Here is a 112,357-nt window from a genome sequence, read left to right as displayed (position 1 = left end):
TTTAGGAGGGAGGGGGGGGGGGGGCTTTTTCTCTATTCTTTATTTGTTCGAAGGCAGTGACTTGGTTTGATCAAACACAAAAAATCAGGCAAAACAATTGTTGACACAAAGATATGTCTGGCGTATCTGTAAAAAAAATTGTAGAAAAACAATTTGATAGACATTCGATTTGTTAATTAATTCGTGTTGCTCGACCATAAACAAGGAATATGGGCATCAAACTGATATGAACTGAAAATGATGCAACTTTATATAACATATCATTGTTCTATCACAAGAAGTTCCTATTAAACGATCATAAGCAGAAAACTTCACAATTGTTAACAAAGCTTCAACCTATTGAAAAGCAACAGCTAAGTCTCGTCTCCTGCATCTTTCATTGCAGGTGAAACAAACAACGAAAGTGAAACATGGTTATTTACTTCTAGAATGATTTTATTTAATTTTAATACTTCAGTGAACAACATCAACAATTAAAGAACCTTAGTGAGCACGCTCACATACCCCACGTCCCCACATTGTCATTGGAGAAATTAAATAAGTGTAAGGAAAAAAATTGTATAAGAAAAAGTATTGAATAATAATTTCCTGTCAATATCCACATCTACATGCATAGTATGTCCTTATTATCTACAAAATTTCATGAAATTCTGTTGTGTGGTTTCAGAGGTGTTGCGATGACACACTGTTGCAGTAGTACATTAAAGTAAATAAGTTCAAAGGGGCGTAAATCCTAGAAAAAAAAATTGAATCACAATTTCCCGTCGATATGCACAACTACATAGTATGTCCTTATTATCTGAAAAGGTTTCGTGAAATTCTGGTGTGTGGTTTGAGAGGAGTTGCGATGACAAACTGTTGCAGTAGTACACTAAAGTAAATAAGTTCAAAGGGGCGTAACTCCTAGAAAAAAATTTGAATCGCAATTTCCTGTCGATATGCACAACTACATAGTATGTCCTTATTATCTGAAAAGGTTTCGTGAAATTCTGTTGAGTGGTTTGAGAGGAGTTGCGATGACAAGAAACAGGACTGACGGACGGACGGACGGACGGGTCAAAAACATTATACCCTCCGCAACTCGTTGCGTGGGGTATAAAAATGAACATTTTGGTCTCCGGCTGTATTAGCTTACCTGGACCAAAGGGCCAAGTGAGCTTTTTGGTGTCCGTCGTCAAGGTTAACTTTTTACATTTTAAACTTCCACTAGAGAAGCACTGAATGGATTGAAAACAAACATGGCATGAATCTTCCTTATGAGGTGCTGACCAAGTGTTGCTACTTTGTAGCTGATACATCATCCAAGATAGCCACCAATACATACAAATGTCTTCCTTTGGAGAACTATTGAATGGAATGAAACCATATGGCTTAAATGTTACTTATGAGGTGCTGACCAAGTGGTGTTACTTTGAAGCCAATCTACCTATTAAGATGGCTGCCAGCGGAGACTTCGTTTAGCATAACACCCTATGGACAATACATATACAATGATCTTCTTTTAGAGAACCACTAAATAAAATGAAACCAAACATGGCATAAATGTCCCTTTTAAGGTGCTGACCAAGTGTTGTAACTTTGTAGGGAATCAATCATCCAAGATGGCCGCAACCGTGGGAATTTGTTTAGCCAAGGACCCTTTGGACAATACATACAAATGTCTGCTTTTAGAGAATCACAGAATGAAAACAAAATTGAATGAAACCAAATTTGGCATGAATGTTCCTTTTGAGGTGTCGATCATGTATCTTTACATTGAAGCCGACCCATCACTCAAGATGGCCACCAGAGGGGGACTTAGTTTAACATATGACCCTTTGGAAAATACATTCAAATGATTTCTCTAAGAGAACCACGAATTGGAATGTAATAAAACATGGCATGAATGTTTCTTATGACGTGCTGACCAAATTGTTGTAACTTTGTAGGCGAGCCATTACCCAAGATGGACACCAGCAGGAGACTATGTTTTAAATATGACCCTATTGACAATACATATACATGTCTTTTTTTAGAGAACCATTGAACGAAATGACACCAAACATAGCATAAATTATCCTTACCAGGTGCTGACCAAGTGTTATGTGTAGCTGATCCATCATCCAAGATGGCCCCAGCAGGGGACCTCGTTTAATACAGGACCCTATGGACAATACATACAAATGTCTTCTTTTAGAGAACCACTGAATGGAATGAAAACAATTATGGCATAAAATTGAGAATGGAAATGGGGAATGTGTCAAAGAGACAACAACCCGACCAAATAAAAAAACAACAGCAGAAGGTCACCAACAGATCTTCAATGTAGCGAGAAATTCCCGCATCCGAAGGCGTCCTTCAGCTGGCCCCTCAACAAATATATACTAGTTCAGTGATAATGAACGCCATACTAATTTCCAAATTGTACACAAGAAACTAAAATTAAAATAATACAAGACTAACAAAGGCCAGAGGCTCCTGACTTGGAACAGGCGCAAAAATACGGCGGGGTTTAACATGTTTGTGAGATGTCAAACCTCCCCTAAACCTCTAACCAATGTAGAAAAGTAAACGCATAACAATACGCACATTAAAATTCAGTTCAAGAGAAGTCCGAGTCTGATGTCAGAAGATGTAACCAAAGAAAATAAACAAAATGACAATAATACATAAATAACAACAGACTACTAGCAGTTAACTGACAAGCCAGCTCCAGACTTCAATTAAACTGACTGAAAGATTATGATTTCATGAATGTTCCTTATGAAATGCTGACTCATAATCCAAGATTACCACCAGGGGGGGGGGGACTTCTTTTAACATAGGACCCTATGGCCAATATACAAGTATTATGAAAAAACATGTAATGGAATGTAACCTAAAATGACATGGATGTTTCTTCTGAGTCGCTAACAAAGTGTTAGTACTTTGAAGCTTATGTATCATCCAAGATAGTGGCCAGCAGGGGACTTAGTTTAACAAAGGACTCTATGGAAAATACAAACAAATGTCTTCTCTTAGAGAACCACTGAATGGAATGAAACCAAACATGTTTCTCGTTTTGTTTATATAGATTAGACCGTTGGTTTTCCCGTTTGAATGGTTTAACACTAATAATTTTGGGGCCCTTTAAAGCTTGTTGTTCGGTGTGAGCCAAGGCTCCATGTTGAAGGCCGAGCTTTAACCTATAATGGTTTACTTTTTAAATTGTTATTTGGATGGAGAGTTGTCTCATTGGCACTCACACCACATCTTCCTATATCTATGACATGAATGTTCCTTACAAGGTGCTGACCAAGTGTTGTTTCTTTGTAGCCAATCAATCATCCAACATTGCTGCCAGTGAGAAACTTATTGTGGCACCTTATGTGAAATACATACAAAAGTCTTCTTATGAAGAACCACTTTATAAAATGTAACATGGCATAAATGTTCTTTAAGAGGTTCTGACCACGTGTTGTTACAAAATGTACTTTGTAGCAAATCCATCATCCAAGATGGTGGCCAACAGGGGACCTATTTTAACCAAGGACCCTTGTGGAAATGTCTTTTCTAGAAAACCACTGAATGGGTTGAAACCAAACATGGTATCAATGTTTCTTTTTAGATGCTGACCAAGTGTTGTTGCTTTGGTAGCTGATCCATCATCCAAGATGGCAACAAAAGGGTGGACTTCTTTTAACATAGGACCTTACGGCCAATACATACAAGTCTTCTTATGAAAAAAAAACACTTAATGGAATGTAACCAAACATGACATGGATATTTCTTATGAGGCGCTGACCAAGTGTTGGTACTTTGAAGCTGATCTATCAACCAAGATGGTGGCCAACATGGGACCTAATTTAACCAAGAAAGTGTCTATTCTAGAAAACCTATTAATGGGTTGAAACCAAACATGGTATGAATGTTTCTTTTGAGTGTTGTTACTTTGAAGCTGATTTGCCATCCAAGATGGCTGCCAGCAGGTGGAGTAAGTTTAACACAGGACATTATGGGAAATACATACAACTGTTTTCTTCTAGGGAACCCCTGAAAAGAATGAAACCAAACATGGCATAAATGTTCCTAATGAGGTGCCGACTAAGTGTTGTTACTTTGTAGATGAACCATCATCCAAGATGGCTACCAGAGCCTCTAGTTTAAAATATATTTACTTTACAATTTTAAGTGTGATGTAATGCTCTTGCAACCCCATGTTCTATTGTAATGAGAACAGAGAAAAAGATAGTCCATTTATCCTTCCCATCCTTTTTTTTTGGGGTTCCCTGCTCAATTTTCTAAGCAACTGGCCATTGCTTTTTAAAATTTTACATCCTGTTTCAGGTTAAAAAAAAACATTTAACAGCTTTGATCTGTGGTTTGAATGCAAATATCCACATATATGTCCTTTCTTTTTCAAGAAAAGAGAGAAAAGTGTGTACAAGAATAAGAAGGTTTAGTCCACTAGCTAAAAGTCATAATTACTAACAGGAGGGAGTAACTGGCAGTCCTTCATTTTTTAGATATACTGTGGCAAATAAAAATTCAACAAGGCAAAAAATATGAAAACTACTTTTTACTGAGAATGATAATGATTTGTACAATGAAGAACATCTTCAGAATACAAATTAATAAAATTTTCAAATGTCTGAAAAAAATGCTTATTGAGATGTTATTTCTAGAGAGATCATTAATATATGTTTAAAAAGTATTTCATAGAAAAGCAATATAAAAATGGTAAAATAATAAAATTTAGAATTATTATCAAAATGGAACAAAACTTCCAAGGTTGCCTGAATAACTTTCAAGAAATGGCTGCTTGTATTATTTACAAAATGACAATATTTATAAAGTTATTTCAAACCATGCAAAGAGTAAAAATGTAAATGCAAATTTTTCAGACATTACATAAAACTGCCATTTAAAAGTTCTGCTAAAATATGTATATAATGTAAACTATGCTTGCCTATTCCACTTTGCTAATGGTTTCGTGAAATTCTTATGGTCTACATGTAAGTAGTCTGTACAAATGAACACTAACACTTATAAAAACTTGTATAAACAAACACACACACAATATAACATTCTTCTAAAATCTTTACAAAATTCCCTACAAAAATAATATTATAGAACAAATGGTATCCAAATATGAATACACAGAATAAAATATTGCAAGTTAACAATAAACATCTTATATGTTTTGTTTCTGAACACTTGCAGAAAAAACTGTACAAGCTGTGAACACTTGCAGAAAAACTGTACATACTGTGAACTCTTACTCATCATTTACAACCCTTCCCAACTAAACAGTTTCATTATTAAACACAAAGCAATAACTTATTTATAAACCCTCCCGTATTATGTATATTGCCACTGCATCAATGTCCAATAGAGACTGGCATAAAACTGTCATACATGTGCATAGTCGAATCAAGGATGGAACTCTCTTTCTGACAAATGATTAGCTGTTTGTTACATTGTTTATCTCTATATGCTTTATGTCATCACATCTGTATACAAATGTTAAATGACCAGAACCTATTATGATTTGCGATATACCTTATGGATAAATGATAACAGAATCACCTCATGCGTTCACTTTTTATGTACACAAATAATGTAAGGTTTGGTTAAAGAAAAATCAGAGAGTTTCAAAAAATTTACCCTTTCATCAGATTACCAAATGAGAGAAAAATGTGCTGCTCTGAAAATAAAATAACGAAATATCTACCAATTTCACATTTATACAACAACATTCAACCTTCTGCCTTGAAATGTTTCCTGATTTGAATAGTTTTACTGAGTAATGAGCATTGTCACAATCATCAACCTTTGTTTGCATTGTTTCATTAGATTTCAATTTTAGAGACATGGAAATCCTGTCTGAGATCATTTTATTATGGGTTTATAGATTTATAAGACAGAAACAGTAACGGCTTATAGTTCAGAACGTACACCAACAAACAGCTACTGCTTCATAGTCAAGAACGTACACCAACACAGCAATGAATGCAAAAAATTGAGTAGAAATCAATTATAATTACACATTTGGTTAATATGATACTTGCATTCTTTACAAATCATGTGTAATTTTAATTGAGATATATAAAAGTATCACTAACAGTATAAATTAACATTAGATCCAAATGAAACAATTAAAACAACATTCTGTAACATATGATTTCAATTTCATTTAGTCACACACATTCATAACATTGTCACGTTTATGCATCCTCCTCATCATCTTCATCTTCAGGGACATCGTCCTCCTCATCATCCTCTCCGTCTAAATCATCTTCCTCGCCATCTTCATCATCATCTACCTCACCATTGTCTCCTGCAATTCTTTTGAAATCTTCCTCATCGTCATCACCAAATAGTTCATTGAATGATTCTATCACCAGATAATTCTGGAAAACTTCATTTGATAGTTCAGCATTTCCTTCTCTCACAACTATTGCGCTACGTAAACCTGCCTTCACAGCTGCTGCTGCTTCTGTAGACATAAAAAATTCAAACAGGTTGAAAAAAAAAAAAAAAAAAAAAAGATATGGACACAGCATTTTATTGAAATGCAGTTGTTATTTATTTCAGATCAGCATGTTTCAAGGTCTAAATTTTTTTATCAAATAATTTTTGTGTTGTTTTTTTTTCTTTTTAACATACAAGTTTGCCAACTAGTGTTTCTTGCATACATGTTTAAATATCAGTTTTTTTTTGTTGGGTAGTAACCTTCATCAACATTTACTAAAGTTTGAGATAAATAACTAAGCTTAGAATCTGAAAACTTGGTGTAACTTACAGCCCATAAATGCTCACAACCAATAATTTATATTTTTTTTAAATCTAGTCTCCTTCAAGTCAAAAGAATATGCTTCAACTTTGAAATGTAGATGTGTTTAGTTCTTTATTTAAATTGACTCTATCTGACACAATGTTTTTTTTCTTAATTTTCATATTATTGTTTGATTTTCACAGTATCATCTGTTCTTACTTCCCTTTATGAGACACATTTCAGGGAAGGGTAGAATATAATCTGTATAAATATTCTGTTAACATGCCTGTTCAATGTCAGAAATTTTGTCAGTGATTGTTATTTTTGAATCTATCTGTGTCTATCTTTATTATATTCCAAACTGTGGGCGACTCACAGCTGTTATTTTATATATTTGAAAATGAATAAAATACAAAATGTAATATCTCACCATCTGGAGTATCTGTTAAGAATAATATTTCTTCTGGTTCAGCATCTATATCCTCTGCTATTTTAGTGTAACTTGTTTTGTCAGTTTTTGATCCTGTCGTTGTATCATAGAAACCAGTGAAAAGCTAAATACAAAAAATAAATCATCAATTTCAGAAAGAATGGCAACAACATTTGTCTACAGAAGTTTATACTAAGATGTAAAATTACAGGTACATGAGCATAATTAACATCATCAAATAACGTCAATAAAGATAAAGAAGAATTGAATCTGCATAAAGGGGAATATATATGCTATATCAATGGACACTTATGTCTGTTTAGCTAATGATACATGTTATAAATGGCAATTTCAAAATCAATAAATTTGGTTTATGTAGTTTAAAATCAACTTTGTTAAAAATTATACACCATACATCCAACACTCAACATTCATGTCCAAATATCATCTGTTGAGTGTTGGATGTACATATATCTTCTGTTTACGGGTATACCCCATACAAAGTTATTCATAATCATAATTCAGTGGTTGTCGTTTGTTTATGTGTTACATATTTGTTTTTCGTTCATTTTTTTAATTTTTATACATAAATAAGGCCGTTAGTTTTCTCATTTAAATTGTTTTACATTGTCTTATCAGGGCCTTTCATAGCTGACTATGCAGTGTGGGCTTTGCTCATTGTTGAAGGCTGTACGGTGACCTATAGTTGTTAATGTTTGTGTCATTTTAGTCTTTTGTGGATAGTTGTCTCATTGGCAATCATACCACATCTTCTTTTTATATAATCAAACTTTAAGTGCTTGACAAACAAGGCCTATAATGGTAAGATAAATACCTCTAACAAGTTACCGTCATCTGTGTTCGCAAAGAGAAGTTTTTGACTTTCTACACTCCCCGATGAGAAAACATACACAGCTATTCCTATTTCTACTATTTGTTGAAGATTTGGTCCTACATCTTCGAACAATCTACAATATACAAAGAAACTTCTTATAAATGACATCATATGAATATACCAAACACTGTTTGAATTAAGAATATTCTGTGTTCAATCAGCATAATTCACAACGTTTCACCATGCAGTATGTACAGATTTGCTTGTTTTTATAAATTGTTATCAAAAATATTTATGACACTTTAAAGTTGACAGCAGTAGGCACTAAACCATGAGTTTGACATTCATTTATATCACTGATCCTGGTAAAGTGAATTGTTTGCTGTAAGGCATCAGGTTTTTTTTTAACTTCTATTTTATCTATAAATACATATGTAGCTGTGAACCTTTTCTCTCTCTTATCTATAGCATCTTATTCTACCTGCTAGGAAATCGCATAGCAGTATAAGTACAATGATACTTAGACTGAAGTTGACAGACATGCTTAAACTCAACCATGAGACAAAGAAACATTTTTGGGGGGATCTTTTTCACAATATGACTTATACCTTCTTCAATTTTAAACTTGCATCCCTTTTATACTGACGGGTAAGTTTATGTATCTATACTGATTATGTATAGATTATAACATGCCTTTTTCCATATTGGCCCTGGTATCATCTCGAGACTCCCATATCGGCCTCTAGGCTTTAGCTGAGGGCAGATATGGGTCGAGGGATGATACCAGGGCCAGAATGGAAAAGACATGTTATCTTTTTATCACATATTTATGTTTTGCAGGCAAGAGAAAACAAGGTCAATTATCAATTGAATAACAATTTAAAGAACGATAAAAGGTAAAACCTTAAATATTTTATCACAAACGTGTCGTTAAGGGTGCAATGACGTGACGTTATTTAGAATCAGGGCTCAATATCAATATCTCTTTTTTGCCCCGAGCAATTTTGAGGTTATTGCATATGCAAAACCCGACGTATTCATTACAAATATGTGATAAGTATACATACTCTGCTTTTAGTTTTTCTTGTTCGTAACCTTCTCTCCAGATATGTCCTTGTAAGGCTTTCAATGCCGTGGATTTCCTATCTTTGTCCATCTGCCATTTTACATTGGCCACTACAGCTTTGATAATATCTTTCTTGTCCCCATCTGATGCTGGTATCTCTACAACTCCTTCACATTTTTCTTTTTTGTCTTTTGCTGCCTATGTCAACAAAAATGAGAAATAATGGGTACTTATTCATAAATATGACATATCAAAACAATGAAAGTTTCATATGACTCAGTCTAGGTATGAATACATTTTTGTAGCTACACACTTTGTATGTTTCATATGAAGCAATTTTTTTGTTATTTCAGAAGTGCAATAATACTGAAAAATATCTGTGCACTGTATTTCAGTATCATGAATTTGCCATACACTTTCAACTAAATGTATTGGTCATGTCGTAAAAACAAATTAAACATATATGTTATATTTTCATGCTATAAATATTCTTCTTCTTATAAAGACCATGATTAATCTCCAAATTATTGTATCTGGTTAATAGCTACCTTTGTCATGAAAAAAAACCAATCACTAGTTTTTATTCCTGCATTATGTGATCAAAGGGAGACAATACAAAGTAATCATGGTTTTCCCTTGCCCAGTCCAAAAGTGTAAACATAAGTAAGAAGAAAATATTTTATTGCAATATATTTTTTTTATTTAAGTCTACATGACCTAATACAGCAATGAAATGGCATTAAATTTAGATTGCTTTTAAAATTTTGGTATAAAATGATGTGTGTTCGATCATATCAGTATGTGCAAAATGTTTCAATCTTAATGCATCTTTGCACTTACCAGCTATGAAAATGGTTAGTTCAGTCATATTTTTAAATTATCTTCATGAATTCACCTTACAGAGAGCCCTGACTGAGCCAATGAACAATTCTTTAATTAATAATGTAATAGACATTGTAGATAAGTCTAATAGAACAAAAGAAAAAGAGTCAACAGACCGATAACACACCTAAAATAACAATGAACATGAGTCAACGGCATTACTTAACAGCATATTTTTTTTAAAAATTATTTCAAGTAATTTAACCAGAAAAATTAAAAACTATGCAGAGGGGTTATTGCAAATCACAATAAAAGTATGGATTTAATGCATCTTTTATGATTGTTTTATGCGATTTGCTTTCGTTAAAATTTAGATAATAGGTTAATAAGTACAATTCTATGTAAGAGAATACACTGTATGTTTTTACAGGGTTAAACACTAATTAATTCAAGTCTCCAATAAATCAAATGAATCCATTCAAATACACATGAATATATATTTGTCTGCTTCAGGAGTTATATGAGAAAAATAACTAGATGTATCTGGGTATCTGTATGAATAGTCAAATCTTTATATGTCCAAAATTACCTTATATACCAACTTTAATTTCAACACAACTTAAATTGGTTTCTGTAAACCAACTTATTTTCGCGAGTAGAAAAATAACGCAAATATAAATCGTCGCGAATATGTCAATCTTTGATCTTTTCTTAATAAACTTCATCAAGGAAATCAGATAATCGCGAAATTAAATAGCCGCGAAGTGGTCAAGAAAGAGTAAAACGCGAAATAAAGTATCTGCGAAAATAAGTTGGTTTACAGTATTTGAAAAGTTACTTGTTGTTAAAGTAAAGCCATGGGGTATGAGACCAAAAAGTTTACAAGTTGAAAAGAAAAGTTATTGCACTTAAAATGCAAATAAATATTTGGGAGATCTGAAAACAAGAATAAAGGTACTCTTAAATAACAATAATGAAAACATATTTACACATGTAGAAAACAAATTCATTGGTAGCACTAGCTGGAACCCCACACTTCAGGTGCTAATAGTGCATGCATTATATAATGCTCACCTTGTTGTTATGTTACAATGACACAATGTGTCTGCCAGCTAGCATACAACAGAGGGTGATTAAGCACTAAAGGGTGCATATACTACAAAGTATTCATAAGTTTATACATACCAAAAGTCAGCTGTTACCAACATTTCTTGTTGTACAGTTTTATTTTTTTCAAGGGGCACATTTGACATACTGATTTCATATATAACTACTCCACTTTGTATTATCTTTGAAACTGATTTTTCCACAACAGACACAAATTACTTTAATGACTTACCAATTCTCTCAAGGCCTGAATGTCTTTCTTTGTTTCCTCTTCATCATAATTTTTTGTTAAATATTCCTCTATATTTTCACTGACATATGGGAAAAGTGTCTCCTACAAAGACAATATCAGCTTATCAATGTAAAATCAAAATAATGTACATGCTGTGCGATATTTATATTTTTTTAATATAATTTATTTTTTACAAATTTATCATCAACTATATATACATCAGACTTGCAATATTCCATTTCTAAAAGTGAATAATTCTACTGCAAATGTTCATGCCAAAAAAAATAAGAATTTTTCTTAGTCTCATATTTTTCAAATTGGTATAAATCAGTCATTTTAATTAACAAAGTAACTTAGTTTCTTGAAGTTGAACTGGAATGTTTGCTATTTAGACATGTACATATTACTGTCAATAACTGGACATTTGCCTCTTGGTGTCTTCTTTTATGTTTGTGTTCTCAGGAAGATTGTGGTTCTCTTTAGGGCACTCTTAATTCCTCCAACAATATAAACTGACCACAATGAAATAGCACTAAAGTGTTGAAAGTGGTATGTTCACCAACAATCGATCAGTCATTGTATTTAACCAAAAAAAATCCTTTTATTACTATGCATATATTTGTAAACGTTGTAGATGCACAAAATTATTTGATTTAATTTAAGGTGTTTTAACGTCTTTAAGCTCTTTTTAAGGCTATTTCGTGGTGGCCAGTTTTTATTGGTGGAGGAAGCCGGCAAAAAAATCAGCATATTGCAAAATAGTCATATTTTTATCAAACAGAGGGTCCTCACTAAGGCGACTCATCAAAATCTGTCTGGACTCACCATTTCCAAAACTTGTGAGTCCAATGTGACAAAGTCAGTTTTATTTTCAAACGCAAATTTCAGACTTACTGTTTCAAAGATAACTTTTTTTAAATTTTAAAAATAAACATTGCATTGTTTATTGATTGATTAGTTGAATTAGTAGACGATAACAATAAAAGAGAGATAACTCTATTTTAAAAGTTGTTACTTGTATACACATATCAGGCTTCAAAATGAAAACCACACATACACACTAAATTTTGTTTATTTTTATGGCGTCGGTTATGATGCATTGCTTGATTCAACAGCATAAACTTGTCATTTCATTTTGACAAAAAATTTTCAGGTACTTTGGTAAAACGTTAATCTGCTTCCGATGTCGTATTTATAAATGTGTTTTTATGTTTCCCCGCACTTATTTTTTTCAAATTTCAAATTTGAGATTCAATATATTTTTTTAATTAGAATGATCGCTTTCAAACATAGGAGCAAGCCAGAGGTGGATCACGAATAATACTTTGTATTATTTTATAAAAAAAAAACATGACATATTTATGAAACACGACTGCAGAGATAGCATGCCGGTGATCTTATGGCTATGCGGAAGATGCATCACTGTGCATGGCTAACGATTAAATAGCGTTACTTTACCTTTACAAAGTCGATAGGCGTTGTTGTGCCCTCAATATCTACAATCAAAGCCTTGACACCTTCAAGAAGAGAATCTGCTTCCTCTGCTGTTCTTTTTAAAGATTCCATTACTGCGCCTCTTATCAAATTTGAAATACACAAGTGACGGGTGACGCTTTCTATGGACAAAGAAGCAAATTAAACAGGTGCGCTAAATATTGCCGATAGATGGCGTTGTTTACTTTGCTGTTACATTGAAAATCATCCCTCCCTCTGTGAGATTGTATGAGGTAGATAACGATAATCTAATTTCTTCCTGAATTAAGAAAATTTCTATGATAAGCATGGCTAAATAACTTTGTTATATTTGTATCACATTAGGGAGGAAACATGCCTTCCTTATTTTTTTTAAAAGAGACATGAATATAAAAATTACATTTGTAACAAAACAAAGCAGACGATGTCTGACATCAATGCAGAAAAGTGTCCAATAAGAATAACTGTTACAAAAATACGTCGGAAGTTTTCATTCCACCATTATTCCGAAGGCTCATATGGGGGACGAAATAAATTGACCTGACACGTAACCAAATTTCTGTTTTATTATCACAGAAACATTATTTACAGGTAAAGTTGATTAATAGTGAGCATAGATGATTAATCTTTTACACAGAATGAGCTTCATTTGTAATGTAGAAAATGTCAGCTTATCTATCAGCTTTTTGTTAAATTAAAAGTTTGCCGACGTGGACTACTTGGCTGCGGTTTTCGTTATTTTCACCGGGGTATTTTTAATGTGTCTTGCATTACGAAAGCTCTTTTTTTTCTGGAAATTATTACATGACCAGAAAAACAATCAGTGATAACATAATAGGTTTTTAATATTACTGTATATTTTTGTTACAGAGAGGGGCGTGGTAAATTTGCTGAAAAGTATCCCATCGGGTTGTCTAGAAATTTTAAGGATGGATCCTCAAGTTATCCTGATAGGAATCGTTGCCTTTGTTGTCTCAGCTGTGCTGATATATCTTATATCTGCATTTGGATTCAAAGAGAAGTCTTACGAGGAGGCTATAGCTGAACAGAAGAAGAGACTAGAAGCTGAGCAAGATAAGGTTAGAAAAGAAAAGAAAGCTGAGAAAGAAAAGAAAAAGGGAAAGAAAGGTAAAGAAAAGCCAAAGGAAAAGAATGTGCAACAGGTAAATGATCCAGAGCATGAGAGAAAAATGGTAAACTTGGAAATTGAACCAGAAATTATTGAACCACAAGCAAGCAGTGACCAGGAAAGTAAACCAAAGTCAAAGACAAAGAAAAGCCCAAAACCCATACTGTTAAACAAGGACGAAAAGTCGAAAGTTGCACCTCAAATGCAAGAGACAATTCATTTTAAAGCAGTTCCAAAAGATGAGGTAGAATTACTCCATGAACACGAAAAAGAAAGGAAAACATCACTTAGCAAACCAAAGAAAGAAGAAAAGGTTAAGATTGACACGAAAGAAGCAAAAAAAGCACAGCCAGTTGTAGAGGACATGGTTATAGTGCAAACTCAGAAACTTCAAGCTGCAGCACTAACTCCAGAGAGGAAAGCTAAGAAAGCATTAGGTGAGTTTAAACAGTCAGAATTCTACCTTATCTCCCAATCATCATCATTCCACAAAGTTTTCAACCAGGAATATTATTATTGATGAATAATTAAAAAATATGGAATTTGAGTCTTTTCACTCATATTCCTACCCTTAGTAGATGTATTTCCATACTTCTTATTGGTTGTATTTTGTATACAATTTTAATCATGAATATATGGTGTATAAGAGAGCCGTGGTGTAGTGGTTAGTGCATCGGACTACTAACACAAAGGTTCCTGGTTCGATTCCCGTTTGGGATGAAAATTTCAGGAACTCAATTTTCGGCTCTCCCTTGACACCATTCGCGAGTATGGTCTTAAGGAAACGATGATAGTCCGTCGGACGGGGACGATAAATGGCTGACCCGTGTTAAGAGAGAGCCATATCTCTTGCACGTTAAAGACACCCTTGTAGATTTCGAAAAAGAGTAGGCTAATGCCGCTACAAGGCAGCACTCGCACCCGCAAAGTGGAAAGGGATTAATATAAGTTGCAAAACTTGTTTCCCAATCCACTATAAAAAAATATGTTTAAATTAAAATTAATTAAATTAAATTAAATTAAAATTAAATTAAATTAAATTAAAATTAAATTAAATTAAATTAAAATCATGAATATGTTGGTGTATTAATTGCTGTAAAATTTTAAGTATGAATTAAATGCATTTTTATTGTTTTCTCACAATAAAGTGACATTCAATGTAAACAGGTTTACTTTAGTGTTTTATTAATTAATTTGATAAAATGAATCATGAATACAATTGTCATTATAAGAATATGGGAAAGTTTATTCATTCTGATATTTTATTCAGTGGAATTCGCTTTATATTCATCTGTAAGATTCTAAAGTACATTTTGTATTAGCACCTGTGATAATCTGCTGTTTTACCAAATTGAATTCGATAATTAATAAGATTCCAAATATATTATCTCTTAAGACTTACATTGTTCTCCTGTACTATAAATTGAGAATAAATATATAGTACATTTGTATCTAAGCTGCAGCTATGTACCTTTACATTTATTAACTGATTAAACATTTAAAGGCAGAAAAACAGACAATCCAAAAATACCAATTGCAAGTTGACCATGTTCACTTTCTTTAAAGTAGGAAAGAGTTCCATTTCTGTTGTTTAATTTCAACTGGATATTGGCTTGTTATGAGCTGTTATATTGTTTACATGAAAAACTGTTTGATTAGTTAAAACATACTGTTGTAGCTTAGTTTAAACATATTTTATTTACTCAAAGTAAAATGGATTGGACACAAGTAAGCCATACTTATGAAGTCTGCTCCGAATGACAATAATTTACAATACAATATTAATATGAGCATGCAATATCAAAATAAACAATATTTTACGAGTCTATCAATTGAGAAAAACAAATGAAACAGAAGTAGATGTAGCTATAAGCATTCATGGAAAGCAGGACACCTTGGCACAGCTTTCAACTACCCCACCTTAATTTTCCACTAGCTCAACCACTAATTTACCCAAAATTATCAACTTTAAAAATGAATTGCATCAAATCGACCCACTGATGAAGGTTTGGTAATTCTCCCTGAATCTACATACTCGCCCAATGATGAAGTTCAAATTCTTAAAGATTGGTTTCAACACTTATAAATGAAAATTGAAACTGCACAGTAGGAATTCACAATTATTGAAGTTGTGCAGCTGCTTTTATCATGTTTTGGATATTGTTCAAGGGTTTCCTTTTGAAATTTTGTGCAATTTCAAAAATTTGCAAACAATTTATAACTTGTAATACATGTTAACCACTGTAAACTCTTTCCTTCTGTTATAGTTTTCAACCTTAGGGTCAGAAAACCTTCCACTATTGAAATGTTTATGCATATATATTCAAACAGAAAAGTAAGCTGCTTGTATTTTTATGCCCCACCTACGATAGTAGAGGGGCATTATGTTTTCTGGTCTGTGGCACTGTTCGTTCGTTCGTTCGTCCACAGGTTAAAGTTTTGACCAAGGTTGTTTTTGATGAAGCTGAAGTCCAATCAACTAGAAACTTAGTACACTTGTTGCTTATGATATGATCTTTCTAATTTTAAAGCCAAATTAGACTTTTGACCCTAATTTCACAGTCAACTGAACATAGAAAATGAAAATGGGAGTTTCAGGTTAAAGTTTTTGGTCGAGGTAGTTTTTGATGAAGCTGAAGTCCAATCAACTTGAAACTTAGTACACTTGCTGCTTATGATATGATCTTTCTAATCTTAAAGCCAAATTAGACTTTTGACCCAATTTCACGGTCCATTGAACATGGAAAATGATAGTGCCAGTGGAGCATCCGTGTACTTTGGACACATTCTTGTTGTCATCTATACATGGCTATATTAAACAAATTATTAATGGTTGAATGTGTGTTTTTAATTTTTGTAGAAAATGATGTCAGGCAGTTAGTATCATCAATTCAAAGTGCATCATTAAATGATGGGGAAATACAAAAACTGATTGAAATTCTCCTGAACAGACAGAGTGGAACTGAACAATCCACAACTATTGAATCATGGAATAAGGTGAAAACAAGATTACTTTTAAAAACTGATGGTTGTTTTATTTGTGCTTTATTCTTTAGCAACTGAAAAATACCACACTTTTCTCAATTTTTTTTTAAAAGATTTTGTTTTAGGCATATTTAATGTAAAATTAATTTTATAAATTCTCTGCACTTCTGAATATTAACTGATTTCAAAGTATAACCTTGTATTGAAAAACTGTGTTTCTAAGTTTCAATGTTCAATCTGTTTATATTTATAGAAAGGCCAGAAAGGTGATCCAATTGCACTGTTAAAAAGACAGCTTGAAGAGAAAGAAAAAGGATTGCAAGAAGGTAAATTTGAGTCCAGGGATTATCACATTTATCATATTTTTTTAAGGAACTTGTTAAAAAGTATATGCAAGGATGAAGAGAGAAAGTTAAGATATACAAATGTATAGTCATTAATGAAGAAATGTTAGGGGTAGATTTTAAGTTATACAATATACAATATTGTGAAGCAGTATTTTCTTGGACAAAGATAATACAGATCTAGAGTACATGTAATGTTTTTTGTCTTACCTTTCTCAGAATGCTGTGCATAGATGTAAATTTTCTTTTATATTTCCCATTATTAAAGGTATCTTGATGGCCTAATTTAGGAAAATTCAAATTGAATGAACATTCATGATACTAAATCATTGGCATTGGTTTTTTCACTGACCGACATTAAAGGCTCTTTGCTCAATAAACAAAGCTGCAATTCAATTATCACCTGCTTGAAATGTCGTTCACACGTGTACACTCAACTTTTATCCTTCTTTTTTTTAAGTTTATTTATTTCTATCAATAATAAGTAACCAAGTCTTGTTTTAAAAGTTGTTGGTTAGTGTTTTTATAAAAATAAGTGGAAAAAAATCTATTAAGTTTCTGTCCTAGAAGTTGCCACTATCAGTTTGCCTGCAAACTACACCAGAAGTTATTAATAATAATATTTTACATTTTTACTAATGTGTGTAAATTTCTTTTTCTAGCCATCCTTTTATTTGTTTAAAACTGTCTCTAAATATTTACAAGTGTTAGATCATTTACTTAACAATTTTAATTCATTTTTTTGTAATTTTTGTTTTTGTTTGTTTTGTCTTTAGAACAACAATTGGCAATGTCTAGCAATAACAAGTACAAAGAGCTGAAACAGGAAGTACAGAAAGATAAAGCCAGATTTGCTTCAATTGAGAAACAGTACCAAGAGAAAGTTGCCGGCAAAGAACAGGAATTCCAAGCCTTGCAGTTGAGAATGCAAACAGCTATCAATGAAAATATGGCTGATAGAAATAAAACCCAGGCCAGAATTCAGCAACTTGAAAGGCAATGTGGAGATCAGAGTAGATATACACAGCTTGTTGAGGTAAATTACAATATCAAAGCTTTCTGTGAAAGTCATTGAAGTAAATTTTCAGCAAGATACTCATAACCTCTCTAGAATAAAGGATTTGTGAGGTAGTATAGACATATTTTATTAATGATTATGCATACTAGATAAATTTGTTAAACATGAAGACAGATACAATGTATCCAAACTTCAGCCAACTGCGCACAAATTTTAAAATTAATTTATGGGAAAGTGAAAAATGAATGGCCTTCAAAATTTTAAATTCTTAATAAAATTAGACCATCTGTTTTAGATATATATATCATAAAATATGTATTGTAACCAAAAAAAGTAAATGAATTACGTGATTATAATATGTGCATCGTTGAACTTATGTTATATTTTAGGTAATTCACACAATATAGAACTGATAGTGCATACAATTATAACTTTCTACAACATAGAACTAACAGTACACACGTTTTTTAATTGTAGGAAAACAAAAAATTGAAAGAGCAATATGAAAGAGTCAAGTAAGTAGTATTTCATAAAAATTTTGTATGGGCGCTTTTATACAGAGATGCACATACAGTAAAAGCTTTGTAACATTATGTTTTTATAGAGACAAATTATGGGATTTTGTTAATGATTAAATTTTAGGTTTAATACCAAAGGGAGATTATATTCCATATTTACACACATGTTGCTTTAGTTCAAATGAAAAAATATCTGAAATAAAGTGAAAATTTAAAGTTGATCCTTCTGGTGTTTTTTTTTTTCATTGTTGACCAATCAACTCTACCTTTATCAAGTTTATGGAAGGAAATGGACTCTATGAATTTTTCAAAAAGAAATGGCAAGACAAAGTGAATAGCTTCAGTGGGAAATATTAACATTGTTTTTTTAATGTAGGGCTGAAGCTGTACCTCAAGCAGAATTTATCAATTTGAGACAAAAGGTTTCCATAATGGAAAATGAATTGTCAAATAATTGTTCTAAATTGAATGTTAGTGAAAATGCAAAAAGAGCACTGGAGACTAAACTTTCTAAATATGAAGAAGAAAAGAAGAAATTAATTGGAGTACAGGTATACATATCAAATTAAAGTGTTAAAACATGCATTATGAGATTCTTACATATTTCTGAAGAGATTCACAGTTATGATTTGAAGATTTAAATTGCAGTTTTCAATATATCAGTTATAGCCCATCATCCAATGCAATGAGACAACTTTTCACTGGAGTTTGATTGAAGTGGATGTAAGCATTTATAGACAACCATTGGCATATTTTTCATGCTAACCATACACCTGATTGGCAATATTGAACTTTGATCATTAAAAGTGCCTGATTTGTTTGCAGACTGCTAATAAAAAAAACCAAGTTATTATCTTCTCTTATTTTATTTAATATTTAAGCACTGTATGATGTTTGTAGGGTGATAGTGACGGTGTTTGGACAAAGAGGGTAGAAGAGGTTAATCAGCAGTTAAGAAAGAGTGAGGCAGAGAAAAATAATTTATCAAAGAACTTGAAGGCTGCAGAGAAAGAATGTTCCGATGTTAAGAGTCAACTACAGGATCTTAACAAAGCCTTATCAGGAAATGATAATGTGTCAAAGGAATTAGAAGTCAAGTTAAAGGTTTGTATTAACAGCTGATATTATATATATTCTATCCCTTTTTAAACCCATTGTTATTTGCAAAGGTTTATAGTGATTTTTAGGTATACTGGAAATTTAATTTTTTTTCTTATTTTTTTTTTCTGTTGAAAAGGGGATTGGTAGAATATTTATAAGCAAAAACGCAGTCTGTATTTATGTACAACTGTTTTGACTATAGTTTGAATTGTATTACTTGATTTAGCTATATTTCGTGTTAGATAAATTTCTTTAGTTAGACCAGTCATAATCACAATCAAAAACAGTAACTTTCTGAAGAGTGGTCAAATGTGAGTGAATAGAGATTTAGGTATATGTCCAATGCTTGTTAATTTAAATTAAGACCTAAAGTGTAAAAAGGGTCTTTTTCAATATTCAATCTCAAAGATGACCTTATAGTCATTGTAGTATTGGTATCATGATAACTGCATGCAATATGCTATTGAATTCAGGGAGCTGAACAAGATAAAAGTTTATTAGAGACATCCTTAAAAGCTGTTGAAAAGAAGCTTGCAGAAATTGAAAAAGAAAAGGATACAGCTCAAAAAGAAAAATCTGAATTTCAAACAGAACTGAAGGTTTATAGTTTTTTATGCAGTATTAACTAGTCTATATTCAGAATTGCTGGCTATGTTAAATAAAGATGGATGTTTGACCACACAAACATATTTATCTTTTCTGTTGCATTGTTTATATATATCTGTCCTAATTCTTGAACTGTGCTTGTTCTATCTATTTATATATGGATGAAACAACTCATTGACACAAAATTTCAAGAGATATCTAGAGAATAACATGTGATAATTAACAATGATCATGTTGCAAGCCCTGCCATGAATAATATCTGGCATATAGATATACCAATGCATGAGATCTCTTTGCTATTTCGTACATGTATGTCCATGAATGATTTAAATTGTGTGTTTTCAGTCTGAAATTCAGACACCCATCATCATTCATTGTTAAAAGTTGCCAAAAAGGAATTTTTTAAGAAACATTTTAATTTGTGAACTGTTTAACTGCTTTGCATGTTAGAATACATTTCAGTAACTCTTTCTTGTCTTAGCTTTGAATAGATTAGTTACATTTTGCATTTATTTCTTTGCTTGGGAAAGGTTTGGTTGTTTATCAATTTTTATTGACTTATTACATGATTCACAAATATTTCCTGGTAGTAGAACCTTATTCCAGTTTATCAATGATAAAAAACATATTATACATAAATAAAATGCTTTGCAATTTGAAAACTTTTTACCATAAACATTTTGTGTAAACTACTTATATACAAACTTGCAGGAGTCAGTGATCCAACTTTATATTATATTTATGCTGTTATCTCAAACATCTTATATATTTTAATAATTCTTCTTCAAAGGTTAAATAATACAAAGAAAGCATTACTTTATTTATAAGTGTTTTTAAGACAACAATTTGAAGTATGTCAGCACAAGGTTTGAAAAATATTTGTGCAAGGTATCATATGAGCCTAGGCCTTTCACTTAAAGATTTAGCCATTCATGGATGGAAAAGCCCTTTTTAATTTCAATCTTAAAGACATCATTTCAGAAAGAAATCTGTTTGATAGTAGATAACAAAAAAATGGGATAGTAAATAAAAAAAAATAAAAAATGCACACATGCAATTTTACTTTTTACCATTGAATCTTGTTTGAATTTTGCATACTCAAGTGTCTTGATAAAAAATGATTTTTTTTTGTCAGCATGTGTTGAACATTCATCTGTCTGTTAAATTGTATTTCCATGATAATGGAATGCATTGAGAAATGAAAATTTTCAACATCTACAGCATGTAAAAGACATAATATGAGCCATTTTATCATTTTCTTTACAATACAAACTTTGTCATTTTATTAATTATATTTCTTTTTAACAGAAAATTCAAGAAGAAAAGAAAAGGTTGGATGATGAAGTCAAAATGACAAAAGAGAAATTAGTGAAGTCAGAAGAATCTGCTAAAACAGCATCTGCACCAAATGGAGACATACATAATGGAACAAGTGGAAACAAAATTACAATGGTTGATCACGAAAAAATGTAAGAATGAACAAAATCCTTAAAAGTTTGTTGTGAAGGCAGTATTAAAGTTCTCAATGATCAAAATTATTGTTTGTCAAACTGCTATATAACCAGTTTAATTTTTCTGATAAAATGGTTGGTTCAAAAGTTTTGAAACTTTCATACTTTTGTCAAAGGATCAAAGTAAATACTTTGTCAAAATTTCATGAAAATTAAACGAGCCAAATTAATTTTTGTAAAGGTGTTGGGTACCACCTTAAGTCATAAAATTATTTTTTTGTATTTATTTTTTTTAGCTCACCTGGCCCAAATTCAACCAAAGTTTAACCAAACTTAGCCACAATCATCATTGGGGTATCTAGTTTTAAAATGTGTCCGATGACCCGGTCAACCAACCAAGATGGCCACCACGGCTAAAAATAGAACTTGGGGGTAAAATGCAGTTTTTGGCTTATAACTTAAAAACCAAAGCATTTAGAGCAAATCTGACAATGGTAAAGTTGTTCATCAGGTCAAAATCTATCTGCCCTGAAATTTTCAGATAAATCAGACAACCCATTGTTGGGTTGCTGCCCCTGAATTGGTAATTTTAAGGACATTTTGCTTTTTTTGGTTATTATCTTGAATATTATTATAGATAGAGATAAACTATAGAGAACAAAAAATTTTGGCAAAGTAAGATCTACAAATTAGTCAACATGACCGAAATTGTCAGTTGACCCCTTTAGGAGTTATTGCCCTTTATAGTCAAATTTTTACCATTTTTTCGTAAATCTTAGTAATCTTTTACAAAAATCTTCTCCTCTGAAACTACTGGGCCAAGTTAATTATAGATAGAGATAATTGTAAGCAGCTAGAATGTTCAGTAAATTAAGATGTACAAACACATCTGCATCCTTTGTTTAATATTCACATAGACCAAGGTGAGCGACACAGGCTCTTCAGAGCCTCTAGTTTTCTCTTGTCAAGATGTATAGATATGCATGGTTGTTTGAACAAATATCAGACAGTTATATGTCTTCTTGTACTCTGTCGAGCTAATACATTGTAAATCTGTGTTAGGGTGTTGATTAAGTACAATGCAGGTTACATTTGTATCTTAAATACTTTATATGACTTAACCGAATTATCATTCTGATTTTGCATTATATATTTGTCACTTGGCATTAAGAAGCCAATAATCAATCAGTCAACGTTTTACACATTGCTTGATTTTACAGAGTATCAGAGAAAACAGTTGAGGTGAAGAAATTATCAACAGAAGTTGAAACTAAAAAGAAAGAAATTACAAAGATACAGGATCAGCTAACATCACAGAAAAATGAAGTGAATAATATGCAAGAACAATTAAAATCTTTGAAGAATGAAAATTCAAATCTCAAGAGTCAATTCGACAACCAAACTAAAGAACTGTCTAGTGTCAAGGCAGATATTGGGAAGAAACAGTCTGCAGTGTCATCAGAAACTGAACAGCTGAAAAAACTTCAAGCTGAAATTGATGCACAAAAGAAAAAGAATAATGTAAGTATTAGTACACCACCACTCAGAGAATATAGACTAATGTAATCACATATGTTTAAACCTTGTTTATACATGGAAAGTGATCAGATGCAACTAGAATCTTAAAATTTTGTTTACAATTTTTTTTTGTGACATCTATTGGTGTAGACTTTCCCAAAAAATTATTGATATTATTGATATTATTGATATTAAATGAAAAAACTAATTTCCTTCACTGGTTATATGAACATCAGATGTTCTAGTATTAATAGGTTCTTAACCAATGTCAACAAATGGTCAAACTATATATTCTGTTTATAATAAGTAATTAAAAAATGCTTTTATAAATTTCATTGTTTCTTTAAAGGAAACAGGTTTATGACACACATTTTTTTTTCTCACAAATTACTTGAAAAATGAGGTTTATTAGCATCTATTCTCTGATATTGGTGTATTTATGATTATGTTAATTATTAACACTAACTCATTATTAATGTCTTTGCAGATAGAATTGAAATATTCAGAAAATGTATTCTGTCAAATTCTCTTCTTACACTTAAAAAACGTTTAGATTTAATGAATACAAATGATTTTCAAAATTTTATATGTATAACACTTGAAGAAAAATGTTGCTAGTCAAGCAAGTAGTGGGTGATATTTATTGAATGAGCATTATAAGTATAACACTTATGTTTAAGCAAAAATGACTATGGACAACTGCTGTTTAAAGTCAAAATCAAACTTTTAAATTTCTTATGGCAGTTGTTTTCTCCAATTTTGATTTTATTAATTGTCAACTGTTTTGATTAATGTAGGACTTAAGAGAAAAGAATTGGAAAGCAATGGATGCTTTAGATAAAACTGAAAAGTCTTGTTCTGACAAAGTTCAGAAAGCAGTTAAAGAAACAAAGGTAAACACCAAAACAAAATTTTAATTAAACACCAAATTCATTTAATATTTGATTTTATTTCTTTGCTCATTTTAAAATTATTGCACAAATTTGCATTTTAATTCTATCAGTAGATGTTGTAAATCATTTGTAAATCTTTGTATTAAAGGTAGGGGCATCCCTCTTTGTTATAAATGCATGATGTGTTCTATTTTGCTAACTGAGAAGAATGTATCAGTATTGTAATATACATGTGACACTTTTTTTTGCGATTACTTAAATGTTGCTTGCTTTGTAAACTGCATTAAAAATACACATATGTAACATGAACAAGAATCAGAAATAAAATGAAATATTGTTTTAGGGGAATGGATTTCTTACTGATGAAACTTTGGAAAGTGCAGCTTTTTTTGTTAATTTAATGGATTTGTCATGATTTGGAAAATATAATTGTTGGTAAAGAGTGCTTGAAATGCAATCAAAACCTTATGGGACTGACTTGATATCTAAAGCTTCCAAGATTTATCACTACCTTTTTAGCTCACCTGGCATAGCCATGTGAGCTTATGCCATCACTTGGCGTCCGTCGTCGTCTGTCGTCGTCGTAAACTATTTCAAGAATCTTCTCCTCTGAAACTACTAGCCAAATACTTCCAAACTTTAACTAAATGTTCCTTAGGGTATCTAGTTAATAAATTGTATCCGAAGTTATGATCCATCAACAAACATGGTCGCCATGGCTAAAAATAGAACATAGGGGTCAAATGCAGTTTTTGGCTTATATCTCAAAAACTAAAGCATTAAGGGCAAATCTGACATGGGGTAAAAATATTCATTAGGTCAAGATCTATCAGCCCTGAAATTTTCAGATGAATCAAACAATCCATTGTTGGGTTGCTGCCACTTAATTGGTAATTTTAAGGAAATTTTGCAGTTTTGGTTTATTATCTTGAATATTATTGAAGATAAAGATAAACTGTAAACAGCAAAAATGTTCAGCAAAGTAAGATCTACAAAAAAGTTAACATGACCAATATTGTCAATTGACCGCTTAAGGAGTTATTGCACTTTAAAGACAAATTTGCCTTATTTGTTCATCAAACTTGCTTGAATTAAAAAATCTTCTCCTCTGAAACAACTGGGCCAAATACTCTCAAACTTTAACTGAATGTTCGTTGGGGTATCTACTTTCTAAATTGTATCCTAAGTTTTGATCCATCAATAAACATGGCCGCTACGGCTAAAAATAGAACATAGGGGTCAAATGCAGTTTTTGGCCTATATCTCAAAAACTAAAGCATTAAAAGCAAATTTGTCATGGTTAAAAATGTTCAATAGGTCATGATCTATCAGCCCTGAAATTTTCAGACGAATCTAACAATCCATTGTTGGGTTGCTGCCACTAAATTGGTAATTTTAAGGAAATTTTGCAGTTTTTGGTTATTATCTTGAATATTATTGAATATAAAGATAAACTGAAAACAGCAGAAATGTTTGGCAAAGTAAGATCATCAAATAAACAATATTATCAACATTTAAATGGCATTTTAAAGCAAAAATAATTGTGAAAGGTTTAAGCAAAACGTTTCAGGTGAGCGAATCAGGCTCTTGAGAGCCTCTTGTTTGATACACAAAATATAGTGCATTGATCATAATATTCTATACATCCTATCCATGAACATTTCCAGAAATTACAGATGTAATATATGCTCAGATATTCAAGGCACAAAATGATGTTACACTTGTCAAGAAAATTATCATACATAACTTTTGCAAGATGCAGGAATCTAATAAATATTCTTAAGATATACCGTAGATGAAGTCATTGCTAAAGTCATCTTTAAAACTCATTGTAGTTATCTTCCTCTTTCTAGAATTGCTATCAACTAAAACCAATTGCAATATTTAATGTTACTTCCCAATGCCATTAAATTGAAGCAATCTTCACCCTTATTGCTTACAAGCACTTTGATTGGGTAAAACCATTAGGTACTACTGTGGATTCATTTATTTTGTGGGTATCAACTTTCATGGATTGAGGAAAACTTGCATGTTATATATTTAATTTCGTGGTTTCGGCAAATACTGCATTCACGCCTTTAAAAAATTTGTAATTTGTTGAATATCTAAATTCGTGGTTCCCCTGTTCCCACGAAATCCACGAACATTGGTATCCAACGAATATTGATGAATCCATAGTAACTTGATATCTATATCTTTCAAGGTTTATCACTTCTAGAGGCATAATATTTTTTGATTGATACATTTATATGTCTGTTATTCGGTTTGTCTGCCCTGCATCAGGTTAAAAAGAAATTCACCATTAAGTTGTGCTCATATTATGTTTGAAACTTAGTTCCAATATTCATAATGATGTGAACTTTTTAAAATAAGGATTGACATGCCTTTAATTATGACAGACCTTGAAAATTGTCTTTATATGATTGCATGTGCTTGTCTGTAAATTTGCATTTATTTAAAAAAAAAATATAAGATATTAGACCATATGAGCACGAGTTGTTTTCAAAGGTCATTTGTCATTTTGGATGGTGTTTCCATTTCTGTAAATCCTGTAATTTAATAGAAACTTAATAAGTATTGTGTGCATTTTTTATTGCGATTTTGGTGAAATGAACCAATATGAGAGATAAATTATTACGATTTCAGGAAATTCTGCAGACATTTATCTGTGTCAGATATAAGAATATATCTTGCATTATTTGAATTAATAAAAACCTTCCAATAATTTGTGAATTTACTTTCAATTTAATTATTAAAAAATATAATTCACTACATTTCAAAAGGGTCATCAGACATTTCATGCACTCTGAATGTAATTAGGGTCAATTTCTTAGTTTAGTATCCACAACTTAAAAATCCCCCCAAAATGTTAATAACCAGCTTGCATTGTTCAAATGAAATTATATGCAATTATCCCTGCTTGATCGATGTATATGACAAAATAGAGGAAAATTAAAAACCTTTGAAAGTGTTTATAAATATATATCAATAGGCCCGAGAACACAGTTATTTCGTAGTGCATTTCTTTTGGACAATAAATTCAAATTAAAAAAATAGCACCTGCTCTTTCTCAAAAAGATTTTAACAGTGTAGTGTACTACCAGTGAGATAAATAATATCAAAATTATAGAAACTTCTACCAGCTCTAACTCAAAATATTGACAATTCTGTGTTAAGGGGGTGTAAAAGTCAGTTTGACAGCTTCAGACGTGATAAATTTGACCTTTTAGAACTGGACCAATTCACTACTTAACATAAAGATTCAGCACCCAAATTTTTTTGACATGTAATAACATCCCCCTACTAAATATTTCATGCATTTAATATCAAGAAATAAATTGGAAAAGTGTATCAAATAAAACATGCAAGTTATACAATGTTTACACTAGGGACTATATTTGTAGACAACGAAAACCAAAGGACAATAACTGTGTCCTTGGACCAATATTAAAAGGGGGAATGAAATTTTACTTTATTACTTTGCTTTGAGCATCAGTTCATTTCTGACTTGATTCGGGATACAGTTTACTGTAGTCTAGATTTAAATTGAGTAAATGTATCATGTAAATATTAAAAGGTAAGATATAGAGTTTAATAGAAGATATTTATTTTGAAGTTATTTTATGTTTTCAGACTGTTTTAAAACAGTTCATATGCTTGCTAAATGTAATTTGAACCATAAAATATTTATTTTAGGAAGAATTGAGTATGGTCACAAATGCACAAAGGACAGACCAGGCATTACTTCAGAGGTTGTTTCCTGATGTTAAAGTTAGTGAGAAATTAGTAAGTACCTCTTTTACATGAATACCAAAACTTTATATATGAAATAATGAAAAAAATAATTGTAAAAGAATGTAATTTATCCTGTACTAAGCAAATGATAGGTAAATACAACATATGCCCAACAAACTTCTAAGTATATGATCTTAAATCTTTTCATTTTGATTTGATATTTCTTGCTGTTTCAACTATTTATAGAAATCAAAATTTAAACAATTAGTCATGAGTGGCATTCAATTAAAAATGTTTTAACTGGAAATTGCTAGAAAGATATTTAGAAAAAAATTCATGGATTGCCTTTTGATTTTTTGTTTAGGTTCATAAAGACTGGATGTCCACATTTGAAAAAGAAGTCCAGATATATTTAGCCACTGTCAAGTCACAAAAAGGAGTAAGTATAAAATCTTTGTATACTTTCATCTCTCTTGAGAATTTTATATTTAATGTGACTAAGCAAAAGATCATTTTAAAATTGAACTATCTTTGTTGAACTGTTTATTCTGCGCATTAACTGATTCTTTATCAGATTGGAATAGTTTTGGAGTGTGTTTGGTTCAAATTCAGCTATATTTTGTAGTATAAAATCTTTTCTTTTTTCAAAATAAGCTATTTTTGGAAGGCATGCGTGAAATCACCGGACATTGGAGGAACTCTCAGAATAAGGGTTTCCCTAAATTTAGACACACTCTATACAAAATATTGAGGATGAAACCATACTAACAGCAGATTTTATAAATGTGTTTACACAATATTATCCAATTATTGGTTTTATCAGTTGAATGAAGTGAAGTCATAAGTCTTAGGTGTGCAGATACACCAGACTGTATGTTTCTTCTTTGATATTTGAATGATTTGTTTACAATATTTACAGTGATTGAGGAAAATTAGAAGAAGAAAAATTAATTGATTTTATATACATGTATTATTTTCAGAGTGCCAAATCAGATGATTCTTCAAAATTAATAGAAGACAACAAAAGATTAGAGTCCCAAGTTGACGAGTTCAAAACAGTTTTACAGACTACAGTATGTGTTAAATTGATTAAAACAGTACATAAACACAGTAGTTAAAAATACAAATATATTTTGGTAAAACTTGTTTACATCAATACAATAATTGGGAAATCCCTTTTTTCTTCAATGATAGAAGTTTGAAGTCCTAAATCAAAAATGTCTTTTGCTTTTACTTGTATGTCAGATAATAGTTTAATAGTATACTTTATATCTTCAAATTGAAAAAGTTGAAAAATTGTCCCTATCACAGATTCATCTTCAGCTTTAGACGATCACCTAACAATCTTGTTATTTTTCAGGAAAATAAATTACAGCAATTGGAGAATAGCGTTGAAGGTGAAGAAAGAAAGTGGCAACAGAAGTTACAAGAATTACAATTAGATCTTGAGCAGGTATTCATTTATATTAATAAAATTATGGAATCGTTTAGATACCTATATAGATTGAAAATATTGAAAAAACTTATACATTTTTATATTGAGAACAGATAAACTTTGATACTTTTTTTGTCTCTCCTTTTCTGGAAAGGTGTTAATAGAAAAACACATACATTTAAAAATTCAAAAATGTTAATACTCCGATGTAATGAGTGCTTTGTTTCACATTATTTCCACCTTCTATGAATGAGGGTTATATTATATCCACTTTATCCATCAGTTTGTAAATTTGTTTATCTATTTGTTCACCATCACACTATTCTCATGTTCTAATGATCAGAATGACTTCAAAAATTAAAAACTGTACAGTGATGTATAGTAACGTGTTAGACCTTTTAAAAGCGTACGTTGTTTTTTGTTTTACACTTTGAATTGGGTGTGCGTAGCATGACAAAGCAATCAATTTCTTGTTTATCATGTTTCTTTGTTGTTTTACAGTCGCGGCAAGACAATTCAACATTAAAGGTTGAATTAGAAAAATCTAAAGGCAGTGCAGAGGTGAGTGTTGTATAGAAAGCTATATTATACAGTGATTTAGATGGTTCACATTTTTATTGTGATAGCAATTGACAGTTTACAGAAAGTTTGTTTACAATCCTGGTTTAGATTTACATATTTAGAAATGAGTGTTCATAGGAAGTCAGTAGTTATACACCTGAATTAAATATTAAATATGTCTAAGTAGTTGTACATGCATATGGAAGTCACATATTTCCAATTGTGAGTAAATGCATGAGTCGATTCATATTGTAAATGCACATTTATTCACATGCTTATATAAAGCTTAGATTCCATTATAATAGTAGTTAATCCACATCACATAAAAACGCAGATGAATATTATCAATGCATGTAGCTTCAGCTGACTTTTAATCACTGGTTCAATTCAAACTTAACTTTACTTACAAGGCCGATCATTTCTTGTTTTAGGTCAAGAACATTTGTAAATATGACCTGTTAAAGTTTAAAACGTATTATCTTCATCATGTGAGCATTTCAGAAAGAAATACCGATGACTGTGTTTTGTTGGTCAAGGTGAAATTAATAATTTAAAAATTAAAAACCAGTCTGTTTTAAAGATATGTTAAATACAAAAAAAGTTTCCTTACCCTTTTGTTAAATTTTCCAATTTTTGGTTATATTAACAAATAACATTTTTATATTTCATGTGCCTTTTGCACCTTTTAATTCATTGCCATTTTGCTTTTCAAGGCATATTTTGTAAACTCATACAAGTTTATGCTATTATCTTACTTAAAAAGTTCTAAAATAGTTTGTCTTTCAACAAATAATTATTTAAGTAACAAGAATATGTAGTAATTTAAAAATAACTCATTCCAAGTTTATTATGATTTTAATGCATGATCATGGTGTTCAATACAGTATATCGGCTTTTGTACTTGTATATATTGACTTAGTATGTACTTGAAATGGTTCATGTAAGTTGACTTGTGTTCATGACTATTAAATCGATGCATGCTAATATATTAGCTATTGAATCCATTACAATAATGGGGCTCTCAATGTGATATATAGGCTTATTGTACTCAATTTGCTTTTATAACAGCAATCAAGACGCAAAATATTTTGATATTTTTTTCCAATGTGAAATAGAATTTAAAAGCAAACAAGATGCAAAATTTTTGATAATTTTTTCCATAGGTGAAATTAGATTCAAAAGTTTGCATTTTTGGTTTCGTAAATGCTGTATAGAAGTGTAGCATGCATTTATAATCACACTTCCTATTTTGCAGTGAATCATACCAAGATCCACCACCATCTTCACTTCACCATCACTAGCCTCATCATCATCATTCACAAGACATTGTAGCATAGCTTTACTTGTTGTCATTCATATAAACTGTTTTCACATTTAGTGCTTGAAGTTTATTGTATAATTAATTATTAATTTTTTGGTAATCTTAAATTCTATGGTTGATATAGGTTTGTTTATGTTTTTTTGTTTATTTATATGGGTTGTGTCTGTATGTGTGTATGAGAGGTAATCATGGGTATTTGCCAAATCACAGGTTATATATTATATTTTGATGAATTATGGGTAAACAGAATATTAAAGCTTTTGTATCTTGGTGAGCTGCTGATGAAAAGTGTAGGGATAACAATTTTATGTGTAACTTTTAGAAAATTATAGTTGAAATTTATTTTTTCAATTTTTTTGGGGGACGTTTTTTTTCTTTTAAGTAATGGGTTTACTGGCTTTATAAAAATGCTAAGGAAAATAATTGAAATGGAAAAGTTGGGAATCATTGTATTTTCACACTAATCAACATTGAAAACTGATAGTAGAGTACAGTGTCTATTTATGAACATCATTAATTAATTTTGATACCCAATTGTTTGGAGATGTTAATATGAGACTGTGCCCAGTTACTGTAGGAAAAGCGCTTACAGATACTGTGAAAAAAACATTTTAAAGCATTTGAATAGCGTACATCATGCAAGGACCAACTTTTCATTATATTTTTTGCTTTATTGAACATTTCATTCTAAACTAAAATAATACTAATGTTATGTTGTTTTCATTGTTATTATCATTGTAATAGTATGCTATTATAAAGCATGAAGTCAGTGCCAATATTTGAGCTGTATTGATATTAACAGATAATAATAGTTTGTGTGGTTCATTCCTTCTAGGCATTAGGTGAATTGGACTTTGCTTATCGATGTTTAGAGAAAAGTATAACAAAAATTACAGATGAGGTAAAAATGATATGGAAGAACTTGGAAAATTAACCACACAATCCTGCTTTATTTTCTTTAATTTTATGGCTGTGGTTTCTTGATATAAGTTTGATGCATGATGTATTGGTAGATAGAATTGTAATATTAACTGACTTATCATCACATTTGTATATTTATATTTGACACATGCGATAAGATTTACGCTTAAATTGTTAGGTATAACATAAAATATACATTATTTTAACATATATAATATATAAATATATATATATGATATAAATGAAGATTATTTTGTTTATGGTCATACAAATAAGGATAATTTGTTGTTTGATAAGTGAAGAATGATTATATGGGTATTTAGGAGATTGTTTTGAAAATTAATTTAAGTGTCTGTGATCAATTTTTGACATAAAAGAAATAATTACTTCCTCTTTTGGTCTTATTTAACATCTCCTTTAATTCTAAAAAGAACGAAATTTTAAAATTTATCCAAAAATTGTATTAGAAATTGTAAATAAGGGCACAACCAAATATTCATTTGAAGGCCAATAATGATCAGCTTGTCTGTCTGCCACAAATCATTACCACTCTTTAACTTTAAAACTCCTTTGAATTGGGTTATGAAACTTTGCATGATTAATTAACACTAATAGAAGGTTTATGGTTTATGGCTTTTAAAGGAATAAAGCCTTACTTTGAAAATCAAAATTTTAGTTCTACTTAATCATCCCACTACGGAAGTACAATAATTGTATCAACTCTTAATTTTAACACCCCTTGGAGTTTTGCAATGAATAAGCGATGCTTTAGTCAAATTTCTGCCTTCCTTGGGTATAGCTATGTGTGAATAGAATTACCTTAATTATTTTTGATACACAGCACAATTTACTTGCTTGCTCAATCGAGGCCTTATTTGATGGCTCCTCACTATCCTCCAGTTAAAAATTATTAGTGCCAATTTTGAAGATTTATGAAAAATGTGTTGTTCAGAATACAGTAAATGTATGGATCATATTTATTTTCTATGAAATGCAAATCTAGACTCAAAGCTGTGGATATAGTATACCTTAAATTTGTATGAACAATCTGCTTTATTCTTTTACTTTTCTAAATTGATTTTAGATTTTATTAAATTAAAAAACTGTTCCACTAGACTGTCAACAATGAGGTTGTAAATTTCAAATCGCACAAGTGACAGGTGCTTGACTCAAATCTTAATTGACTAGGATTGTAAGTTTTCTAACTGAGGGTCTGTGGTTCTCCCTGGGCACCCAAGCTCCCTCCACCAAAAAAAACTGATATAAAATAGCAGAAAGGTTATTAAAAAAAAAGAGGCAATGAATCAATGATCGATTAGTGCAAAATCAGCAATTTCATCTTTTTGTAACAACAACAAAAACTTGAGTATGAAAGATATATATTGTAAGATATAGCTATATATGGGTATTATATTTAATGCTTTACTGAATGTATTAGTTTAATTTATATAATTTGTTATTTGATTTAGTGGATATTTAAGTGAATTATGTAGTCTCTAAGACAAAACAAAGAAGGGATTCATGTCAATTTTTCATGGTTTCATGTTTTAATAAACTGTTATCTTGATTATTTTGTGTTTATTATTGTTTCTAGTAGACTTATTTTAAGTAAAGTTTAGTTACAAGTTTATTATACATTTTGAAAATTATTGATTATAAGTTAGCTGTTTGATCTTTTTAAGTTGACTGAAACATTTTTGGAAAGCAGTATACCGTTTGATCAATCGAATGGAATTTATTGCACTACCGGTAGTTTTTTTAGTTTTAAATGAAACATGCGATACTGCATATAATTTTTATTTTAGGATTTTTCTTTGATTGATGCAAAATATAAAATGGATATATTATCATAAAATTTGGTTTCCTAAAAAAGTTGACAAAGTTAAGGTTTGCTGTTTTTTTTTTAAGGATTTGTGATAAGGTCTATTGAGAGAAAACTATATTGGTATTTCATTGATATTTGGTAGGCAGTTGGTTTTTCATTGGCACATCTCTACATCTCTTTCCAAGGAGATCATTTGACTTTGCTCCCAAAAGTCAAAATTGTTGACTGAAACTTTTCCATCGTTACATACAATTTGAATTGAAGATTTGAATTACTAGTCCTGAGATATTTATGAAATGATAAAAACATAGCATAAATTTCTGAATGAGCTTTAAGCAGAATGAGTTTTGTGGATCTCAAATAGCAAAACACAAACTTTGTCATTATATAATACAGGAGATTTTGTCACCACAAATTTTTCCAAATTGGCTGTTCTTTTGAACATGTTCAGGAGTTGATAATTCTTCTATTTTTAGAATAACAGATATTCATAACAACGATATGTGTGAAAGAGAGAAGGGCATTTTTTTTTTCCAACAACAATCTTTTATGATGTTGTACATTAATATGCCTGAATGGATCTATCAAATTAAAATGATGATATATAATTAACACACTAATTTCATGTGCATGACAATGTGCACAACAGGCTTCTATATCATCTTCATTTCATCTCAGATTAACACTTCATATCGTAGGAAATAATACATAAAAGATTTGTAGTAAGGCTCTTTGAATGAACTAATGTGATAGGAGGAGCATGCAAGTAACACTTCAGCAAGACAGCTTGCTTTTGTTTGAGCAGTATTATAATTGCAGCTTTCTATCATGCAACACATTTCATCATTCTAAGAAGTGTTAAAACAGGATAAAACTGAAGAAATATTAAAAGAATTATAATAAAATCACTGAATATGTTTAGTTCAAACTGCATACCTTATTTTCTATAATGATTCCGGTACATAGAAGATCATGTAATACTTATGTGTAACACACATTGGACACATTCCTAAACCTCACCGAAGTACATTCTTAAGAAAAATTTTCAGTGTTTTATGGATCTGATTATAGGAAGAAAATTTATTGTAAGAACAAAGGATTTACTGAATTGTGATATTATAATTTATTTTGAGAACATAGTTGTTATACTAGTAATTACCCCTTCTATATCATTGAATGTCCAGAATTTGGTGATCAGAATCAAAGAAGTATTATTTATAGTTCAAGATTGCTCTAACATCTGACTGCCTTTTGAGATTTTCTTGGACCATTGAATTATTAGTCCCCCCAAAAAATAGCAGTCAGATGTTAGAGCAATCTGGAACTATCAAATGCCTTTGGAAAGTAAATTGAAAGTATTTGATGGTGAAAAAAGAAAAATAAATCAAATATTGACTTTACAAGTGGTATTTCAGATGACAGAAAAGGTCACAGGTTTAGAAGATAGACTTAAAGATTCAGAAGACAGATGTTTACAGTTACAAAATAAGGCAAAGGAGGTGTGAATATGTGTAGTACATCTTGAAATGACCGAACACAATTTCTTAGCATATGGCACAAAAAATTACTGATGAATAATTCTTAGATATATTCTATGACTTCTATATTCTATGAAATGTTGTAAGAGGCTAAGGTTAACAAGCTGTCTTTGACCTAGGTACATAGTCTGATGGAAAACAAATGCCCAGTTTTAGAAGAAGACATTTTCTTGTATTTTATAGATAAGTGTGCATTTAGGTCCAAATAAGATGTATACAAGTACAAGTAGCATGGCACTGTGTGCCAAATTGTCTGATTTTTATATATTTTCGTCTCTGGATACAGTTGCGTTTGGATAGAATTTAATTTAATCATTGTGTTTACTCATTCTGTATTTTATAAGATATTTTCAGAGAATTAATGGTAAAATATAAAGCAGAGGGAATTTTTTATATGGAAATATTTTTCTTTTTTCTTTATGATATATATATATTATTTTTATTTGCAAAATCCTGTCCATCTTTGGTGGTTGGCTTAAAATCATTTTTTATGAGGTAACAAATATATTAGCTATGTTTCCCTTTAGCATGTTTGTCCTTGAAAAAAAAAAAAAATGAAGACTATAATATGTTACCTACAGTGAAATACAAAAGTGGGCAATATCCAATTCTCACAAGTTTACTTGTAAAAATTCTCTTTGTATTATCGATTAGGCTGTTGCACTTCATCAGCAAACACACAGCTTAATATGAGACAGCAATTAAGAAAATTTCACATTTGCCTAGTATGAATCCCTTTGTGCTTTTGTGGTGTTGCATATGTGCACTTGTGTACCTTTCATTATTGTAATTGATTGAGTAAATGATAATGCATATGCCACTAGAAAACTGAAGGTAAATATACCTTTGCCACAAAAAAGAATTACAATATAACCATACAATCCTTAAATGAAAATGAAGCATTCCAGGATAGCAAAAGCCTATGAATGCACTACGTTTCTAGTATCACTTATTTATGTTACGAAACAACAAATTTATTTTAATGATTAAATTGATAAAAGAGAACGAAATTTTACTATACAAACAATGAAATGAATGTAAAGGCAAAACTTGATTATTTTCTATATAAAGAAGAGATATATTCCCCCATACTTCATATGAAGATAGAGATGCTTAAGTATGATTTAACCACAGAAAGAAACGTCACAAAATATAAAGCAATACTGTAGTACATCTATTTCACTTCAATATGAAATTAATTACTGATGTATTTGTATTTTCATTGTTGACAGGCTGAAGTGAGAATCTCATCATTAGAAGAAGAACTTCATGAAAAGAATAATATTACACAAAATTTAGATGATTTACTAAAGGTAAAATTGTTGGGGATATCTGTTTTAAGACTGGAATAATATTGCTGTTTACTACTAAGATTGTTTACTTTAGTTGATAAGTGTAAAGTGCCGATGACATAATATGAAGATTTGCTTGTTATGTATTTCATTAAATAATTGATGAAGTATGTTTTTTTCCCAAGTGCTCAATGAATCTGAAAAATGTACTGGAATTTCCATTATAGCAGCTTATGAAAACGTATAATGATTTTAAGCAGAAAATAAAAAAATACAAATTTATCTACTCTGTAGAATATACTCAGCTAAAATATAAAACTTTTATTTAAATCATATAGTTTAACTTCTGACGAAATTGCAAGATTTTTAAGTAATGGTAATATAATGAATAGCTTTTTTTATTTTTTTTATTTAGAAAATAGAAGAACTCAAGAAGAGTAATAAAGATTTGGCCTCTACAAATGTACGGCTAAATGGTATCATAAAAACTGGTCAAGATTCTTTATCCAAAGAAACAGAGTTAGTCAATGAGCTACGCAAACAGATAGAAGCAAGAAACAAGGTAAATAAGAATATTAATTGAAAAAAGTAAAAAATATATTAAAATACCTGAGAAATCACAGAAAAAGTTCCATTTTATTGTTAAACAAATTTTTACAGACATGATTTAGCAATTGTACTTTATTTTGATAATTGCTAATGTCAATCTTGATTTTAACATTGTGTAATGGCAAATATCTTGTCTTCAGTCTTCTCAAGCACATCTGGCACTGGAAAATTCAATTTCAAACAGTAATAATCCATGCTTGAAATAAGAAAAGTGTTATTAATTAATTTTGATATTAGAATATTTCATTATTATACTGTTTTGTATTTTAGTCATCCGGTGCAACACCTAGTCAAGAAAATGAAGATGTAAGTACATGAAGTAGTGATACCATGTTTAATTATTATTATCGAAAACAGGGGGAACAACAATAAGTTTGTTAGAGTATGATGTAATACATCACTTATCAATTACTTGTTGACCAAATGCTCATTTATTTTTCAATATGATAAAAGTATGAAATTTCATAGCAATTTTCATGAGAACTACAAATAAAAGCTGCCCGAAATTTGTTTTCATGATTCATTTGAACATACCTTAAGGTGTGAATCATTTTCATACCCATTGGTCATCAACTGCCTGTTTAATGAATACATAGGGTATCAGTAGTAAGCAATAGCTCATAGTTCTATTTGTTAGGTTTAATATTGTGAAACGTTTATAAGACATGTGGTTAAAAGTTTATATGGTATATAGCATTTATTTTATTCATTTTTTACAATGGAAATGTTACTATAGTACTGTTTTTATCAAATAAATTTTCCTAGACGATAACAAAAACTAAGTCAAAACACCACACACTCAAAAAATTTCTCAATGACAGGATTCAGTCAGATGATGGTAGTTAAGCAAACTTACTTTTACTATACTGAATGAAAATTAGACAGAAATTATGTATACCTCTTATTTTACTCTTAACTCTTACATTTTTCTAGTTGAAGAAAAAGTTAGCTGATGCAGAAAAACAGCTAGATAAAGAAATCACAGCAAATAAACAGATGTCACAGAAATTGGTATGTATTAATGAGTAAACAATCAGCACAACTACACCTTTATTGTGTATTATATGTTTTATACTACTTTTTTGTGATAGATTAAAGTTTATATTCTTAATTTAATCTTTTTCACTGATATTTTGGTAGTTTTTTCTTAAGACTCTTCTTTGATTATGCGGTTTGTTTTATTCAAGTTTTATCAGACTGAGTGTATATGTCAAATTATTTGATGCAAAAAGCAATTTAAATTTGGCCAAATAGTGGAACAGGTATATAGAATTGATAGACAAAAATTCAAATTGTAAGCATTTAAATATGTGTTAATGTTTCAAAGGAAATCAGTAGCCCTTTTCACAAAAAGTCTTCAGTGTAAAATTTATCAGAAGTCTAAAATATTCCTTAACAATTCAACTTAATATTTTTATCATAAGATTAATTTTACAATTAAGATTTTTTGTGAAAAAGGCTACTGGTTGCTAGTTTTCTAGGAAAAGCTGAGATTCCTTTATTAGAAGTTAGATGATTTTAAAAGTGGTAAAGTGATTTATAATCAAAGAAGAGCTTAAAATGGTTGTGGATCTTTCTAGTTTATTTTATAATTTTATAATTGATTTTTTTCTCCATTTAGAGTGAATCTACGGAGCCCAAGTCTGAAACCTGATTTGACAGGTGATGAAATGTATATCTTTCTCACTATAGATGTAAACTAATCTAATTTCTCTGTTTTGTTCTTTGAGTTTCATTTTGTATGATCTTTTTTCTGTTTAGTTTGAACTAATAATTTAGTATTTTCTCTGTGCATGTTTGATTCTACATTAGAAGACCTGATTTGAGCACCTTATACTTTCATTGAAATTGCTTTATACTTGACAAAACTAAATTCTTTAGATCTCAGAAGTGCATATTTTTTCTGCTTGTGCAATCAAACATGTACATGTACATTATTTATTTAATAGCACAAGTTTTGCTTATACAAATATTATTTGAATGCTGTATGATATTATATAACTCAACAATTCTTAGTGTTGCTTTTCAGTGTTGCTGTGTTTTAATTATTTGCAAAGATTTATTTTATTTCAGTAGAAAATAAGTTGCCCATATTTATATGCTATCCTATGTACAAAACAAGTTACTATTGAATGAATGTATATGCTCTGGTATTTTTAAATGTATTTGGTTCACGGTACTATTCAACCCTATGGGCCAATGTAAGCTATTGCCTTCACTTGTCATCTGCCATTGCTGTTAACAAACAATTAACTTCTTCACTGTACCAATATATTTAAATCACATTTGAATGATCATTAGGATATTTATGATAAAATTGAGCATGGAAATGGGGAATGTGTCAAAGAGACAACAACCCCACCAAATAAAAAAACAACAGCAGAAGGTCACCAACAGGTCTTCAATGTAGCAAGAAATTCCTGCACCCAGAGGCGTTCTTCAGCTGTCCCCTCAACAAATATATACTAGTTCAGTGATAATGAACGCCATACTTATTTCCAAATTGTACACAAGAAACTAAAATTAAAATAATACAAGAATAACAAAGGCCAGAGGCTCCTGACTTGGGACAGGCGCAAAAATGCGGCGGGGTTAAACATGTTTGTGAGATCTCAACCCTCCCCCTATACCTCTAACCAATGTAGAAAAGTAATCGATAACAATACGCACATTAAAATTCAGTTCAAGAGAAGTCCGAGTCTGATGTCAGAAGATGTAACCAAAGAAAATAAACAAAATGACAATAATACATAAATAACAACAGACTACTAGCAGTTAACTGACTTCAGCTCCAGACTTCAATTAAACTGACTGAAAGATTATGATTTCATCATATGGGTATACTTTGTGTGTTGTTTCTGTCAATCAGCTGACAATGCCAGTATTCCTAACATTGATTATAAGGGTAAAATGCAAGAAATTATGTGATATCTTGGAAATTATTAAAAAGAATCAAATGTATTGAACTTAAGTTTCTTTTTATCTTTTCATACATAGACATTGATTAAGTTGATGAGAATTCCTTTCACGTTAAAATTCAAAAAGAAAGGAGATGAATCACTTTCCTATTTAATTTTCACATCCTGCTGATCATTTTATTTGTTCCAACAATTTCATTTGCTACAATAAATAACATTTAACTGAATTAAGAAAAAAGTTAATTATATTGTTATACTGACAGTTGTTTCGGAGACGAAAGAATGGTCCTAACCCAATGACAGGTACTTTATCAACCAATCATTGGCCAGGCTTTTGTCATGTGATTTCTTAAGAAATGGAATGTTGTCAAACAGGCTTGACTAATACTAACAGGATGCATGTGTGGTTTAAAATATGTTAATCACAAATGACACTAGATTGTAGGAATTAAAATATAAATTTAAGAAAAGCATTTAAATAGTTTTTTATGTGAACTGACCTACTTTTGATGTTCTAACAACAATGTATATGCACAGCTGCTTTTAAATGCTTCTATGCTTTGAAATTACAAAATTTATTTGAATTAAATTTACAAATATTGGCCAGGGCCATCAAAAACATATTGCACATTGTTGCAGTTTAGATGACTGACAATATAATGAAAATCAAAGAAATACCAAAACAAAGTTTGTTTAGTTTATCAAAGTGTTCAAAGCAACATACTTCTATTTGTGAATTTCAATTTTAGAATGTTACTAAAAATTTTGACTAAAACAACTTTAATTGCATTTTTTTTTGCAAGTAAAACAGTCACTGTGATTTCAAAGCATAATTCTATGTATTTATAATTTAAAATCATGTTGTATGAAGTTATTTATTTAGATTTGTTTGAAAAGTTAGTTCCCTTTATTAACCCCTCTCTCTGTTGAATTCAGGCTCAATTAGGGGTTATGGTGAGTACAAGGAAACACTATTGCCCTCTATGTAGAATTTATCACAGTTTGGTCAGATTAATATATATTGCATGCATATTTGACCAAACAAATTCACAATCAATTTTTCTTAAAAATGAATTCACCAATAGTATTGAATATATATTTTTTTTTTAACCTTTCAACTCTTACGTAGAATATATTGCACTGTATTGAATACACATTTTGAAATATAAGAAAAGACTACATTCATTTAGTTTTACCACTTTAAACTTCTTTGATAGTGGCAACAAATTAAAATACTAACACTTATCATCTTGGTAATGGTTGGAACCTGAGAAAAAAGGAAATTATGGAATAAGAATAAGTTGTGGACTAATTTCGGAAGTTTTATTGCTTTTAGTTCTTCTGTAAGGGTTGAAAAGAGCTACATAAAAAACACTTAAAATTAGTGAAAATTCTACATGTCTTAGTTCCACCTCTCTATATCTGGACTTGGAAGTTTTATAACTGCAGAATGGTGATGGGTAAATTTGATTTGGTGTTATATATTTATTTGTATTTCTTTGTTCAATAACTTTTATATCTTTTTCTTTAATATAGGGCAATTAACTGTATAAGTTTCTATTGGTTTCATGTTTGCAACTTCAAATGCAAGATTTTATTAACTTTGTGTATATGATTCTACATCATTAAACATTAATACCCAAATTTATTTGAAAAAGGGACTTTTATTCAGATCCTTGCTTGTGTGACTCATTCCAATTTTGGTCCAGTTATTTTAAAGTGATTATAGATGGACAGAGAAGAGCAAATGTTTGTTTGTTAAGAGCCCTATGCACAAACTTGTTTACTGTCCTTGTACATGTTGAATTTCAGTGAGGTTATTGGTTCTAATTAAGTCTTCTCTTCTCTTCTCTTCTTTCTTTATAATTGTATTTTGAATACCTCTTGGTTTCTATTATTTTTCTTTGATATGTTCACAATTATTTTCTTTCCTCTTTCTTTGATATTTTAACACTTATTTTCTTTCCTTTTTCTTTGATATTTTAACACTTATTTTCTCCTCTTTTTGATACAATTTGCTTCAGTGTTTTGTTCATTTGTTTTAGTAGATTCCTGCTTAGAATTTCTCATTGCCATTTTGCAGTAAGTTTTCCTCCTATGTCGATTATTTTAAAGCTAGCTGAAAAGAAAGAAATTTTTTCGTTTGCATGCATATAGAATTTTAGAATTATTTTGTACTCACATATAGAAAATATATTTCACTCAATTGCACTTTATCAAAGTAGAATTAGAACTCAAAGAACTAATTATATAATCCTGTAAATAGAAGTTTATATTTGTTCTGTCAAGTAACAGTAGAATAAAAGTTGTTTTTCTTTCATTTCCCGTCCAATAACAATTCTTCCAGAAGTAGTGCATCATTTCATACTGAATTGCTAACCTATATTTATTTTTATTGACCTAAAAAACAAACTTGTCTAAAGGATTGAGACTTCAGTTTGAAAATGTTACCCATATTTTAATACAGTACTAATAGTTATTATTCAAATGACACTATAAAAAATATTTACTAAAATGCTTGATGGCAATTGGATGGAAGGTTTAATGTCTAACACATTTAACATTTAGTGGTGTCTTGTTAGATTATTCTAAATATTTTTGTTGATACTGTATAATTGGTAATCTTTAATTTGATTTCCTTCATGTTCCGACTGATTTTTGACCGAATTTCTCCGTCTTTTTCAGGCTGCTTCAAATGACCTGGGTACACAGGTGTAAGCTGCTAATTATGGAGGACCAGAAAAACAACTTTAAACAGACATAATCTTTCTTGTAGTTGTTAGAATGTTGCATTATGTTTATCCACTGTATTTATTATAAAGGAAAGGATTTCACAAGCAAGATAAACTGTCCATTATACAATATCTAACTGTGATTATTTATAATTTTCTCATGTATGTATATGCCTGAATTTAAATCTGATATATAATTTAGATTCAAGTTCATTCAACTGATGAAAGGAAAATCAAGAAAAACTGTAAAATTGCAAAAATAAATTGCCATTATCATAAATATAGTTTATCAAGGCATTTGCTACTACGCATTAAGTAGAATTATTGATTTAAACCAGTTTGAGTGACATTTCATCATGGTTAACAAAAAATTACAACAGAAATATTATCATTGATCCATGACACATTGATAAGATATAAAATCTATAAATAAATTTAATAAAAATAACAAGTACAACCAAAAAAGGATGTTAAAAGAAAATTATATTTATTTATATAAAATTAGTGCTTAATTTTGCAATAATTTTGGTGTTTGTGTGCCATTTAATGTTGTTCTATCACTACCAAGACATAATTGTGAAAAGTTGTTGGTTTTCTTAAGAAAAACCTCTGCCATGTGCAATATATAACAATCATGGATAAACTGAAGAAAATTGTTTACATTAAATGTGAACATACTAACAACAATCTAATATACACTTAACTGAAGAAAAAGGATTGATATTTAATAAACTATTCAATGAAGCCAGTTATAAACAATGTTGTATCTTGACTAATGATTTTTCTCAATTTAATTCATGTTATAAGATTTTATGACAGGTTTTTGATAAAACTAAAAAGCATTGGTTTACATTTTGGGCTTTCACTTTGTTGTAACTAATACATGTATATTATGCATTATCTGAAATCAAAATGAAATTATATAATTAAAGTCAAGTGGATTTAATTGGAATCCTACGAATGCTTATATTTTTAACATAAATGAATTCTGTCTATGGATATCACTAAAATGTGGTTATAAATGATAGATTGGTGAAATCTTATTTTTTTATCATAGATGTTTATTAAAGTCATATAAAACTTCAAGATTAAAAGGCACAATCCAAAATGTTGAATTAAAAAAATCATTGTAAATGAACATTTCAAGATGTTGATTAAACTTTTACATTTGTATCACCAAATAGCAGCAAATTACTTCAGCTTTCCCTAAAGAATGATGAAATAAGAACCCAGTTAAAGTGCTATGTTTATTTTTCACTATTCTTGTATTTACATTAAACATCATTTATCAATCCATCAATCTAAGGTCAACACATAGATTAAATGTCATACAGATGTACAATATGCACTCCAAATCAAATCTTTTTTAAAATTCTAGCTCATAAATGTTGTAGAGTAAGTGAACTTTGAAAAAAGAAAGTGCCTAATGTTAATTGTTTGCAAAATTATTTACACATACTTTAAGTATAGATTTTCTTCTTTGACATTATATGTTCATTTGTTGTTGGGTTTCTGTCACCTTGACATTAACCTCTTTATCTTCTTTTTGTTGGCATTAAAGCAAAAATTTATTTTTGTCAATAAAAAAACTTATTTTACAAAGTATATGTAATAAATTTATACTATAACAAAATTATAAGAATATAAATTGCATATAACCTCATATTTCTTTTAATCATTTGTATCTCACAACTTGCACTGCAAACTAATTATATATCCTTCACAGTTAGGCTAGGCTAAGCACGTTATTATTTTATTCACTCATTGTAAAAGTGTTCATCTAGTCATATGTTATTTTTGTTTTTATGGTTTTCTTGTTTTGTTTTGATGGGACAGCTTTAATTTACTTATTATACAGTCAGTTTCAATAATAACTTGGAATAAAGTGTAAAATTGAGTAAATATCATAAGCAAATCCAATGAATCATACCAGATTAATATAAGAGCACGTTTTTATTACATATCACCAGCTTAAATGAGCAATATCATGTCAACATGAAGATTGCAGTTTTTGTTTTATTGGAGATAGTATTGATAGCCAAACAAGGGATAATTTCATGATACAACTCTATTAAACTACCCAATAAAAGCCAACTAAAATTGGTATTATCTTTAACGTTCATCTCAATTGTTTTTTATTCACGAGTTTCATAAGCCAAATACATATCATCAACTCTTATCAGTATGTTTCCAATCATTTACTGCTGTTAATGTATTTCTATCCCCTTGAATCAATTGTTTCCTTTACTTGGCTTACAAGGACTTCATCATTTTTGGCATTACATGTAGATTTTAGTAAATGGCTGCACATTTAAACATATCCTCAATCGAAACCTCACATCTTAATGATCTAGGCACACTCATGCACAGTGTATTTAAGACTATCAATCCTTATTTTTTTATACTTCGCTTTTCTTTGGTCAGTTTTCTTATTTTATTTTACAAGTATATGTGCTAATAGTTCTATTTTTAAGTCATTTTGTAACTTAATCCAAAATTGACTCTTATTTGAAATTCTATTTGTATTAAGTTACTTTTTATTATGGAGTGCAAGTATAGATTTATCAAATGGTTCATTGCTATGCAGAGCAATGAAGAAATCACAATAAAAAGTTATTTATAGCTGCCACTTCCAGGATCTTCAAATGGATTATACAATTGTTTAAAGTTCAAATACCATATTTTATACAAACCTGATATTGCATGCAAATTAAAGGAGAATAAGTGAAAGCTTTATGCATCTCTTACCGGAGCAAATCCTTGCAGCCAAACAGTTCTACTCCCATTAAATGAATGTAATAAGAGTCAATTAAGGAATCAGAAAACTTAAAGAGCAATAAGGTTTCATGTTCATACAAGTTTTATGTATTTACATACACAATTCAAGACAGAACGTTAGAAACTTATGGCACCTTTAGCAAGAACTTTTATAATTCTGTAACGTCAGTATGCTTGAACCCTTTTACATTTCGCTTATTTTTCGAAGATGACATAGATGTTGTATATGTGACTTAGTTTGATATTTTTTTTGAAAGGGCTCATTAAAGTTTGTTTATATATTTGATTAATATATGAAAAGTCGAACATAATCATTTGTCATAACATTTTTATAAAATGATCAGAATAAGCTAGCTTTTGATCAATTTCAACTTTAAGAAAATATATGCACTTTTGTATATGATACCAACAGCCAAATAAGAAGCCCAAAATAGTTTACTCATTTCATTGAAATAAATCGAAAACAACCTTTTCATCATCTTCTGAAACATTGCTTAATTCAACATTGGTTCAAAATTACTGAGAGAAAAGTTTAAGGTGACCTTGAGCAAAGGGCATCTGCTAATATTGATATTAAGTGACCTCTGACTGTATATAAAGATAAGTTATGTTATTGTAAGTCCCATCAGCGATTTATTTTCTGTCTTCCATGTTTTGTTGTACTTTGCTAGTTCAGCATCCAAGATGTTGATTTATCTAAGGTTGTATCTCATTATGTAAATATCTTATTTCCACTGCCTTTTTACACTTTCAAGGTTCCTCATGGTACATGGATACCAATTTCAATGTCTGCTGTATATAACTGGCTTAATTTCAAATTTCACTCCTATCTTTGTAGTGGATCATGTTTCAGATTTCACTGCTATCTTTGTAGTGGATCATAATTCAATAAAAAGGTTTTGTTAACTTTTAACGGAAAATTGAATTTCAAAAGTGACTTTTAAATCTATAATATTGATATGTTAAATATGTGCAAGATCACATGAAAATATTGCATGTATAAGTGACAAACAGTTTTCTTGAGATAATTATTTTATTCCACCAAAACATCATATACAGTATTATAATGAGAAAATGAATTATTGTATCTGTGTAGCTTGGCAAGACATGAAATCAGTAGGAAATCTACAGAAAAAAAGTAATGTTTTAAATTAGTTAATAAATTGAATAGTACAGTGTAGTTATATGGGCTAAAGAGTTTGCTACATTGTATAGTTAGCTTATTGTTGCTGTTATGTTACTGTCTCATGTAATGTGATAAACATTTTGTTTTCATTAAGATAGGAATCGGTTAAGGATAATTATATGGAAAGGACCACAATGTATTTATCAGAGATGTAACAAAATAAACTTCATTCAGTTTATCACCATTGTTTTCTTATATTTTCAATCGACCTGACAGATGTTATTTTTTTATATAAAAAGATGTGGTATGAGTGCCATTGAGACAACTCTCCATCCAAGTAAAAATTTGTAGAAGTAAACTATTATTGACTTCAACACGGAGCCTTGGCTAAACCTGAACAACAATCTATAAAGGCCCCAAAAATGACTAGTTTAAAACCATTCAAACAGGAAAACCAACGCTCTAATCTATATAAATAAAAACAAAGAGTGCACACACTGAAATGTCTCGCCTTCTTTTATTATTTTGATAGTCCTCAATAGAAAGTTTTACTACAACTTTTACATAGACTTTACATGATCCAGGAAAATCAAGGTCATATAAACCAAATGAGTAATGCATGTTCACCTTACAATCATTCAATACACTAAATATAGTTGATTTATTGCTCATAGTTTCTAAGAAACAGACTTAACCAAGAAAATAAAACATTGACCAATGAACCATGAAAATGAGGTCAAGGTCAGATAAACCATACCAGGCAGACATGTACAGCTTATGGTCCTTCCATACAACAAATAAAGTTGACCTATTGCATACAGTAAAAGAAAAACAGACCAAAACACATAAATTTAATACTGAGCAATGAACCATGAAAATGAGGTCATTTTCAAATACACCTGCGAGCCTGACATGTACATCAAAAAATATTTCCTTGCACTCAATATAGTTGACCTTTTGCATATTGTATTAAAGAAAATACCAAAACTAAAAAACTAGACTATGACCACTGAACCATGACACTAAGGTCAATGTCAGATGACACCTGACAGTTGGACATGTAATATAGTATAAGAAAAACAGACCAATACACAAAAAGTGAATATAATCACAGAACTATGAAAATGAGGTCAAGGTCAGATGACACCTGCCAGTTGGACATGTATTCCTTACAATCCTCCCATAAATCAAATATACTAGACCTACTGCTTATGGTATTGGAGATATGGACTTGGTCACCAAAACTTAACCTTATGCACTGATCCTTGAAATGAGATCAAATGAAAACTATGTGATGGGTACAAGGACCTTGCAAGGTACACACATACAGTTATCCTATTACTCATAATAAGAGAGAAATTAACATTACAAAAAATCTCAACTTTTTTTCAAGTAGTCACTGAACCATGAAAATGAGGTCAAGGAAAATGGATGTGTGACACAGAAACTTCATAACATAAGTGATCTATATACAAAAGTATGAAGCATCCATGTCTTCCACCTTCTAAAATATAAAGCTTTTAAGAAGTTAGCTAACACTGCTGCCAGCAACCTATGTCGAGCTTTCTGTGACAAAAGTCATTGGCTCGACCAAAAAAACAGAAAAGGAAACTAATGAACCACAACAACAAACTATAACCACTGAACATCAGGTTCCTGACTTAAGACAGGCACAAACAAATGCAGTGGGTTTAAACATTTTAATAGGTACCATTACCTTCACCTTTACTAGACCCAATAATCTGTCACATTGTGGTTTTTTTTGACATTTCATATTTCCCATTTCTCATTTGGATTTTTTTTTTGTCCAAAAAACAAAAAGTTAAAATGAGGAAAATAAAATATTGGAAGGATGATATATGGACACAGAAGACAGAAAAATTCGGTCTTCACCCTTACCTGAAACAATAGTGTAACATCACAACATAGAAAGACAGAGTCAAAAAGCGAGACCTAGGTATGCTGTTTCCAGAGTTGATGTCAACATTGTATTAGTTTGTGATTAGGTCTAGTACTCTAGTTTATAGTGAACCACAAGTGGCAAGTCAGTGATATTTGGTATGCAGTTGTATAAGCATTGGAACATCTCATTTTCATGAAGATTATTTGGCCCCGTCCCCTTAGTCTTGGTCTATTGACTTTGAAACTTTTGCTTAGTTTACATGTATATTAGTTTGATATTAGATCAGTTTAAGATGAACCAGTAATCTTAATTCAATGATATTTGGTGTGTATATCTATCGGCATTTGCAAGAATGGTTGGAGATTATATAGCCCCACCATGGTTCATTGACTTTGAAATTTTTACATAGTTTACATTAATGTTTGTTTAAAGGGAACAATGGTATTAGGTATGCAGCTGTATTTTCATTGACACAACTCAATTTCCATGGAGATTGTTTAGTCAAGTACCTTCAGTCTTGTTCATCCATTTTGAAAATTTACATAACTTACATGTTAAAGTATTGCTATTTCAATTTCAACATTTGCATTATCAAAAATACAAAAAAGTGAGATAAATCTCTGTGATAAGTTTATTTTTGGTTTATCATTTTTTCTAGGCCAGGTGATGTAAACTCATAGTTTCAAATTCCAATTGTATATCTCCTTTTATGTTTTAGCTTTTCTTATACTGTTAACACATTATAATAGAGAGAATCTTAATTCCAAACTCTGTACAATAAATCATTGATAAGTCAATTTGAACTTATAGCTACACATCCCATACACGGTGGGTATGGTTGTCCTGCAAGAGAACATGCTGTGCTGGTGATTCGGTCCTGACGGGTGCTGGTGATCAATGAAAAAATGTAAACAAAGACGAAAATGATGATTTTTGACGTTTTTATTCATAAAAAATGCAAGAAAACAGTTGAAATCTTTCAAATTGTTTCCTATTGGTTCATATGTAAACCATTAAAAAGTTGACCCTCTAAACTGTTTCAGTAAGCGTAACACAAAAATGCTCATTTTCAGAAAATTTAGAACTGAAAAAATAAAACAAAAATGCTCATAGAGTCCACTTTCTATACCGCATTCCACACGACAAAACTATTTTGTGAAAAACATTGCAATTTATTAAAATTTAGCATTTTCTCAATTTATTCATGTCCTGATACAATCGTAACTACTCGGCCATTCTCGCTACGCAGTACAATAGCTTTTTCTTCGTGCAACCAGAAAGGCCGAGTTGTTCCGATTGGTCCTGATACTGTGCTGGTTGGTCCTGTCATTGTGCTGGTGGGTCCTGATACGGTGCAGGTGATTTTGGATAAGATGTTGGTCATATTTGAAACAAATGTTACAAAATCAATAAAATTGGGCAGATAATTGTTGTCAATAGGATCTATGACTCCTATTTTAGCTCTTGTGCATCCATTTGGCTGTGTTTTCAAATGAGCGTAACTTGTATTACATAATTACATAAAAGGGCAACATCTTACGTCCAATATCAGATAACAATATATAGTATCTAAAATAAGAATAGTTTTATTAAGATATTAAATGCCCTTTACATTGATCAAACCCCATGCGGCATAGACTTGTGTTTTAGCGCTGCGCATACCCCTCCCCACTTCCACCCAATCAACCCTCCTCATTTCCTCCTTCATTTTTACTCTGTACAGTGGTGTACCATCACAACAATTTATCACATAAAATAATAACACAAAGACACACGTTATTGAACAACGAATGCTTGCAGGTACTGAAAGCTAGTTCAAAGCTGCATTTTCAACCTGCTAGATCTATATGCTTAGCATTTATTTCAGATGCCATGGACTCCTCATCCTGGTGACCCTGCTGCCTTTCATAACTTTATCCGTATACATGTATATATAAAAAGATAAACGAAAGGCTTCAACTGGTATTTTTGTATTTAAAATGATTAGTTGTAACGAGAATATTTGTGTTGAATGGAAACTGTGAGAGTCAAAATCTTAAATTGCTCATAAATGCTGGTGGACCCAGTTTCGTTATCTGATCTGAATTTTCTGAAATGTGCAAGCAGTGGCGGATCCAGGAATTTTCATAAGTGGGGGCCCACTGACTGACCTAAGAGGGGGCCCGCTCCAGTCACGCTTCAGTGATTCCCTACATAAGCAACCAAATTTTTTCACAAAAAGAGGGGGGCCCGGGCCCCATTCCCCCCCCCCTAAATCCGCCTCTGGCAAGGTAGATAGACATTGGCATTTTGATTTTTTTACTTGGTAAGTTTTGCCCTAATTGCTTGAACTTTTGCATTTTATACAAAGGCAGCATCATTATTTGCATGGTAGTCAGTTGCTTTCTGTGCAGGAGTGAGAGACATCACATGACTTCTATAAAGAGTCAGCTGACTCTAGGAATATTGTTCTAGGTTGGAAGTTGTTCATTGGATCATCACAGTAAAACCAGGGTTTAAAGCCGATTTCAATGAGTGTGTAGATAAAGGGAATATCTTTGGGTATCTTGCTTGCTGAACAGAAAAGTCATTGTTAGGTTATGTAAACTACCCTGCTTTAAGAGTAGACTAGTCCGACACATGACACATCTTTCTGTCTGTAGGACCAGGCTACTTCAAAAGGATACTATTGCAGTTTGCACATTTCGTAATTAACAGGCCACAGAAGGGGTCATAAACCATACACGAAAAGATAAAATATTGATCTAAGTACTTAATTTGCATCTCTGAACACCCACCCCGGCTTGTTTTTAGGAGGGTGTCTAAAAATGGTCAATTACAGACAGCCGAGTACACATTTTTCTTTCAATGCGTGTTTACGTTGATTGTTAAAGTCCTGAAAACGGATAGATGGAAACAAAAATGTTTGATATATCTGGCTTTAGATTCAGTTTTTTTAAATATAAATTAAGGCTACATTTTAATATAATAATACTAAGAATTCGCAATATCAAAAAATGCAGAAAAGAAAATAAATGAAGTGAAATGTCTTAGTAAGGAGTCATTTCTACAGAGATGGTGTTTGACACACAAAACTTAAAAGCTTTTTTTTTAAATTGACCTTTTAAAGTTAAATGTAGATGTTTAATCTAAGAATTTCTTTTTTAGATTTATATACTTGTTTTATACTCAATTGGTAGTATGAAGCTACGAGATATTTTAATTTTTGAAATTGAAGGTACAATTAACAAAGCAAACGGTAGTTTCAAATACTTTTAAAAAGATTTTTAAGGATAATGTACCCTTGTGTTGATCCTATGCTAAACAAACAAACCCGCAATACTATTGTCATTCTTATAGTCAGCATTAAATTGTTCACAAACAAATGTGTTTTAAGCTGCTAAAGACATATGATTCAAACGCTCAAAAAGTCCTTTGTTCTATATTTTTGCTCTCCATTTTTATGCAAAACCTTTTACATTTTTATTTTATGGGTTTTTGTTGAAGGTCGTTCGATGACGTATGATTGTTAACGCATACTTCCTTTTGGTTTCTTATGGAAATTTGTCCATTGACAACAAACATACCACATCATCTACTTTATATAACTTAAAGTATTGTATAAATTGCAAAAAAGATGAAAAGAAGGGTGTCATTAACAGGCCAATAAATAAGATTACAGTTTAATAATTCAAAAAAAAAAAAAAAAAAAATAGAGGTATTTTTTTCTCTCATAATAACAGTAAACAGATTCACAACAATGTCAATCTTAAGAAAGCAGACACAGTTAATTAGCCAGTAACAGTACAGCATCAATGATCTTGAATATATGCCACTTTTAACTAAAATATAAAAGCACAGAACCAGGACAAAGGAGCACAGAACCAGGACCGTTTTTCTTATCACCAGCACAGCGTCAGGACAATTCCGTTTAACGTACTTGTACAACTTTTGCAATATAATATTGTTATAATATACTTTGCATGGTACTTATGACGCATCAGAGAGAAAAAAAAGCGACAAAACAGTCGTTTTATTGCCGTTCTGATACAATGTAAACAAACCCACCAGCACAGAACAGGACCAAATCACCAGCACAGAACGTTCTCTCGCAGGACAACCATACCCACCGTGCATAGAATGCACCCAGACCAACAAATACCATTTGTTTTATATCTCTTATATTCAACTGCCTTAATTGTTTCAAGGTGACATCATTACTATTGTTTATCTGGTAGGCTTGAAATAATATAACAATATTACATTTAAAAGAAAGATAAATTAAAATTTGTAACTATAACAAGCTTTATTCAGTATACAGGAAAATTCTTATCTACATGTTTAGTCCATCCAAGTAATCCACCTTTCAAATCTTTGATGTCCAAGTTTAAATCTTTAAATTTGTCTTTTAATTTCTGTGTGGCAATTTGTGAATCGTTTCCCCTTCTGCAAGCAACTACTACAGGAAGGGGCTCTCCGGATGCAGGAATAATGCATTTTAATCTTTCTTCTAATGCTTGTATACAGTCCTTTTTATCTACAGAATTCATTGGTAAATCTAATAATACTAGATAAGGAAATTACATAAATATCATTAAAAAAAGAGATGATTTTTTTTCTTCAAAAACTATAGGTAGCTAGTGTTCTATCACCAATCCCAACACCAATATAGAAGGTGCAATTAATTGAGCCAAACATACCCAAGTTAACTTCAAAACTAGCCTTGAATATGACAAGTAATGTCCTTTGTTCTGAAATGACTAAAAAGTTCAAAATCAAAGGTTACTTGACTTTTAACAACCACAACTAAAGTGTCAAGTAAATCAGTCCCAGCATATTCTTGAAAGTAAATGTGTGACATGTGAAAAAGTTACTTTACTGTGATAGTAAAAATCCATTGTCATGGATGTATACCGTAGTATTTAACATGAAAAATGTGTTTGAAAAAAAAGATTTTCTGTTAAATAAAAACCACAACATTCTAACAACATTGTAATTTCACCTTGTCTTACAATGTATGTAATGAAACTCAAAAAGGATACTATATGATTGAACTGGAAGTTGACATATGTTCAATTCCACTGGTAATCTCACGTCCACCAGTACATGTTCTTGTTTGGTGTCCAGCATTTCCTTATAATCCTAAAAATTAATAAACAGCTACATATTTTAATTGATCAATTTTTTTATCTAATTTCTCTTCTGATAATGATAAAAGAAAAAGTATTTTTACAAATAATATGAGTATCAACTTAGTTCAATATAGTTTCTCATTGTATTTGTCATGATATAATTTATATTGGCTTAAATACAATAGCCCTCTCCCAAGAAGAGGCTGCTGCCCTCTTTTAAAACTTTGACAATTTTTCTTTGTAGCAAATGCAAGCATGTGATTAACAACTGATAAAGTTACATTCAAATCTATCATGTTAATTATAGCAGCTCTACTTTGTCAAATACTGATGCAACAAGAGAAAGAAATTAAAAAGTTCATCCTGTATAACCATAGCAATTTAAAACACTTACATGATATTTGCCTTTTATCAGCATTATCTAAGCTTAAAAGTACAAGTTTTAAAACATCTATGGTAGTGGTCTATAAAAGTGTGTCTCTCTTTTGTCATAAGGTCAATTTAAAATTGCCTCTGTTCCCTTTTAAACAAACTAAATACAAGAAGCTAGAAAACTGATCTGATTTACAGTTTGAACATCTTTAACTGTCTAGGGTCCCCTTAAATGAGACACCTGGTTTCAAGGTCATTGTCAAACATTGCAGGTCAGATTACCTTTGGTGATATTCTGTCTGTATCTTTCAGTAAAGTTAAATCTTTGTCCTGAAATATAAGTCGATATATTCAATTTCTTAGATTTAAACAAAATGTTCACTTGTGAGATATATTTCATCATCTAAATATATTATCTTTATCATCTAAATATTTCTTTCATATTCTGATTGTAGTCAAATAGTTATTACTATCAAATTTTTTGTTTGTGTTTTCTTCCCTTTTTGAATTTTTAATGCCCTTAAACATGAATGTTTGTAAGTTAAGAAGACCTGAGAATGTATTTCTCTGCTGTTTTGAAGGAAATATTTTATTACTTCTGACCATATTTCTCCAAAGAATTTAAAATTTCATTACATAGAGATATTTTAAAGTAATTTGAAATTGACACAGTTCCTACTTTATATTCACCTTATCATTTGCTCTAGCTCCACAGAACTGTTCATAGTCTATTAATTCTGTTATGGTAGGATTATCTCCACATATAGGACATGCTGGTTGTCTCCCCCTGATTTTAATAGATCGAAATGAACCCTGCAGTCCATCAAACAGCAATAACTTTTGGCTAAATGATGCTAAATCATGTTAAGAAAATCAAATACAATACAAATTTTGAATCTTATACAACAATTAACATACGAAGAAGCAAAGAATTGGGATAAACAAACAGGATACAACAAAATCTAATAAATATTTTACACAATTTTTCAAATAACCCTAATAGTATTTCCACACCAAAAATGTCACATGACTACTTTCTAATTCCTGTATAAATATACAATATTTGGTCAATCTCAGAACAATATAAACTTTTTTGTATGAGGCTGAGAAACTGGGGAAGGGCATGATTCTACCGAGCCCTTCCCCAGTTTTGCGCTGAGTTCATTGCACAAAATATAGCTGTGTTACTATATTTAGGAAATAAACACAACTAGTTGCAGTATAAAAAAAAAAACATAATTTGTATTTGGAATAAAGTATTTGCACATATCGAAGCATACTTACCTGTTTACTCTTTTTAGCTCACCTGGCCCGAAGGGCCAAGTGAGCTTTTCTCATCACTTGGCGTCCGTCGTCCGTCGTCCGTCGTCTGTCGTCCGTCGTCGTCCGGCGTTAGCTTTTACAAAAATCTTCTCCTCTGAAACTACTGGGCCAAATCAAACCAAACTTGGCCACAATCATCATTGGGATATCTAGTTTAAAAAATGTGTGGCGTGACCCGGTCATCCAACCAAGATGGCCGCCACGGCTAAAAATAGAACATAGGGGTAAAATGCAGTTTTTGGCTTATAACTCAAAAACCAAAGCATTTAGAGGAAATCTGACATGGGGTAAAAATGTTTATCAGGTCAAGATCTATCTGCCCTGAAATTTTCAGATGAATCGGTCAACCTGTTGTTGGGTTGCTGCCCCTGAATTGGTAATTTTGAGGAAATTTTGCTGTTTTTGGTTATTATCTTGAATATTATTATAGATAGAGATAAACTGTAAACAGCAATAATGTTCAGCAAAGTTAGATTTACAAATAAGTCAACATGACCGAAATGGTCAGTTGACCCCTTTAGGAGTTATTGCCCTTTATAGTCAATTTTTAACCATTTTTCATAAATCTAAGTAATCTTTTACAAAAATCTTCTCCTCTGAAACTACTGAGCCAAATTAATCCAAACTTGGCCACAATCATCTTTGGGGTATCTAGTTTAAAAAATGTGTGGCGTGACCCGGTCAACCAACCAAGATGGCCGCCACGGCTAAAAATAGAACATAGGGGTAAAATGCAGTTTTTGGCTTATAACTCAAAAACCAAAGCATTTTGAGGAAATTTGACATGGGATAAAAATGTTTATCAGGTCAAGATCTATCTGCCCTGAAATTTTCAGATGAATCGGTCAACCTGTTGTTGGGTTGCTGCCCCTGAATTGGTAATTTTGAGGAAATTTTGCTGTTTTTGGTTATTATCTTGAATATTATTATAGATAGAAATAAACTGTAAACATCAATAATGTTCAGCAAAGTTAGATTTACAAATAAGTCAACATGACCGAAATGGTCAGTTGACCCCTTTAGGAGTTATTGCCCTTTATAGTCAACTTTTAATCATTTTTCATAAATCTAAGTAATCTTTTACAAAAATCTTCTCCTCTAAAACTACTGAGCCAAATTAATCCAAACTTGGCCACAATCATCTTTGGGGTATCTTGTTTGAAAAATGTGTTCGATGACCTGGCCATTCAACCAAGATGGCCGCCACGGCTAAAAATAGAACAGGGGTAAAATGTAGATTTTGGCTTATAACTCTGAAACCAAAGCATTTAGAGCAAATCTGACAAGAAGTTAAAATGTTAATCAAGTCAATATCTATCTGCCCTGAAATTTTCAGATGAATTAGACAATCGGTTGTTGGCTTGCTGCCCTCCAATTGGTAATTTTTAAAGAAATTTTGCTGTTTTTGGTTATTATCTTGAATACTATTATAGATAGAGATAAACTGTAAACAGCAATAATGTTCAGCAAAGTAAGATCTACAAATAAGTCAACATGACCTAAATGGTCAATTGACCCCTTAAGGAGTTATTGCCCTTTATAGTCAATTTTTAACAATTTTCATTAATTCGGTAAATTTATGTAAATTTTTACCAAATATTTTTTCTGTTACTAATGGGCAAGGTTCATTATAGATATAATTGTAAGAAGCAAGAACGTTCAGTAAAGTAAGAACTTCAAACACATCACCATCACCAAAATACAATTTTGTCATGAATCCATTTGTGTCCTTTGTTTAATATGCACATAGACCAAGGTGAGCGACACAGGCTCTTTAGAGCCTCTTGTTTTTTTTAGTCAATATTTTTCACAAACATCCTATTAAAGATTACGACGTATGAACATGATGTAAGTAATGTTCTTTATATAAAACTTCATCCAAAGAACTTACAGCTTTTCTAATTAAAACTATTCAAGGATACGATCTATCCCAGCACAAATCTTTATAGCTTCTAGAGCTTGCATACATCCTATTATCCCTGGAACTAGATAATAGTAAAAAGTCAATAATGTGAACAACACATCCAACAAATAAAGCAAATTCTATCTTTACATATTTGAACTTTGAAATGTAATAGCATCATTCTCTTATTATAAAAACAAATTATTTTTAGATTTAAAATTGCATGCTAAAATAAATTTTTAGTCTACAAGCTTTTTCTGTCAGCATATGTATTATGAAAGATAATGAATTGTGTAATCAGAAAACTTAACTAGGATTGAAACTATCATAAAATAAGGAAATGGTATCATGTGATGTATTTATTAGTGGTGAAGGTATGAATTAGGCTAAGTTATTTGGGCTAATTGGATGAACATATAAGGCAGTCAGGCTGTACATAAACCTTCTAATTCTATGTCTTCTGGTGATTGGTGGGTACTTGTCTCATTGGCAATCCCACACATGTAATATTTATAAATGAAAGAATAAATTGAAATTTACTTACTGACACCTAGAACTCCTCCGTCTGAACAGTTTGTTACAGTTTCTGGCGGGGGTGGTTTAGGATATAAACATCTGTAGCAGGGTCCACCTTTATAGTTATATACTGTTAGCTGGAAAATAACAAAATAAACTACTGCATAAAAGTTTTCACCATTTTTTTAATTTAAAATTGCATTGCAATTTGTCCATTCATTGCTTTAAAATTTTTCACAATAAATGAACTGTTAATTCAGAAATTATTGGAAGCTTTTCCTGTCCCAAGTCAGGAGCATGTAATTCAGTGGTTGTCGTTTGTTTATGTGTTACATATTTGTTTTTCATTCATTTTTTCATATAAATAAGGCCGTTAGTTTTCTCGTTTGAATTGTTTTACATTGTCATATCAGGCCCTTTATAGCTGACTATGCAGTATGGGCTTTGCTCATTGTTGAAGGCTGTAAAGTGACCTATAGTTGTTAATGTCTGTGTCATTTTGGTCTCTTGTGGACAGTTGTCTCTTTGGCAATCATACCACATCTCCTTTTTTATATTTTTATTAATGCGAATAATGAGACTGGGTTAGCATTGCGATAATAAGAATTTGCATTCTCATATGCAGCTTTTCCTGATATTGCAATAACCATTCTTCAAAATTTGTAATTATAAATGTGAAATTAGACCATCTTGACATACTAAATATCATTATCAATGGGGTATTGTAGTAGAATCAACACCTATTTTATCATCAATTTTTAAAAGGGTATCTAAATATAGATTTCCCATGTTCCTCAATGTCTAGTGGGGTGATAATTTCTAGTAAACAATGTAATAGTTACCCCTTGAAGAGGAAAATTGTTTACTTACTTGCCCTTCAAATCGTAAAGCACTACCAGATACAAGGGGTTTGTTGGCTAATATACAGGCATCATTCAACAAATATCTAGTAGCTACATTGTCTGTGGCATCTAATACAACATCATATCTACATACATGTCAAGGTTTAATTCATAGATGAAAAAAGTTTCACATTATTTTAAGTATTAAATAAATGCTATATAACTATATAAAATGTTATATAAAATGCTATAGTAGTTTTTAACAAGTGCCTTAAAAAATTACAGAATAAACACTTTCCTACACTTGTTTCTACTTTGCTTTAGTGAAAGGATACTGCTTTATAAGTCTCAGTGCATTTGTACTATCTAATTGCAGATGATAAGGAATACACTCAACCAATGAATTTAACCTGCAAAGAAATATGTTGAACTAAAAATATACTTCATCAAATACATAGCTTTTAATTCTAAACAAACATTACATATATTGGAAAAAGAAAACTTTAAACGCAGTAAATATACATAAATTTATTCAATTATTTTATGACAAGATTTGAAACTGCTTACCTTGATTAAAAAGAACTTTTCTAGTTCAAAGCTTATGTTTATTTTAGCCAGAATATCTTGACAAGTTTTATCAATTTAATTGGGTTAGCAGACACAGACCCAAAATTATTAAAAGATTAGATACTGCAAATGCTCACTGGGTCTCAAAATTTGAATATAATAAACTTCAAACTTACTGTGTGCAGCATGAAGCCATAGATGAAGATTTCAAACTTACTGTGTGCAGGATGAGGCTACAGATGAAGATTTCAAACTTACTGTGTGCAGGATGAGGCCACAGATGAAGATTTCAAACTTACTGTGTGCAGAATGAAGCTACAGATGAAGATTTCAAACTTACTGTGTGCAGAATGAAGCCACAGATGACGATTTCAAACTTACTGTGTGCAGGATGAGGCCACAGATGAAGATTTCAAACTTACTGTGTGCAGGATGAAGCCACAGATGAAGATTTCAAACTTACTGTGTGCAGAATGAAGCCACAGATGAAGATTTCAGACTTACTGTGTGCAGAATGAAGCCACAGATGACGATTTCAAACTTACTATGTGCAGGATGAGGCCACAGATGAAGATTTCAGACTTACTGTGTGCAGGATGAGGCCACAGATGAAGATTTCAGACTTACTGTGTGCAGGATGAAGCCACAGATGAAGATTTCAAACTTACTGTGTGCAGGATGAAGCCACAGATGAAGATTTCAGACTTACTGTGTGCAGGATGAGGCCACAGATGAAGATTTCAGACTTACTGTGTGCAGGATGAAGCCACAGATGAAGATTTTGGTGTTCCTACTCTTTTCTCTGTATGTAGAATTTGTCTGTGAAGATTATTCAATTCCACTTCATCATAATCTACAATCCCTATTCTTCCTACAATGTAAATTAAGGTTATACCATACAGGTAGATAAAACTGTGTAATCAATTATAAAGCCTGTATTATCCTTTTTCTTTGTAAGAGTTTATTCTAGAAGTTGTTTAATATGTGTTTTTCATGCATACAAAGAATTGTTTCCTCCATTGTCTCCCTCTTGAACAGTTCAACAGTATTACCTTTAGATATAAGAGTTGTTTCCTCCATTTTTTTCCCTCTTGAACAGTTCAACATTATTACCTTCAGATATAAGCAAGACCTAAGTGCATCACTGAAACCATTTGCATACTTAATCTCTGCTAAAACTATAAACAATTTTTCTAGGCTTTTGTTGATTTTAGAACTTTACATTTTTTTTGTAAACATTTGTCTATTGTGGAAGATCATGCATGCATATTCAATTCAAAATCTTTCCAAGTTTTGTGCCAATGAGTTGCTTTCTTACTCCTTTTATTCACACTGACTACACAAATACCCAAATTACCACTAAACTCCAATTAACAGGTTAATTTAAAATTTATTTGTTCTTTTTTTTTGGTGAGAAAAAGCTATCTCTAGATATTTATATGAACAATATGGGAAAAATGAAAATTATATGCACATGCTGAAATGTCTAGCCTGTTTTACTGCTCTCTGGTTGAATTTTTGTAGAAATCTTTATTATGAAGGTCTTACTACAGATAAAGGTAACAATATGTTGTGTTTTTTTTTTGTTTGAATTGTTAAACATTGCCATGTTGGTATCTTTTAAATTTGCCTTTACTGTATAGGTTTGCTCATTGTTGAAGGACATATGGTTGTTTATATCAATGTCACTAGAACACACCCATGAAATTGTGGGTATTTAGAGCTTGTTTGAAAGTATGTCAAGTTAAATTGTTGAAGGGAGAAATTTTCTTAAAAGATTTTATGTCTGGAGAATTTCCAATTACTTGAAGACAGGACAATTTTTTAAGCCCTCTCCCTTTTTTCCAGTCTGTTATTTTTTTGTTTTCTGTTCAATTCCATTATTTTAGCATTTCTGTATACTATGAATATATGTATACTATAAATAAACTGTATTTGACATTAATTAACTATCAATTTCAAGTTTCTTTTCCAAGGTGATCTCTGTTATATTATATAGAGATTCTCTATCAATGCAAAAAATATTGTCCTGTCCCCAAGTACTCTTATGGAGAAATTATATGCTAGTTTAAAACCGGAAGTCTTGTATGACTAAAAGTTGGTCTGATGACGGAAACAATAATCTATTTTCCTTTATCTCCTAAAATAACCCAAACAGAATAGTTGCTATATAAATTATCATATAACTTATAACTGAAAAATTATTTGATAAAAAATATTGTTTTGTAAGCAGTCAATGAACCATGAGAATGTCAGAGGTACTGTGTAAAGAGCAACAGATATGTTCTAAGCAAAAGTTTCAGACTTCAATGAAAGTTAGAAACACAAAATTAAGAAATGTGAAATAGATTATACTGTCCCAGGTTTATATCGATATACTAATGTCATTTTACTTACCAACTCCTGCTGCAGCTAGATATACAGCTGAAGGACAACCTAAACCTCCTGCACCCACTATCAAAACTGATTTGCTGCTCAATGACAACTGTCCTGTAAGAAGAAACATTATCATGATTATATGATATCACAGTCTGTTGACTTGTAGTCAAAGAGTACTACTTATGATTGATTGTTAAGATGTAGAACAAGAAAATCACTGTTTCTTTGCTGTATTGTATTTGATGAAATATTACTTTTCTGTCATTTAAAAAAAACTTAAACTTTCATATGATCACCATTTCCATTATATCTAAGTGACCCCAATTTTAAGTGCCTATGTAAATTATTTTTGGTCAATTTTTTAACAAGCACTTTTAAAGTACCTCTGGGGTTTTTAAAATAGAAAAAGTAGATAACAATCTGACCATATTTTTTTTAGCATGATAGCTGAAACACAGGTATTGTTTTTGAGTCTTTTAATTGTTTGAAAAGACTTTCAGTAGGAAATAATTATGTAGTTAAATTTAGGCTTCACCTTTAACTCCAATTTCTGGCAAAATTAACTGTCGACTGTATCTACCAATTTGTTCATTACTAAGATTGTCTCTTTTTTCTAAACAATCTAAAGCTTCCACAGTTGAACTTGGATTTCTTAATTCCTAGGAAAAAAACATAAAAAAAAAAATCACTGTAAAAAATGCATATATACCACATGACTCACAATATCAAAAAACATTTCCATTTATGCTCTGTCTGTAAAAGTCACTACATGTATATGAATCAAAGTGCTTGTAAGCACTGAACGGTAAGATTGCATACCTGTCAACCTGTGACGATGAAAATGCAGGTCATGACCTGCATTGAAGAATCAAATCTCAGGTCATAACGCGTACGAAGTTTTTCGAGCTAAAATTCAGTATTTATGGTACATTTTCTTACAATGTATATCAAAGATACCAAAACATCAATGCATGTTCACTTGGTTCAGTCATTTTAAATCTTATTAATTTTTGTTTCATTTATAAATTTCTGTAACTCTGTCTTGTATACTTTTTGTAATAATCAACCACTTCCATGTAATATTTTATTGTAATTTTAGAAGGTGTAAGGTTATTAGCCATGTTGCCTTTAAAAATATCATTTCCAATTATAAAGTGAAATTAGAGTATGATAAAATATAGTATATAAATATTGTATAAAGGTATAAAAATATTGAAAAGTTATTTTTCAATATGTATTTGAATTTTATATTTTTTATGATTTAATCTTTTTCACCCATAAAACGTAAATATAAGGAATAATTTTGAATGGTGACAAATAAGGGGAAGTAACTAGTTGAAATATGTTTGTTTATGTTTATAGTGCAATTTATTTATGACCTAAAGCTTAGGTAATTGGTGTTAATGAACAGTGTGTTTGATACCAAAGCTGTCAAATGAAGCCATGCACTTAATGGGTCACTTACTTTGAGAGTTTACATAGCTAGATGAACTTCCTGTTCATGGAAGAATTACGAATTTGCCAGTATTTCAAAGGAATATTACTTATGAAATCAATCTCAAGGCTAAGAAATACGGGTGAAATCGGGTCATTTTCGAAATTCCCGGGTTATTTCAATGACCCGGCGGGTGTCCCGGGTGATCCCTCAGAATTGTGAAAATCTCGGGTCACACCCGCAGAAAACGGGTCAGTTGACAGGTATGAGATTGATTCAATTTATCAGTGGAAAATAAAATTAAGTATTGCAATGCATTGGTTGTAATTGATTTAACAGCAATTCTAGACAAAGGAAAATAACTCTAAATTTTCAAAGATGATTTTAACAATGACATCATTCTATCTTTAGAACTAAAATTAGAATCCTACACCTTGTAAAAAGTAATGTAAATTTCTAGACATGTGTAACATCATTTTGTGCCTTGAAAAATCTGAGCATATATTAAATTGATAAATTTCTGGAAATGTTCATCACATGGATAGAATGTATAGTATGTTATGATCAATGCACTATATTTTGTGTATCAAAAAAGGTAGTGATAAGCCTTGGAACATTTAGATATCAAGACTGTCCCATAAGTTTTTGATTGCATATCATAATCTAAAAATGGTCCAAAAGTAAAGATCAGAAAAAAATGGGCCTAAAATATAGAAAACAGATTAAAAGTGTGATGAACTATAAAGAATACACCTATTTGCTATTCCCTGCTAACCTGAGAATCTATCCAACTTGAACTATTTACTTTAAACAACAATCACTTTTCCATTTTGGCGTCAGATATTTTGTATTATGACGTCAAAATTTTACTGAAACCTGTGTGATGTCCAGTAATGGCGGACAAACAGAGATAAGGTGTATAGAGGACAATACATCTTATTGCTATTCCTGACTGAGACCCTTAATTAATTTGAACTGTTGATGTCATACAACAATTACTTTTCCATTGTAGCTTCAGACAATTTGTATTATGAAGTCAAAATTTGACAGGTACCTGTGTGATGTTCAGTAATGGCAGACAAATAGCTAAATGGTGTATTGGCAGAAAATACATTGTAAGAGTATAAGTTGAAGGACTAGAAAGAAATGGACCCAGAAATAATGAAAATATAGAGAAACGAATACCCTACCAACACCCCACTCACCCTAATGGTTTACCATCATCCTAAATACATGACACCACCACCACCCACACTAGAACATATATACATATACTGTAGTAGTCAGAGATTACTATGACGTCCAACGTCTGTTTTACATCTAAACAAATCTTTTAAATGTTGGTTTCATGGTTTTATGCGGATCCAGGGGGATGTTTGTTCCGGGGGTTGGAACCCCCCTATTTTGGACAATCGATGCATTTGAGTGGGAGCATATAGTTGGAATCCCCTGATTTACTCTGGGTTGGGACCCCCCCCCCCCCGTTACTCTGGGTTGGGACACCCCCCCCCCCCCCCGTTACTCTGGGTTGGGACCACAACCCCCCTTTTACTCTGAACACAACCCCCCTTTTTGAAATGGCTGGATCTGCCCCTGCATGGTGCCTCTAGTCATCGAAGTTCTGGAACCACAGGCACTTGTTTCTGTCAATATGGGGTTTTACTATTCATATCCGTAAAAAAAATGTCATTTTTCGTACAGGTATGGATAGTAAAACTCATAAATGACAGAAACAAGTGCCTGTGTCTGGAACCGTCCCTGGTCCTACATGTTGTCTAATTTATACCGATTTTGTATTCAATATTTCTTTCAAGTTGTCCAGCTCCATCTGCTTTTCGTTAATTTGTTTTTGTAAATCTGCTATGTCGTGTTTAATCATTTTGATAGTTTTTTTCAGCAAACGTAGTTCTATTTGTTTTGTTTCATACGTTTGAATGTACCTCCTTCAAGGAGAGCACTGTCAGCACACGTGATCTTACAATAAATAAAAGTAAGCAGACGATGATATCATGGCAAGAACCAAACAAGCGATAAAACTTGCAACGCCAAAATTCAATTACGTTCGGCAATACCTATCAGTCAAAAGACAGCAATTTAAAAATGAATTAAGAACAGGTGGCATTAAAAAAGTGAAAAAATTTCGGCCAGGAAATAATGCTCTGTCGGAAATAAGAAAATTTCAGAGAACCACCGAATTTCTGATTCCAAAAGTGGCATTCCAACGACTTGTTAAAGACATTTCTCATGTCTTTGTTACAGAAATAAGGTTTCAATCGGCTGCATTGACGGCGTTACAGGTAATTTATCAAAACGAGCACTATAGTGCTAGTGGTACATAAAAGGGGGGTTGGATCCTTAAATTTATGCGAAGATGAAAGTTGACTTTAAAGTCATAAGAAACGAGTGACCGGTGAAAAATAATGTTTTTCCAATTCTTAAACCAATGCATACAAACATCAAAAACTTAGTCTTCTGTGCTCGAATTTATCATTTTTTCGTGTAAATTTCGTATAATCGTCAATTTTTTTTTTTGCAATCGGTTAGTGTTGTTGTGGAAATATGGCAGGTAATTAAAGTTCGTGTTTTGAAGCCGAAGTTTAACGATTGTCACCTGTTTGTCAACAATTGACGAAAAATAAACAAAAAAGCATGGAAATTGAGCACGTGTTTAACATGTAAATTCAGATAATAGTTTATTTTAAGGACATCCATGCGTATTGTGGTCACCGGATTTTTACGAGATTGGTCACACTGAGGTCACCTTGCATACGGAAAATATATCGGGGGAATTGATTGCTGGAAGGAAGCAATTCAAATAAAGTAAACTTTTTCTAAATATGAATAAATTAAAGATTTTTCTTCAGAAAAAAGTATATGTACATAAGTTTTACAATGAAAACTATCCATTGATCGAGTTATAAAAAACATATGCATTATTTTTTTTTGATTTGAGGTTTCTTATGACTTTAATACAATTTTGATTTTTGAAAAGTTGAATTAGGGAGCTACCATTTTGATTTTATCGCTAGAAAGGGGGGGGGGGCTATGGTGATTAAATTTGAAGAGAAAAAAAAGTCGGGACATGATAAGTTGAGTAAAAAAGGGCAGGATGGTCGATTTTGGAAAAAAAAAGGCAGGATGACAATTATGATCAATTATTAAAGTTAAAAAAATGGTCAGAATAAGCCAATATTAAAAGAAGGCTGGACCGAAATAGAGTTAAAACTAAATAGGAAGGACAGAGATAATTACTAAAAAAATCTTTGGCGTAGTCGTCCCCCCTCCCCAACACAAAATCAAATGGTAGCTCCCTTAGTTAAAACAAAACAGCAAATAATCAAGGAAAGAGGTTAGCTTTGGCTTGGGATCTCTTTTTGATAGATTCCTACTTTCTTATTCATGACCATTTTATATCATCAAATATACATGATTCCATCAAACAGACAGTAAATAGTTTCATACTATATTTTGTAAGAGTGTCCCCGGTGAATGACTGATAACGCGTTTTAAAACACAGGCGCATGGGGCCTGTATCCCATTTTCTATAAAAAGAAAATCGGTTTTGACTCATTTTTTTCTGATTTAAAGTGTTCTTGCATTTATCCCTCCCATTGCTTGTATTAAAACACTGTTTGCTTGAAGTGCAACTTGTCTAACTTCCGACTGAAGTCCGTAGAAACAAATGTGAATAGTAAATATAAAAAAGATGTGGTATGATTGCCAATGAGACAACTGTCCACAAGAGACCAAAATGACACAGTCATTAACAACTATAGGTCACCGTATGATCTTCAACAATGAGCAAAGCCCATACCGCATAGTCAGCTATAAAAAGCCGCGATATGACAATGTAAAACAATTCAAACGAGAAAACTAACGGCCTTATTTATATAAGAAAAATAATGAATGTAACACATTAACAAACGACAACCACTGAATTACAGGCTCCTGACTTTGTATAGACACATACATCAATAATTTTGCGGGGCCCAGTTAAACATGTTTAATAGCGGGGTCCCCCCTAACCTTGGACAGTGGTATAATAGAACAAAATAAGAACGAACTATAAAAATCAGTTGAAAAAGGCTTAACTCATCAGATGGACAAAAAATGTCACATGTGGACGTGGCCGGGTAAGAAGACTTATGAATAAGCGCAACCTATATAAAGTGTGCTTTCGGAAACAGCAAACATTGTTTGAAACGTGTAGTTTGTTAGGCTATTTTGTGTTGTTTTATTTTTCGATCTTGTTTTTTGAAAATTACTGATACTAATGGAGGAAGTAGGAACAATTTTACTAATATGATAATATGGGGTTCAGAAACCAGTTTGGAAAAAAAAATTATTAAAGAAATAAAAATCCGCAAAAATTTGGATTTACCAAACAATACGACGCCAACAGTAGACTACTAGTTATTTTCTGTTGACGGTAACATATAATATCCGACAAAGTACTGAACATCGGATGACCGTAAGTTGATGGTCACAAGCATTTGTTTCAGGGGGAGATCAAATCTCTATATACCAGAAAGTAAGGTTAAAGTACATTAATATATTTGTTTCTGAGACAAGTTCGTGTTTGGATGATGAATAAACTATAAAGAATTCAACCTCACCGTAATATTAAATTGTAGTGATATAATCATTTGTTGTCAGTATTCTCTGGTTTGTTGTTCAATACTGAATTAATATTTGTATAACAGTTAAACTAATTCATCAATCTAATTAAAATATTGATCTCTGACATATATGTAGTATAACGTAATCAGAGATCAATATTTTAATTAGATTGATAATTCATGTCCATCCATTTGTATATCATTCTATTCTTCAATTCAAGTGCATGGCGGTGACTCTTCCATGATAATTCGTGTTTCTTCTTAAAGATCGGATTTGAGTAGGCATGCATATTTTCCCGCGTTTGTTGCAAGCCCCTTCTCCTTAATTTGTGTCCTCAGACGGCAAATTTGAAAGTTGTAACGTATCCAGATCCCCCAAGCTGTCCTCAGTCAGGAAACCCTGCGGGAAGTTGCTGTGTTTTATATCCGCGGCAATGTGTTCTGTTATTTGGAGAATTGAATGTTGAAATAATAAATCATTTTTTTCCTCTTTTATCACATTTTCATAAACATGGTACTATATATATCAGTTGCTTTCTATATGATATGAGTTTTGGTGATTGTTTTGTTGTGTTGCTGTCTCATAGACGTTAGCCAATACACGAACTTAATTAATATACCAACCTGTAGACATATGTAGAATTATATTTGCTAAAGTTTTATTATTTTATATTTCAGGAAGCAGCGGAAACCTATTTGACTTCATTGTTCGAAGATGCAAACCTTTGTACACTTCATGCAAAACGAGTGACTATAATGCCAAAGGATATCCAGTTAGCATTACGGATAAGAGGTGAAAGATACTATGTGCAATGAAAAGGAACATGTGATAAAAAGGCTACAAGCTGTGATATATATATAACAATTGTTTAGTATACTCTTATCAGTATGACATCAATTATGTATTAATATTTATTTTTTATTAAACAGAAGAACATAATTATGTCCGAATTCATAACATCTTACACTCTTATACTATCATGCATATGTTGGAAAGGTTTATATGTGAAAATATCATTGTTTTTCTGTATTTTTAGAAGGTATCAATTCGTGAATTTTGATACCAGGATAAGATTACAAAATTCTTTAGTTTTTTCGCATCAAGGTCATGGTCAAACCAAAGACTTAGACATTGGCATTTGCTGCCAATCCGCTAAACACGGATTAATATTTGGGAGTAAGACTGGTTGTCTTGACTCAGCCTAGTCAGCATATAATGGTCCCGGTAGTGTCAAATTACTTTATGTGGACCATTACCATGTGAAAAAATGTAACGAGTCGAGTTCGATATTTTCATTATTCAACAAAATGAAAGTATACATATTGTTATGATATTGTAATGATTATGTTTATTTATGTTGGCCTAATTTGTGTTGAATGGCCTGATAGTTGTTTACCAAATAATTATATAACTGTGCAGTTTAGGAATCACTGGAACAATCACAGAATGATTGGAACTTTCTAGAATGATCCTTATAAAAGATGCGTAATTTAAACTTCTACGTTATTCCAGAAACTTCCGTTGTAACTTTCCAGGATTTTCCACAATGTTCCATTATAGAGTGTTCTAGAACTTTCCATTACAACACTATATATACAGACACTAAAGTTAAACTCTCATAATTAAACTTGGACATAGACATTGATAGACATTAGTATTCACAGCATTTGGATTGACACTTTTATTCTACAAACAACATCATACTAGATTGTGACCTTAGTAGTGAACATAATATTCAGATTGGATTCCGAAAGATTTCCGGATACAGATAAAAGAGTGGACTCATATTTTGACAGTTAAGTTAACATTTATATTTGTAAAATACTTCTTGTAAACTTTTGTATAATAAATATTGTTAAATTTTACTATTGATTTGTGTCTTTTGTTGGCTACAATTTAAAGGCGATTTCTGGCCGTAACAGAAATTGGGGGCTCGTCCGGGATCTTAAAAATATTTTAGTTAAATTTTGTTTAGTATTTTTATTATAACTAGCCAACAAAATTCTACAAAATGGCATTTGATGCTGGTAAATTTTTGAAAACGCCAGACCTGGAGAGTTTGGATAATTTAAAGAAAGAGGAATTAGTGTTGCTTGCTAAACATCTGAAATTAGTTTTTAAAATATCTATGAGGAAACAAATTATAAAAAATTTGGTTATAGACAAATTAGTTGATGCAGAAATTTTAGGTGAAGAGGCTCTTGAACTTAAGGTTGAAAATGTGGACGCCTTTAAATTAAAACAACTTGAATTAGAACATGAACTTAAATTAAAAGAACTGGAAATGAAGGAGATGGAGAAAATAAAAGTAAAAGAACTTGAAATGAAGGAAAGATTAGAAATGGATAAAAAAGAAAAAGAAGATGAATTTAAATTAAAAGAACTTGAAATGAGAGAAAGGCTAGAGATGGAAAAACTGAAAATTGAAATGGTCAAAGAAGAAAGCAACACTAAAGTCCAGCCAAAATCAGATTATTTTGATGCAGCAAAAAACATACGTTTGGTTCCAAACTTTTGTGAAAAAACAGTTGATAAATATTTTCCACAGTTTGAGAAAATTGCTAACAATTTAAAATGGCCAAAGCCGTATTGGACTACAATGCTACAAAGTGTTTTTGAGGGTAAGGCCGCTGAAATTTATTCCGCACTTCCATCAGAAAAAAGTTCTGATTATGATATGGTAAAACAGGAAGTTTTGAAAGCTTATGAACTAGTACCAGAAGCATATAGACAGAAATTTAGATCTTATAAAAAGTTTGATTCACAAACATATGTGGAATTTGCTCGGGAAAAAGAAGATCTATTTGATAAATGGCTTACGTCAAAGAAAACAGATAACAATTTTGATAACCTAAGACAATTGATGTTATTAGAAGAGTTCAAACAATGTGTTCATTTAGACTTAAAAACACATTTAGACGACAAAACTGTTGAGTCAATACATGATGCAGCTGTTATTTCAGATAATTATACTCTTTCACATAAAAGAAGTTTCAAGGGTCAAAATGTTAATACTTCCAGTGGAAATTACAAAAATCAAAGCACTGATCATACTGATAGTAAGCCTGTTCCACAGAATAAGAGTCAGTCCAGTTATAATATGTCTAGTCCAAAATTTGATACTTTTGAGAAGAAGTCACTGACTTGTGCTTATTGTAAGAAGATTGGTCACCTGATGGCTGATTGTTTTAGACTCCAGAAGAAGAATGAACGAGATAATAAGCCGAAGACCAGTGCTTGTACGACACCTTATATTACCAGTACATTGGAATGTCCTGCGAGTCAGGCTTTTAAGTCCAGTTTTTGTGATTATATGGAGGAATACAAACCCTTTATGTCTGATGGGTTTGTTGCTATTGTTGATGATACCACTCTTCAGCCTATTAAGATTTTACGGGACACTGGAGCTTCTCAGTCGTTATTGTTAGAAGGTGTGTTGCCTTTGTCCGAGAAGACTTCTATTGGTGCCTCCGTTTTGTTACAAGGTGTAGAGTTAGGTTGTATAGATGTTCCTCTCCATCGAATTTATCTGAAGTCAGATTTGATAACTGGACCAGTTATTGTGGGTGTTCGTCCTAATCTCCCTGTTGAGGGTGTTACATTATTGCTAGGAAATGATCTAGCTAGGAACAAAGTGGTTGCTGAACCAATTGTTACCAGTGAACCGGTGGTGGATTTTAAATCACCTGAAGATGATGCTGAATTGTATCCAGCTTGTGTTGTTACTAGGGCGATGGCTAGAAAACAACAAGATGATAATTTGAAAGAAGACAAATTTGATTACATGGACCTTTCTGGCACTTTTATAGCTGATATTGCAGATCCTAGTAAACCAGAAAAGGCCATTATAAAACCACCTAGTGTTAACAAAAATGTTATTATGCCATGGCCAGATGTAAACAGCCATTCATTAGACCGAAAGAATTTACTCGAAGAACAACATAAAGACCCTGAGGTTCTTCAGCTCAGCCAGAGGGCTCAACCACAGGAGGAAGCAGACAAAGAGGCTGAATGCTATTTCCATCAAGACGGCATTTTAATGAGGAAGTGGAGGCCTCCTGATGCTACCCCAGAGGAGGAATGGAGAGTGGTATACCAAGTGGTGGTGCCTAATGTTTATAGGCAAGAAATTATTGGTCTTGCCCATGACACCCCCTTGGCTGGACACTTAGGTATCAGGAAGACTTGCCTTAAGATTTTGCAGCATTTCTACTGGCCTAAACTTAGAAATGATGTTGCAGAATACTGCAAGTCATGTCATATATGCCAGGTTGTTGGTAAGCCTAACCAGAAAATACCACCAGCACCACTTCTGCCTATTCCAGCCTTTGACGAACCTTTCAGCAGAGTTTTAATTGACTGCGTTGGACCTTTACCAAAGACCAAGACTGGAAATGCATATTTATTGACAATCATGTGTACATCTACTCGCTTTCCTGAAGCTATTCCGCTCAGAAATATCAAGACACCTACTATCGTCAAAGCTTTGATCAAATTTTTCACATTAGTAGGACTTCCTAAGTCTATACAGTCCGACCAGGGATCAAATTTCATGTCAGGTTTATTTCAGCAAGTCGTATACCAGTTAGGGATTGCTCAGTACAGATCAAGTGCTTATCATCCAGAATCTCAAGGTGCCTTAGAACGTTTTCATCAAACATTGAAGAACATGATTAGAACTTTTTGTCTTCAATTTGACAGAGACTGGGATGATGGAGTTCACTTTCTACTTTTTGCGGTTCGAGAGGCTGTTCAAGAATCCCTTGGATTTAGTCCCTTTGAGTTGGTATTTGGTCATACTGTAAGGGGACCGTTAAAATTGATTAAGGAAAAGTGGCTTACTGAACATACTGACTTGAATCTTTTAGACTATGTATCTAGATTTAAAGAAAAATTGTATACTGCTTGTCAAATTGCTCAGAAAAACTTAAAAAATGTACAGAGCAAGATGAAAATATGGTATGATAAAGCTGCCAGGGACAGAGTTTTTGAGCCTGGTGATAAGGTACTTGTATTTCTGCCTGTCCCTGGACATCCTTTACAGGCTAAATATTGTGGTCCTTATACAATAGAGAGTAAAATTAATGATTTGAATTATATTGTAAAAACTCCAGGTCGGCGCAAACAAAATAGAGTGTGTCATATTAATATGTTAAAACCATATTTTGAGCGTACTAATGTACTATGTGATAGTAAACCAGTTGCCACTTTAGGCATGGTTAAATTTGAGAACAATCATGACAAACCAGATGTAATTGAACCAACTTTTAGTTGTAAATCTATGGAAGAGACAGTTAGATTGAAAAATTCAGAAATTTTGTCAAATTTAGATTCAAAACTTGCACATCTGTCTTTTGATCGTAGAGAAGAAATAAAAACTTTGGTATTTTCTTTTAAAAATCTTTTTCCAGATGTGCCAAACAAAACCACTGCTGTTTGTCATGATGTTGATGTCGGAGATGCTTCTCCAATTAAGCAACATCCTTACCGGCTCAATCCATTCAAACTTGAAGTTATGAGAAAAGAAATTAAATATATGCTTGACAATGATATTATTGAGCCGAGTAACAGTGAATGGAGCTCTCCTTGTCTCCTTGTGCCAAAACCAGATAAAACCTTTCGTTTCGTGACTGATTTCAGAAAAGTAAATTCAGTCTCAAAATCTGATTCCTATCCGATTCCAAGGATAGACGATTGTATTGACAATATTGGTCAAGCAAAATTTGTGAGCAAATTTGATTTATTGAAAGGTTATTGGCAAGTTCCATTGACACAGAGAGCTCGTGAAATATCAGCTTTTGTTACACCAGATGGCTTATTTCAATATACTGTAATGCCGTTTGGCATGAAAAGTGCTCCAGCTACATTTCAAAGAATGATCAATAATGTTATAAAAAATTTAGACTGTTGTTTTGCTTATATTGATGATCTAATTGTATGTAGTGATAGCTGGGAACAGCATTTAACACATTTGTATGATACTTTTGATAGATTGTCAAAATCAAATTTGACTGTTAATCTTGGTAAAAGTGAATTTTGTCAGGCCACTGTTGATTATTTAGGGCATACAGTTGGCCAAGGTCAAGTAAAACCTATAATGGCTAAAGTGGAAGCTATTTCCAAATTTCCTCCTCCTACAAATAGAAAACAACTTATGAGATATTTAGGCATGATTGGATTTTACAGGAAATTTTGTTCAAATTTTGCTACTGTTGTTCAACCATTGACTCATCTTTTACGAAAAGACTCTAAATTTATCTGGAGTGAAAATTGTCAAAACGCTTTTGAAAATAGCAAATCACTTTTAATTAATAGTCCAGTTCTGATTACTCCAGACTTTGAAAAACAATTTAAACTTGCCGTTGATGCAAGCGATGTAGGAATAGGAGCTGTTTTATATCAAGAGACAGATGATAATGTTGAAAAACCTATATCATATTTTTCTAAGAAATTAGATAAACATCAGAAAAATTATTCAACTATTGAAAAAGAGTGTTTTGCAATGTTGTCAGCACTTCAACATTTTGATGTATATTTGAATCCCACTGTATATCCTATTCTTGTTTATACTGATCATAATCCTCTCACCTTCATGCATAAAATGAGAAACAAGAATCAGAGGTTGACTAGGTGGAGTTTATTGTTACAGGAATATGATGTAATTGTAAAACATATTAAGGGTAAAGATAATGTAATAGCTGATGCTTTATCTAGAGCTTATTAAATCACTTTGTATATATTATGTATTTTTGTTCATATTATTCATGATAAGTTTTTGTTACACTAAAACTTCTTTTAAGGGGGGAGGTGTTATGATATTGTAATGATTATGTTTATTTATGTTGGCCTAATTTGTGTTGAATGGCCTGATAGTTGTTTACCAAATAATTATATAACTGTGCAGTTTAGGAATCACTGGAACAATCACAGAATGATTGGAACTTTCTAGAATGATCCTTATAAAAGATGCGTAATTTAAACTTCTACGTTATTCCAGAAACTTCCGTTGTAACTTTCCAGGATTTTCCACAATGTTCCATTATAGAGTGTTCTAGAACTTTCCATTACAACACTATATATACAGACACTAAAGTTAAACTCTCATAATTAAACTTGGACATAGACATTGATAGACATTAGTATTCACAGCATTTGGATTGACACTTTTATTCTACAAACAACATCATACTAGATTGTGACCTTAGTAGTGAACATAATATTCAGATTGGATTCCGAAAGATTTCCGGATACAGATAAAAGAGTGGACTCATATTTTGACAGTTAAGTTAACATTTATATTTGTAAAATACTTCTTGTAAACTTTTGTATAATAAATATTGTTAAATTTTACTATTGATTTGTGTCTTTTGTTGGCTACAATTTAAAGGCGATTTCTGGCCGTAACAATATCGAACTCAAAGGGAAATTCAAAAGGCCGGGAAAGTCTTTCATAAATTGACAAACACATCAAACGAAAGGAAAACAAGCTTGATAAAAAAAATCCCGGTTTCAGTCAGTTGGTCAAGAACAAGACATGGCTCATTATGAAAATAAGATATAATATGAAAGATAATGAAACAACTATTTATGCACAAAAGATCAAAGGACAAGATGAATCAACTTTATAAATAATTATATGTCGTCCTTAGGCCTTTAACAATGATAAAATTGTATATGTATAACATATGCAAGGTCGCAACGAAATCATAAGGTGCAGGCTGCTGACTTTGGACAGGCACGAAAATAATGTGACGGGATTCACATATACATAACCCCCATGGGCATTTTGAAAAGTTGGCAGGTATGGAAAAGGCTAAGTATTTTCATAAAATAATCATTATCATTATCTTATCGGTTCTCTGTTAAAGTCAGGACTGTATAAATACGTAGAAACGCAAGTAGCATACAAAAGGGACAGAAATAGCCAAATTAACCCGTCTAGGTTCAACTTTGACTATATAAGAGAGTTTCTTCTTAAATTTTTTATGTGTCTATGGGAAATTTTAGAAAAAAATATGTTTCAAATCATGTCAGTGACAAAAGAACTTACAACTGACACCCTTGGTGGGTCTGCCAGCAGTTGTATCGACTCCGTGATAGTAAATGGAAATAAATAAACTCATCATAGATACCAGGACTAAATTTTGTATATACGCCAGACGCGTGTTTCGTCTACAAAAGACTCATCAGTGACGCTCGAATACAAAAAAGTTAAAAAGGCCAAATAAAGTACGAAGTTGAAGAGCATTGAGGACCAAAATGCCTATAAGTTTTGCCAAATCCAGCTTATGTAATCTATGCCTGAGGTAGAAAAGCCTTAGTATTTCAAAAATTTTGTGAATACACTATAAATTTCGCGAGTACCAAACGCTTTTCTGGCTTTATTTTCATCAGGAAAACACAATCCTAAATATTTGAAAGTCAAGAATTTCCATTAATTAATAAAAGCTAACAATATCGTGGGGCTTTTTACCCTGGTTTTATCCCCCAAAAGGATATTTTCTGACTATAGGGGAGCGTGCATGAGACATTTTCTAAAAAGATTTGTAAGTTGTCGTCCTGTCAAAAAAAGACTTGGTGGATATTTTTATTGCCTCTCAGAATCCTGCACTTATATTACATTGTATTTTGTGTGTGTGTGCATCAATTAATTTCGCACCGAAAACTTGTTACTATTGCATCTTTGTTAGTCTGGGGAATTGGCTCACGGATTGCTAACGCTTACACCTATAGACTGAAGTATTAGAATAGGTCAGGATGCCAGGCTACATCTTCGTCTGCATTTAAAATCGATCAATTAGAATTTGATTCAACTAATGGGATTTAATAGCCGTATCACACCCCTCCCTACCAACCAGAAATTTCAAGATGATGGGTTGATTTCGACACCATATTTAAGTATGAAAATATTTTCAAACTATAAATCTTGACCACCATAAAAAAATACATTCTTGTGTCAAAAGTTGAAGTCAGCATTTTAAGTCATGTGAGATTTTTGGCTTTCGTCTTCAGTCCATTACACTTTTACATTTTGATGGTGAGAACCGCAGTGACTGACCAACATGGATACGAAATTTAAAAGACATGTTCCTCACAATTTTCTTTCTGATTGTTGCCATTCACGGTGGTGACGATCCACACACTTCGACTTAGTAAAAAAGTATAAGTTAAGTGACATCTGAACCAATTAAAACCAAACACAGCAGATAAGTTCATAAGAAGGTTCATATTAGTGTTGAAAACCGGTTTTGAAATTGCAGTTTGCTTTTCTGTTCAAGAACAGATGAAGTGAAATAAAAATAAAACCATGCAGTAATGTATTTCTTAGAAGATACTTTTACAATGTTAATGATCATGAGGAAAAGTGTTAAATGGCTCAAAAAGGAAAGAAGAAAGCCAATATGTCGGATTTTCAAAGATCTTTTTCAATTACAGTCAACAAAACGGTTATTTTGTTTGTGATAACATATCTAAAATGACCAGCTAATGACAAGGTTTGTCTTGAAACCCTTTGAGACACTTGAGATATATCTCCTTTAAAAGTTAAGATAATATGAAATCGGAAACCAATAACCGAGAAATCTTCCTTAGAAGATTTTAACCAAGTGCTTTTTTTTGGTCCACGAGAATATATGGTTTGAATGAGCCATTAAGGGTCCAAATTGGTTCAGAATTTTTAAGATCTTCCGAAAGACCATTCAGCCAATCAAAAACATAATTTGGTTTTAATAGCAAACCTACTTTAAAAAATTTGCTTCTTTGTCAAATTACCGATTTTGATTCTTTTGTAACACACTTCTGCCACAAGCGGTTTCATTTTGTCAAGTGTAGATAGTTACTTTAACAGACAAAATGAGCTGCTGTCTGCAAAACATGACAAGCTGAACTTTGAAATCATAATGTTTCTCAAGATATAAAGTGGGGGACATGATCACAAAACCATTTTTGACATTGACCTTTGTCCTAGGAAGTTGCACATACATTAAGACACACCCTCTGGTGTAGGTTAATAACTTTATATTCATGGTCAGTATAATCTTCAAAATCATTACAGTTCTCGAGATATAGAGCAGACACCATTTTTACCACAGGACATTGGGTTGTCAACTAAACCCAAAGTTTTTGACCTTGACCTTTGTCCTAGGAAGTTGTACATACATTTTTATATTCCCTCTAGTGTTGTTTAACATGCATGTCTAGTATAAACTTTGAAATCATAATGATTCTCAAGATATAGAGAAGACACAATATTTACCGTAGAACACAGGGTTGACAACTGAAACAACAAATGGAAGTTTTTAACGACCTTGACTGGCTATACAGCCCTTGCACGGTCGGTACAACTGAAACCAAAACTTTTGACCTTGACCTCTGACCATGGAAGTTGTACAACCATTAAGACACACCATCTGGTGTTGGTTGATATACCTATCAAGTATAAACTTCAAAATCATAATGTTTGGCTAGTTATAGGAGTGAACACAATTTGTCACTGACGGCATGACAGACAGACTGATAACTATAGGGTGACCAGTCCCTAGGCAGGGCCCTTATTAAACAACAATACAAATGAATAACAATGATAATTTAATCAATAACATAAATTTTAACTATGAGGTATCAATTGTAATTACATCAATCATAAATAAAGTATGTGAATATCAGTACAATAAAGTCATGAAATTAATGGGCACATTACGCTTGCAGCAAATGAAATTATTCTTTTTATGTTTATGACAACCTTTTTTTACATATGCTTGTTTTCTTTTTATACATAACACAAGGAAATGATACGATAGTTCATAATAAATTTGTTCAAAATATTTCATGGCAATGCCTGGTGAACACAAAGACTGGCCAAGGCAGGAGAAAAACTGTTAATAAATAAATAAATGTAATAGACAACTTTCGAGTTCGATGCATTTCCGTCAAAAACTCTGGTTTTAGCGAACATCATTTGTGCGATAAGGGGCATCGTCACTTCCATTTCAATGTTGAGCGAGTGGTTGGAAAATTATAATACTATATGAGGGTTTGGATGGGGTTAAATGATTACAGAATAATGCCCTTAAAAAATGAAGATAAGAGAATAACGGGCAAAAAAATGAAGATTAGAGAAAAAAAGGGGTTAATTTTTTTAAGATTAGAGAAAAAAGGAGTGAAAATTAAATGTATACAGAATAACAGACCCCTATATTGCATGATTTATTTGGCAAGCTAAATTCTCATAATTGACAATCAGCACTGCTGTCATTATGGAATTGTGTTTAAGGTTAAGGAACAGTAAATGGGCTAGATTTTCCTAAAAATTTGCATACAACCTTGGCTCCTTGAACTACAACTGAAAATCGAAAAAATAATACAATTATCTCTTTTATCTCTTTTATTATTTGAAAAATTGCAGATTGATTTCTTTTTATATGGGTGAATATTTGTATAGAAAGCACATAAAATCGGCTAATTCTTCTCCACAGATTTTTCTTAAAAAACTATATATTGTTGACACATAAATTTCTGTTTTAATGATATAAAATAATCATAGGGTCACCGACTTTGTTTTTTGTCTAATAATCAATTTGTTACCTTGTTGATAGTGAAAAACGTCAAAAATCAACGTTTTACGGCCTGCAACGCGATAACGTTACGATTATTTCGACGTTTTGTTGGATTTTTTCACAAAGAACGCAACTTTGAATGCTGTATACCATAAAAACGAAGTCGGTGACCCTTTCTTTACTTTGCCTCATTATAACGGAAATTTATGTATCAACAACATATAGTTTTTTAAGAAAAATCTATGGAGTAGAATTAGAGATTTGGCGATTTTAGGACAAATTTTAGAAGGGTTTTTCGCCAATTTTATGTGCTTTCTATACTAATGTTCACCCATTTTGAAAGAATTCAATCAGTTATATTTCAAATGATAAGTTAGATAAATGCAATATTTTTTCGATTTTCAGTTGAATTTCATCGAGCCAGAGTTGTATGCCAAACTTTACTGAAATCTGTGACATAGCCCATTTACTGTAACTTGACCTTAAGTACCTACGAAACAAAAATGATTTCTAGTTTATCCTGCACAATGACAATCACTTAGACGCTTGATGAACGTTGATAGTGAAGGGATACAGGCAACCCCCTCTATCTGGTAAATGACGTCACAAAGGCGCACCTATCTGACAATTTTTTTCATTGACGAATAAACTCAAAAGTGTTCTATTCAATTGTTTTTACCAAAATTTTCCTCTTGACTTTTAAAGTGAAATTAAATGCATCGTGCAAACGTAATGTTGATTAAGCACATATTTAAACAAAGCCTGCACATGTAATGCACTGAATTTAATATGCCTGAAATGTTTTGATAACAATATATTCATAATTGTACCCCGTACATTCAATAAGGAAAATTCATAATAAGAGATTTAACATAATCCACCATTAATACAAAAGAAAATACTTAATTCAATGGAATCAATAGGACATGTAAGAAATTTATTTTTTGTGCAGACATCTTCTGTGTTGTTTGGACATAAATTTTATCAATTTACATGAATTCATAGAAAGAGAAAAACTAATTATAAAGTAAACCCTGGAAATAAAGAAATTTTCTAATGTTCCAGTACAAGTTAAATTAGTCATACTTAAAATTTTACCAATAAAATACTGGATAAGATGCTTTGAGCACAAGTATCTTGTTCCAAGTTCGAAGTATGTGTGTAATTTTCTGACTAAAGGCCGAGGAATATAGTATGTTGTTCTCCTGTATCTGTATTACTATTTAGTTTTGGCATTGTTAATTATATTCCAGTAATGTTTACAAGTTTATTAGCAGAATAATTTATATAACTAATATATAATCTAAAGCTTATAACAAAATAGAGTGTTTCCATCAATCATATACTTGTATATATAATATCATAATAATTACATTTTTTTTCTTAAAATTCATTAACTATTTCAAGAATCGTTTAAGCTGTATCTACCAGCTAGGAAACTCATGATTTTGATTTATGATAAATCTTAATAAAAAAATAAAAATGATTTAAAATGATTTTTAAAAACAACCACTGAGATTAATTAATACTTTCTAATTTATTTACAATAAAAGGGGACAATCTTAAAAACCTCTTACAGAAAAGGTGCACTTGTAAGCTAGAATATCTATCGAAGTCATATGAAGCTCAATCAGATTAAAAACTATATGATCTGAAATTGTTAATTCACATGCATCAGACACCCCATTTGCACAGTCATATTTCAATTTCCAGTAAAGGGCGAAATCTGGATGCAAACCTAAACTGGCAAATAAATAATAAATAGGTTTACTAATTTCAATTTATTGTCACAAAAAATTATGTAAAAAAGTGGTAAAAAACTTAGAAACTCATACTTGATCTATCACTACTCATTACCAAATTATTCATCAAAATATTAACTCATTGCTGTTGAAGTGGCTTTTGCACTTAGGGTCTGGTGAGCTAAACATGAACAGGGTTGTGCTAAAAGTTAAAATAAAGTAAACTTCAAGATATTTTTAAAACTCTTCTACCATGAATTAAGTTTTTTTAAATCTCACAAGAGATAATGAAAATGTTGTATTATACCCATTGCACCAAATATCATGGTTATAAATTATTTAGAATATCACATAAACTTAATATTGTTTATTAAAACTACTGTATTACTCACATAAAGCAGACCAACAATATTGTTACCGTCCAACCTTGAGGGAAACAAAGGTCATGAACATTTTAAGGAAGACAACATTCCAGGCTATAAAATTGTATTACAGATCAAACTGATTGACCTTTACAGAGCAAATTAAACAGAGCAAAACTAAAATTGATTTGAAAAATGTCTTATGGAAAATGAGTATTATGCAAATTCATTTCAGCAATTTTAAGGAATATGTGTGTCTTCATATAATATTAGAAACATTCTGAATATGCTGATATGAGAACAAAATTAACGTATGCCTCTATTATATACCTGTTAAAAATGGCTAAGGATTAAATTGACCCTAATGTTAACCTAAAAGTTCATATGATAAATGCACAACTGCTTGAGCAAATTGGGTTGTTGTTATGAAATTCTTACAAGTTTATTGCAGCAATAATACTTCAAGCAGTTTACTTTTGTAAAATTAAAGTAACAGGGGGAAGTAATCAACTAAGTACTTAAACCTTGAAAAAAATAGTTAATAAAACTATCTCAGAATTTTCTAATGCAGCATTGTATTCATATTCATAAATAAAGGATATATTCTTCTACAATATATCTAATGAATGTAAAGTTTCTTAGTTTACAGACCATATTGCAGTGATGAACCAGGAACTCTATTTTTTATGTAAACTTGACTTCAAGGGGACTTAATAAATCTAACAAATCCAGAGTTTTTTGTAATGATGTGAATCCATTGGGCATGGAAACAAAGCATAACAGTATTTGTACACAATAAATCAGCTCTTAATTTGTAGATACAAGTTAAAAATAATAAATACTTTTTATGCAATTATCACATTCTTATATAATACATGCAAGTTGATAAACATTATCAAAGAGGTAGAAGGAATGACTCATCACTTCTCTTAAAGCTTTTATTCTTGCTACTCGTGTGGTGAAATAGGACTGAGCCTGTTTCATCGTTAATATCGTGATTTTTATAAGCAGCATCACATTCATCATCAGAGATAATACTCTCAGTCTCACTTCTATTGTCATTTCTACTTGGCAATAATTGCATTCCTTTCTTGAAATGGAAAACAATATGGACAGCCAATATTGCCAGAGTTATCCAACTGCCAGCCTGCAACAAACAAACAATGAAAATTATGAACATGTTCATGTACTACATTTCAAGCTGATGTGACCACAACTTCATGGTTAAATATTTCAAACCAAGACTTCAACCTTATACTGGACAGATGGAGGCAAAGACCAACTTTGGTAGGAGAGGCATAAAACTGCAATGCAATAATTGTTCTTTAGTAATCAGACTTTTTAACAGTCCTGAATTAGACAAGAAAAGATATGCTGAACTGAGGGTACATGAGATAATAGTGTTAATGGCAAGTTCAATTATTGCTGTTCTTTATAGTAACATTTTCTTCATGATGGACATAAAACCCTAAATTCTATAACTAACTGATGTCAAGCTGAAGTCAGCAACTAGAACTTTAGCAGAACTATTTAATTTAATATTTATTGATTATTCTATATGACTTTAAAACATTGTATCTAACAAACAATGAAAATAGTGAAGTACTTTAAAAGTTTTAACATTCTAACCCAACAATCATACAATGTCAGAGCATCAAGACTTTTGGTAGGGAAACTGACAGAGATCAAATGTGTAAACAATATGATTTAGTCTTACCTGTCCTAACTGTAGATATCTATAGAAGGAATGTGTTCTTCCATCTGTATAAACTGACCAAACCAAATCTTCAACTTCTGAACAGTCATATCTAAATTCAAAATAGATATTTATGAATTAATTACATTCTTAAAATGAACCTTAATCTACTTTTTGAATAAACAGCATGGACGTCACAGCATTGCAGTTTGAATTGGAAACACATTATTAAGGACAAAAAATTTCTCTGAAACAGGTGCCTGTGATTGGAAACTAATTCTTTTATATTTTCCTCTCTAATCATCATTCAAAAAAAATTATTCTTTTCTGTGAAAAGTTTTTAAATCCTACACTGTTCTATTGAAATTGTTTAAAAACGTCCAAATTAACTGATATCTGCGAGACTGTGGGTATCTTCTTAATTCTAGATTCTTAATTCTTGATTCAACATGGATTTTTTTTACTACATGTAAGATGTAATATGTAACTCTTATTGTACTTAAACACCTCAAAAATACCCAAAATGCTAAATTTATTTTTTCCTACCTTTTTTTTATGTAGAAAAAGGGGCTTAAAGGGGTGATGGTAGATCACACTTAAGGGGGCTCACAGATCTAAATCATTTTTTTTTATTTAATATAGGATTTCCCTACATTTTTCTATAAATGAACTTTTATCTTATACTTAATAGAACTAGAGGCTCTAAAGAGCCTGTGTCCCTCACCTTGGTCTATGTAAATATTAAACAAGTGACACAGATGGATTCATCACAAAATTGTGTTTTTATAATGGTGATGTGTTTGTACATCTGATATTACTTTCCTTACCAGTCCAGACTTCGCAATTAAAATAAAACATCTAGATGACGGATACATCTTACTTTACTAAACATTCTTGCTCCTTACAATTATCTCTCTATATATAATGAACAATTATCTCTATATATATAATGAACTTGAACCAGTAGTTTCAGTGTAAATTGTTAAAAATTGACTGTAAAGGACAATAACTCCTTATGGGGTCAATAGACCATTTTGGTCAAGTTGACTTATTTGTAAATCTTACTTTGCTGAACATATTTCTGTTTGCAGTTTATCTCTATCTATAATAATATTCAAGATAATAACCCAAAACAGCAAAATTTCCCTTAAATTACCAATTCAGGGGCAGCAACCCAAGAACGGATTGTTTGATTCATCTGAAAATTTCAGGGCAGATAGATCTTGACCTGAACAACAATTTTATCCCCCCCCCCCCTTGTCAGATTTGCTCTAAATGCTTTGGTTTTTGATTTATAAGCCAAAAACTGCATTTTACCCCTATGTTCTATTTTTAGCCATGGTGGCCATCTTGGTTGGTTGACCAGGTCACTGGACACATTTTTTAAACTAGATACCCCAATGATGATTGTGGCCAAGTTTGGTTTCATTTGGACCAGTAGTCAGAGGAGAAGATTTTTGTAAAAGTTAACGACGACAGACAACGGGCGCCAAGTGATGAGAAAAGCTCACTTGGCCTTTTAGGCCATGTGACCTAAAAATAAAATTAAAAAAATGGGGTCACCGTTCATTTACGCACACAATCTACCTTTGAAAGAAGCATACATTTTTGGTAATGTCCTTTTTTTCTGTTGAATTAATAGGAGAAATAGCGGTAACATTGAAATAAAAAAAAAAAAAATACAGAAATCGCTTAAATTTTACTATTTTTTAGTTTATGTACAGCTTTTTCGAAAACAACAATAAAAAATATAACTCGAATAATTCAGCGCCCTCTATCGGTCAGTGTCCTCTCGATAATGTAGCGATCGATAGTGAGTCGGAATATAACGACTGGATTATTTGTGTTATAAAAAATATAGGTCACCAATGAGTTAAAAAGATATTTCAATTATAATTCGGAACTTTTTCAATGATATCTACATTTTAAAGTCACCTGGGGTCAACACATAATGATATTGATTTTTTTGAATGATTTTTGTACCATATGATAAAGTTACAACTACTTAAGGTAATTAATAAAATTTGTAATGAAAAACAAACGTTTCATTTTTTGCCAAAACTCTTACACCCTCGAGCCGATTATTTTAACTACAAAAAGGTAATAATTGAAACTTAATATGAAACCAAAAAATGCTCCCTGAATTCAAATTATCTACACAAGTTAAAGCTTCATTAATGCAGAACTCTTTTAAGTATAGATATTCATCCATTATATCCCAATACCTTTGAAAGGAATTTCTCTCCAGCTAGACCTGTTATCATAGTAATTTTCAATTTTTGATGGTGCATAGTTCAGGAATACATGTCTTAGATGCCTTAACTGGAAATGAAAAGTGACCAAAAGGTTTATAATTTAGTTTTTTGGTGATTTCCCATGAAATCAAGTAAGTAAAACATCCAATATCAGCTAAAAGTAAATTATTAAGCATATCTTTAAGATATTAATACTTTATTATCGTACCTTACTCCAAAACCATAACAGCTCACAGCTGTACTATTGTAAATTAAACCTGCATGAAAGCTAGGCCTATTGTCATGATTAAGTCATAAAAGTAGTAATGTCAAATTAAAGCAGTTTATTGGACAGAATTTAAGACAATGGTCAACAAAATGGTGTCTCACAAAATAGGTATCTGAGATATTAAAGTCATTTTTACAACAGCTAACAAACAGCTTGAATTTTAAAGTTAGTATATATTCTGTGTTTTTCCACTATATTTTTCTGTTAAAATATATATTTCAATATCAGAAGTATCTGCTTATCCCTTTTTTTAAACAATTATCATGTTAAAAGTATTAGGAAATACTATACATGTCTATAGCAAAATGAAGTTCATGCATGAATATTTTACTGTGCTGGATATATATATGAGGCTAAAAAAATAGATGTTAAATTGTTTGATTTGCCTACCTATGTTTTTATTTATAAAAAAGAAAAGATTCTGCTCTTACATGCTAACATTGTTTTCTTGTCTAAAACTATTTTTGATTTATGATACTGGCCAAACACTGTAACTACCTACCTAACCATATAAGGCATGGGTAGGCAAAATCAAACTAAGATTTTTTTCAAAACAAAAGATTTTTTCAGGGTGGCTTGAGTAGAAGTGTTATTTTTAAATCATAAATTTTCATAAGCATGCTTTATTGCAAAAGGAAATGAGAAGAAAAAAAGAATTTGAAAATAAAAAATATAAGTAAAAATAAAAATAAGAAGCAAAAGCTGAAAAAAACAGTTAACAAAGGATTTACTGGTAAAAATACTTTTTGACTGATCTACTCATGCAAAATCTGGAGAATTATCATGTAAGTTTCACATAATTTTAGGGATTTATGAAAATTAAAGCAAAATCAGAAATGTAATCTACACCAATCTTGGTCATTCTTATTGTGTTACATACATAACATAGTAAGTGCATTTATAAATACTTACATCAGTTTACTATACACTATCATAAAAATATAAATTATAATATCATATTTTATAATTCACCATCAAGGCAATGACCCTTATACTGTGGTACAAATAGATTAATCTTACAGCTACAACCTTTTAAAAAAATAATTTAAATGCAAAAGGTATAATTATACATTGATAAAAAAATAATGTTTTGTTCACGAAAATTCCCAATCCAAGTATAATATGTCATAAAACAAAACAAACTGAAACAAGTAGTATACCTCCTGATGCTGGAGTTTCTAGCTACATTTAAGACCCATTGGTGGCCTTCAGCTGTTGTAGAATATTTGACACATTCATCTTTGCCCATTTCTATTTCATTTTATCAAAATGTCAAAAATGTCAATTTGTTCTTTGCAGAAGAACTTTGAAGAAACATTTTTGAAACGGTTATTTTCATTAGTCTGTTCAGAATCATTCTGAATGTATAAAGACTGGGTAAATCAAAGAAACCTTACTACTATTATTGCCCAAAAAAATACCAGATTACATCGTCATGTATGGGATATACATGTACCATGTAAAAGTCTTTTAAAATAGGAATGTAAAATGTGATACATTTTTGGGAAATGCCAAAATCTCAATCATAAAAGATCACTAAAAGTTATCTTCAAAAGGTTCATAAATGTATTTATCCTGATTTAGAGTAATTTCTCGCAATTTGATTGGCTGATATTGTCCTAATAAATTTCAGTATAACTTTTTATTACGTAAATCGGAATAATCTTCCTAATTTATTACGTCAATTGGAATTATCTCCCTTATAGCAAATAAAAAAAAAAAGAAATTTGAATTGCTTAATAGTCCTCATATTTTTAATTTTTCAAAGTTTTTGTTTAATTATCTAAACTGTATTTGATTGATATTGTTTTAATATAGAATTTTAATATTATAATATGTAATAGAACAAAATCAGGTTAATTCATTACACAGTGTTCAATTTTCCTTAAATTCACCTCACCAAATATGAATTTTATTGACCCAATAAATTCTCGTACAAGGACAATTGCACACGGTGTAATTTTGTTGCCCAAATGTTTCTTCTGACAACCAAGAGACAGTCAGGCCGAGGGCCTTCAACCATAAAATTTAAAGTGAATGTCAAAGTTTTTTTTCCCTTGGTTTTAATACCTCAATGTTTAAGTGTGACACACATTAATCACTTGCAAGATATATTTCATTCTTTTTAAACTGATATTTTTTAAAGGCTTTACCACTTTTTTCTTTTTAGAAAATAATGTAATGAAATTCAATGTTGGTTTCACATCACAGACATCAAACAAACATCTAAAATAGACACCATAAGAATAATGAGACAGTGTGTACCATATCCTTTGGTGTATTTACAGTGAAAATGGTGTATGCTATGATAAGTAAGAAAAAAATAAACCATGTTTTATAAAATTTGTTAATATTGTGGTTGAAAATAGTTAATATCTATTGTAACTTTCTACTTGCTAAATTATTATACCTGTGATTTAGCGCTGTTTCAATGTTACTGCAAAATTGTGACGTGCCAACCACTACAATACAGCTTGTTACAAAAAGGGTAATAAATAGTATGATGTTTGTTACTCCTCCAATTATAAATGCTGCGAGCACATTTCTAAAATATAGAAAATGAAAACAAATTTAAATAATGTATGATACATTTTGTAAATGAATAAAAACTGATTCATACAAATATTATACATTCTTTTGACACGTTTAACTGGTTAAAATAAGAGACCAGTTAAAATTGAAACAAACAATTGTAACAATATGAAGTGCATGAATACATTTTTTCTATATCACCAACTTTGTTTTTAGTACATACATGTAGTAAAATATGACGCCTTGATATGCAATAAGGCAAAAGTAGAAACATTTTATGGTCATTTTTTTTTTTATTGTTTTGCCCTTTTCACATGTGATCTACTGAATCAGACTATCACAGGATTTGTACTAACATCAAACCCACAGTGGGTCCCCTCATGTAGAGCAGGATCTGCTTACCCTTCAGAAACACCTGTGATCATCCCTAGTTTTTGATGTGGTTTGTGTTGCTCAGTCTTTGGTTTTATATGTTGTGTTTTGTGCACTATTGATTGTCTGTTTGTCTTTGTTTTCTTTTTGGGGGCATACATGTATAAGCATATATGGCCTTGTCAGTTAATTTTCAACTTAAAGAGTTTGAATGTTCCTTTGGTATCTTTCATCATCCTTTGAAAACTGTATTTTTAACATTCAATGTATTACATTGCATTAACAGTAACACATGAAGTTACTATATAAAGGTTTTAACTTTATGACATGAAAACCTTCATGTGACTTTGCAGTTCTCCTTGACAAGGGTATGACAGAACAGAAGTGAACTTATGATACAGAACAATAAAAAATGTATATAAAACATGTAAAACATTAATATCATTTACTGTTTCATTGATATGTTATTTGGATGGAGAGTTGTATCATTGGCAATCACACCACATCTTCCTTTAGCTATTGTCCAAGTTTTGGGATGAACAAATCCTGGGTGAACAAACCAAGGGCAAACCCATTACTGTCAATGGTACATGTACAGATACATCGCTTTTTTTTCTTGGTCATCATTCACAGACACTTCATCATGGGGGGTCTGATTCCTGATCCCGCTAATTGTTAAGTGAGAATCCTGCATCCCCCTTCCCATGCCATAATATAAATAGCACATTAATTTACAATCTCCCATGTCCCGCACTGGTCCCAGACTTCGTTTACCGTTTTCACGCCTAATTATTTGACTTTCACGTCTCACGCTTAATAAAATCAGCCAATCTCTAGTCACCTTTGGACCCTAGATATCGGAAGGTCGACTATCTAAGACTAAGTCAGTAAGTGCTGGTTACCATCATAGCTATATATTAGCTACTGAACTTACCCTTCATCAAATATCGACATTCTCAACTGAATATGGAACCACAGCCAGATAAAGGTGTAGATTCCGACCACAACAGGCGTGTATGTAACATAGTAACAGGTGCTTAGTTCGCCCCAAACTGATGACTTCAAGTCAACTGTTATTGTAGTCAAATTATTTGGTCGTGTTACAGCAGTCAGAACCGGTTGGGCATAAAGCACACATTCTCCATGAAAATAGTTTTTAACGGATCCTATAGGTATGAAGGTACACATGCAAAATATTATAGTCAAACTATTCAAAACGATTGGAATGTATTTGTCTGACTTTTCTTGAACTTTTCTGGCAAATTTTCCCATTTCGATTTCGTTTGAGCAGACGACTTTCGGAAGTACTCTAGTATTTTCATAAGTTGAGTTATGTGCCCTTGTAAAAAAGTTTTTTCAGTTCATGTACACAATATAAATTCACACAGCAATTTTTCGTTTTTTTCGATTTCTAATAAGGCCTCAGATCACAATTTTTCTTCTCATTGGTAATAACGATTTTTGGGGTCAAAGTGTGCATCGCATCAAACAGACAAAAAACAAAGGCTAACTTCTATCCTACTTTCATTTTGACAAATCACTACTTTCACTTTCAACAACAAAAAAATCCACATGACCCCCTTTTATTAATTTCAATATTAATGCAACTGATGCAGTTGCGGATCCCGGTTGGCCTTTTTTGGACGATTAATGCGTTTGAATGGGAGCATATAGTTGGACCCCCCTAGTCCAAATAATTATACGTCATAATTATTTGGACTAGGACCCCCTCTTTTTAAAATGGCTTGATCCGCCCCTCTGATGGGACTACTTGAAGAAAACAGTAGTCAAAATAATCATGAAGAAATTCTCCATGATAATGATTGGGAACAAGGGGACTTGTAATTGTAATTAGTTTATTGCAAATCAGCATATTATAAGGTCATATAAGATCAAAACATATGTGATATGTTATATAAAGTAATTAAAGCGATATTTATATAAACGAAAACAGAAAGCAAAATAATAACAACAACTTAAGAAACCCATAGTTAACAAATATTTCCTTATAATCTACTTTACCAATTGCGACCGTATAGTTTCCAGTTTTCATATAGATTCGAAGATCATATAGCAAACAACAAAGCCGGTTCTAATTTTCAAAAGTTCATGAACATTTTTTTAAGTGTTCACATTTTGACATAAAAGGCCAAGAACAATAATACTTAAGCAAAAATCTTAGACGCAAATGTTTATAGACTGTACAAATCATTCCAAAATGATTTTCATTTTCAATGGTTTTCATATTCACACGGCAACATTGGCATAGTCTTTCATTACGAGGCCCTTATATTTACATATTTCAATTATGATTAAAAGAACCAAACACAGTCACTTGTTTCAGAAAATAAATAAAGGATTTTCAGTTTTGTCTGAGACAAGTGCCTGTGCTGTGAAACCACAATCATTCGCATCTAAGTTGTGTTACGAATCTAACCTTGACATCAAGAAGCAAATATTTTCCCCAAACAAAAGTCAATTTTAAACATTTTCAAAATATCTAAATTTTCACAATCCAACTTGCTACCGGAAAGCCAGCTTTATATAGATATAGGAAGATGCATGGTGTGAGTGCCAATGAGACAACTCTCCATCCAAGTCGCAATTTATAAAAGTAAACCATATAAGTCAAGGTATGGTCTTCAACATGGAGCCTATAGGCTCACGCCGAACTGCAAGCTACTAGTATTTATAAAGGGCCCCAAAAATTACTAGTGTAAAACCATTCAAACAGGAAAACCAACGGTCTTATCTATTTGTATAGATTGATCTAGACTGATCAAAGAGGATTAGTTTCAAAACATCATATGAAAAAAATACATTTTCTTGATTATACCGTATAAAATATTATAACCAAGATCATTTACCGTAAACAAATACTGCATGAGAATGCCGATGCAGTTAATTAGATCTTAGATATTATACTCGAACTGTTGGTAATGAAATTTTTAACGTCTTAATCTATAATATCAGCCACTATACCTCAAAAATTGTATACATCTGTCACTGTATCTCCAAAATTGTATACATCAGCCACTTTACCTCCAAAATTGTATACATCAGCCACTTTACCTCCAAAATTGTATACATCAGCCACTTTACCTCCAAAATTGTATACATCAGCCACTTTACCTCCAAAATTGTATAAATCAGCCACTTTACCTCCAAAATTGTATACATCAGCCACGGCCATGGAAACACTATATAAAAAACTGTAAGTTGAACAAGACAAACTCCCATACCAAAAACCGAGGACAACTTAGGCGATCCGGAAAGGTTAATAAATGCACGTACGTATCCACGGTAGAGATGATATATGCACTGACGAAGCATATCTACTACCACATGTGAAAACATATGCCAATTCTATTTTTTTAACTATTTCATTTCCACGATGAAACTTAATTTATAAGTATAGAAGTTATATCTTACAGTGTATATTATATTATCAATGTAGTTCGCAAATATAACTTTCAATCATTTCTTATTAAACCGTTCAGTTTGTTCAATTATATATTAAATTATGATGACGAAAAGATAGGACACGACAGTCTATACAAAGCATCATAAAAGGACCAGATTTTGTCTAATCTTTATTAAAATATAGATTGTTTGGTATTAAACTGATAAACAACAACCAATTCCACAAGTATCTCTTAGCGATAAAAGGTAAGCGGTGACATCCTTGTAATCAATACACACTTAACAATCCAAACTTCCGAAACTTTTCAATCAAAATAATGGAGAAAGAAGGAAAACACGTAATATTGTTGAGCTCATTAATAAGACCAAGCAGCTATACTCCGGGAGCAGCCAGACAGCGACGTATTATACTAAAAGTAAGTATACTTAAATGTACATACTAGAATATATGGAAGATATATATTCAAAATATTTCATACGGGTTAGGGAGGTCGGCAGTGAAATAGTTCTAATACATGATAAGATAATGTTGTGCGTAAATATTATATACATAAGATGAGAGTTATATAATTTTTAACAAATGTATATAATTTTAAATCAGAAAATGGACATTCCTAGTTGAAATTTAGATAAAATAACTTTTTTTTCATTTAACGAGAAGATGAGAAATAGTAAAATTATTCAATTGAAAAAGTATTTTGTTTCTAAAAATTTCCATGATAGAAAATTTCGACTGCAAACACGAATAAATATATATATATATGGAACGATACAAAAAAATACGTTATAAAAGAAAGAAAGAATTAGATTTAAAATCTGATAGGCAGACAAAACCTTTGTTGTGGATCAAATCGTGTTATGGACCAACTGTCAAATTGTCTTTAAGTGAAATCAGTAAGAAACAATAACTAGAACAAATGCACCAATGACTCAATTGTTTTATTGTTTTGACAATTTTAGTCTCATAGTAAAAACAAATAATATTAGTTAACAAGGGATAGATGAGGAGCATAACATGACAGATATAAATGAAGTGAGTCTAATAATGTTAAAAATCTTGCATTTTATTATGTTCTACTCACAAACATATTGATCACCGACTTATACAGCATTCAAATGTAGAAACAATATGATATTTGAAATAATAAGTATGATTTCTTCTTAACCTCTATGAATGATACTTAACATTGAAACTTACCACGAACGTTTTTCGTTTTTGTCACGATTTTGTCGGTCTCTCTTTTTCTTCAATTGATAACATCCGCATATTTTTTCATAGAAAAAAAAAAGATATACAAAGAAAGGATACTGAGGCCTATTATATACATTTCCTTAGAATTATAGTACTTTGAAAAACTATGAGATGCAATATGATGTGCATATGAGACACCTCTCCACCAAACATCTAATGACTAGTCACCAACAGCGGAATAAACAAATTAAGGCGTAACTGTGATATATACTTTTATTTTCTTTGGTAACGTAATTTTCTTGACTGGGGACTGTATGTCTGGGACATATTTTGTATCGTATGTAGTTATAAATAACCTTACTGTTTTATTTGCGATACAGCTTCATGTCTCAATGTAAAATATTGCTTTACAATTTAATTTTAGACTCCCATTTCACAGAATAGTAGACAGGGGAGAAGAACAGTAACAAGCGCATCAAGTAGATTAAGAAGATCACGTAGAGAGACCGAATCAGAGCCATATAGTACTGAAAACTCAAGGCAAAATACAAAGGATTTAGATCTTCATGATGTTCCTGATGATGAACTTCGTGGTAAGATTTTAGTTTTCGCTCGTTTATATTCAGTAGGTTTTTATATTATGAGTTAAACTAGTGACTATGATATTAATGGTCTCGGTTCCAAATAAGATATTACTCCGTTAGTTCACAAGAAAACTTGATACTCAAATTACATAAATTGGCCGGGCTTCAGAGTTGCTGTCATACCTTAAAAGTGGCAGTGGCGGATCCAGAAATTTTCATTAATGGGGGCCCACTGACTGCCTAAGAAGGGGTCCGCTCCGGTCATGCTTCAGTGATTCCCTATATAAGCAACCAAGTTTTTTCCGGAAAAGGCGGGGGGGGGGGTGTCCCTTGGGCCTCCCCCTAAATCCGCCTCCGGGTTGGTTACACATGTATAGTCTATTGCAATTGTTTGATATCAAAAATCAATGTACTGACTATGCTTATAATGGGTTCTCTATTGCAAATAAAATTACCTTATCTTATCTTATCTATAGATCAAAACAATTGTGATAATATACGAACAATCTATGTCACTCTGTTCGTGCAATGGTCTTAAAACATTTTACTTCTCTACCCATTACAATTATAAAAATCAACCGGATCCAAATGAAAAGTTCTCTGTATCTAAAAACATTTAGATGCTTTACTTTTTTCATTGGCAACCCATTTGTAACATTTATGGGGATATGTTTTCAACAACCAGTCGACATTCCTATATGAAACACCTTTATCATCAATTTTCGTATAAGGCAAACTTCACACACGAGCTTCTCACGAAGAAAGAAAAGAAGCTACTAAAAACCTTTAAACAGACTTATTACGATACTGTTGTCAGTTCATTAAAGATTGCATATTTTGGCTTTAATATTGATTGACTTATAGGGTCTTTGCATCGGAACTAAACACATTTATTATTTTTTTTAAAGTATGATACTAAACCCCTAACGGGAGGGATTGTGCCTGATATTCATATGATGAAGACATAATCTTTCAATCGGTTTAATTGAGGTCTGGAGCTGGCATGTCAGTTAACTGCTAGGAGTCTGTAGTCTGTTGTTATTTATGTATTATTGTCATTTTGTTTATTTTCTTTTGTTACATCTTTAGACATCAGACTCGGACTTCTCTTGAACTGAATTTTAGTGTGCTTATTATTATGCGTTTACTTTTTCTACATTGGCTAGAGGTATAGGAGAGTGTTGAGATCTCATACACATTTTTAAACACCGCATTTTTGCGCCTGTCCTAAGTCAGGAACCTCTGGCCTTTGTTATTCTTGTATGATTTTTAATTTGAGTTTCTTGTGTATAATTCGGAATTTAGTATGACGTCCATTATCACTTAACTAGTATACATATTTTTAAGGGACCAGCTGAAGGATGCCTCCGGGTACGGGAGTTTCTCGCTACATTGAAGACCAATTGGTGACCTTCGGCTGTTGTCTGTTGTTGTCGCGTTGACACATTCCCTATTTCCTTTCTCTAGTATTTTACTACACGTTTCGCTAAATAAATGTTGATATCTTACTAAATAATTCAAGCCATGTTTTCTATATGTTGATCCCATCTATACTATTCAGCTCAGTGGCGGATCCAGAACTTTTCTTAAGGGGACTGACCTAAGGGGGGCCTCTCCAGTCATGCTCCAGTGATTCCCTATATAATCAACCAAATTTTTCTCACGAAAAGGGGGGGGGGCTGGATCTGCCAATGCAGCTTGAAATAAAGGATATCATTATATATTAAGTTTATTATGTTTCATATATTGACTTATATCTATGATATTAGGTTCGGTTGACAACTATAAAAACGCTTTTCGACAAAAAACATTTCAATTTCAATTTCCAAATTTGCATTTACTTCAAAGGGTCCTTCCTACTGGTAAAGTTGACTTCATTTCTTTTTAAAAAGTTAAACGGACGTCATCATGATTAAAGTGACCGCTATGTAACAAAAATTTTGAACGATTTTATTTCATATCATAATTATTAATTTGGTACACCACCTCCTTCCCACATAAAAAAAAACCAACAATATATTTACGAAATTACTTACGAAATAACTTCAACCTTGTAATGTTTATATTGTACTCGTATAAATACTCAAATCAAGCAGCGAAAAAGAACATCAAACTACACTATTACGAGAAAATTCAATGTAAAATACTTTTAAATTGTTCTGTTATTACAGCAGATTTGGTAGTCGAAAAAAAGCCAACGGAAATCCGGAACGATTTTGACAAACACAATAATACTTTTCAATTACTATTCAAACTGCCATCAAATGAAAACAAATACTTAAATAGCCACAAATAGCAAGAATTGAGTATGCTAATTGGCATTTTCCTACACAGAAATCGATCTTATATGGATCATTTTTACGTGATATATAGCTCATTTTATAGCTCTAGAAAAATCTATACGTTATTTATTTATTTTAAAAGGTGTATATGACATGGGTTCTGATATCATTAAAATCTATATGTTTGACAAAAAATGTTTTCATACTTCAAATGCTCGTCAGAATGTAAGAGATTAGCAAATAAACTACATTGAAAGTCTTTTTAATATTTATTACATTTCAAAACCCATTTTGCATACTAATATACGTGTAAACCTAAAATTCAATTTTCGCATGTATGTATACTAAATTGCTATCTAATCTTCTTACGTGGTCTTGGTTTTAAGTAGTCGAAATTAAAAGAAACAAGTATTTTGAGTACAGTGTTATCTTGTTAAGCTGAGGATTAGAGAACATTATAAAAAGAAAATCATGTTTTTATATTGATTGCGACTATCGCACTTCCGTACTGAAGAAGTATACTTAAAAGAAATGTGTCTTTCAATTTTTTGGTTTATAAATATACAAACACATAAATATTTGATCAGTTTTATTGTTTTCTTAAGAAACAACAAACCTTCAACAAGGTCGACAAAATGTCATTTCTCAGATTGAATATACGTGAACTGTTTGTACAGTCAATTTCTAATTTAAATACAGTTTTCTTCATCTCAGAATTCAATGTAATCCTAGATCGAAATATTGAACGAAACTATTGTACGCTATATACAGCTTCGTTGTTGCATGTATTTCATTATTGTTTGAATGCTTTATGAAGCGTTGAACTTTAAGCAAGTCTAAAAGCAAATAATCGACTAGCAGAGAGAAGATTGTTTTTGAGTAAAATGGATTGGAATTTCAATATAATACGTACTCTTACAACTCCATTTTTGTCTTATGAGGATACTCTTTTGATAATATCGGAAGGTAAGTTTTTATAATTAATAGGTGACATAAAATAAAAAGTGTTTCAAATTTTTGTTTTTGTCCTTTCTTAACTTAATATATTTTCGTAGAAAAGAGAAAACAGAAATTGGAAAGACCAAAAGTTATGCAGAAAATGTATGAAAAAGCCTGCAACCGTTTCAAAGTGGTACCTGTAAGACAATACTGGGAGACACCAGACACACATAATGTATCGCTTCCAAATTACAACCTGGGAACACAGGATGTACAGGCACTGGCCACACCGTTAATGGTATACATACATACATAACTTTGTTTGATAGTTGTTTATTTTATAAATCTTAAGTAAAACCGCAATGTTATAATTTTTCATTAATTTTATCTAAACCGATATTGTTGAGTGTTCAGTTTTAATTATTTTTTTGCTCAACCATTTCCATTATAAATAAGTGTTTTACTATTCTGGTTTATATTTGTATGTTTAATTGTTTAATATATGTATTTGTGTTCTTTTCTTACTTGACAGCTTCATGACTCCATAACAGTTTTAGACTTAGCTGGAAATGATATGGGGGCGAAAGGTGTACAATCATTGGTCGACGCCTTGCATGGAAATACATCATTGAACTCTTTGGTAATACTTATACTTCTAAACTGATACTCTAGACTATTGTTCGATAACCACTAAAAAAATCGTTCAAAGCGCTTTTTATTTTAAGATGGCACTCTACCAACTTTAATGTTGTCTTTTCAATCAGTGAAACTTGCATAAAAGTATAAAAGCTTTTAATATTGGACTTATTACCGGTCACTGTAGTATTTGTAGAAAAACTTGAAAATGGAATTAAAGTAACTTGAAATTATTTATAATGGATGGACTGGATTTATAATTTTAAAACAAGAACACGAATGAAAAATTAAGTGACAATTTATAAGTAGTATTGTTATATATATATATATTATATATCTGCTAGAATTAATGTTTAATCTATAGAATTTAGCAGAAAACAAGTTACATACTGCAGGAGCAGTTGCATTGAAAGAGTTTCTCCGTGAACATCCCACTTTACAGACACTATCATTGTCAGGTAAATCTAATAAACGTACAATATATAGGTCCCAATTGTCAGGTTTTTTTTCTTGGAAATTTAGACTGTTACAAATATCTGAGCATGACGTTGCGCATACACATAAGGGTATTGTATTTCAAGGATAGTATGGGGTAATGAATATTTTTGAAACAATTAAAACACTGACAAGTAGGTTAAATAAAACTCAAAATCACTGCAAACGAACGCTCTCTTGTCAGTCATCACGGTCGTCTTGAGCACACTGGACGTATTTTTTAGCAAACATATCCCAACAATCAATCTATAATTGATGGTTTTTCATAAAAGTGATGATTGAAATGGGGAATATGTCAAGGAGACAACAACCCGACCAAATAGCAGACAACACCCGAAGGCAACCAATGGGTCTTCAACGAAGCGAGTAAATTCTGCACCCGGAGGTGGTCATCATCTGGACCCTAAGTAAAATTGTGTACCAATTCAGAGAAATTGGACGTCACACTAAACTCAAAACATTTTTTGTGTATATTTTATTAATGTCTGTGGACGACTTAACACCCTGACACTATTTTTTTTATAGACAGTGGTCCATTGGCGAAGATCATATTTTGTTTTGGTTGTTGAGAATACTATTTTATTGGCGTAGCATTATATAACTAAAAAAGGCCAAAAAGTATTAATGTTTTGTCATGTACTTGTTTGAATCGAAGAATTTAAAAGGAGGTTAAGCACAAAAGGCCTCGTATGACCACAAAACTTTGATAACAAAAATACTGACATGAATTAGAATATTCATTTTGTATCTATAAAAACTAAATGCATTATATGTTTCAAAGGTGTTAATGAAATTGATAATTAATCGAATGGAAAAGATCTCTAAAATCACTGAAATAAACAAACATTCAATATCACATTATTGGAGTTAAAATATCAAATTGACTACTTAATACGAAATGGTGCCTATGTGTTTTGTTTCTTTTCCCAGGAAATGGCTTTAAAGATGACGATTCAATTATATTTGGTCAAGTAATGAAGGTACGTAACCTTATGTTTCAAACATCATATAGATGAATAAAACCTGGTTTGATGCTTGAAACAAGTGACGAATTGAAGACCTTCTGTTTGGTCTTCTATGGCTTATTTTTTTTTCGGAAAGTAAACCGTTAATTACTCAGTAACTCCAACGACGACAATTATAGCAGCTGAGCCGGATCATTAAACTTTGACGTCCACTTATATATTCAGACGGAGATTATATACATCTATTAAGGGGGCCAACCGGCAGAACGAACAGAAAATTAGGATATACAAAAAGGGTGAAATTGTGTACAGAAAACATGCGATTTACATAAAACCCTCAAACATGAATTACACAAGTTCTTCACGTGCAGAGAGTGCAATACTCTCAAAATAAGACCGGTCGTATCTGCGTATTTTTTTAAGGTATCATAATATGTAAAAAAAATTGCACATCGCGTTTTCTAAAAGATGTAATGCTGTTATTTACTATACTAATTTAAACGAAAAGCAATGGTCTTATAGCCGGAATGATGAAGTCCGTATGAACTTGTTTCTTCGTCCCATCCAACTCTTAGGATTAAAATGGTCGGCGAAGGTAATGATTATCTTATATGAGTTTTTCAAACACCTTGCTAGATCTGCATGAATGATGATTAATTTTATACTTTTTTTTATTTTAGGAGAATCAGCGCCTGCAACACGTCAACTTTTCACACAATGAATTCGCTGAAACGGCTGGCCTACAATTTCGATACGTTTTGAGTAAGCATTTACTGTTATTGTATTTGCGAAAGAGCAATCTGTTTAGTGATTTAATTGGGGTCTACACTTCTTTTAACGTCCAAGCATTCTTTATGTATTTTGCCCATTATTCTCCTCTTCTTTTAATTATATTTTAGCACCCATTTTCTTAATTCTTTATTTTATATTGGTTAAATCCTTTTCTAGTATGATAACCCAAATCTAGACCTTCCTGTAACAGTATGCACAGCTAAAATGCACATACTTTTTACAGCGGATTTCAATGAGTATGTAGCTAACGGTACTGTCTTTGGCATGCTTGCTTACTAGCTGAACCGTGTTTGTCATTGTTAGGTAAGATAAACTATCCTCCTCTAAGAGTACACTAGTCCAACAGATAACCATTGTCCAATCTATCTGTATGTAGGGCAAGGCAACTTTGAAAATCGGATATTATACCTTATCTAACAATGACTTTACGGTTCAGCTAGCAAGCAAGCTAACCAAAGATATTACCTTTAGCTACATACTCATTGAAATCGGCTGTAAAGTTGCAACATTAAAAGAACAAGCAGGTAAAATGTGAAATCACAAAATACTAAACTTAGAGGAAAATCAATTCGGAAAGTCCATAAAGACATGGCAAAATCAAAATACAAAGCGCATCAAAAACGAATGGAAAAGAATTGTCATATTCCTGACTTGGTACAGGCATTTTCAAATGTAGAAAATGGTGGATTAAACCTGAGTCTATAGCGCTAACCCTCTCACTTTGATGACAGTCTCATCAAATTTCGTTATATTTACAAAGAAAATGATTTACTAGTAGTTTAGTATAAAGGTATACCTTTAATGACTCATTTACATCAATCTTTTCAACAGGTGACACCGAAAACTTAGAATCTTTCGATATAAGCTGGAATCATTTGAGAAGAAGAGGTGCAATGGACTTATTAGCTGGCGTGAAGGCAAGTTATTATCGAAGTCAGTTTTTGATTGATAATAAGAAAAACAATTCTACCATTCATTCTAGTTTGAACAGGTTGTGTTGGTGTCTATATAAATTTAATGTAGTCTTTACAAATTCATTACAAATAAAACATCAGTGGCTTCAATATTTACGGAAACTTGCTGAAAAACTAAAAGTAGAAGATTGAAAAAAAAAACGTAAAATCAATACAATGGATAGAGTCACAACATGTGATTGCTTTTATGGATAGGATGGTGGATATCTGGTCTTTTGTGAATAGTTGTCTTATTGACAACCACTCCTTTTTGTGTTTCTTTGTAACATATTTTTGTTTGTTTTATAGTTACTGGAATAATAACACAATGTTGATTGCTGTCCCCCTATTTTTGACATTTTATCTTTTATGTCTGTTTTGTTTACACATCGTTGTCAATATACAGGAAGTTTATGTGACTATCAAACAAGTACATGCGGTTTAGGTAGCTTCAAACCCCATTTCAATCCACAGTTTTCTTCATAGGTAAATGCCTGTTCCAAGTCAGGTTGATGTGATTGAGCTTTTGATTTTGCCATTTGATTACGGACATTCCTTTTTGAATTTTCCTGGTAGTTCGTTATTTTTGTTATTCTAATTTAACCTTAACACAGTACTTTTTACAGATATCACACACTATGATAACTCAATGTTAATCAGTACTGGAAAAAGAAGGATTTAAGTAATGAAATATTTCAGTTTTGTATATATAAGGCATTGTGTAGGTGTGAACATCACTTGCTGACATGTTTCTCTTATTACTATCATAACAATAGAATTTGTATACTATTACAGAAAAACTATGGTTTGAGAGTACTTGATGTCAGCTTTAACGGTTTCGCAGCCGAAGGAGCAGCCGTTATGGCAAATGTTTTAAAAAAGAACAGAACTCTGCAAGAAGTTGACATGCGTCATAATAGATTAAATGATGCTGATATCATTAATATTGCAACAAAAATGGACTGCAATGATTCTTTAAAAGTTTTAAAGGTATAAGTTGTATAATGATTTTAATATTCTCAATGAACCTAATGAGTTAAAGGATAAATGGTAGGTATAACCTGCCGAAATTCAAATGATAGTACACGGACAATACTTACAAAGCAACAAGGTAGGTTAATGGGACCAACAACACATACATATGTAAACAACAACCAGGTACACTGGCAGTTAGGATCATAATTAAAGTCTGAATATATCAGACACCCGTCGTATACCACTGAGTAGCAGTAAAAACAAGTAATGATGAACAATCGTTCCAATCCTTTGGCTCATGCTCATGATCACCTGCTAACGATCGACTAGTTCGTGTTGTCGACCATGAAATTGAGAATGGAAACGGGTTATATGTCATAGAGATAACAACTCGACTAAAGAGCAGATAACAGCAGAAGTCCACCAATGGGTCATCAACGTAGCGATTAAATGCCGCTCCCGGAGGTGGGCCTCAGCTGGCCACTAAATAAAAATGCAAATTTTAAAGTTGAATATTCACTTAGCAGTATGTGACTGTGATAGTGTTTTGAATTTGTACACTGTGTACAAAAACGAACCAGGTAATAGTCTATATAAGTAATTCAAGAACAATATAATACTTACGTCATATTAAGATAAACACTAACAAGGTTGTCGTGTGGCGGTATAAACTAATGTTATAGTGTACCAAAACCTTAAGTATGTGCTCCACTTTTGCCTGACTTGTTAAAAGATATTGATGATCAGTAAAAATAAGATTCATATTGCTTTTAATATTCAATACTTTTGAGAATGGATTGACGACTCTTATTCAAAATATAATATTTTACTTTTGATGCCCTGAAAGTAACAGTACATTTTATTTTATATTTCAGCTTGGTGAAAATCATTTTACCCACTTAGGGGCCCTAGCCTTGATAACAGTATTACTCAATCCAGATAATGTCAATGCGCTGGAATTACTTGACCTAGGAGTAAGTTACATCTAACAATAACATGAGAATGATAAGACAAATATTAACATAACATGTTGCCTTTAATTAACATAAAATTAAAATAAAAAATAATACTAAAATTCTGAAGGGAGTTCAGTTCAAGGGAAATGCAATAGAAACCATACATTTTTCATGTAGTTGACAAACACCATAGTTATTTTATTAAACAATGTAAACTATTAAATAAAGGCAACAGTAGTATACCGCTGTTCAAAACTCATAAATCCATGGACAAAAAACAAAATCGGGGCAACAAACCAAAACCGAGGGAAACGCATTAAATATAAGAGGAGAACAACGACACACCACCGAAACGGACCAAGCAACAGACAATACACCACGAGAATAACAAATATAACATCAAAACCAAATACATGAATATGGGATAGACAAGTACCGTGCCACGTCTTATCTCAAAAATAAGAGAAAACAGAAACGACTCAACGTTAAAATGCAACACACACAGAAACGAACAATATTATAACAATGGCCATCTTCCTGACTTGGTACAGGACACTTTTAAAGGGGAATAAAAGTGGTGGGTTGAACCTGGTTTTAAGGCATGCCAAACCTCGCACTTTAATGGCACAGTTAAATATAACATTGAAATGAAAACAAAATATTACAGGACTACAATACAAATAAAAAGCAGAATATATTAGACAAAGAAAAGCATGATTAATAGATAACAAAAAGCATAAGGTTTAAAATTCAATACGCCAAAAACGCGTCTAGTCCACACGAGACTCACCAGTGACGAAAAAAATACAAAATTGTACAGCACTGAAGATCAAAAGTTGAAAAGGTATTGCCAAATACGGCATTGTTTGTATGCCCAGGATAAGAACATTCATATTATATAAAACAATTCACACTATTGCAAACAGTAAATTTTAACAAATGAATATGAAAGAGATATACATAATGAAACTGAAGTAAAAACTAATTTCAGAAAACTAAACCCGAATACATAACGCCCAGATATACAAGATCGAAAGTGAAAAAAGAAAAAACAAAGTTGTACAGCACTGAAGATCAAAAGTTGAAAAGGTTTTGCTAAATACGGCATTGTATTATGCCCGGGATAAGAACACTATTATATAGAACGATTCATGCTATTGCAAACAGTAAATTTTAACAAATGAATGTGAAAGATATATTCATAATGAAACTAAAGTATTAACTTATTACAGAAAACTAAACCCGAATACATGAAAACACTGTATGCAACATCATGTACATTGTTTTCTTTAAATAAAAAATCCCAAGCCATTTGTTAATATTAAAACATTATTATATTTTTAATCCATAAATGTTATTGGTTTAAAAATTGATTGCACAAACAACGTTTGCATTTTTTTTTCAGAATACGCCTGTCAGCGATGATTTTGATTTTATAGCAAATGAACTAAAAACTTCAAGGCAAAATCTTACTATTAAATATGGGAGGATAATGAATAAGAAAAAGCTTCCACCAAAACAACAAATAAGTGACAATCAAGATTCTAATTTATTAAATCAGCAACAAAACCAAACCGAAGTTGATATAGAAAGGTCTAAAACGCTGCCTACCATGAACTCTTCGGCTGGTACTGATGTCGATGACTTGGTATTTAGTCCTGAATCAGACGAAAAACAGTCTGCCCTATATATTAAAGAGCTATTATCGCAAAACAGTGCGCATAAAAGAGAAGCTGCAGAAACTGAAAAGGAGCTAGAAAATAACAAAAACATCGCAAAAGAAGATTCTATAACATTTCCGAATAATACAAAAGATAGTGAGGAATCAAATTCAACATTGCCAACTAATTACGAAGAGAAACAAAATGTGACACCAGAAACTAAGTTAGCAAGCAATAAGATAGACAACACAAACAATCAGATAGATGCCAACAATTCCAATAAAATTACTAAAGAAAACACTGAAATATCATCAAGTGAAGATCCAAAATCCAAGAAGGATGAAACAATTACTGCTAACAAACCGGCTACTCAATCATCGCAATTTGACCCAAAAAATCTATTTGTGCTGCAACGACAGTCATTCATAGATTAGAACAAAGATGTTTATAAATGTTTGTGCTCTGGAACTGGAAACAGAAGAAAATGTTGCTATCAACCTACAAACATATTGATATTTTTTTGTTCATTTTTATATTTTGAATTTCTTGAATCAAATTTAATTCCGTCAGACATGTGACTGTAAAAACAATTATGATTGTTTATAACGGCAAAAAATTGATATTCGAGGGTAACAACTATTCAGTTATCACCCTTTAAATGTGTGTCAACAGCATACATGCTCTATTGTAACCCTAAGATTCGTCTAACATGCTAATGGATAATAATACTATTTCAACAAATGGAAACAACTAAATGCCATATTTCTGATTTCATATTTCATATTACATGCATTTTTCGAAGTAAACGGTGGGAGCTTTGTTAAAAGTAGTGTTGTAGCTAGCTAAACATCCAACCTATATGACAATTGTTTATTGTAGTGTAAGTATGGTAACTGTCACAATAGTGACACATGTGTGAGTAAATGAGAATAACCTGCTTGACCAAAAATTCAGACATTTGTATTAAATTCAGTCTCTCTGCATGGTAGATACGAAAAGTTATTTATCGTGGATTTTTGCATTCATCAAATTATAAAAGTGTTATTTATTTCTATTTGTCTATGTCCGGTAAACGAAGACTAGCATATGTGCAGACCGGATTTTAGATAGACTTTCAATCATAACTGTCAGCTCTTTGTCAATTGTTTCCCTTATTTACAGTCATACACATCTTCTTGATTATTATATACACATGGAAAAAAGTATTGCAACACCTTGATTTTTTAAAACTTGAAAAATCAGCCTCCTTTTTTGGATGAAATATAATAAAATATGTGTATAATATTAATGAAACATAGTTTATGATAACATTGGCATTGAAACGAACAAAAAATGTTTGAATAAAAAAGATTTATATAAACACAATTTTAATACCAAAATGGAGTGTTTTTTGTACACAAAAATGCATTTTACACCTTCTACTGTAGTCGAAATTTACAATGTCAGACATTTCAAAATTTATCCTTAGATGACTGTTCATATCATGGTTGATCGTTATACGCCAAAGAATTAGAACTTTGTTCGCAGCCTCCATTCAAACGGATAACCGCATCTAAACGTCTTCTGATTCCTGCCATAAATCGACTAATTTGTTGCTAAGGTAGCAGCAACCATTTCTGATGAAGGACATTGTTTATTTCTTCACTTGTTTGAACTGGGGTGTCCTTTCGCGCACTTTCCGCCAAATAGTGTCCCAATTATGCTCGATATGGTTGAAATCCGAGCTACGATCGTGCCAAGGAAGATGAACCGAATTCCATTTGAACATTGGATCTTCCTCCACGATGCTAATTGCCAACTTTGGCGAGCTCTGCACTATATTGGATACGGAAAACTGTGTGTCTGTTCGTTAACAAAGGTCTCCGAAATGGTCTTATCGCACGATAACCAGTAGCGATGAGATCTCGAACAGTTCTTGTTAAAAGGCTGCTCCATGGCCATCACTCTCTTTTTAGGATTGTCTTGTATGCAATGGGTTTCCTTCTGACCAACCTTCATTATGCTTGATTTTCCTTAGCAAATGGTATTAGGGGGTCTTCATTATCTCGGAATGTCTTTAACAGCGTTTATTGCCTGATTTACTCTTAAACGACTTCTAGTGAAATGGTGATGACCAACAATACATGCAGTTTTTAAAGCGACATCCCTGCTTCCCTTGTGCTGATAATCTGCAAACTTGCTGCAGTTAAGAGTTGTCAAGGACCCATTATAAGATGTCAATCACACAACGTTAAAAATTTGGTTATTTAAAGGGTTGATAACAATGAGGATAAACACAACTGTTTTGCTGTTTACGGATACAGTAGCTGCATGTGCAGATTATAAATTATCGAGTCGATATTTATTGATTAAACTCAGGTGATACTTAAATAATGTTTAACTAGTTCTATTTTACCAAATTATATCCCCAAAAAATGAAGAGTGTTTTTTTGAATTTCAATTTGGTGTTGCAATACTTTTTTCCATGTGTATACATTACTGTACATTCAATATAGTGCATGTGTTCACCAAATATCAATGCATATACATATAAAATAATCTATCCTAGGAGCATGCATGGAATATTTACCACAATTTACAAACAATAATCACTCAATCTACAATTACTGTAATGATCGTTTATTAATTTGTTCTTCTGCTCTTCCCTAATGGTTAAATAGTTATAAACAAGCGGAGACTTCATTGGAAACTTCAGAAATCGATTACAATCAAATCAAATCAAGTCATTTTATTGGTGCAAAATCCGAATATTGGGTTTTTATCAAGACAAACATGGCAATATTAACAAACTTAAAATATACAAAGTTAAGCAACATTCTATTGTATATAAAGATATTTTGAAGGAGCCGATACCTTTGCATAATTTAGCACTCAATGTGTGGGACCAGATCAGCTATGATGGGTATTCCCTGGGTAAAACTCCTTTATTTCCTAAATACCCAATCGGCTAGCAATACAAACTGCAAGTGACATGATATGTTGAGTCGCTGTCTAGATGAACAAACATACCCGGGTTTAAGAATAAGAATAAGAATAAGAATACTTTTACTTTATAAATCCAATTATGGACCCTTGCGGGTTTTAAATTTCATACAATGATTACAATGATTTATTTTAACAATGAAATAATAAAATGAAATACATGACAATAGAGCACTGAACAGTTATTGCATGCACATTGAATAGAAAGTAATATGGGAGCCAATCAATTTCTTTAAGGATTATTCCCCTTTAAACAGATATGGTGTTTTGAGTTGCATACAAATGATATGCAGCCCCAACTGATTAGATATAAGGGTATTTTTCTCCCATGTACACACAGCAACCAATTACTAGATATTTATGTATATAATTATATTTTTTGACAATTGCAAGAATATGATAGGCACCTTAGAGTTTTACTGCAGTTTGTTAATGCATATATAAGCATTTACATATTAAGTACAGCTTTTTGTAAGAACCAGGCAGGGTGCCATATACATGTGATTTATGAGGGTTTCAGATTTTTTCTATAAATGGCCTAGAGGAAGCAGTAACTGAATACTGCTCAAAAAATAAATATGAGTGGGAAAATACGAGTGGTTGCCATGGTAACGGACACTCTATTTTTTGGTTGTGAAGCATAGGAAAATCTTTCTAAAATCAGCTAAATCACTACAATTCAGAGCCTGATTAGGAAAAGAATCAAGCATTTTTCATTAATTTTCATATGTAACATTGATACAACTAGGTTTTAGCATCATTTTAGTTAAGATTGCATGTAAACCAAATTTGTAGATTTTTTGAAAATTTTTGCCAAAAACTGCATATTTTCAACTTTTCTGAATTTGAGATTTTTGCGATATTATCAAATTTTCTATGGTGTTTTTCAGAAAAGAGCAACTGTGTATAGCATAGTTAGCACTTTAGTTACGAAGTTTGGATACTACTTTACCAAATAAAATAGAAAAAAGCTTGGGACTTTCTTTAGTTTTATCACCATAGCAACCGATTTTTTCCTTAGAAACGGAGTTATTATTTGCAGAATATTGCAGTTTTAGAGCTTAAATGTACTAAATTGTTTCATAACTGATAACAAAATTACATTTAAGCATGATCTTACTCTTAATTACCATCGTTAATAGTTGCTGACTTCAATAGTTACCATGGAAATACATATAAACAATGGCAACATCTATTTTAAAATGTATCAATAGAAATTTATGTAAAAATACATATATTACATATATAGACGGTGTTAATATTCAAATTGGAATATGACTGCATGCTTTGCTTCACTCACGGTCTTGTCTGTTCTTTTCAGAAGGTTTAACAAATGTCATATATAATGAAACATTTGGATTAGAACCAAAGGTTAGGAAAAAAAGGGGGGGGGGAGATTTATTTAAAAAAAGAATCATACATGTAGATTCTTGAAAAGATAACGTTTGGTCAGAGAGCCTAATTATGAATAGAATCAATTTCATTTTCAGAAATTTCATATACGTGTATAACATCGATATATACTTGTTAAAATATACTAAAACACATTCATTTTTTCCGGAATCATAAAGTTTTGTGAAATTATCAAATTTCCTCGTGTGTTTTTTCCGAAAATTGAAAATATGTAAATCATAGCTAGCATTGTAGTAACAAAGTTTGAATACTACCTGACCAAAATTAACAAAATATTGCGTGGGGCTCTCTTAAATTTTATCACCATGTTAACGTACTTTCTCCTTTGGAGTTATTATTTGTTATTATTTGTTGAATTCTGCAGTATTGGGAATTCAATGTTCTCAATTGTTTCCAAACCATTATGAAAAGACCTGCATTGAAGCATATATAAGCTCTAAACTAGATCAGGATCATGCACAGCTTAGGTGTACATTAACTACCTCAGATATACTGAAAATTCAAATGTTCTCTTAACTGATCCTAGACTTTGAAAGGGGTGCAATTCCATAAAATAAAAACAGATGCGCCATGTTACGCTTGTCGATTTTGCAAAGAATAATTAAAGTTTGATAAGTTCTCAATGTCATATCACAAATTCATAAAAAAAACTAAAGGGAGGTTAAGTTAATAGATATAAACCCAAAGTTCATAACTGCTCAAAGCATTGTCTGAAAACTGGAATATTCCACCGTTTTAGCTCACCTGGCCCAAAGGGCCAAGTGAGCTTTTCCAATCACTTTGCCTCCGGCGTCGTCGTCCGTCGTTGTTAACTTTTACAAAAATCTTCTCCTCTGAAACTATTGGGTCAAATTAAACCAAACTTGGCCACAATCATCATTGGAGTATCTTAATTGAAAAATTTGTCCAGTGACCCGGCCAACCAACCAAGATGGCCGCCATGGCTAAAAATAGGACATAGGGGTAGAATGCAATTTTTGACTTATAACTCAAAAACCAAAGCATTTAGAGCAAATCTGACTGGGGTAAAATTGTTTGTCAGGTCAAGATCTATCTGCCCTGAAATGAATCGGACAACCCGTTGTTGGTTTGCTTCCCCTAAATTGGTAATTTTAATGAAATTTTACTGTTTTTGGTTATTTAGGCAACATTAAGATTTCAACATTACTAGTAGTTATAGGTGTCTACACAATATGTCAAATTCTAAATCATTACTAATTTATCTATATAAAGATTTTCTTGAGGATTAATTAATATATAGTTGGGATCCTGCTAACATATTTTAGTTATATTACACAAGACTAAAATATTTAAGCTAAATTGGGCCAGGCACATACATAGAGAATGTGGCGGGGTTAAAATTAACCCCGCCACATTCTCTATGAATGTGCCTGTCCTAAGTCAGGAGCATGTAATTCAGTGGTTGTCGTCTGCTTATGTGTTACATATTTGTTTTTCGTTCACTTTTTGTAAATAAATATGTTTTCTTGTTTGAATTGATTTACATTTCGGGACCTTTCATAGCTGTCTATGCGGCATGGGCTTTGTTCAATGTTGAAGGCTGTATGATAACCTATAGTTATTGTTTCATTTTGGTCTCTTGTATGTGAAGAGTTGTTTCAATTTGGCAATTATACCACATCTTCTTTTTTATATTAACAGAAATTATCAAAAATAAATACATGAAAGTCGAAAAATATTATATGGTATAGTATGACAGAAAAAAAGGGCTCCAGAAACGTTTTCCTTAAAGGTCAAATGGTCCCTTTTAAAAAGGAGTAGGTCCGGTAAGGGCCGATTTTGGCCTCAAATTTCAGGTTCATCAAACGAAAGTTTTTGGACGCTTTTTAAACACTCAAGAGTCTATTTCAATTGATTCGATTAGTTTAAGTGAAAGATTTTAACTGATTTATTCATTAAAAACGCTCTGATTCAAGCTTAAATATGAAAAATCTATCAAATATGCCAAAAAACGAATTCATCCTCAACCTTTATATATGTTATGTATTATCATCAAATACAACTTACATTTCAATATTATGAATGAACACGAATACGGACACTTTCATTCTAGACGGAAACCGTCTATAGATTAACCAAAATGCTAAAATTTTGAAGATTTCAGTAATTTAGCATAACGTTATGATGCTAGATCGCGATATTTGTGCATTGTATTTTTAAAAACAGCTCATATTTATTTAGAAAAGGCATTTTTCTTTCCAAAATATAGCTTAAGGATTAAATTTTCACAATTTCATAAAACTGCTATATTTTTGGGCCAAAAAGGGGACTTACTGAACCTACTCCTTTCTTCACTTAACCAGGTCATTTAAGGTAAACTATATATACAGTTCTAAACTCAGTGGCAGATCCAGAACTTTTTGTAAGGGCTGACACTGAGATAAAGGGGGGCTGCTCCAGTCACACTTCAGTGATTCCCTATATAATCAACCAAATTTTTCCAACGAAAGGGAGGGGTGGGGCGGGCCTCCCAGGATCCGCCTATGAAACTGATCTGGTTCTCGGTTTTAAAATTTTTAAAGTATCATACAAAGAAAAGTCACGCAAAACGGGCATAACTCGGGAACAGTTAAATTGACATCAACTAAATTCAAACTTGATCTCTGTTTTGTGGTAATAAGCATTGTGTATATTATGTTTCATAACATTTGGTTGAGGCAAACTAAAATAAGAAAATAGAAACAAACTTCCTGACGACTAAAGTACTGACGGACATGGGTGAAACTTATGATATGAAACAAATCTTCACAAGAAACGAATTGAAACAGAAATAAATAACCATATGTCACCCTACGACCTTCAACAGTAAGTAAAGCATATACCACATAATACCATATGAAGGCTTTGTAAACAGATATCAAACTAGTTGAAAAACAAATTACTTAAAATAAAAGGATCATGATTTTTTAATCAGTAACTGTTGTTATGTTATTTGGCATCTGTCAATCAGTTCATTGATTTTTTTCCACATATCAAAGAAAAACAGGCACAGTCTTAATGATGTCTTCCTCCTATTCACACTTTTAAAAATCACGATTTCTTCAATAAATGTTTTGATTATTTATAAATTGTTTTTATAACAATCAAGGTTAATTTAAAATTCACCTAAACGAAGTTTGATACACTGTTCATTTGCAAACTGGGTTTACTGAGACTACACATCATCTAAAGGGATGGCAAAGCAAGTCGACGAAACATTCCAGCACCCACGACCAAACATTTTAAACAAATAAAACTACTGAAACATGAGGAATCTAGGCCTCAACCATTATCCACTATG

At 31.6% G+C, this 112,357-nt stretch overlaps 6 protein-coding genes across 24 annotated transcripts; 3 read left to right on the top strand and 3 right to left on the bottom strand.

Annotated features, from left to right (window-relative positions):
- Window positions 1-4,519: 4,519 nt before the first annotated feature.
- On the bottom strand, window positions 4,520-12,916 carry LOC134711956 (enolase-phosphatase E1-like). Its single transcript, XM_063572998.1, has 6 exons — window positions 12,687-12,916; window positions 11,229-11,330; window positions 9,069-9,265; window positions 8,002-8,134; window positions 7,167-7,290; window positions 4,520-6,457 (listed from the first exon to the last, which is right to left on the bottom strand). The coding sequence occupies exons 1-6, from the start codon at window positions 12,792-12,794 to the stop codon at window positions 6,186-6,188; spliced, it is 936 nt and encodes a 311-aa protein (XP_063429068.1). The 5' UTR covers window positions 12,795-12,916; the 3' UTR covers window positions 4,520-6,185.
- Window positions 12,917-13,028: 112 nt separating this feature from the next.
- LOC134711954 (kinectin-like) lies at window positions 13,029-47,293 on the top strand. 17 transcript variants are annotated; one of them, XR_010106249.1, is made up of 27 exons: window positions 13,029-13,292; window positions 13,572-14,267; window positions 16,691-16,827; window positions 17,069-17,141; window positions 17,936-18,195; window positions 18,655-18,692; window positions 19,072-19,246; window positions 19,596-19,799; window positions 20,270-20,395; window positions 21,711-21,871; window positions 23,074-23,374; window positions 24,169-24,264; window positions 27,961-28,050; window positions 28,364-28,438; window positions 28,980-29,072; window positions 29,360-29,452; window positions 29,936-29,995; window positions 32,152-32,217; window positions 35,478-35,561; window positions 36,833-36,913; window positions 37,308-37,454; window positions 37,772-37,807; window positions 38,435-38,512; window positions 39,123-39,163; window positions 41,356-41,373; window positions 42,468-42,501; window positions 43,105-47,293. XR_010106249.1 is itself a non-coding variant. In XM_063572989.1 (26 exons), exons 2-25 carry the CDS (start codon window positions 13,631-13,633, stop codon window positions 42,477-42,479), a joined length of 3,141 nt encoding a protein of 1,046 aa, XP_063429059.1. In that variant the 5' UTR covers window positions 13,029-13,292; window positions 13,572-13,630; the 3' UTR covers window positions 42,480-42,501; window positions 43,105-47,293. The 17 variants fall into 17 exon arrangements, 15 of the variants coding, with proteins under 15 accessions (XP_063429059.1, XP_063429061.1, XP_063429054.1 ...); XR_010106248.1 differs by having other exon boundaries at window positions 42,465-42,501; XM_063572989.1 differs by lacking the exon at window positions 39,123-39,163.
- Window positions 47,294-53,218: 5,925 nt separating this feature from the next.
- On the bottom strand, window positions 53,219-65,350 carry LOC134711952 (adenylyltransferase and sulfurtransferase MOCS3-like). Its single transcript, XM_063572979.1, has 12 exons — window positions 65,193-65,350; window positions 62,507-62,630; window positions 61,990-62,082; window positions 60,343-60,463; window positions 59,361-59,435; window positions 59,054-59,171; window positions 58,212-58,320; window positions 57,687-57,749; window positions 55,132-55,295; window positions 54,724-54,771; window positions 53,980-54,079; window positions 53,219-53,495 (listed from the first exon to the last, which is right to left on the bottom strand). The coding sequence occupies exons 1-12, from the start codon at window positions 65,283-65,285 to the stop codon at window positions 53,248-53,250; spliced, it is 1,356 nt and encodes a 451-aa protein (XP_063429049.1). The 5' UTR covers window positions 65,286-65,350; the 3' UTR covers window positions 53,219-53,247.
- A 24-nt stretch (window positions 65,351-65,374) lies between these two features.
- Window positions 65,375-68,952, top strand: LOC134711953 (uncharacterized). Its single transcript, XM_063572980.1, has 2 exons — window positions 65,375-65,703; window positions 68,704-68,952. The coding sequence occupies exons 1-2, from the start codon at window positions 65,416-65,418 to the stop codon at window positions 68,839-68,841; spliced, it is 426 nt and encodes a 141-aa protein (XP_063429050.1). The 5' UTR covers window positions 65,375-65,415; the 3' UTR covers window positions 68,842-68,952.
- Window positions 68,953-82,146: 13,194 nt separating this feature from the next.
- Window positions 82,147-90,141, bottom strand: LOC134711951 (uncharacterized). Its single transcript, XM_063572978.1, has 4 exons — window positions 89,743-90,141; window positions 88,315-88,449; window positions 83,403-83,493; window positions 82,147-82,832 (listed from the first exon to the last, which is right to left on the bottom strand). Exons 1-4 carry the CDS (start codon window positions 90,078-90,080, stop codon window positions 82,581-82,583), a joined length of 816 nt encoding a protein of 271 aa, XP_063429048.1. The 5' UTR covers window positions 90,081-90,141; the 3' UTR covers window positions 82,147-82,580.
- A 2,229-nt stretch (window positions 90,142-92,370) lies between these two features.
- On the top strand, window positions 92,371-105,908 carry LOC134711950 (leucine-rich repeat-containing protein 74B-like). Of its 3 annotated transcripts, none has more exons than XM_063572974.1 (11): window positions 92,371-92,647; window positions 93,848-94,016; window positions 97,345-97,526; window positions 97,761-97,868; window positions 98,229-98,322; window positions 99,290-99,339; window positions 100,005-100,086; window positions 100,948-101,033; window positions 101,865-102,059; window positions 102,920-103,018; window positions 104,406-105,906. In XM_063572974.1, exons 1-11 carry the CDS (start codon window positions 92,549-92,551, stop codon window positions 105,093-105,095), a joined length of 1,854 nt encoding a protein of 617 aa, XP_063429044.1. In that variant the 5' UTR covers window positions 92,371-92,548; the 3' UTR covers window positions 105,096-105,906. The 3 variants fall into 3 exon arrangements, with proteins under 3 accessions (XP_063429044.1, XP_063429045.1, XP_063429047.1); XM_063572975.1 differs by lacking the exon at window positions 92,371-92,647 and adding an exon at window positions 93,199-93,264; XM_063572977.1 differs by lacking the exons at window positions 92,371-92,647; window positions 93,848-94,016 and adding an exon at window positions 96,825-97,255 and having other exon boundaries at window positions 104,406-105,908.
- The last annotated feature ends 6,449 nt before the right edge of the window (window positions 105,909-112,357 follow it).

The sequence above is a fragment of the Mytilus trossulus genome, chromosome 3 (genome assembly GCF_036588685.1).
Source record: "Mytilus trossulus isolate FHL-02 chromosome 3, PNRI_Mtr1.1.1.hap1, whole genome shotgun sequence".
NCBI classification, from domain to species: domain Eukaryota; kingdom Metazoa; phylum Mollusca; class Bivalvia; order Mytilida; family Mytilidae; genus Mytilus; species Mytilus trossulus.
Note: the sequence above shows the minus strand (reverse complement) of the source record. Positions and strands in the feature narration are given on the sequence as shown.

Bases quoted from the DNA above. Each gene is read 5' to 3' on its own strand.
- LOC134711952 (XM_063572979.1), bottom strand. From the start codon at position 65,285: ATGATTAAACACGACATAGCAGATTTACAAAAACAAATTAACGAAAAG. The intron at 59,172-59,360 runs GTATCCTTTCAC...ACATGTATGTAG, and splicing joins GCACTGAGACTTATAAAGCA to ATATGATGTTGTATTAGATG. The intron at 58,321-59,053 runs GTAAGTAAACAA...GTTATTTTCCAG, and splicing joins CTTTACGATTTGAAGGGCAA to CTAACAGTATATAACTATAA.
- LOC134711954 (XM_063572981.1), top strand. From the start codon at position 13,631: ATGGATCCTCAAGTTATCCTGATAGGAATCGTTGCCTTTGTTGTCTCA. The intron at 28,439-28,979 runs GTAAGTATAAAA...TATTATTTTCAG, and splicing joins CTGTCAAGTCACAAAAAGGA to AGTGCCAAATCAGATGATTC. The intron at 37,455-37,771 runs GTAAATAAGAAT...TTTGTATTTTAG, and splicing joins AGATAGAAGCAAGAAACAAG to TCATCCGGTGCAACACCTAG.
- LOC134711951 (XM_063572978.1), bottom strand. From the start codon at position 90,080: ATGGGAAAATTTGCCAGAAAAGTTCAAGAAAAGTCAGACAAATACATT. The intron at 88,450-89,742 runs GTAAGTTCAGTA...TCTATATTTTAG, and splicing joins ATGTCGATATTTGATGAAGG to AAATGTGCTCGCAGCATTTA. The intron at 82,833-83,402 runs GTAAGACTAAAT...TGTTTGTTGCAG, and splicing joins GATATCTACAGTTAGGACAG to GCTGGCAGTTGGATAACTCT.
- LOC134711956 (XM_063572998.1), bottom strand. From the start codon at position 12,794: ATGGAATCTTTAAAAAGAACAGCAGAGGAAGCAGATTCTCTTCTTGAA. The intron at 9,266-11,228 runs GTAAGTCATTAA...TTGTTGACATAG, and splicing joins TTCAGGCCTTGAGAGAATTG to GCAGCAAAAGACAAAAAAGA. The intron at 7,291-8,001 runs GTATTTATCTTA...TTTTGTATTTAG, and splicing joins ATGACGGTAACTTGTTAGAG to CTTTTCACTGGTTTCTATGA.
- LOC134711953 (XM_063572980.1), top strand. From the start codon at position 65,416: ATGGCAAGAACCAAACAAGCGATAAAACTTGCAACGCCAAAATTCAAT. The intron at 65,704-68,703 runs GTAATTTATCAA...TTTATATTTCAG, and splicing joins CTGCATTGACGGCGTTACAG to GAAGCAGCGGAAACCTATTT.
- LOC134711950 (XM_063572974.1), top strand. From the start codon at position 92,549: ATGGAGAAAGAAGGAAAACACGTAATATTGTTGAGCTCATTAATAAGA. The intron at 92,648-93,847 runs GTAAGTATACTT...ATTTAATTTTAG, and splicing joins AGCGACGTATTATACTAAAA to ACTCCCATTTCACAGAATAG. The intron at 103,019-104,405 runs GTAAGTTACATC...TTTTTTTTTCAG, and splicing joins TGGAATTACTTGACCTAGGA to AATACGCCTGTCAGCGATGA.